The sequence below is a fragment of the Bos javanicus genome, chromosome 16 (assembly GCF_032452875.1).
Source record: "Bos javanicus breed banteng chromosome 16, ARS-OSU_banteng_1.0, whole genome shotgun sequence".
Taxonomy (NCBI): Eukaryota; Metazoa; Chordata; class Mammalia; order Artiodactyla; family Bovidae; genus Bos; species Bos javanicus.
The window spans coordinates 70,831,784-70,958,179 of record NC_083883.1 but is presented as its reverse complement, the minus strand read 5'-3'; the positions used below and the strand labels follow the sequence as shown (position 1 = coordinate 70,958,179).

At 44.0% G+C, this 126,396-nt stretch overlaps 1 long non-coding RNA gene across 4 annotated transcripts; it reads left to right on the top strand.

Annotated features, from left to right (window-relative positions):
• Window positions 1–5,389: 5,389 nt before the first annotated feature.
• LOC133228120 (uncharacterized) lies at window positions 5,390–69,210 on the top strand. Of its 4 annotated transcripts, none has more exons than XR_009730074.1 (4): window positions 19,027–19,246; window positions 53,559–53,631; window positions 60,257–60,423; window positions 68,067–69,210. It is a non-coding gene; the product is annotated as an uncharacterized LOC133228120 (long non-coding RNA). The 4 variants fall into 4 exon arrangements; XR_009730076.1 differs by lacking the exon at window positions 19,027–19,246 and adding an exon at window positions 52,644–52,831; XR_009730073.1 differs by lacking the exons at window positions 19,027–19,246; window positions 53,559–53,631; window positions 60,257–60,423; window positions 68,067–69,210 and adding exons at window positions 5,390–5,580; window positions 37,755–37,864; window positions 39,205–41,352.
• Window positions 69,211–126,396: the final 57,186 nt, after the last annotated feature.

The window sequence follows — 126,396 nt, the reverse complement described above, 5'->3', positions numbered from 1 at the left end:
GGACGTCAGAGGACGAGATGATTGGATGGCATCACTGACTTGATGGACATGAGTTTGAGCAAGCTCTGGGAGTTGGTGATGGACAGGGAGGCCTGGCGTGCTGCAGCCATGGGGTCACAAAGAGTCGCACATGACCGAGTGACTGAACTGAACTGAAGAAATTATAGCAAGTCATTTAACCTTTCTCTTCTCAGTCTCCTCATTGAGAAAGTAGGAATAATAATGGGTCCTCCTTATGGGATTGTAAAGAGGATTAATTGAGCTAATTGATGTAAACTGGTTGAACAGTGCCTGTCATGAAGTAAGTGATCAATAAATGCTATTTATTTATTTAAGGGATGGTCAGGTAGACAGTGGCTGCCTGCTGAGTTGCACTGGTGTTTTCTCAAATCGATATAACAATGAGCTTGTGTTCCCTGAGCAGACAGCAGTGATGGTGGGGAGAGAAAGTTTGGAGGCATGTTGGAACAGGAAATGGGAAACTGACATTTACTGAATCCAAACCATGTAGCACGTGCTGCCTCCCCATCATTTTATTAACAACCAATAAATAAATACTGGAAAAGACCCTGATGTGGGAAAGATTAAGGGCAAGAGGAGAAGGGAGTGACAGCGTATGATGGTTGGATGGCATAACTAACTCAGTGGACGTGAGTTTGAGCAAACTCAGGGAGATAAGTGAAGGACAGGGAAGCCTGGCGTGCTGCAGTTCATGGGGTCCTGAAGAGTCAGACACAACTTAGTGGCTGAACAACAATAGCAAATACAGACCATGAAATGAATGCATGATGAAAGCACAGAATCTTATGTCTCCCTTAGAGCCCAGGAGAAGCAAAGATTCTTGCCAAGCAGGACTATGTGCGGATAAGGGAGCCAGGCTCCAACCTTACACACCCTGACTCCCACACTCGTCCAAGGCTTGGCAGCCGCAGACCACCTGCCACACTCCCTCTGGAGAAGACAGAGTGTCCTTAATGATTTATGTAGAATCTGGTGGAATCAAGTGATCCTAGGCCAGGCTACTGTAGACCAGGTGGAGAAGGCTGAGAGGGAAGCAAAGACCTTCTTAGCAAAGGTCGGGCACTTGCATTCAGGTGAACCTGCTGCTTTTGTTCAGTCGCTCAGTCACGTCAGACTCGTTGAGACCCCATGGACTGTAGCCCGCCAGGCTCTTCTGTCCATGGGATTCTCCAGACAAGAATACTGAAGTGAGTTACCGTTTCCTTCTCCAGGTGACCTTCCCCACCCAGGGATCCAACCTGTGTCTCCTGCTTGGCACGTGGATTCTTTACCACTGAGTCTGGTGGCCCCACTGCTGTCTAACTTCCGGCAGAGTGTCTACCTAACCTCTCTCTCCTCTCCTGTCTCCCCCCGCATTTTTCTGCTTCTCCTTTGCCCACGTGTTGCTTCCTGCCCGTCTGTGCCATGGGGTCTCAGAGAGGACTATTTCTCTAAGTCTCAGCAAGGATCCTAGATCTGCCAAACAAGGCTGCCTGGCTTGGTGGAGGGATCTCGGGGAATTGTCATGACAACTCCCTAGGCTTGGGAAGGGCTTCTACAGAGTGCTTTCTTAGCTATTGGTCCTTGGAAGAATCACACAGAGCAGGCAGATACCTGGAAGAAACTAGAGTTGGGAAGGTGGGTGGAAAGGTGGCAGAGTGGGCAAGCAGTGAAGAACGGTAACAAGTGAAGAGCAGGAAGCAAGATGGTGGGATTCTGATTATCTTAAAATCCGGTGAGTGGAGGCGTGGGCAAGCAGGAACTGAGTCTCTTGGTAAGGCATTAGGGTTCTGGAGCTCACTGAATCCATTTTCTTTCCTCTTTTCCCCTTCCTTTCTTTGCTCCCTGTTTTCTGCGCCCTGCTTTCCTCGCCTTCTTGCCTGGATGCTTATGGGCCAACCTTATGCTGCACCCGCCGAATCCTCCCATTCATCTGATCTGCTTCCCAACGTGTGATTTAGTGTTGTTGTGTGCCCTGAACGCAAGCAGTGGGGTGGCAGGAGGAGAGAAAAAGGAGGCTGGGGGGGGAGCGTTTGATCGGCTGAAATGCACCTTAAGAGCAAAATCCATCCGCATTGCTGAAGGTATCAGCTGGGTCCTGCCTACAGTTATGTCAAACAAAGTGTGCTGCAAAGTGCCAACCCTCCCTTTGTGCTGTGACACCAAGAGCTGCCAAAAGATATTAAAAAGCTTGCATGAACTAGGTGATGGCAGCTGTAACTATCTAAGTTATTGCCTGGCAGCTGCAGCGCTGCCTCACTGCTGCTGGCCGCCTTTATGGTCGGTTCTCCATTTGTTTGCCCTTTCTCTCGCAACTGAGATCACCAAGCCTGCGGTGGGCGACTCGCCGCCCCAGCCCCCTCGCGCCTACAGGAGAGGATGCTCGCAGAGCGCGGCTGTGGAGAGACACCCCCTGCAGCTTCTGGGAGAAGTTCTGTTTCTCTTGGCCCGGCCCCAAGCCCGGTTTTGCATCGGTCAGCTCGACTCCAAGGAACCTTGGACGAGCGGATGGCGCAGCGGCGAGCACGCACACCCAGGCGCACACACCAAATGCGGCTTTTTGTGTCTGCGTGTGTGGCTTTTTTCCCCCCCTTTCCCTGTTGGCGCAGAATGAGCTAGAACAATATCGCCAGCTCCAAGCCCTGCCAGTCCTACATCTGCTCCCTAAAACCTCCAGCAAATAAGAATACGGTAGGGTTGTTTAACCAACACTTACAATATACACACTTTTCAGCTTTTCTCCCTCTGGGTTGCCCAGGCTCGGAGATCTGGATGCTGGTGGCAAAGGGTTGAGAGATAAGGGGCTAATGATCCCTGTGGGCATCTGTCTCGGAAGCCTCCTTCCCTGGCAGGTTGATCTGTGGCATAAAATACATTTCATTGTCATGGGCTTCGGGGAAGGTGTCTGTACCGAGCTGGTTTTTGTATTCTTCTGTTGAGTTTGGTCTTTTCAGCTGTCTGTTAAATAATTCATACAGCTCATGAAAGTAATATTTCTGGGATGTAGGGGGTTCCATTTTTCCAATTCCTTTTCACTTCATCTTTTTTTTTTTGAAGCAGTTGTGGGGAGAACTTGGCAGGCGTGGCTTGGGTGGTAGAATAAAACCTTCTGTCTTTTCCTCTCACCTCTCCAGCTCGGGCTGGGATGGGGGAGAGATTGCTGACCTTCAGCAGGCTAGGTCAAGGTCAAGACTGAGGTTCGAGTATGGTTTTCATCTCAGAGTTGAGCCGTCAGAGGACCCAAGGGCATGGGCCTTTTTCATTGTGGTCAGAGCCATTTTGCTGTTGGAAGGACCTTTCTTTTCAATATTCTCCCAAACGCTTGCCCAGTGCCTAGCATGGGGTTCTGCTGCTACTGGTAGACAGTCAATGAGTGTCTAACAAAATGGACTGAATCGAGGCCATTCTGGACAAAGGCAGGACTCAGCATTCTTAACCTCTGTTATGGTCAAGTCAATCACATACCCACACTGGCCATTTTGTTTATCTTTGCATGGCGAGTTAGTGTGTAGGCTCTGTCAATGCGAAAGCTAAGCCTTTTGTTCTTCAAAGAGTAAAGCCTCTTCATTCCAGCCCTGCACAGCTCCCAAGCTGGGTAGCGCATCCCACCCAGTGTCGGCCAGACGCTTCGCACTGGACTGAGGTTGCCCATTTGTCTGTGGCCCTCCACGGCACCCAGAGTTCCTTGGGAGCAGAATTCAGGTATAATTGTTCAGTTCTGGATGTGTGTGTGTACTCAGCTGCTCAGTCGTGTCTGACTCTTTGTGGCCCCATGGACTGCCAGGCTCCTCTGGCCATGGAATTTTCCAGGTAAGAATACTGAAGTGGGGTGCCATTTCCTACTACAGGGGATCTCTCCAATTCGGGGATTGAACCCTGGTCTCCTGCATTGCAGGCAGATTCTTTACCATCTGAGCCCCCAGGAAGCCCCAGTACTGGACACACAAGCATCAAAAGCAGTACTGTGCATGTAGCGGGTGCTCTCTGTTTGCTGAGTGAATATTATGTAAAAATACATTCTCTGTAAACAAGCACATTTTATGGTATCATGTACAACTTTCCTGAAAACCTGAGGTGGGAGGGAGGTCTCCTGGAACCCTTCCATCGCACTAGAACCACCCCTTTATTCTGGATCTCCTTAATCCCTGAAGGGCTCTTGGGGAGCTCCATGTCCAGCTCCTGTGGTCTTCATAAGGCCCTTCTTTCAAATTCACACTTGAACTTTGGGAAGGTTAAGACTCAGTCTCTGGAGGTGTATGACTGCCCACTTACTGACTGTGTGACCTGGGGTAAAGATCCCATCTCATCACTGGTAAACTCTATACCCACCTCAAAGAAATACTGGTGTGTATTATGGACTGTGTGTTTGTTTCTCCAAAAATTCATAAGTTGAAGTTTTAACTCCCAGCATGGCTGTATTTGAGATGGGGCCTCAAAGGAAGTATTAATAATAAAAGTTTAGATGAGGTCATAATGGTGGGGCCCTGGTCCAAAAAAATTAGTGTCCTTATGTGAAGAGACACCAAAGAGCTCACTCATTCTCTTTCTCCACATGCTTAGAAGAAAGGCCATGGGAAAATTGCATGTTAGAAGTTTTCCCCCCATATTTGTTGCCTGAGAGATCAAAGACACAAGACTGGGGTGAGGGAAGGCAGGGAGAAAGCCCAAGGAATGTCTCCACACCCGTGCTGGGAAAGGGCTGGGGATGTTTTTAGATGAATCTTGAAAGGCTTGTGGAGGAGGTGGGATTTTAGTGGGTATGAGTGATGGTTGAGAATCATTGGTGAAAGAAAGTGAAAGTGAAGTTGCTCCGTCGTGTCCGACTCCTTGCAATCCCATGGACTGTAGCCCACCAGGCTCCTCCATCCATGGGACTCTCCAGGCAAGAATACTGGAATGAGTTGCCATTTCCTTCTCCAGGGGATCTTCCCACCCAGGGATTGAACCCGGGACTCCCGCATTGCAGGAAGACGCTTTAACCTCTGAGCCACCAGGGAAGCCCATTGGTAGGGAGAATCACTGGTAGGGAGAATCAAAGTGGAGCCTCTGATCTGAGGTATAGACAGAGAGAGGCATGGGAAACAGAGGGACTGTCATTTGTCAAGGGCTGAATGTGTGTGAGACCAGGGCTCTGCATGCCACACCCATCACCTGGCTCAACCCTACCCCCGACCCCTCAACACTGCAGGTACCACCATTCTCAGCCTAGAGACCGAGGAAGTGGGGAGAGGGGTTAGCAGGTGTCTAGGTACCTGTGTGTCCTCTCAGTCCTCATGGCAGTCCCGCCAGGTGCCTTGTGATGCCACCCCCACTTCATAGAGGAGGCCACTGAAGCAGGCCCTGCTGAGTAACTCACTGAGGCTACACAGTTAGTGGTGCTGTAGGGGGAGTTAAGCCCAGGCAGGCCGACTCTGAGCCTGTGCCCTGAACACGTGGTTTACTGCCTGGGTCATGCTGGGGCTATATTATGTGTCCAGATTCCACGCTGGCAGGACTGAGATGTGAACTGGGTTCTACTTTGAATCTACACCTTGCCACTCTATTACATGGCCCTGGAGGTAGGAACAGGACCCTTAAAAGGTGGGTGTCTGCTGCAACACCCACCTACCATTGAAAGTGGACCAGGAAAGGGGATTTCCCTGGTGGTCCAGGGGTTAAGAATCCACCTTGATCACTGGTTGGAGAGCTAAAATCCCACATACCGTGGAGCAACTAACCCTACCTACCGCAACTGCTGAAATCTGCATAATCACAACTAGAGTCCATGTGCTGCAACGAAGGATCCCGAGTGTTGCAACAAAGACCTGACATGGCCAAATAAATAAATCCATATTAAAAAAATAATAGACCAGGAGAGAGGCTGACAAGTGACTTAGAGGGAGAGAGGCAGTGTCTGGGCTTTGTGGGGTGGGGTGTTTGTAGGACAAGGCAGCTGGTGAATTGTCACAATCTACCCCTGGAGGTTGGTGCTTTTCTAATCCCCATTTTATAGATGAGGAAACTGAGGCACAGAAGGTTAAGAAATCTGTCTAGGACTACACAGCTCCTAAACGGGCAAGTCAAGGTTTCAGGTCAGGTAATCAGGCTTCTGGATCCCCCCTGCTAGCTGTCAAGTCATGCGGCCTTTGGTGGAGACTGGATGGTATTATGTGATAACACTGGCCTGGTTATAGGACCTTATAGGCAAGACAGACAGAGGGAAAGTACTGCATGTCTGCTCGCTGGCTGAGGACTTGAGAGAGCGGGGGTGTGAGGGATGCCCGTGTCCCCTGCGGCAGGGAGGCTGGTGGCATGATCAGCCTGGTACTGCCTTGCAAGTATTCACTTTGACTTGACTCAGTGCTGGACAAATAGATTTGTGGTGATGACAGCAGACCTCGCCAGACAGGTCTGCTTTGGGGTGTTCTCGTGAGGCCCCCGTTGCACTCCTCACACCCTGCGGGGCTCTGTGCAGTATGGGGACAAGCTTCTTTGCTACTGCCCTTCCCAGGGGCTAACCTCAGCTGGTGGCCTTCACGAACCGCCGTGGTTCAGTGCACAGCTGAGGGCCTGGAGGCCAGCCAGCTCTTCACTGTCTGTATAACGACAGGCACATTAATAAATCCCTCTGTACCTCAGTTTCCCCATCTGTGCAGTGGATGTAGATCTCACACTGCCCCGTGCCCCCCGCAGGGCTGTGGTGAGGTTGGACTGAACGAGGTGCTCAGAGCCTTGTTTCACACACAGCGCCTGCTGTGTCTCTTCTCAGCGCTGTCAGATCCCAGGGGCTGTGGCCACCTGTGTGCTGGTGACCGACTCACACTGCGGCTCGAGGGCTTCTCAGGACGTGTCCTCATCCAGCCACTCCATCGCTGTTGTTCAGGCGTTGGTAGGAATTCCTGATGCTGAGTCCCTGGAGGGCTGACCGCCATAAGGAAGGGCTGAGGTCAGAGACCAAGCCTGACTCGGCTCTCGGTTCCACCCCTGGCTCTTGATGACAGAGGAATTGCTTTGTTTTCTCTGGTATCACTGTGCTCTTCCTTTCTTACCATCTCCTCAGACATCACAAGTTAAGTCCTCAAGGCCTTCAGACAAAATGAAGAGAAGGGATCTGAGTGAGCGCAGAGGGTCAAGTCTTCTTGTGCCTTTTCCCCCTCAAATCTCTCTTGACTGGAGAAGCTTTTGTGCAGGGCTCCGGGGATCCAATGGACAGTCTCAGCCCTCAGGGCTTTCAGCCCAGGAGCGGGGACAGTTAAACAAGCGTGAAGAGGGCCTGGTAGGTGGTGCCTCAGACAAAGCTCTGCTGAGGGGATTTATGTGAATCGGGGTTGCTAGAAGGAATTGTACCCAATATGACAGACTGACCGAGGTTTGAGGGACCTTTAGGGTATTTTTTTGGTCTCAGTATTAATAAATCCATTTTGAGGTTTAGTAAAACCCACAGATTTAAGTTTATTTTTATTATAGTTGCCTGGCTTCCAATTAACTGCAGGTGAATAATCCGCTTTGTAATTGCCCTGGGCCAGTTTTTAGTCCCTGACTGACCTATTCTACCACTTCAGCTTTCTCAAGGCACCTATGCTGTCTTCCCAGGGACTCCATTTTGGACCTTAAATCTGTCCCATTTAATAGACAATGTGTGTAATGAACCTACCGAATATTGGCCTGGGAACTGACAGCTGAATCGGACACAAGAGCATCAAATCTGATAGAGTTCAAATAATTTATCATCTTTTCCTGAAAAGTTGAGCAGAAATTGATTTTTATAGATCTGATATCAAATGAATTGGGAGAGTTTTACATTTCAAAGGAAGCTTCATAATCTGTGTTTGAATTTATATACATTGAGTATCTTTAGACTGGGGCATACCCCGACTCATATTAGCCAGAGTTCAAGAAAATTAGGAAGGCGATGACATAGACTTCTAGAACTGAAGGGACCCAACTTCTGGATTTTTATGGGAGAGACCATTCAGACCCTGAAACATGACATGGATGTCTGGTCCTGAGCTGATCACTGAGAAGCGTTCCAGTGTGCCCTGCGGCTTTTTTATGCTCCTGGGGAGGGGTTATCTAGGCTTTCTGGGTTGTCTGCTAGTTTGCACTATCCTTCCCAGGTCTCCTCCTTCAGTGTAAGAACTGGTGGTGGAACACTTCCATGAACACCACGGGACTTTTTAGTCTTGGGCCAAATCGTCCCCCCAAAGCTCTGGACCTGAGGGACCCAGGTTCGTGCACTCTCCTGCTTGGAGCTTATGTGCCGAATTTCAGCCCTGCAGTAACATTTGGCTCCTTAAATTCACTCCACTCCAAGAGTGTGTGTGAGGCTGACAGACCTCTCCCTCGTGTGCCCAGAAACCGCACTAAAGAAGCAAGGACAGATGCAGCCACCACTGCCCTTGGTGGGGGAGGCCATTGAACAGAAGGGCACGCGCGCAGGGAGATGGCACATGAAACCTATTGTCCCGGCCTCGGCAGCCCTGGGCACGGAGGCGCCTGTCCTCCCGGGCGGCTACTGCTCGAGGCGTGTGGAGCGCGGATGCGGGATGGATGGGCGTGTGGCTCCGGAGGCTGCCCCTGCCAGCAGCGGCCCTGGTGGGACCGGGAGCCCGGATGGGCCTCGCCGGCTTTGGGAGCAATTCCTCATCTGTTTTGAGTCACCAAGTACTGCCTTTGGCAGTTTGACTCTTCTTGCAGATGGTGACGGGTGGGCTTTGGTGAGATGAGAGATGGGCCAAATGAAGAGCCTTTCTTCAGAGTGGCCCCCATCTGTAGGGGGTGACGTGGATTTTGGCCGTGTGCTCATCACCCCCAAATTGTGTCCTGGCTGGGATCTTACAAAAGGCGGCGACCTCACCGCACACATTCAGAGTGGGGGGAAGAAAGCGAGGTGGGGCGGGGGCGGTCTCCCTGGGAAACTCTCACAGGCATTGGGAAGATGCTCATCTTCCACGGAGTGCCTGTAAAACGATAACCCGCCTGGGGAGAACAGAGGACAAAACCAGATAAGAGAAAAGACCCAGACATAAAGCGTTCTTTGGGCTCCTCTGTCTTCTTTCAGGGGAAGACTAACGCCGTGATTGTTGGGGACTTAAGAGTTGGGACCAAGGGGAATGGAATATTCTCCACTGATTTTCTTTCTTGTTCTTTTTCTGTGGAGGGGTGTGTGGAGAAATAGTGGGGTGAGGAGAAACTTGTTGAAGAGAGCCATGCAAACAATGGCTGGTGGATGCCAAAGCTGGCAGTCGGTGCTTCTTAATGTTTGAATGGAAGTGGCTGGAGCTAGCTTCTTTTTTTTTTTTTTTTCCACAGTCAGTGTTGCCAAGAAAACAAGGAGTAGCTGTTTTAAGCATTTACAAATGGTAATGCACCAACAGCTGGTCTCAGTCCAACGGAGCTATTGTAGGGGTATTAAAAAGACAGGCCAGAGTTGGAGATGTACTGCCAACCTCCCTTGCAGAGTTGGGGAACATTTTCCTTGGAAAAAAAAGGTCTTATATTCCTGCAGAGATCGACAGGACGGTTCTCCCGTGGAGTCAGTGCCTTGCTTGGCAGAGGAGGCCGCACGGGCAGGCGAGCCAAATGCTCCGGCGACAGGGAAGCGTGGAGTCAGGGGGCTTGCGGTGGATTTATCCGCGCATCCCTGCCGCCTCCCTGCCCAGCACGCGTGTGCGCGTGCGCGCGGACACGGCTGTCCCACGTGTCTGGGCGCTCAAATCCTCTGACCACCCTCTTGGGCGCGTGAGCGGTGGGGCTAGACCAGTGTACCCCTGCTGCCCTGGAGTCTTGGCTTTCTCGTGTAAATCCATCACTGCTTCCCTTGCCTCTTCACCCAGGCCAGGACGAGGAAGGAGAAAAATCTCCTGAAAAACCCGGGCTTCCCTTTCCTCCTTCCTCATCCTCTGCCCCTTGGATGGCGGTGGCTCAGAGAGGCGCCCCAGGAGAGGGCAATCCACCATTTCCCTCTTCTTTTCATTTCAAACCCCCCAGTCTGGGGTGTTCTTCAGGGTTTTGTTCACTTCAGGAAATTGTAATACACAGAGCATGCTTCTTCGCTAAATGTAATTACCAGCGGCCCTGTGTTTATGGATGAGGCATGGTGGAAAGTAATAGAAAATGATTATTTTTCGTTCTGAAGGCCTTCTTTATTAGTGGTGCGCTAGGGACGTCAGCTGCCTTCTCTGAATGGCAACGCAGTGTTTTGCTTTCCCCAGCAAGATAAACGATCTTATTTGTTGATGTTTGGTGCTTGAGATGACATTTATGTGAAATAAAAGGGACCAAATTAATAATAAAAAAAAATGATTAGCCAGACACAAATGAAAAATGTACATCTCTCCCCACCCCAGTTAAGTTGTTTGTATTTACATGCTATTCACAAATAATGGCAAAATGCCCAATAGTTGGATGGCGAGGATTTTTTTTTTCTTTTACAATCATATGGCTTGATTCCGTTTTCCAGATCTTGTCTGAGGGCTGCTATTTGAAATAAAAATGTTTGCATCCATTTCCTCATTAATCCTTCCGCTGTAATACAACCTGCTGCAGAGAAATGGCAAAACAGATGCAACAATGAAAATTAAAAGGGATGGACACTTATCTTGGGCTATAAAAGCTGCTAAGCATGGAGGAACTAGAGAGGGTTTTGGACAGAAAATATGGCAAATAATAGAAACAATCATAGGACTAAGAGTTTGCTATTTGGAAAACTCTGGTGGGACATTTCTCTGCTCGTAATGACTGGAGGATCACTCCTGAGTTTAGTGTGCACCAGAGAGAGTGTTTGTATGCTTTGCCTTGAGGCCTGTCTTCAGTATTTGGTGCATCTACCCATCTGATTCTCGTTGGGCTGGAATTTTCTCAACACAAACAAGCATTTTGCAAAGAATCTTTGAACCTCATGTTTTGAGGGCTCTATATTTTGCTTGGAAATACTGCTTCCTGCCCTCCTGGGAATCAGAGATTAAGTTTGAAGCTGTGTTGACCTTGGTCTTTATTTTTGCAACCAAATACATTGTATACTGGGGAGATGAAGGCTTTATAGCATGTATTGGTATCATGATTCCACATTGCTCAAACAACTTGGTAAACAGGAAAATGTAACTTTTTTGGCATAGATGATCCCAAACTATATATCATTCTAGTTTTTTTTTTCATTATAGTTGTTTGATGTTATCTCATGATTATATTCAACTCCTGAATTCACTGGAATTTGGGATCATAAGTAGATTCAGCCTTTTTGTATGTATTTATCGTGCAACAGCTCTTTGCAGTCTTGGAATAATAAACAGAGACCGAGAAATACAAGCACATGGTCTTTGCCCCTGTACAGTTTATAAACCTCGTGGCAGAAACTGGATTGGCACAATTAAATACACACGAAGACAGACAGCCAACCAGAGACATGCCCGTGGGAGGTGATGAGTGGGATGTGAAATGGGAACATGGCTGGGGCAGAAGATTTATTTGGAGGAGTCCCTGCAAGTAGTATTAAGACCATGAGGCCATTACTATTTGTTGACTTGTTGATGGGCTGATCAGACCCTAACAAGTGCACTAAACAAGTGAAGGAGATGGGAGGCCATGCATCTGGAATATTTGTCCACATATATCAGACCTCCAGTGACTAGCCCCTAGCTTGAATGACACAATGAAATTACACTTTGGTCAGAATAGAGGTGAATTTCAGATCTGTCTAGTAGGTCTAGTAGAAGAAGACTAGTGGTAAAGAGGTTCTGCAACTGGTTCAAGTCTTGGCTCTGCCACTAACTAGCCGAGCATCCTCAGCCTTAATCTTTTAGTGCCTCAGTTCTCAAATCTGTGAAATGGGTAGAAACATAGTGCCTACTCTATAGTAACAATATGAGGATTAAATGATAGAATGTAGCGTAGAGCCTAGCATAAACGAAGATTTGTTCTTATCATCTCTATATATTTGTCTTGTTTTCCTTTCTGTTCTTGTATAAAAGGTAAGACCAAATGCGTATTAATTGTTCTACTTAAGATCATCCGTTGACAAAGAAAATTCTTATCTTTTCACTTAAAAGGAGGTTTACTCCAAATAAAGTAGCCGAAGGCAGAAAGTTGGGCTGAATAACGTTTCATAGTCAAAACTTCTAGGAATTTGATTCTTGAATCTTTTGAATTCTGCTTCAAAAGCCTTAGCAGGGCTTGGCCACAGGGAAGTATGCCTTTGGGGAGTAGGTAGGCAGGTACAGGTTAATCTGGTACAGCCCCAAGTACAGAAAAATCCCACCCGTGATGTAGTTGGGAGCCTGGCTCTATTGAGCCATCGCATCCAGAAGCTGCTTCATCAGAGAACTTAATCACGGTGCTGCTGAAACTTGCTACATCTATGCTGGCGTCCACGCACATGCACAACTGCTGAGAGTGATGAACAGCGAAGGCAGTAATTCAGTTACTCAGTTCCTGGACCCAATCTCAAGTTGTGCACTTCTGCCAACAGTGGCAGCAGAAGGACCGAGCTGGCACAGTGCAAGCAGAGACACATTAGTGGGTGGGAGGAAGAGGGTCAGGGCTAGGGAGATGGTCCTGATCAAGCTGAACCTCAGGGCAGCTCATAGGGGAGGGCCCTGAGTGATGTCCTCCTTCATCACGAACTTGAACGAGAACATCAGTTGACTATACCCAGATTACAGTCTCCCAAATGTTGAAGGCGTTAACTAATGGACTCCTCAAAGGCAAAACCCACATGTTATGCATCTCTGTCTTTACTTCCGTGACACTTGCAGTCCCTGGCCCAGCGTAGGCTCTTGGTATCTGTTATGAGTTGACCAACTGTGTGAATACTGCACATGTGTGGAGCACAAAGGAAAACTGCTTTCACGAACTAATATTTTCTTGCCAAATTTGGCCTTAATATCGATATATATAGTTTTCACAGCTAGAGAGAAAATTCAGGAATTCTGGTTTCACGTCTTTGGTCAAGTGAATCATTTCTGGAGCGAGTTTTTGTGCCTTAAGTGTGGATGTCAGTGCATGAAAGGGCTAGCTGGATCTTTCTTTTCCTTTCTGGGATGGGAAAGATATGTGAAATTCAATGACATCTGCTGAAATTCAAACATATTTTTATTTATTCATGGCCATGATCAGGGCAGAACCTCTAATTTCAACCAATAATTAGACTTGACAATAGATGTAGAAATAAAACATTTTTGCTGAATTCACTTGTCATTCCTCCCTGCTGTAGCTGGTGTAACCCAGATGTCAGCTGTCCCCTTATTTTTCTCTTTGAGCTCCCCCTCCCGCAGTCCATTCATGCCGATGCATTAGTGAGCCTTGTGGCATTTACTGGAGGTTTCATGGGGGAGGCAGAGACAGCCAACATTGCATACTTCATAATCACCCGTTAAATATCTCCTGAGGTTCAAGAACAGTTTTCTAAAGGCATTATCAATGCCATTCCACCAAGATGTCCTTCTTCTTTCTCCCTGAAATACCCAGAGCAGTAGGTTCAACCTTGCACCTTCTCTCCAACCTCCAATTCTTCCCCTTCCTATTATATACCCTTGTATTGTATTCTTGATTTAATGCCATTCTGCCTGCTACTGTTCACAGCCAATTTAAAGAACTTCTGAGTCAAGTGGCCCACCAGCCTTTGCAACTTGACTAGCATTTCTCCTGGAAGGACTTGGATAATTGCTGTTTTCCACACAGACTGAGTAAAGTGTTTGATTTTTTTTTTTCTCTTTGTTCCTGGGAGTGAAGATAAGAATTATGAGACGTCCATATCTGTGGAAAGTCCTTGCTGGCCTTTCCCTGAGTTTTCAGGGGAGTGATGAGGCAGGAGCCAGAAGGTTGGGACGTGGGGAGTGAATGGGATATGAGGAAGGGTGGGCAGTGAGAGCAGACCACACTTTCGAGAAGTTTGCTTGTGAAGGAGGCACGAGGGATGGGGCTGGGATGAAGAATCAGAAGTTGGTTTAATAGAAGAGGACGATACCAGTACACATTCAAACACTGATGGGAAGGAGGAAGTAGAGAGGGGAAGGCTAAGGATGGGGAGAAAGAGGGCATACTCAGGGACAGATGTCTCTGAGAAGGAGGGAGGGCCCAGAGTCCAGAGCACGGGAGGAGGGTTGGCCAGAGCAGAGGGCAGATGTGATGGGAGGAGAGGGGGCAGAGGGTATGGGCTGTGGACAGACTGGCAGTGTAGCCGAGGATGGAGAGGGTACAGATGAGGCTGGCTGGCTGGTCCCCTTGTGATAGGCTCTCTGAGTGCAGGGAGGGACAATTCTGTTGGTTGTTGTTGCTACTTACCATGTGCGTTCCTGGAATCCGCAACTACAGTCCTGGTCTGCAAGCTCCCTGTGGACCAGTGTCTTCTCAGTGGTCTGCTGGAGCCAGCTCACGAAGATGAGAACCAGTTGTGAAACCACGGGTGGCTTAAATCAGCCACGATGAGAGAGTGTGTATGCTATAGAAATTGTCAAGGGCTAGACGTCCGGGTCTTTGCTTCTCCTGGGAAATCTGTTCAACATTCAGAAGCTCACTGTGCTTTGACCTCTTGCTCCCCACCCGTCCCCCTGCACCCCCAGCTCCTTTAGATGTGCTGTTTGTCCTTGTCTGCCCTGTTTGACACACGGCCTCCCACCTCCCAGAGTACATGGACCGGCGTTGCTCTGCTGTCCCTTAACCTCTTCCTCTGTCCCCAGGTAGAGAGGGGATGCGTGTGGAGTGGGATGTGGTTTCTGAGCGGCACGGTGTCTGTCACTGGCAGTGCCTGTGCTGAGGTGTTGCTGGCGCTCTGCGCCTGGAGATGCTGCTCTGTGGAGATGCGGCTGCTCTCTCCTCCACTTGCAAGGCTTTAATTTATTTCTGAGCCTGCACACTGGTGGAAGAGGGATTGGCCCTTCCCTCCCAGCCCCATAAAACCCACACACAGAATCAGGCACTGCAGCCGCCCCTCTCAATGAGGACGGGGCACTGGCAGAGTGGTGGCAGCTGGTAACTCGTGAATGGCGTGCTGGCGGGGGCTTCCACGACTGACTCTGGTCTTCCCAGCTCTCTAGCAGAGTGCTGTGCCTGTCTTCACAGCCCTCTTCCCCTGCCATGGCTTCTCCCAGCTGTTCCTTCCCTAGCTGCCACTGGCTGATGGCAAAGGTTGGGAGTCTGGAACTCAGGACCAGAAATGTCAAGAGTCTGACATCCATGGAATAGGATATGGTGGAGAGAGAGCTTTGGAGCCTGAAAGCCCTGGGGTTGAGTTTGGGCTCTGATAGGTCTCCCAGTAACCTTGGGCACTCCTCCGGCAACGACTTAATGTGATCATGTTTGTAAATGCTGAAGCTGAAGCTCTAGTACTTTGGATACCTGATGCGAAGAGCTGACTCATTGGTAAAAACCCTGATGCTGGGAAAGATTGAGGGCAGGAAGAGAAGAGGGCAACAGAGGGTGAGATGGTTGCATGGCATCATTGACTCAATGGACATGAGTTTGAACAAACTCTGGGAGATAGCAAAGGACTGGGAAGCCTGGAATGCTACAGTTCATGGGGTCCTAAAGAGTCGCACATGACTGAGCAACTGAACAACAACAACAGTGTTTGTAAAGAGTCTGGCATGTGGTAGGATTTCAGGAAGTGTAGGCCGAAAGAACAATGTGGGACTGAGGGAGAGTAATTATGGATTCAGTATCTCCCTCCTCCAGGAAGCCTTCCTGGACTGCTGCTCTCCTCCTCTGGTCATTAGTCACTGATGCTTCTGATGATGGTCCACATTTATATGCTTCCATCACATGCTGACACTCATATGAGAATGAATATATTTTATGGTGTAAGAACCTGGGCTGAGGGGCAAGGCAGGGAACAAAAGTTCAAAGCCTCCATGTGCTTTTGAATGTTTAACAGCTGGCTTTCTTGGGGTTGGAAGAACCCTTGATTGTAGCTCTTGCTGATTTCTGTAGTGTACATACTGTCTCACCATAGTTGTTTCTAAGATACTAATGGCTTAACAACCAGCTTGCAGTTTTTCTGAAGACTTAATTATGGGCACCCGTGTGAGCTGCATCCAGCAGACTACTGAAAAGACACTAGTCCACAGGGAACTTGCAGACCAGGATCGTAGTGCTGGAAAGATAGGGAGTCTGAGGTATAGGCGTGCTGAGGCCAACTGAGGAGCCAGGAACACACACAGACACACACACACTCACACCCATCCACACACACACACACACCCTCACACACAGAGTTAGGGCAGGTAGGGTAGGCTAGCAGATGACCTGAAATTCTGAAGGTCAAGGCAAAGAGGCAGAGAAGAAATCAGAAAGGCATTTAAGAACCAAAAGGAATCAAGTTTCAAAGAGCCGGGCAGGGCGACTGCTGAGAAGTAGTGAGGAGCCAAGGATGCTGGGCCGGAGGAAGGAAAGGACACAGCCCAGAAGACATGCTCTGGGGACGCTTTCATCCCAGTCCAGCTGCTTCCCAATGGACGTCCTTCTGTGTTTCCTGCAGGAGAGAAACTGCTCAAGACCATGGGGAAGAAGGACACAGTGCTAGGATGGAGGGGGCCTCATGGCAAAGACTGATGGGATGCCGGATGCTTTCCTCGGCTTCCAACTTTTATTTCTGACTCATTTTTCCTGGTCAGTGGGTGACTAGACATTTTCTGCAGGGACCCGCCATGCTTTTCAATGGAAATATGTCACCACCTCTCACCTGCTGGCAAGGGTGTGTACTTTTTTTAAATTAATTTTTATTGGCGTATAGTTGCTTTACACTGTTGTGTTAGTTTCTACTGTACAGCAAAATGAATCGGCCGTACATACACATACATCTCCTCCCTTCTGAGCGTCCTTCCCATCCAGGTCACTACGGCGTGTTAAGTAGACTTCACTCTGCTGTACAGCACGTTCTCCATTGTTACCTATTTCATGCATCGTATCAATAGTGTACCAGTCCCAATCTCCCATTCCACCCGCCCTCCTCCCCCTTGGTATCCATGTATTTGTTCTTTAGCAATCCTACTACTGGGCACATGTGCAGAGAAAACCACAATTCAAAAAGGTAACATGTACCTCAGTGTCCATAGCAGCACTACTTACAATAGCCAGCCAAGACACGGAAACAGCCTAGGTGTCCATCGACAGATGAATGGATAAAGAAGATGTGGTGTGCACACACAATGGAATACTTCTCAGCCATAAAAATGAAAGAAAGTGGGTCATTTGTAGAAATCTGGGTGGACCTAGAGAGTGTCACACAGAGTGAAATGAGTCAGAAAGAGAATAACAAATGTACATTAACACACATATGTGGAATCTAGAAAAATGGTGTAGACGATCCTACTTGCAAGGCAGAAATAGAGCATACTTTGACCTGTGTTTTCATTCCTGGGAATGGGTTTGCTGAACCATTCAACTTCCTCCTCAGCTGGGTTGTGGCTCAAGGTACCTGTTTATGATGCTGGATTGAAAGGACTTTATTTATGTATTTTTTTATTGGGCTGTTGGACTTTGAAATTTGGGTAATTGTTCATGTCTTCTCTTTTTCCTTGGCAATTCAGAACCAATTTGCTATTAGGGCATCATTTTACTTTTAGTTCACCCTTGGCTGCATGCTATTTTTTTTCCTTTTATTTCATCACCCTAATATCCTCACTTGTTTTTCTCAATCTCTTTGCATATATAAACTGCCTCAATTCTTTCAGAAATGAGTTAATTAAGAGTGAACCCTATAATATTTTGCCTATGCTTTGAATAAATGTATATTGAAAGTCCATAGGATGGATTTGGAATCAATGCTTAAAATCTCAACAAACAATATTGCATTCTTAAGGGCTATTAAAGAAACTACAAGTGCCTGCCTCAAAGAGACTCTAGTTTCAAGTCATAGACAAAACAGATAGATCTGAGTTAACAAAAGTGTTTAGCTACAAAATTATAGAGGCATTATGAATGGAAAGATTTCTCATGGTCCTTCATCCATTCAAGAATCATGACCGAGTACCTGAAATGCTGGAGACACTGGTTACATCCGGTGGTAAAGCTTTTCCTCCACGTAGACACTATACATCTAGGTCACAGAGGGCGAGGACCGGGCTGGCTTGTCGGTAGAGATAACTTGTGAGAGTGTTCCATTAGGATGAAGTGGATCTTTGGCCTTTTCCTGGAAGATATGAGCCTTAGCAGTTGTGCTTTTAGTGAATCGGCATTTTCTTCGTCACCTACCATAGACAACTTTTTTGCTATGTCATTTTATTGATTTTAAGAGCTTAAGAGTTTAGTCTTACAGTTGACCCTTTTGACAGCTTATCCTGGTTTCATCAGTTTCATTGTTTTCCTTAAAAAATTATTATTAGAGTACTTGCTTTACAATGTTGTGTTGGCTTCTGCTGTACAACAGGGTGAATCAGCTCTATGTATACATGTGCTCCTTCCCTCTTAAACCTCCCTTCTGCCCACCCCCCACCCCATCTCACCCCTCTAGGTCATCACAGAGCACCGAGCTGGGCTCCCTGTGCTACACAGCCGCTTCTAACTGGCTATTCTACACGTGGTAGTGTGTATACATCAATGCTACTTCCATAGATGGCGTTTTGTTTCAGTTAAGGAGGCGAATGTTTCCTTCTCAGACTGCTTCAACTCCCAGATGTCTCTGCTCGTTGGTAGGATGGCTTTCCCAGGCTGCCCTGAGAGCCTTAGCTTCCCTCTGCCACCTCTTCTTAAATGATGTCTGGACCTTGAGCCAGATAGTGTGAGGGCCAGTGGGTGCAAGAGGCAGCCAGCCCTGACTTACCCATTGCCATAGAAGCCCAGCTATGAATGGCACGTGGATGCCCATCACTGTTGGGAAGAGGGGACCCAGGGCGGGCCAAGATGGCAGATGGCTTAGAGTGGCATGCTGTTCTCAGGCCCTTCTACCTTTGTTACTGGTGCCGTTTGTAGCTGCTGGTTACTGTTTTTAGCTTGGCTGCCCGTGGGCTTGAAGAGGCAGCGTTTGTAGTCACTCAGGAATGCAGGGTATTTTTAGCAAAGAGATTCTGCTTTGGGCTTGTGCACTGCGTCCTTTCACTTATAAGATGGCAGAGGAGGGCGAGCAGCTCGATCTATCCACAGAAAAAAGAGGTTGGGAGGGGATGTATAGCCAGCACCCTCTGTTGGGTCTCCCATGGGATTAAAGCAAAACCTTGCCTCCCCATTCTTCCTCAGAAGTTGATGCCCAGGTGAAATGAAGGTAGACAGACTCCACGAAGGAAGGGAGGGTGGGTCAAAGAGCTACCAAAGGAACTGCGGAGCCGTGGAACCACATGTAAGTAGGCTGGACCATAAGAGAATGGGTGTTGGTGAAATGAAAATCCACTGAAACCTTTCTCTTGTGCTTGAAGTCAATTGTAGTTATTTTTTTAAACTAATTCACAAGAAAGAGTGAACGGAGAGTGTTTGCCCATCTATTTATTCATTCTTACTATAGCAACATAAAATTTTTAGTCTGGAAAATGTATGAATCATCTAGCTTAACCCATTCTCTTCTCTTCCCTGCCTGACACCCTCCTCTCTGCTCCTTTTATTTCTAAAATTTTTGAATATTTTGGGATTTTTAAATTTTTTTTCACTACGGCGTGTGGGATCTTAGCTTCCTGACCAGGGGTTGAATCCAGACCCCTGCACTAGAAGGTGAAGTCGTAACCACTGTACCACTGGGGAGGCCTCTCTGCTCCTTTTAGACAGAAAGAAGCTGAAGTCCAGAGAGGTTAAGTGACTTGTCTAAAGTCACATGAATTAATAGCGACTTTGGGATTGGAACCCAGGTATTCTGACACCTAATTCCCTATTCTGCATTATTTCTATACTGTCTGTGTTTATTATTGATGATAGACAGGGAGGCCTGGTGTCCTGCAGTCCATGGGGTTGCAAAGAGTTGGACACGACTAAGCAAATGAACTGAACTGAACTGATCTGAACTGATGTAAATTATATTGTTGGAAACACCTATGTTGCCTACCTTTTGTTCTTATTTTAATGAACAAATTAAAATGAGAACTTAAAAGATTGCCCGAAATAGGGATGGGCAGGGACCATGCTTAGAGTCTTAGAACTATGAGACTCTTCTTTCTTCCTTCTTGGCTGCCTTTTTTGGGTTTCTGGCTGCTAGATGTAGCTCCCATTTGTTGAGCACCTACCTCAGAGAAGGCTCCGTGCTGAGTCCATCCACATGGACCATTTTGCAAACTTAAGAGCCTTCGAAGAAAGCGTCATACCCTTCTTTACGAATCTGAAGACTGAGATGCAGAGGTGTGAAATGGTTTGCTTAAGATTAGATACCAGCAAGTGCCAGAGCAGGAATGAATGCTAGGTCCAGTCTCCCATAAAGCCCGGGGCTCCTCCCACTGACCACCGGCTGTTCTCACCACACCTTAGGAGCTGCATGTTCTGTGTCTTGGGCACGATGGCCAGCCCTCTGATCAGTGGCGTGTGCTGCCAATGTTCAATGTCTATGTACAATGTGGATCTTCAGGGAAGAGGAGGAGGAGATGTCATCTGTTGCCTTTCTTAAGTCACTAATGAACAAACCATCCAGAAGTCCCTACAGACAGGGTACCTCTTTCCCTGGACCCTCAGATTTGCTTTAGAGCTGCTACTTGTGCACCTGGGCTCTTATCTTTGTTCCAGAACTCCCTGTGTATGTTTTGTCTCCCCAGTGGGTTTCTATAAAATATAGATTATTATAACTGGGTTAGTGTTTACTGAATGCCTCCCAAGGAGCTAGGAGCTGGGTCACAGAGGTGGCTCTCTGTTTTGGATCTCATGGCAGGACTGGGCCTTAAGCCACTCATGTATACTTTTAACAAATACAGTGCCAGGCAGCCTTAAGGTGTGAGCAGTCTAGTAGAAGAGGAAGACAAGCACACAGGGTTACCTGAATGTCCCAGATGCCTCCGGTTCTGTGGGTCAAGGGCACTCACCCTGACATTGGCTGCTCAGTGGAACCCCATCCCACCTGCAATCCATGGGTGTCGCCAAGTCTCCAGGAGGCATCTCATTGTGGGGAGCAGGCTTCCCACCAGGCTGTATCTCCAATTCCTGACTTATCATTGCACAAAGATTTCAATACCTCATTTGGAATACCGAGGATACCAAAGGTCCTAGCAGGACATGAGGAATCGTGAGAACTGAAGAGCTACTTTTTCTCAGGTAGTGAGGTTCCCGGGTTGGGCAGGAGGAGGAAAACCATAATCTCCATGGGTTAAGAGAACTATATTTGTACCCCCAGTTCCTATTGTGGTATGTGTCAAATACATATGATATTGAATGAATAAGAGGATGCATGAGAATGGACTTATTAAATGTTTTCTTCCCTGTAAACTCATAGGGAGATCTTTAATGGTCTGGAGTGTTGAAAACTGACATGTTAGAAAAGAATAGAATGGGGTGCACATGTCTTCTTTAAAAACTTTTTACTTTGTATTGGGTTAGAGCCAATTAACAATGTTGTGATAGTTTCAGGTGGACAACAAAGGGACTCAGCCACACATATACGTCTGTATACATCTTTTTGAATTTGTGTTTTTGGATTTTTTTGGATACATACCCAGGAGTATGCAATGATCATAGCAGCATTATTTAAAATAGCTAAGATATGGAAACAGCCTAAGTGTCCACCAACAGGTGAATGGATAAAGAAGGTGCAGCATATATATATACATATATATGTGTATTCACACACACACATGCTGGAATATTACTCAGCCATAAAAAAGAATGAAATAATGCCATTTGCAGAAAAATGGAGGGACCTAGAGATTATTGTACTAAGTGAAGTACATCAGAAAGAGAAAGACATATACCATATATGTGCAATTTAAAAAACATAGCAAACTAGTGAATACAACAAAAAAGGAGCACTCTCACAGATATAGAGAAGAAACTGGTGGTTACCAATGGGAGGAGGGGAAGGACATTACCGAGATGGGGGAAATAGGGGGTACAAACCATTGAGTGTAAATTGGCTTGAGGATGTGCTGTACAGCACTGGAATATAGTCGATATTTTGTAATAACTGTAAATGGAAAGTAACTTTTAAAAATTGTATAAAAATAAAAACTTAAACATCTAAACAAAGAAAAGAAAAGAATGGGCTTGGGATCATTCTGTATTGAGAACAGGTCATGGAATAATAGAAAAATACATATTTTTTTTTAATTAAAAATATATTTTTTAAAGAAATGCTGGATCTCCTTCGTTCCTTCAGTTCCACTGTCACCTTTTCCAACTGTGCTCTCTGCTTGGGCGGACTGGCCTTCAGGCTCTTCCATAGCTCCTTGGCCTTCTGGCTTTTCCCTGGCAGAAGGAGGAGAGGGTGAAAAATTTTAGCCACTCAGTCCAACTCTTTGTGACCCCATGGACTGTAGCCCACCAGGCTCCTCTGTCCATGGGATTTTCCAGGCAAGAATACTGGAATGGGTAGTCGTTCCCTTCTCCGGGGGATATTCTTGACCCAGGGATTGAACCCAGGTCTCCCGCATTGCAGGCAGATTCTTTACCATCTGAGCCACCAGGGAGAGAGGGTGAGGTCTGGGCATTTTGCCCTCTGGCTCTCTCCCTTAGGGTTGTCCCTGAGATGTCTATGTCTCTGACTCTTCTTTCTTTTTGTAATCCCCTTCTCCTGTTTCTTCAGACCCCACTGTTAAAAACTCTGGGTGTCACCCCTTGTGATTTCTCTCTACCTTGCCTACATTTAAAAAAAGTATTTATTTGGCTCTGCTGGGTCTTAGTGTGGCACACAGGATCTTTAGTTGCAGCATGTAAAATCTTAGTTTTGGCCTGCAGGATCTAGCTCCCTGAGAAGGGATCAAACTGAGGCCCCCTGCATTACAGAGCATGGAGTCTTAACCACCAGACCACCAGGAAAGTCCCCTTGCCCATATTTTTGAAACAGTTCCTATATTAGACCTTTATCAGATTATCCTAATTCAAGTGTGCCATCGTTTCTTCCTTGCAACTGGATAAAATAGGTGCTAGTCCTCATATCTTGAAAACCTGCTTAAGGTTTCTCCCAGCTCATCCTTATTCATATGTGCCTTCATCACCTTCATTTTAAATAGTTTTTTTCCAGCAAGTAAGTCAATCAGAGATGTTGGTTTATTTTCATGGATGTGTAAACACTAATCTGGGAAAAGGGGGGCTGTTATATCATCCAGACACACACACAAAACCTACTTTGGTAGCAGCCAACGTACGGGGCAGCTTGTTCTTCATCTCAAGAGAAAGTGACCCTGGAAGAGAGAAGGTCCCTCTGTCCTCTTCTGACTGGACTTCTTCGTTGTGTTTTGTATTCCCTCAAGGCAGAGCTTGATGCAGGGGTTTGGGTGTCAGTGGCTTATGTAGGGAGGACCCTCAGAAGAAAGAAGGAAGCAGGGTGACACCAGGAAGGTGCAAAGCAAGGATGCGGCCCCAGACAGAGTCTCATACCTGATACCCAGGGAGCTCTGGAGCATAAATGGTACCACAGGGTTGGTCCCACTTTGAGGCGAAGGTGCTGTCTTTGTACCCCTGTGTCTGTCCATTATTGGCTGTGGACTGACTCTGGGGAAGGGCTGTCATCTGGGGTTGGGGTGGCTGCTGTTCTGCTGAAGGCAATTCTCTGAAGAAGTGGGGGAGCTGTGAGCCAATATTCACAGCAGCTGGAGGGCGGGGTGGAGGAGGAAGCACCAGCCTGGCAAAGGGTGTCTGAGCAGGGCCCAGTAGCATGGACTACATCCTCCCAGCTTTGTTCAGTGTGTACAGAACTACCATCGCTCACTTCACTGATTAACATGTACTTTTATCTACTCCCTTGCTCTCTCCTTCCCTCCTTTCTTTTTTTTTTTCCATAAATGTAAGCTCCTGCTATGTAAGAACCAGTGGGATATTTGAGACAAATATAAGACATGGTTCCCTCTTGAAGGCTCTTCCTGTCTCATTGGAATGACATATCCTACCATAGAAGGCAAGGTGTGAAGGTACTTTTGCATGAATGCATGCTAAGTTGCTTTAGTCGTGTCTGACTCTTTGTGACCTCATGGACTGTAGCCCGCCAGGCTCCTCTGTCCATGGGATTCTTCAGGCAAGAACACTGGAGTGAGTTGCCATTTCCTACTTTCCTACTCCAGGGGATCTTCCCAACTCAGGGATCAAGCCTGCATCTCTTATATCTCCTGCATTTGCAGGCAGGTTCTTTACCACTAGCACCATCTGGGAAGCAGGGTGTGAAGGCACATTTAACTGAATGTTAACTCATGTGGCTGAGAGAAAGGAACTCTGGGAGTTTAGAGAAGCCATCAGTCTGTAAGGGCTGGGGTCATCATGGTGGATTTAAAGGCGAAACCACTTGTGAGGTAACTGGTGCCAAAAATGGCGCCCGGAATCTCCCATTCCCCCTCCCTGGGCTCTTCCTTCTCAGCGATACTGGTGGAAAACAAATGGTGTGTTCAGTTCACATCCCTATTTAATTCAGTTCCTTTTAGGCCACACGAAGTTTCTGTTCCAACAAAAGGCTCTGTAGGGGTGGCTCTGCAGACACCCTCTTGTTCTGCCTTAAAACAATGGGGCGGGGACGGGTCATTGTAGAGCAAGGTGGAGGCTGCGTCCACCCTGCCCAGAAGGCACAAATGCGGCCTTTCAAGTCAGGGCTGTAACTCAATCCTTCTTTCAGTTCTATCTGTGGGATGAAACCAGGTGGAAAAGCGAGGCGGGGAGGAGATTGTGGCAGCTTTGACCTATTCAGGGTATGTGGAAAAGGATTCTGTCTTCAAATAAATGTGCATTTAAAAAATTTAAAGTATAGTTCCTGTATAATATTATATAAGTTACAAGTATGCAATTTAACAGCTTCCCTGGTGGCTTAGTGGCAAAGACTCTGCCTGCAGTGCAGGAGATGTGGCAGGAGCTGTGAGTTCAGTTCCTGGGTTGGGAAGATCCCCTGGAGAAGGAAATGGCAACCCACTCCAGTGTTATTGCCTGGGAAATCCCATGGACAGAGAAGCAGGTGGAGGGGCTACAGTCCACGGAGTCACAAAAGAGTTAGACACGACTTAGTGACTGAACAACAACAAATACAATATAATGATTCACATTTTAAACATTATACTCCATTTATAGTTAATATAAAATATTGGCTATATTCCCCATGTTGCACAATACATCCTTGTACTTTATTTTATACCTAATCCTTTGTACCTCTTCCTCTCTACCCCCTGTTGTGCCCCTCCCCCATTCCCTATCCCCACTGGTAACAGCTAATTTGTTCTATCTGTGAGTCGAATTCTTTTTGGTTATATTCACTAGTTTGTAGCAGTTTTCAGATTCCACATATAAGTGGTATCACACAATATTTAATAAATGTGCACTTTTGATGCTACCCATCTTTGTCCATCTCTCCTTTTAAGGCCCTCATACGGGCCCTAGAGTTCAGGCCAGGTTGATCAGAGTTGGAATACAGAGACCAAATCCTTCTGCAAAGCAAGAAGACTTTCTCCAGGTTCCCTGGCTCTATCCCCCTGAATCTGTCATCAGCATATCCAAGTCACAAAATGTCGGATTGGAGCTGCTGTCATTGGAAAGAAGGGAAATTGGCAAGTGGGTTTGTCCATGGCAGAGGTCCTGAAAGGTTTCCTATTTAATGTTTTATTTGCATTAGAAAAAATAGGCAGCCTCTTTGAACTGGAGAGGATTCAGTGTGTGCACGTGTGTGCGGATCGTGCGTTGAGGGCTGTGTAGTGGGAGCTTCCGTAGTACACCGAAACCCACTCCTCAACAGCAGCCATTTTCAACATGATCCTTGTGTTTGCTTGGCAAAATTCAGGATTGGAAAAACAAAAGGTTTTCCTGCCAGATTCCATTAATTTCAGCAGCAGCAGTAGCAGCAGCAATCTGGTTCTGTCAGATGAATGTTTGACAAGAACGACCAGGAGTGAGGTTGGGGAGTCTTGTGGGATCTTTTCAGTGAAAGTCCAGGTTCTCTCTGCCCATCTTTTCTCTTCCTAAGGAACATGTGGCCAAAATGACTGGATGGTGCGCAAGTGAGCTGGCAACATCCCATGAGTAGGTGGGAGGACGGGGGAGCTCTGGGAGGGAGCAGAGATGGGAAGAAATGGACACTGTGGGCTCGTGTTGGGAGTGTCCCCTCTGAACCAAACAAGAGAGATGTCAAGGGTCACTCCTCACCTGCTGGGGCTGGAGAGCATCCAAGGGGGCCTGGTGCCGAACTGTGAGGCCACGGGATAAATCCCAAGGCGTCTGCTCTCTGGGGTCGCAGCACATTGCCTGGAAAACAGGAGCTGGCTGGTTATAAAGGGTGACCCAGAGTGAGCAGGAATGAAGCTGGGGAATTTCCACTGGTTCCATGATGAGGCTGCCTTGTGTATGACCTGCTTGGAATTTTTTAGGAGTCCTGTAAGCGGGCTGGAGACATTCCCTCAGGGGTAGGGTCCTAGAAGCTGGTCCTGCAGTTAGATGACGATACTGGACAAAGGGCTATTTGGTCAGTTTTATTTATTTATTTTTCTTTCTTAGATTTTATGGTCCGGGGGAAAACTTTATGGAATTGGGAGGATCAGTGAGCACGTGGTCAAACTAATGAGCTCAGTGGATGGTCACCAGCCTTTGCTGGGAAGGTGCATGGAGCCAAGAGAGTCAGACCTGCTCACACTGAGGTGTAAATAGCTTCTTATCACTCTTTGGATTAGATCACTTTTCCTGAATTATCAAGCTCATCACGGCTCTTCCACGTGGTTGGTGAGGGTCCAAGCGGTTGTCTAAAAACAAATAGCCAGCAAAGACAACACCCCAGTGTCCATCCCCCCAAGCATCTCACAGCCTTCTGACAAAGAGCTAAGTCGTACTGATGCTGGGGGTATCGATGAAGCAGCTTCACTTACTGAGTCCTTGCTGTGATGCCTCACCGGGGCCAAGTCCTGGATTACATGTTTGGTTTTCTGTTGTTCCTGGGAAGGCATGGTTGTCTTTTTAAAGAGACTAAAGTATAGATGATTTAAAATGTGTTAGTTTCAAGTGTGCAGCAAACTGATACAGTAATATATATGTGTGAGTGTGTACATATATATACACACATATATATTCTTTTTCATCTTTTCTGTGAAGACTTGTCACAGGATGTTGACTTAGCTCCCTGTCTATACAGTAGGACCTTGCTGTTTATCTGTTTTATATATGATCATTTATATTAATATCTAGATGTTCAAGCTGGATTTAGAAAAGGCAGAGGAACCAGAGATCAAATTGCCAACATCCATTGGATCATCAAAAAAGCAAGAGAGTTCCAGAAAAACATCTACTTCTGCTTTATTGACTATGCCAAAGCCTTTGACTGAGTGGATCACAATCAACTGTGGAAAATTCTGAAAGAGATGGGAACACCAGACCACCTGACCTGCCTCTTGAGAAACCTGTATGCAGGTCAGGAAGCAACAGTTAGAACTGGACATGGAACAACAGACTGGTTCCAAATAGGAAAAGGAGTACGTCAAGGCTGTATATTGTCACCCTGCTTGTTTAACTTATATGCAGGGTACATCATGAGAAATGCCGGGCTGGATGAAGCACAAGCTGGAATCAAGATTGCCGGGAGAAATATCAATAACCTCAGATATGCAGGAGACACCACCCTTATGGCAGAAAGTGAAGAAGAACTAAAGAGCTTCTTGGTGAAAGTGAAAGAGGAGAGTGAAAAAGTTGGCTTAAAGCTCAACATTCAGAAAACTAAAATCATGGCATCTGGTCTCATCACTTCATGACAAATAGATGGGGAAACAGTGGAAACAGTGGCGGACTTTATTTTTTTGGGCTCCAGAATCACTGCAGATGGTGACTGCAGCCTTGAAATTAAAAGACACTTGCTCTTGGGAAGAAAAGTTATGACCAACCTAGACAGAATATTAAAAAGCGGAGACATTACTTTGCCAACAAAGGTCTGTATAGTCAAAGCTATGGTTTTTCTAGTGGTCATGTATGGATGTGAGAGTTGGATTATAAAGAAAGCTGAGTGCCGAAGAATTGATGCTTTTGAATTGCGATATTGGAAAAGACTCTTGAGAGTCCCTTGGACTGCAAGGAGGTCCAACCAGTCAATCCTAAGGGAAATCGGTCCTGAATATTCATTGGAAGGACTGATGCTGAAGCTGAAACTCCAATACTTTGGCCATCTGATGTGAAGAACTGACTCCTTGGCAAAGACCCTGATGCTGGGAAAGATTGAAGGTGGGAGGAGAAGGGGGTGACAGAGGATGAGATGGTTGGATGGCATCACCGATTCAATGGACATGAGTTTGAGTAAACTCCGGGACTTGGTGATGGACAGGGAAGCCTGGCGTGCTGCAGTTCATGGGATCACAAAGAGTCAGACACTACTGAGCGACTGAACTGAACTGAACTGAATTTATCTCTCCCTACCCACTGGCATGGATATCTTTGTTTTACAAGTGAGGAAACACACCTGAAGAACTTAATCTGCCCAGAGTCACATAGAGCGGGGACTTTAGCCCAGTTCTGTTTACCTGCAAGGCCTGACTGGAGCCCCTGGTACTGATGATGGTCAGTTTTACATGTCATCTTGACTGGACTGTGGTACCCAATTATTTACTCAAATCCTAATCTAGGTGTTGCTGTAAAATTATTTTGCAGATGTAGTCAATGTCCATGATGGATTCACTTTAAGCAAAGGGATTCACTGTTAAAAATCTTCATGGGCTGCATCCAATCAATCGAAGGCTTTCTGAGCCAAAAACTGAGGTTTCCCAGGGAAGAAGGAATTCTGCCTCCAGCCTCAACATCAACTCCTGCTGAGTTTCCAGCCTGCTGGCCTGACCTACAAACTTCAGACTTGCTTGTCCTGTGGATTTGGGACTTGCCAGCTCCCATAATTGCATGAGCAAATTCCTTGAGATAAATATCTTTATACACTCACATATACACAGAGTCTACTGGTTCTGCATAAAAGACCCATAGGCCTTTTATTTAGGTCCTATTAAATAATAAATTCCTAGTTCCATAGGAAAAGATTGTGTTATTATTGCTCAATAATTACATTCATTGAGCAAGGCAGCATGATAAGTTCTGTAATAAAGGGGCATCTGCCCTGGGCTCTACGCTTTAGAGCTAAAGGAGGAAAGAGCATGGCTTTTCCTCTCAAGGGAGTTTCATTACAGTTGAGAAATACTGCATCCCATTTTCTCTTATTCTTTGCTGTCTCCTCTCAGAGCCTTTATACTTTTACTGGGAGGGTTTCTGTCTGCTCAAGAGATGAGGACTTTGTCTTCCCCAGGATAAAAACCTGCTGGAGATGGTTGAGGAGGTGGAAGGTTGAAGGAGTGATGGCAGTAAGGGCATGTTTGAATGGGATGTTTTAACATTTGCCTTCTGCTTTCAGTTCAGCTCCTTACATTTATTCCTTCCTCACTGAGGAGTCTCACTCTTGTCCTCTGGAAAGTCACACAACTGCCTAAAATGAAAAGTATGTTCTGAGAGACCATGCCAGAGCATGAAGCAAGTGTTAAGGGGTCTGGCGAAGGGAGATAGTTCTGATGGGGAGGTCAAGCAAGGCTTCTCAGAGGCATCATCATTTGGAGAATGACTTTTCTTTGGCCAGAGGGGCAAAGGTAGGGGTGGAGACTGCTCCCAAGAGGGGTAACATCTCTAGGAAAGACACAGGGCAGAACACCGGAGGCACATTCACACAGCTGTGAAAGCATGTTTCGTTTTTGTTATTTTTAAGTTTTTACTGGAGCATAGTTGCTTTACAATGCTGTGTTACTTTCTGCTGTACAGCAAAGTGCATTAGCCATACATGTCATATATCTCCTCTTTTGGGGATTTCCTTCCCATTTAAGTCACCACAAAGCATTGAGTAGGTTCTCAATAGTTATCAATTTTATACATCAGTTCAGGTCAGTTCAGTCGCTCAGTCGTGTCCAACTCTGTGCGACCCCATGGACTGCAGCACGCCAGGCTTACCTGGCCTTCATCCCACCTCCCTTTCCCCGCTTTGTGTCCATATGTTTGTTCTCTATGTCTGTGTCTCTATTCCTTCTTTGCAAATAGCTTCATCTGTACTTTTTTTCTAGATTCCACATCCAAGAATTAATATTCGATATTTGTTTTTCTCTTTCTGACTTAACTTCACTCTGTATGACAGCGTCTAGGTCCATTAATATTCAACTTAGTTGATATACAGATTGAAAGGAAAGAAGGGATATGGAGTAGAATGTGGGCTAGGAAAAGAATTCAGGTTCAGACTTGGGATCATCTATAGAGTAAAATAAGCAAACTTTAGGGAAGGGTGTTATTTTCCATTTTAGTTCAATTTATTGCATGGCTCTGACATGGTTAGTGTATATATTCTGTAATACAGGGGTAGGATGGCATGTCTAAGAAATGGAAGGATACAGCCACAGGCTTAAGGATTTTAGAGTCATCCTGGGATGATAGATTTATTAATAGTAGGCCTGGAGAATTCCATGGACTGTATAGTCTGTGGGTTTGCAAAAAGTTGGACACGACTGAGCAACTTTCACTTTCACTTTCAACATTCATTTGAGAAACTTTCATTTGGTGTCTGCCATGCTTTAGGAACTCCTGGAGCATGTAAAATTAAATTTGGGTATGCCCTCAAGGAGCTTACAACTGAGTGATTGAAGACAGGAAGGTAAATTATATTTTATACCCCAGTGTTTAAATGATATGTTGGGAACGTTCTTGGTGGTCCAGCGGCTAAGACTCCGCAGTCCCAATGCAGGGGGCCTGGTTCGATCCTTGGTCAGGGAACTAGATTCCACATGCCATAACCTAAAGATCCCACATGCTTCAGCTAAGACCCAGTGTGGCCAAATAAATAAATATTTAAAAAATTAAATAAAAATAAAAAACTCTTTAAAAAGCTATGATGGAGGAATCATACTGGTAATTTGGGAGTCCAGAGGGTTGATTTGAGGAAGTAGGAAAGAAAGGCTCTCTGGAGGAATGTGTTTTTAAATCCTGAGACTTGAGCATGTTTAGGATACAAAGTGATGAAAAGGAGACAGCAGAAAAGGAGAAACTCAAAAGGAGGGAAGTGATGGGTGGTGAGGGGCAGGACCCAGAGCCAGATGAAGGATCTGCCTTGGACAGGATAAAGGATGCTTCATAAGGAAGGTAGAGATGACAGGTGAGGGTATAGACAGGTTAGTGGTAAGGAGGAAGCCAAGGGAGCATGTGCCCCACATTCTCAGTATTTGTAAAGAAGTAGGCAAGAATGAAATGGAGTGAGGAGGAAGGGGATAGAGCAGGATTTGGAGGTGAGAGAAGATACCCAGAAAGGTAGGGGAACCAATGTTCATTGCAGAATTATTTACGATAGCTAGGACAACCTAGATATCCATCGACAGATGAATGGATAAAAATCTGTGGTACATAAATACAATGGAATATTACTCAGCTATAAAAAGGAACACATTTGGGTCAGTGCTAATGAGGTGGATGAGCCTAGTGCCTATTAAACAGAGTGAAGTAAGTCAGAAAGAGAAAAACAAATACCATATACTAACGCATATATACAGAATCTGGAAAGACGGTACTGACGAACCTATCTGCAGGGCACTGATGGAGACAGACATAGGGAATGGACTTACAGACACAATGAGTGGGGGAAGGAGAGGGTGGGGCGAATGGAGAGGTTAGCATGGAAGCATATACACTACCAGATGTAAAATAGACAGCCAGTGGGAATTTGCTGCATGATTCAGGGAACTCAAACCAGGGCTCTGTGACAACCTAGAGGGGTGGGATGGGGTGGGAGGTGGCAGGGAGGTTGAGGATGGAGGGGGAACATGTATACCTATGTCTGATTCATGCTGGTGTATGGCAGAAACTAACACAATATTGTAAAGCAATTATCCTTCAATTAAAAATAAATAACTTTAAAAAAAGGAAGGTAGGTGAAGAGAAGAGAAGGAAGGCATGGTGGCAGGGTTGGGTTTGGAGACGCATGGTGTCAATGGTCATGTGGCTTCCACTGGCTTCCCTCAACAAACTGGCTGCAGGAGCAAGGGCATTTGATAGATATGTGATCCTTAAGGATAATGGCAAGGAAGTGACTAAATGGATAGATGATTAGAAAGGGAAGGATGTGAAGCCAGTTGAGAGATGATAGTTGGAGAGACATTTATTTTGTCATGGGCAGAAAGTATCCATGAGATGCAAAAAAATAAAAGTAAATGGAGGAAAAGAAAGATAAGATATTGTGCTCAGAGTAGGTGATCGGCTTTTCAGATGGAAGGTGTTGGAAGGCAGGGTATAGGTTACGAGGTGTCAAAGTCCATGGTACAGAACAGGCTGAGAAGCATCATTGTGTAAGGGTTCCCTGCTATCCGCGAAGGCTCTGGGGATGATGGCAGGACCAGGATGCAGAGCAACACAGCTGGGTAAATGAGGGGAGTGACAGTGAGGATGGAGCAAATAACCTCTGTCCTCTCCTGAGTTCTGCCGTCCATGGACGTCTTTTCTTGTCGCTTTCATTTATCCATTTACCCACAGTTTAATTCTCCAGGCCCATTTTTACAGAAAACACTTACATGGGATGGTAAACCTAGATTTCAGAGAGCCCAGAAGAGTTGGGGGGAAGTCAAATGAGAAGGAGGATCCAGGCAGGTGCCTGGCAGAGGTGAAGACCATCTGGTGGAAAAACAGGATCTGGGATGTGAGATGTTTTTGAGATGCTACAAGCCCCTGAGAAGGTGACACTTCTCATCTCTTGTGGGACAGTGGACCTCTGGGCTTTTGCTTTAAGTTCCCAAGAGAACATCAGATATATTGCTTTGGGCCTTCATAGAGCTCAGAGTACCTGAGGGGAGGGCTTCCTATGGCCTGAAGCAGGATGGAAGACACTGGGGTTCTCAGGGTTCTCTGACTTTGGCCAAGGTCATCCCTGAGATAAGAAGAAAAGAGAAAGAGAAAGAGAAAGTGAAGTCACTCAGTCGTGTTCAACTCTTTGCAACCTTGTGGACTGTAGCCCACAAGGCTCCTCTGTCCATGGAGTTTTCCAGGCAAGAGTACTGGAGTGGGTTGCCATTTCCTTCTCTGGGGATCTTCCCAACCCAGGGACAGGACCCAGGTCTCCCGTATCGCAGGCAGACGCTTTATCCTCTGAGCCACCAGGGAAGCGCCCCTGAGCCGAGAGGGAGGATGAAATTGGATGAAATCGGCTGGTACTCTGATGAGAGAGGTGGCATCCCTGGGCACCCAGGCTGGGGGAGGTTGGCTCCAGCGGGTTGGCTCAGCATACCTTCATGGTGATATTTAATCAGTTGCTGAAGCTGATGGTCCAGATGGAGAGAGCGTGGTGTGCTGTCAGGCTGAAGTCATCAAAGAGGAGTCTCCGGGGGACTGGGCCTGTTAAACAGAGTGCCTTTTATAGTCTGGGAATGGAGGCAGAAGTGGACTAAGCTCCTCAAAGACTGGGCCCTATGAAAGGACCACTCTGTCCCCTATTTGGCTTCTGGCAGCCACACCAGTGGGTATGGGGTGAGGGCCAGCATCTTCAGGGGATAGCAGGGCTTGGTGAGTTGGTTACTCAGCAAACAGGCAAAGTCTCTATTGCACTGGTCTCCTTGCTGGTTTTGTGGGTGTTCAGAAGTTGTATTACTCAGTCCCAATCTGCCCGCTTGCTTTCATAGGAGGTATAGGATGGCGCTACAATCAACCACACCTGGAAGCCTTGGTAGGCGTAATGGTGGGCCTGGGCTGCTCCCTATGGTTTTGTTTGCATCACTGATTCCTGCTGAGACTAGTAAAGTTCTCTGTGTGTGTGCCTGGCAGCCCATGATGGGGCATTCCTAGCTAGCAAGTCCTCATTAGTTCTGCCTTCTGGAACGGATTCTATTCTAAGCTATCCATCCTGAGATCTGCAGAGCAAAGGGAAGTGGGATGGGATTAGGGGTGGGATAGGGGAGAGAGAGGGCTTCACAGCCACAGCAAGAAAGGTGAAAAAGAAGGAGGGAGAGAGAAGACACCTTCATGCCATTTCTTTGGTGAGGACGCCGAGTCTGCTCAGGCTTAGCCCAGGGAGCGGAGGAATGAGCTGGAGCTCCTGGCCCTCTTATGTCCTGCTATTCCTCTGCCCCAAAGGGCCCCTTTCTTCTCTGCAGTGGTGTCTCAGCATCCTAGTGTTGCTTGTTTCTTTATTCAATTCCTACATAATATAAAGGTCCTTGGTTCCCCTTTAGAAGCTGAAGTTGGAGAGGTGGGCCCTGTTCTGCTCCTTGGTATGTGGACACATGCGGCTGATGTACTCTTGGACAGCTGGATGCTTCCATCTACCTGGTAATGAGCAGAAACAAATTCAGTGACAGCAGAGGTACCATAGGCCAGACTGGGCCTGTAAGTGGGGTGGCGGCCTCTACGCTGCCTGGTCTCCTTGCTCTGCCTGTTGGCTGCTTCTTTCGTGTTTCCATCACCTCCATGGGCTCTTAGTTTTCCTTCCAATAAATCTCTTTTCTATGGAAATTGGAGTTACTTTCTGTTGTCGTCAGCTGAGAATCCTGACTGAGAAGCATTCCCCAAGAACCCACAGAGTTCCTTCTACCCTTTCTTAGATACGAAAGCCCTTGGAACATGTTGCTTTTTGAGTTGGGTTTAGAAACCTTGTTTTCCTGTGTTATAAGCTCCTTGAGAAAAGGGATCACATTAGATTTTTCTCTACAGAGAGTATCTGTGATGATTTGCCTACCCTCTAACATTTACTGAATGATAAATATGCAAATGACAACGTGGCTGAGCATGCATATTAGCTACCTGTTGAGACACAGTAAATGCCCCAGAACTTAGTGGTTTAAAACTGCAATAACTATTGTCTCACACTGCTACTAGGAGTTAGGAATTCGGAGTGGCTTAGCTGGATGGTTTTCTCATGTAGGTTCAGTTAAGATGTTGCCTGGAGCTTTTGCATACTGGACTAGATGTGGAGAATCTAATCTCAACATAGTTCATCAGTTCAGTTCAGTTCAGTTGCTCAGTCGTGTCCAACTCTTTGCGACCCCATGAATCGCAGCATGCCAGGCCTCCGTGTCCATCACCAACTCCCGGAGTTCACTCAGACTCATGTCCATCGAGTCAGTGATGCCATCCAGCCATCTCATCCTCTGTTGTCCCCTTCTCCTCCTGCCCCCAATCCCTCCCAGCATCAGGGTCTTTTCCAATGAATCAACTCTTCGCACGAGGTGGCCAAAGTACTGGAGTTTCAGCTTTAGCGTCATTCCTTCCAAAGAAATCCCAGGGCTGATCTCCTTCAGAATGGACTGGTTGGATCTCCTTGCAGTCCAAGGACTCTCAAGAGTCTTCTCCAACACCACAGTTCAAAAGCATCAATTCTTCGGCGCTCAGCCTTTTTCACAGTCCAACTCTCACATCCATACATGACCACAGGAAAAACCATAGCCTTGACTAGATGGACCTTTGTTGGAAAGTAATGTCTCTGCTTTTCAATATGCTATCTAGATTGGTCATAACTTTCCTTCCAAGGAGTAAGCGTCTTTTAATTTCATGGCTGCAGTCACCATCTGCAGTGATTTTGGAGCCCCCCAAAATAAAGTCCGCCACTGTTTCCACTGTTTCCCCATCTATTTCCCATGAAGTGATGGGACCGGATGCCATGATCTTTGTTTTCTGAATGTTGAGCTTTAAGCCAATTTTTTCACTCTCTACTTTCACTTTCATCAAGGGGCTTTTTAGTTCCTCTTCACTTTCTGTCATAAGGGTGGTGTCATCTGCATGTCTGAGGTTATTGATATTTCTCCTGGAAATCTTGATTCCAGCTTGTGTTTCTTCCAGTCCAGCATTTCTCATGATGTACTCTGCATGTAAGTTAAATAAGAAGGGTGACAATATACAGCCTTTTCCTATTTGGAACCAGTCTGTTGTTCCATGTCCAGTTCTAACTGTTGCTTCCTGACCTGAATACAGATTTCTCAAGAGGCAGATCTGTAAAAAAAGATCTTCATGACCCAGATAATCACAATGGTATGATCACTCACCTAGAGCCAGACATCCTGGAATGTGAAGTCAAGTGGGCCTTAGAAAGCATCACTACGAACAAAGCTAGTGGAGGTGATGGAATTCCAGTTGAGCTATTTCAAATCCCGAAAGATGATGCTGTGAAAATGCTGCACTCAATATGCCAGCAATTTGGAAAACTCAGCAGTGGCCACAGGACTGGAAAAGGTGAGTTTTCATTCCAATCCCAAAGAAAGGCAATGCCAAAGAATGCTCAAACTACTGCACAATTGTACTCATCTCACATGCTAGTAAATTAATGCTCAAAATTCTCCAAGCCAGGCTTCAGCAATATGTGAACTGTGAACTTCCTGATGTTCAAGCTGGTTTTAGAAAAGGCAGAGGAGCCAGAGATCAAATTTCCAACATCTGCTGGATCATGGAAAAAGCAAGAGAGTTCCAGAAAAACATCTATTTCTGCTTTATTGACTATGCCAAAGCCTTTGACTGTGTGGATCACAATAAACTGTGGAAAATTCTGAAAGAGATGGGAATAGTTCACTCAAGTGACTGGCAAGTCAGTGCCAATGTTGGCAGGAACCCTCGGTTTCTATCCATGTGGACTTCTTCACTGGGCTACTTGAGCACTCTTCCGACATGGCAGCTGGCTTCCTCCAAAGCAAATGAACCAAGCCAGAGCAAAGCACATATTGCAATGCCTTTTGTGATCTAGCTTCAGAAATCACACTCCTTCATTTCTGCAATATCCTTTTGGTTACACAGGCCTGCTCTATTGGGTGTGGGGGAGATCTATGCAAGGGCAACATCTTGGGGGTGTCTGTTGCCACCTGGTTCATGAAGACAACAGGAGTGGATCTCAGGGTCAGGGCCTACCTCAGTCAGATGCTTTGGAGATCACAGGGAGAGCTAAAAATGATGTTGACCAAACTGGCTCTGAAGATTAAAGCCCGGGGTCTGTCCACTGTGTTTGCTTGGTCTTGCCTGGGGGTCTCCACTTTCAGTTTCCTGACATGGTGGATGAACCCTGCCTCCCCCGCAAGCCCCCACCCCCACCTCAGTGTCCATACTCTGATTCTCAGAGAACTGGACATATGGCATGGAGGTGAGGTGGGCAGGGTTGGGAGGCTTCAGTTAGAGACCTTACCCAAGGCCTCTGGAGGAGGAAATGGTAACCCACTCCAGTATTCTTTCCTGGAAAATTCCATGGCAGAGGAGCCTGATGGGCTACAGTTCATGGCGTCACAAAGAGTCGGACATGACTGAGCTCGCAGGCATGCACCCAAGGCCTCTCATTCCTACAAACTTCCCATGTCATTTATCCCTCCTGTGATTCCACTAAGTTCTACATTCTTCTCTTGCTGTTTGATTCTAGGAAGGTGGAGTGCGTTGAATCCCCAAATTCATGTCCACTTGGGACTTCAAAATGTGATCTTCTTTGGACACAGAGTCTTTGCAGATATAATTAAGGAATTGAGAACATATTGGATAAGGGTGGGCCCTAATTTCAGTGAAAGTGTCCTTCTAAGAGACAGAAAAGGGCAAGAACACAGAAAGGGAGGGATGTGACGGTGGAGGCAAAGATGGGAGTGGGGTGGTGTCCTCATGTGGTCTCAGTTACAATGTTGACTGTCTATGAGTCAAGGGAGGCTGAGGCCTGCTGGCCTGGAGAGAGGCTGGGCTGTTTCTCCTTCAGAGCCTCCAGAAGGGAGCCATTCTGCTGACACCTTGATGTTGGACTGCCAGCCTCTAACTCTAAGAGAATATGTTTCTGTTCTTTTAAGCCACCCAAGTTTATGGCGATCTGTTACAGCTGCCCTGGGAAACCAATACAGAAGGGGAGAGAGAATACAGATCTTCAAGACCTTCCAAGCCTGACTGTGGCTCAGAACCGGTAAATGAAGCAGGAACAGGGTTGAGGCAGGTGCTCTGAGGGGTGAGAAGGTTTTTCTTTATAACCTGGAGACCCTCAGGGCAGCCTGTTCACCTCCAGCCTCCCCACCGCCATGGTGCTCTGCCTGGTAAGGTCCTGAGAATTGTTGGCACTTTGGCATGGGGTGGAGATGGGGCCAGGGGGCCTCCCATCTGAACAGGTGGAGTGAGAAAACGAGACCTGTCCTATCCAATGGCCCATTCATTGACTTACTCAACGATTCACTCATTGAGTAACTAGCTAACTAATTAATTGATTAACTAATTAGCTGGAAGCAAAGCTATGTGGGTCCTTTCTTCTCTTTTCTCTAGTTTATTCCTATATTCCACCAGAATCAAATGCTTCTCCTAAAACCGAAGCCCTTTCAGCGAGGTGGAAAGAAGCTCTTCCACTAATTCATGCTAGTGTCTCAGACGTTTTTTAGTGATCTCATGGCTTTTTCATCAACAGGATATTGGAATTTTAAAAGCAAGACCTGGAAAACTCAGTCATCTCTGTCTAGCGCTGGTGATGGGATCAAGGGAGGGACTCCCTCCGACCTAAGCTCAGCCCACGGCAGTGATTCGGCTGTGAATCTGTCATTACAAGCTAAGGGAGTAGGCTTCCCTGTGCAGTCTGAGGTGGCATAGGATGGGGTTTGGTTCTGGAGGAATCGAGGAAACCCATTCTGCCCTTGGGTAGCTTCACTCCCAGCTGTGCAGGAGAAGCCTGGAGATGGGATAGCTTACCCCAGGGCTTCCTCTTTGGGTGGAATTGACCTTGCGATGGCGGTGTTTTCCCCAGTCCCTTCCTCTGGGGCTCTTTAATGCCAGTCTGAACAGTCTGGAAATGGAATCCCTGGGACCCTTCCCCATTATCATTATTATAATAAACTCCACGATTGTAGCCGCGGAGCCTCAGGCTGCAGGAATGCAGACTCTAATTACCTCGCTTCTAAATGCTCCTGGTAATGGATGATGAGGCCTCGTACATCAGACCAGTTAAATTGTTGTGCGACTCGGCCGCAGTTTAACTCGGCAGACGACACACTCAGACTTGGCATATAGAGAGAATCTGAACTACTTGGGAATTAAGTTTTAGAACAAACTGGCAAGGGCCAGGGAAGCCTTTGGAAGGGAGAAGTTAAATCAGTGAGGTCTTGGACCTGAAATTATTATCCATGATCACCTTCTTTTACTGCCCACCTGGTTCCATGTTCCAGGGAGCAGAGCCTGGAGGCTGTAGGGATGTTCAGCCTCTCTGCCAGGCACAGGGGATGAGGAGGGCTGGAGATGGGACCAGACAGTGTCTCTGTCCTCTAGGAGTTTATGTCCAGTGAGAGGCGGAGCCCACACATCTGTTTCATGGACCACACTGGGAGCCAGTTCCTCGAGTTACAAACTGAGGATCTGGGGCTTAAAGGAGACCGGGTAATCTTGCCACATGGCATGGGGAGCTTATGGAATGGGTTATAGGGAAAGAATATCTGGGGACTTCCCTGGTGGTCCAGGTTCAATCCCTGGTCAGGGAACTAAGATCCCACACGTCTTGGAGCAACTAGGCCAGTGCTCTGCAACTACTGAGCTTATGTGATACAACTACAGAGTCCCTGCATCACAATGAAAGATCCCACATGACATAGCAGAAATCCTGAGTGCTAAGACCCAATACACCCAGATAAAGAAAGAAAGAAAGAAATATGAAAAAAAGACCAAGACTTTTTTTTTTTCTTTTTTTTTTTTTTAAGAATATCTGGATTGCTCATTAAAGAAGGCACAGAGTTTGGGCAGGCTAAAGGGAAAATTAGAGAGTGACCAAGATGCCTCCTTAGAAAGGAGGCTGTGAGCAACGTGGCCCATGGCTCAACATGGCTCCCTCCCTTTTCACCTGCCCTAACTCACCCGTTAGGTGAGTGGGCAGGTGAAAAGGGAGGGAGAAAAGAAGAAGGTGGCACTGTATCCTGGAAGCTGAGGCCAGGCTGTGAGGCTAGATTCCTTCCTTTTCTCAAGGGAGCATACATGAGCAGGGCTCACCAGTAACACCGGCCAGAGGCATACCTGGTCCCTGGGGTTGTGCCTCTGAACACAGGCTGGTCAAGCTGGGGCCCGGCGTGCAGGGCAAAAGTTCCGAGTTAGCTCCACACTAAGTCAATAGAGTTCAGACCGGCTGGATGGCTTCAGTGCTCCCGGGCACTGCCCCTCCACCCTCCCTGTTGCCATGTTCTTAAAGTGGGACTCGGGCATTTGCGTGGTCATCCCTACCCCTGGTGTGATCCTCTCCTCTCCTCCCCACTCCTTTTCCCAAGTTAGGATCAGAAAGGGTCAGCCCTGCTCCAGAGAATTTGACCTTGGGGTGAAAACCCAGTGGCAAGGAGGTTTGCAGGCGGACTGCAGCTGGCCACGTGCAGGTCAGGGACACTGTGCTCCCTGGGGCCTGTTCCGTCTGCGCGAATGGATATGTGATGTGGCATGTCCTGCCACCCCAGGATGGATGCTGTTCAAGCTCCGAGGGACCACGGGGCTCTCGCCGGCCTCCCCTCGACCAACCGTCTTTTCCTCCTTCCTGCTGCCTTTCATTCACTCACAGGCCCCAACGGCTTCCAGAGCTCCTTATACGTTTGCTGTGAATCCTTATTTCCAGATTAGCCACCATGTACACAACGTGGAGCGTCTCTGATTTGAGGAGCAAAAACAGTGATTACTAGATTGGTTCTCTCTCGCAGAATGCGGAGGAACAAACAATGCCACACAATTTCAGTTTGTATAGCGTCTTTCAAACCATCCAATGCCCTGGGCACAGCGTGGAGTTGCTGTAAATAATACAATCACCGAGATGAACATTCTAAACATCTTTGCATCGAGCTTCATTTCATCCTGCCATACTGGAGGCTGGAATGAAAGAGAGGGGGCCGGTGTGGCCCCAGACCCGGATGGGAGCCAAAGGGGGCGGGCGGCTGGAGAGGTGGTGGAAGGGAGATGGGGGACGGTGGCCTGGAACAGTTGCGTTTAAATGAGGGCAGGAAATGGGCTACAAAGCAGGGAGAGGTGGGAGGAGCTGGTCCTGGAGAGGGAGTGGGGGCCGGAAGGGTTGCTCGGGCAGGATGCACCTCCGCCTTCCGAAGGACTGGGAGAGGCAGGTGGAAGGGGGGCAGGAGAGGTGGCTGCTTTCATGGAAGGCTTTAGGGAGACTTGAATGAACACGGGGTGGTTGGGCTGGCTGTGTTACTTACATAACCTGTTGTGTGACTCAGTTTTGTCTCCCTGACCTTGGTTTTTCCATGAGGGGGTCATAGCAGTTGGCCATTAAGTTCCATGGCAGATCTGATGGTCTCTGAGCTATTGATTCTGTGGCTCCCACAACCCAGTCCCCCGCCCCTCAACCATGAGAAACCATCAGGGGTTCTGACTGCTTGTCCTCTGCCTGGGGGTAAAAGGCAGAGTACTCCCCCCCGCACCCGCCATTGCCCCCACTTTCTGCAGCAGGAACCTCCTCTCAGCTTCCAGTGGACCAAAATCCCCACCTTCCGGACTGGCTCTGGAGAAGAGGAAGGTGAACTTAAGAGACTGCACCTCAAATGAATAACCTGGCTATGTCTGAATGCTCCTGTGGGACGTTGGGCAAAAGCCAACCTCTCTGACTCTCCATTTGCCACTTTAAATGGGCAGAGAAAACCAGCCACAGCCAGTCACAGGATTCTGGTGAGGATTCACTGAAACAGCAAGGTTCCTGGTATACCGTCTGGCACAAAGTGAGTGTACAATTATTGGCTCAGGCGGTAAAGAATCTGTCCGCAATGCGTGAGACCTGGGTTCGATCCCTGGGTGAGGAAGATCCCCTGGAGAAGGGAATGGCAACCCACTCGGGTATTCTTGCTTGGAGAATCCCACGGACAGAGGAGCCCGGTGGGCTACAGTCCATGGGGTCACAAACAGTTGGAAACGACTGAGCGACTACCATATGGGTATTTCTGAGCTTCCCGCGTGGCTCAGCTGGTAAAGAATCCGTCTGCAATGCAGGAGACCTGGGTTCGATTCCTGGATTCGGAAGATTCCCCGGAGGAGGGCATAGCAATTCACTCCAGTATTCTTGCCTGGAGAATCCCCATGGACAGAGAAGCCTGGCAGTCCATGGGATTGCCAAGAGTCAGACACCACCGAGACTAACACACACACACACACACATATTGTGGTGATGATTTTAGTTACGGGTGACGATGATTCATCCACCGAGAGGGCACACACAGCCCCGGGGACTCGGGTACACTTGGGGATGGGGCTAGGTGGCAGGAGTGCAGGGACCCCCTGCCCTGCAGGCCCGCCCGGGGCACCGGCTGTGGCTGCCTCTGGGATGGGCATCTGGAACTCGCTCACTCTCATTTTCAAGTTGCTGGAGTTTTGTTCATCAGTTCTTCCTAATTTGGGTGAAGTTCGCCATATGGAGAGCAGGGAACAGTGTTAAAAAAGCTTTCACACATAGATAGCGCAGCGCTTTCTCTGCTAAATGAGGACTCTCTTCCCCAGCGCAGATTTCACACGCCGATCTCCAGGGTGTTGAGTTCCCTCCGCAACAGGGGTGGAGTTGTGGAGGCTCCTGGAGCCATTGTCTCCAGCCGGCAGGGTCCTGTTCCGACCCCAGGAGAAATCCCATCTTCTTTTTCCTCCCCAGGGGTGAGGGTTTTCCAGCCCTCTCAGGTGAACCGACCGCGCTTCCAAGACCGGGCCAGCCTGCGGTCTCCCCACCCGGGCCCCCCGTGGCTCGGCTGCCGGCCTGGCACGCCGGGATCTCCCGGGATCCCTCTGGATGCTACTCTGGTTTCCCGTCTGGAAGGAAGCTGGGCTGTTCTGAATTGAGCCCAAGCCCCCTGTTCCCCAACCCTCATCGCAGTCTCTAGAACTTTCTCTCCCAGCCAAGACATCTGCCACAGTGAGACTCCCTACCCTTCCTCCCACTCCTTCTTCCTGGCCTGACTGCACCACAAAGCCTGCTTTCCTTGTTGAAAACCAGTCTCTTCATTTGTCTACTGGAGGCTGAACTGGTGCTGCCCTTGCCCAACAGCGGGGGCACACTTACTGCTGGGGCTACTGAAGGCTCTCGCTCAGGCAACTGGACCGTGTTCCTTCCCAGATGTCACTCTGTTGGGCTTTTGTCTGCCTGGGTGGGGCTGCAGTTAACTAGGGGTCAGCCGGCAACTTGTTTGGCCTCAACTTCTTCCTTGGTGATGGAGATATGTGTTGGTCCTATACATTATTATCTCATTTCTTACTTTGCAAAACCCAGGCAAGGTCTTTGTGAATATCCTGATTTCAAAGAAGAGGAACCAAAAACTCAGAGAGGTTAAGTGGCTCATGCAAAATTGCACAGCCAGTTAGTGGCAGAGAGGAGGTTCAAATCCAGATCTCCGGACCCCGGATACTGTGCAATGTTCATCAAGCCTGCTCTCCAGATCGTTGTCTTAGTGCTAATATCCTACTGCATTTAAAGATGTTTCACACTTGGTGTAGGGATCAAAACCGAACAGAAATACAGTTGAAGACTGAAACTTAAAGGCTCTGGGGAGAGAGTTAGTGTTTTCCTAGGCTGGCTGGCCTTCTGGAACGGCGTCCTGTGTTAGGAGAGAGAGGTGAGGTGGAACTCTGCCACCCACATGGGTTTGGCTCTCCTTGGGACCCCTGCACAGCACTGCAGGGCTTGACTTGCCACCCTGAGGGAGGAAGAGGAGCTTGAAATTGTTTCTGAGATGTTTTCATTGATTTTCTTTAATGCACAAAAACATTTCCATTCCCACATGGGCTTAGTTGAAGGGGACAAAAGAAAAGATTTGACACAAACTTAGGGGGCTAGGTGGAACTCAGGGAGGGAGCCTGAGTGCCTTGTCGATTGCCCTTCAATTTATCAGTATTTTCCCGGAGTTCCTTTGCAAAGCTCTCTGCTTAATCTCGCTGCTGGGTGGGGATTGGATGAAGAGATGTGGCTCTCCGGGTTCCTTGGCTTCCAGACCAGTTTAAGCCGGCAGCTCTGCCCCTGCTCTGTGTTAACTGTGCCCCAGAACTGTTTTGTTTTTCTTTAAGAGCATCTGGCTTTCTGGCTAGAGTTCTAGGTCCCCCAAATGAACAGGGGGGTGGGGGACATAGTGCAGCCAGCGGCCCTGTGTGGGGCGCGGGACCCAACAGGAGGCCTCGGTACCTAGAGCTCTGGTGCTCTTATACCTGTAATTTACGAGGGTAACAATTCTTCTCCATGAAACTGCTGTCTGGAGTACCTGTCAGGTTCCAACAATGCTTACAAATGACATGAAAATAAAAATATAAAAGGAAAGCATCATGATCAAATTATTTTTTCCCCCATAATCAAGTTCTTAAAGAAAGCCACCCCAGATGAGTGAGCAGGAGCGAGGGATGGCAAGAGGGAGGAAAACCAAGATGGCACCTCTCTGCTCCCTGTCCCTCTTCTCCGGAGGGCTGCTGGGCATTCTGGGGCCCTCAGGTGAATGTTCTCCAAAACCTCCAAGAAAGCTCCGTCTCAGTTTCCCTTGCTTGGCTCCTGGTTTAGGTTCAAGGACTGTTGTGACAAAGTGCCACCAACTGGGAGCTTAGAACAACAGAAATGTATTTCAGCTCGGGAGGCTGGAAGTCCAAGATCAAGGTGTTAGCCAGGCTATATCCCCTCAAAGGCGCCAGGGAGGGGTCTGTCCCAGCTGAGTCTCTCTCCCAGCTTCTGGCTCTGGGAGAACAGCCTCCATCTTCACACTACTTTCTCCCTGTGTGCGTGTCTGTCTCTGTGTCCGAATTTCCTTTTTTTGTAAGGACACCTGTCACATTGGATCAGGGCCCACCCTAATCATCTCATTTTGATTACCTCTGTAAAGACCTGACTTCCAAATAAGGTCATATTGTGAGGTATCAGGGGTTAGGATTCCAACATATCTTTTTTTTTTTTTGCAGGAACACAATTAAACCCTACGAGGCTCTCTCTTCCCCAGACTTTTTTTTTTCTTTTTCCGCCGGTAAGCTGTCCTTTAAATTTGAAAGGGACTTTACAGTCACAAACTGCTAGTGTAGTGAGAAAAACTGCTAGTGTAGTTGGGATTCCCAGGTGGCTCAGTGGTAAAGAATTTGCCTGCCAACGCAGGAGACATAGGAGACACATTTGAGCCCTGGCCTGGATAGATCCCCTGGAGGAGGAAATGGCAACCCACTCCAGGATTCTTGCCTGGAGAATTCCATGGACAGAGGAGCCTGGTGGGCTACAGTCCATGGGGTCGCAGAGTCAGACATGACTGAGCATGCATGCACGCAGTGAGAAAAAAACACAGGCTAGAAATTCATGTAGGTCTGTGTTCAAACTCTGGTGCTCTAAGTTACTATGGGACTGGGGAACCCATTTCCTCATTGGAAATTGGTAGTAATATTTCCATTTTATTGGTCAAATGTGAGGTCTGATAAACTAAAGGACCTGGCATGGTGCTTGATACATGGTAGGCGCTCAAGAAATGGAGGCTGGGTGTTGTTCTCCCTTTTTGTGGATGAGGAAACTGAGGCTCAGAGATCACCTAATCCAGGGCAACATGGATGCCATCTCTGCAGACTGGACCATAGACCTTGTTTCCTCTTGTGCCCCATGTGGTCATGGTACTACCCTCGTGGTATTACACTCATTACATATATATTTTTAACACATCTTTTTCCCTTGCTAGACTCCAAGTTATTTGAAAACTGTAATTAACCACTGTAATTCACTTCTTTTTGTATTTGATTTTTATTTCAGTAAATATACCTAACATAAGACTGACCATTTCAACCATTTTAAAGTGTCATGTTCAATGACATTAAGTACATTCACAGTATTATGAAACCATCATCATCATCTATTTCCAGAATTTTTTCATCTTCAGAAATGAAAATTCTGTACTCATTAAATACTAACTTCCCCTAGCCTTTGTTTCTATGAGTTTGACTACTCTAGGAACCTCCTATACATGGAATCAGGCAGTATTTATCCTTTTGTGTCTGGCTTCTTTCACTTAGCATCGTGTTTCCAAGATTCATTCAGGTTGTAGCACATGTCAGAATTGCCTTCCTTTTTAAGGCTGAATAGTATTCCATTGTATGTGTATCCCACACTTTATCCATTCATCCATTTGTGGAAGTTCATGTTATTTTCACCTTTGCATGTATGAGTGCTCAGTCGTGTCCAACTATTTGTGCCCCTGTAGACTGTAGCCTGCCAGGCTCTTCTGTCCATGGGACTATCCCTGAAAGAATACTGGAGTGGAATGCCATTTCCTTCTCCAGGGGACCTTCCCAACCCAGGGCTCAAACCCACATCTCTTACGTCTCCTGCATTGGCAGGCAGATTCTTTACACAGAGCCACCTGGGAAGCCCTCTTTTCACCTTCAGGCTATTGTGAATAATGCTGATATGAACATTAGTGTACAATTATCTATTTAAGTCACAGCTTTCAATTATTTGGGTAGATCCCCAGGATTGGAATGTCCAAATCTAACCATATTCACCTTTGTATTCTCATGGTTAATTGCAGTACCTTTAGAATCTTATTACTTAACAAATGTTTGCTGAATGGATGTAATAAGGATTGAATGATTGAATGAGTAATTGAATAATGAATAAAACAAGGAGCAGAAAACTTACAAGGAAAGAGGAGGTCGTCGTAAAGTGGGAGGATAAGTTGAAGCCCATGGACTGGATTACCAGGAAGGAGAAGCGAATGGGTCAGCTTCTGTAAGAACTGTCCGACAAGCTTCTGAGAGTCTCCATGGTACACAGGCAAGCACTCCACCAAGACGCTCGCCTCATGCTTTCCTCAGAGAATTCTTTCCCAAGTAATCAAAGTACCAATAGGCTGATGCTCTTGATTAATTACTGTGCTTGAGAACATACTGGAAAGTGATTTGGAATTTTGGACTTCAGGCAACAGCCCTCCTCACTCACAGACAGACTGGGGTCTCCCTGGCAAGGATTTCCCATGGCTCCTTCAAGTACCTACTCCTAGGAGCTCGATTCACGTGTCTCTTCCGTGCCTCCCGGAAAGCCTTACATGCGCTGTCTGTCCTGCTCCTCTTGCATCTGACATGAAGGTCATACAGCTGAATGTGACTTTATTTGTTTTCCTTTTGTTTGGAGCTGAGGACAAGCTGCCCGTCTTCCTCCTAGCCCTGGATGCTGGGAGGCTGTGATTGGCAGGGGCCCAGGATGAAAGAGAAATGTGCCTTAGGAAGCAGATCTGCCAGAAAAATTCTGGCTGGTCTGAGCTCATCTCACCCCATTCTTGATGGCAGTAGTTTTGCATTTCTCTGGGCAACTCCCTCTTCTCATCCCTCAGCCAGCCCCTAAGAAACTCAAATTCCAGAGGCAGCAGCATTGGCTCTGAAGGTTTCTGGCAGCTCGTCGCTCAGATTCGGCCACCAGTTTGACAAGGAGGAGGGTGGCATGGGGGCGGTGAGCCTGGTGACCACGAACGGTTTAGCCAATTCTTACCGCTGCAAACTTTGTATGAAAATGGCAGGATCTCACCCACCTTCTCTCTAGGTAGATAAGTAAGAAGCCAGTGAGAGGAAGGACATCTTTTCTCCATCAGACCTTTGTCACGTCCAAATGAAAGCAAATCCCAGCCTCGAGAGACCCGGAGTCTTCCTTATTTTATGTTACAGCAGAAGACTTGGTAGGGGAGCGGCAGGGGGCTGGGGTTGGGGGGGGGCAGGCCCAAAGGTAGGGGGGCGGAGGGGAGGAGGGGGCACGGGCTGGGTGAATAGGAACTCAAGAGCTCTTCTGCACAACGAGATTAGCACGATGTGAGCATTTCCATGCCAAGGTGCTAACGCAATAATACACGCGAGTTTGCCAACTTTTCAAATTGAATGTATTTGATTATTTGCTTTTAATTAGTGTGAGTTTTGGAGTATGTACAGGATTGTCAGGGATACACGCAAAGCCTCCTACAGCCCATGAAGCCTCCCCTCGGTAAAGACGGGCCGGGATTGTTCTTTTTGAGCTGTGGAGAATGAGATTTAACAGCTCTGTTAAATGTTTTAGCCCATTTCCATTGTGCCTCTGTTTCAACCTATTGGCAAGACCAATTGAAGTGAGAAAATAAACCTCTTATCTGATCTGAATGCTGAGCGCAGCCCCTAAGAAGAATTTTCCAGCTCAACTTCGGCTTTCCACGAACATCCCTGTTTTGTGCTGTGCTTTCTTTTTCTTCCTAGAATTGGCTATTAAGCTGACTTTTTCTCTTCTCCCTTTCTTGTATGAACATTTCAGGAAACATCTATACACATGGGGGGAAAGAAAGTGGGCATGGAGAGGGGAGACGGAGAGAAGAAATGTGTTTGTATAACTTTAGAAGTGTTTTGAGGGCACTTTCTATCTGCTGGAGACGTGAGAGGATCCTGGGTTTGGTGTCTCTCCAGACAGCAGGCGAGGCTCGAGGCCCTGGGAGGCTGCAGAGAGGCTGGTCTCGCCAGGCCAGGAGGGAGGGAGTTGGATTTGAGCCTCTGAGCCCTGTGCTGCCATCTGCACCTTGGGGGACAGTCCTCTCCTGGCTGGTGTACCACCTACGGCATCTTTCATTCCGGCGTTATTTTACCCGAGATCTCAGCTGCCCCCGACAACCCTGACCCACTTCCCATGGGTGTTTTGCAGGCAATGGTCCTTTACAAAAAGCCAAACAAATCCTTCTTTAGTCACCAACTTCAAGAAGCAGAATAAGGTGCAGAAGTCAGGGAAGCAGCTCTTTTCCATCTCTTTATATTTGCTAAAGAGGAGAAGAATGTGATATGAGGCTTGTTTCATCCGCAGTGCTTTTTTTTTCTCCCCGGCTGCCTCAGGCCAGGCACTCAGTTAGCCTCTGCCCCAGGACACCGGGGACACAGACAGAGGCTGAAGCCCACCCTGATGTGGCTGGCCACTTTGCCCCTTACTGCCCCAAGCCCACGTCGCTATCCCAGCAACTCGCTTGGGCCACGGAGGAGCCGCCATGGAGCAGGGCAGCAAGACCGCTCATACGGCATTCTGCGGACGGCCGCCCGCTCACCCATTACCTACACAATCTCTCAGTTACATTAAAAAAAAAAAATCTTTCCCCCCCTTAACAATAGAGAGGAACAAATGGTTGACAAATAACAACAGCAGCAGCTCTCCAACAAAAGCACGCAATTATTACAATTATACTATCCTTGATTAGGCTGCCATGCATTGCATTTCAATGTAATTGATGTTGTAGGTTGACACATCGGACACCAAATATTCTCGCCTGTCCCTTCTCTCTTTTGTTTCAGAAGCTGATTTGCATTTTCTATGCTTTTAGTAATGAAGACTTAGCACTTTTCCTCCATTAGAAAAAAAAAGAGAGCTACAATAATCTGCAACTCGGCACTTGTTTAAGGATTCTGACCCTCGAAAATACCACTTTGCTTCACACATTAGCTGCTTACAAAGAAGGAAGCTAATGTATCATCTAATTGGGCAAACCACTGCATCTGATTTCTCTCAATCAGACTATTAGCTTCGTAATTACCCATCTGCCTCGTGTGGAAAAAACGGCAAGGCGCACACCCAGCTAATAACGTTCTCAAGAGCTCTCCACCGCAATGAGAGGAGGCGCCGTGGAGGGATGTGGGCTCTAACCATTTCGGTGCCAAGGTGGTCATACAATGCAGGGGGGCTTTGCCAACCTCCCCCCGCCTGAATGCGTTTCATTATTTGTCTTTAATTAGTTGGAGTTTTGGGGTAGGGAGGGTCTGTTCAGGATTGCTGTCCCTGCCGCTGCGGTGGTGGGTGGTGGTGGCTGCCGCAGATGCTGAAGGATGGTGACCCGCTGGGAGGCGGGATGCAGGTTGCCAGTGGCCTCTGCCGGAGATGCAGGGGTTGAAGGAAGGTGTCCGGGGGCTTGCTGGGGGTCCTCAAAGGGGAATGAAGATTCCACCAAGATCGAGCAAGGTCTTCTCTTGCCCTTCCTTTTCTTCTTCTGGGGTTGGATTCTTCCTTTTCCCACGTAGGTTGAAGAGACATCCTTTGCACCCCTCCAGGGCTGGCCGGATGGTGGATGAGGACACCGGGAAGCCCAGGACCTGTGCCCCCTGCTCTGTGTGCTCGGCTTGTCATCGTTCTTCTGGCTCACTTTCCAGACACCTTGTTGTTGGTTCCAGGTGGCCAAGCTGTTCCTTGGTCAGGAGCGTGTGACCGTCCCCTTCTCCATAGACTGGGGAAGGAGGTTACATCTGCTCATGTCCTCGGGATGTGGGTGGCTGGGGGGTGGATGCACTTGGGAGGGCAGGTGGGGTGGATTTGGGGGTCAACGGAAGTGGTTGTTGGGGCTCCCTAACCCCTCAGCCATGCTACCCCACTGGAGTGGCTCAGCTGTTTGATTTGTCTCTCTGTCTATGTCATTTTATTTGAACATTAAGTTCCAGATGAAAATTTTGAGACTAACTGGATACACACAGTCTGGCTAGTAATGTCCAATGTTACGTCTATTTCAAGTCAGTGAACCACGCCTATGCCAACACCATTACTCGCCATCTAGCAGTGTGGTAACGTCCAAAGCTGCTGTCCTGGAAGTACGAGGCGGCGGTGGTGGTGGTTTAGTCACTAAGTCATGTCCGACTTTTGCAACCGCATGGACTGGAGCCTGCCAGGCTTCTCTGTCCATGGGATTCTCCAGGCAAGCATACTGGAGTGGGTTGCCATTTCCTTCTCCAGAAGTAGGAGGTAACATATCCAAATGGAGTCTTCTAAGGCTGACACAGTGATGACTTTTACTTATGTGGATTTCTTTTTGTAAGTTTAACTGTGATACGATTTGAAAAATTTGCTTATTATTTATTTATTATTTATGTGGGTTCTAGTTCCCTGACCAGAAGTCTAATCTCTGCCCCTTGCATTGGAGGTGTAGAGTCTTAACCACTGGACCACCAGGGAAATCCCATGTTATGGTTTTAAACACTGATATCTAATATTAAAGTACTAGATTGAGAACAGAAATTTACATGTTCATTCTATCACTCAGAGAAGCATTTTCTAAAAACCCTATAGTGTGTGTGTGTGTGTGTGTGTTGTGGTGAAGAGTCCTATAGATTATATTATATTGGGCATAGTCCCTGCATGGAATGTTAGTAAATAAAAGGTAAGTGTGTCCCTGACACAAGTAAAAGACGAAGTCTTAGGATTCATCTGGTCTCTTCCCTGGTGGAGGCGTGACCCAGTCATGCACGAGCCTACCTCAACCAAGTACCTTTTATCTTCTAGTGCTCAGGCTTCCAGCGATTAGTTCTTTTTAACTTCACAATACCCTCTTGAAAGAGTTTGAAAGTGAAAGTGTTAGTCGCTCACTTGTGTCCGACTCTTTGTGACCCCATGGACTGTAGCCCACCAGGCTTCTCTGACCATGGAATTGTCCAGGCAAGAATGCTGGAGTGGGTTGCCATTTCCTTCTCCAGGGGGTCTTCCCAACCCAGGGGTAGAACCTGGGTCTCCTACATGGCAGGAAAATTCTTTACTGTCTGAGCCATCAGGGAAGCCCGCTGAAAGAGTTTGGCTGATCTGTATTATCTTTCCCAGTCTATCTGTAGAGAAATTAGGGAACTTAACAGCCGCGTGTAACTCTTAGGGTTTAGGAATTTTGTGCAAGATGCTGTCACTGCATCATATAGAATCTTACAAAGATCTGAAAATTGCACTATATGTACATCCTGTATTTTATAACTGATCTCTGCCACCCACCCCTCCACTTTTTCCTTTGGCTGCCAGGCAGCTCAAAGACCAAATTTTAACCTATCTCCATTGGCTTAATAAGACTATATGTCTTATGTTGTGTGTGTGAATGATACTAAAATATTGTGCTTTTTCTGTTTATAATCATATTTTTCATTTGTTTTCATTCCTGCAAATACTTATTTCTCTTAAATCTTTTTGTATTATATGCATTTTTGGGGTATAATATCTAATGCTCCTCAGGTGGCACAGTGGTAAAGAATATGCCTGCCAAGCAGGAGCTGTGGATTCAATTCCTGGGTTGGGAAGACCTCTTGGAGTAGGAAAGGCAACTTGCTCCAGTATTCTTGCCTGGGAAATCCCATGGACAGAGGAGACTGGCAGGAGTTGGACATGACCAAGCACACTCACACACACACAACATATATATATAAATACTTGATGGGGAAGGTTCTGGTAGAAACAAGAACCAGAGAGTTTAAGTGATTTGTCTACATTACACAGGAATGAATGAAGTCAAGAAATCTTCCCACTACCTAACAGTATGTTTTCCCAGATGCTTTGTTTTTTTTAATTTTATTTTATTTTTAAACTTTACAAATTGTATTAGTTTTGCCAAATATCAAAATGAATCCGCCACAGGTATACATGTGTTCCCCATCCTGAACCCTCCTCCCTCCTCCCTCCCCATACCATCCCTCTGGGTCATCCCAGTGCACTAGCCCCAAGCATACAGTATCGTGCATTGAACCTGGACTGGCCACTCGTCCCAGATGCTTTGATGTTAGCTATGAAATCTGCCAAAATGAGTTTAGCTTGGGATCTACTACAACTTCTTAATTTGTCTTTGGCGAGGTTCATGTAATTTGTCAGCCTCCAGACAGCTTTTAGCTCTTCCCTAGGGGGCTAAACAGTGTGAACTGATGAAGCCACATCCTGGGACAGAAGTAAGGGAGAGATGCTCTCATGGCCTTCTGAGCTCAGGACTTGCGTGGTCTTCATAGTTGTGGTTTCAGCCATCACTTCTGTCATACTCTGAGTTGCCCTCCCAGGGTTCCTCCGCTGAGAAGGTGGAGTTTGCTACAGCCTCTGCATGACCCCTAGGTCAAGAGGAGAAGGGACTTGTGTGTCCTGAAGGAGTGAATGCAGAAGAGCAGAGGACAGGTTTTCTGCTTCAGACTCTCAGAAACCTCACCTTGGCTACCTCCTCACCAACAGCATGTGAGAACCCCTGGTACTTGTGAAATGCTTCCTGGGACATGCTTGCTCTTGTGCGTGCGTTCACGCGTGCTCAGTCAAGTCCGACTCTTTGCAACCCTATGGGCTGTAGCCTGCCAGGGTCCTCTGTCCATGGGATTCTCCAGGAGAGAATTCTGGAGTATAGTTTGCTATTTCCTAATCCAGGGGTTCTTCCCGACCCAGGGGTTGAACCCACGTCTCCTGTGCTGCAGGCGAATTCTTTACTGCTGAGCCACCAGGGAAGCCCTTGGGGCGTGCTCTCATTTTAGCCTAAATACTGATTGTCTGTTTGGGTCAGGTCTTTAGTAATCACCTTGGTTTTCATTTGCCTCAAAGCATAGTCACTATTCTCCAGAGGCTAACAGTCCCAAAGGACTCCCCCAGGGAAGGAGGTTCCATAATACAGCCATTCCAAACCTTTTGGAGTGGAAACATCCTCTCAGTTGTTTTTAGCCGGCCTGTTTCCTCTCTACCTTTTTATTGAAAAGTCATATGACCCTTTTAAATAAATATAGTTCTTTCGAGAATTTGATTATCACCACTTCTCTCCTCCAACTTGGACATGGGAAAAACTGGGCCCAAAGAACAAGTACTTGAAACAAACCCAAATGCAATTTTATAATAAGCTCTAATCTGAACGACTCTCAGGAAGTTCTTCCCTGTCTCTAACTGCTGTCCTTCCTACTCCATTTTATTTCATTTCCTCTAGGTCTTTCCTTAGAGGAGACAAGCATCATATGAATACCCAGATAACTGGAAATACAGCCAACTTTCTGTGGATTGTAAGTAGATTATGTTGCAGTTTATCGCTGGCAAATCTTGCTTTCATCTCTTAGTTAACATCTCCATTGCTTACTTAATTTCTTTATTGCTTTTATAACCATTGCCATCTGCTCCTGAGATTGGAATTCAACAGGAACTAGGAAATTGAAACTTTCAAAATGAAAATAGTGATTTTTGAGGCCAATCAGACTGAAAAGATAGAAATCTTGGAGGAGAGAGAGCTCTGCTTAAAATGACCACAGCCTACTAAGAGTCAAGTTGGCCTTAGCAACCTTCTGATCATCTTTCACTTGGTATATTGATGAGAAAAATCAAGCCCTTGATCAGGTAAGAGAGTTGTCAAATGTCACAGAGCTACTTGGTGGCAGCTCTGATACGAAGATCCAGGCCTGGGTATCTTTATAGTCTATCATGATTCTTACTTATCAGCCTGAAAAGTAAAATTGTCCATTTCTAGCACAGAGCACGTGACTGGGTAGACATGCGTATTGGCACAGAACTGAAAAATGGGGTGGTTCCGAGCTTTCCGGCTCCTCTGGAATTTTGTCCTCATGATGCAATTTTATGATTTTTGTGTGTGATATCATGAATAACTAGGACATCAGCTATCTCCATTAGAAAAAGCAAGCAGAACTACAGACTGTCATGCATATACTCCAGAATAATTTGACATACAGAAATTATTTCATATGTATCTACTGTTCGGGTTACCTTTGTGAGGATCTCTTGTATTTCTGTGGACAACGAGGAATTGGTGTTATTTATGCCTTCATGTAGGAGTCGGAATATGTGCAACACCCTCAGCATCTGGACCAAGGCCAGTCTGTATTTTTTTCCCCATCTGCTCCTGGTATTTTAAGTAAAAATGTTTGTATCTGTATCCCCCAAGCCCTCTTGTAAATTGTAAATCATGCCATTATATCTGGTAAAACCACAATGTCAAGCAACAATTCACAAAGCCACAAAGATTCTCCGGAGTAATTTTCCTGTTCTCGTTGATCAATTTTATATTTTCCCCCTGGCCATACGCACACATTAAATGGCACTAATTCAGTGAGAAACTCATAAGGGATAATATTTCAAGTGGCACAAATGGTGGCGATGTCTTTACAAGTATCTGTTTTATAATTGCCTCCGCACTCTACCTGAATCTGTTTCTCTCTGTTGTTTCAGCTGAGTGAAATGGACATAGAAATGGCGTGGGGGGCAGGGAGTGAGGGAAGGGGGTGGAGAATGGTTTAGTTAAATTAGGTGTAAAACCAGGAAAATCTCAAGTCAAAAATTGTATGGTTGCAATTATTTCTTTCGTCTGGTGAGGCTATTTATTGTCATTTCTGGAGCAACGACAGGTTGGGGAGAGTGGGCTGGTGCTGGCTAGTCAGGGAGGAGGCTTACACTTGAGAGTCTCTCACCTATAACTTGAAGGCACACTTTATCTAGGTCACCGATTTCTTTTTTTAAATTTTTTGATTGGCTTTTAAATGAAAAAATTGTTTTTAGTAAACTTAAATTCAAGTACAGTGTATGTGGAGAAAAGTGCATAATTCATAGTTACACGGATGATCATTTTTTGCAAAGTGAGTACCCTGTGTAACCACCACACACACCCCAAGAGTCAAAACCGTACCCGCTTCCCAGAACATTCCCTCTTATCCCCTTCTGATCAGTATCGACTCTCCCCCAAAGGTATTAATAACTACTCTTCTGACTTCTATCACTTTCATTATTCAGCGTGTGCGCTTTGGTGTCTTGTTTCTTTCATTCATTGAACATTGTGTTTGTGAGATTCATTCATCTTTGAGAGTTCGGTGGTATTTCGTTTATTTTCACTGCTCCATTGTATTCTGTGTGTCTGTGTGTCGTATATGATTTATTCATTCATTCTGTTATTGATAAACATTTGAATTGTTTCATGTTTTTGACTGGATGAATAATGGTGTTATGAACACTTTTGTACAAGTTTTTTGAGGCACATTGTATGCATTATGATGGGCATATACCAAAGACAGAATTACTGATTAATAGGGACTATTAGATTTAGTAAACATTTTTCAAAATGTTTGAATTTAATTAAAATTAATTAACCCTCCCACCGGTAATGTGTGAGAATTCCAAATGCTCCATAATTTAAACTAAACTAACACTTAGTTTAATGTTTTTAAACATTTCTTGACATTTTTAATGATTCTGGTGTATGTGTACCTTATCTTATTGAAGTCTTAATTTTCATTTCCCTGATGACTAATGATAAGGACCACTTTTTCATGTAGTCTTTGGCCATTTGAATATTCTCTTTTGAGAAGTGCCAGTACAAGTCTTTTGCCTGTTTAAAAAAATTGGGTTCTTTATTTTTGTAAATATGTGTTTGACTTTTTTTTAAAATTAATTAACTGATTTTAATTGGAGGATATTTACTTTACAATATTGTGATAATTTTTGCCATACATCAACATGAACATTTAAAAATAATTTTTTTATGTATTCTGGATACAAGTCCTACACGCACACAACTTATTAATATTTATGTAGCAGATATCTTTTGCTACTCAATGACTTGGCATTGCACCCTCTTAATTGTCTATGTTGAAGAGCTTTAATTCTTAATTTTAGTGAAGTTCAATTTATCAATCATTTCCTTGACGATTGTTGCTTTTAAGAAATCTTTATGTATGCCCAACATCATGCATATATTCTCTTATTTTATATTCTAGAACTTCATCATCCCATGTAGTCATCACTAGCCTCAAGTAGCTACTTAGATTTCTTTTACTAGATTCACTGAGGTGTAGTTGATAAACAATGAACTATACATTCTAAAGAGTAAAATTGGATATGTTTGACTTATGGACACCGTGAAACCATTACCACAATCAAGGTAGTAAACATCAATCGTCCATCAAAGTTTCTTTGTGCCCCTTTGCAATCTCTCCCTCCCAACTTTCTCCCTGTCTTCAGGCAACCACTGATCTGCTTTCTGTAATGATGGATTCATTTGTATTTTCTAGAATTTTATATAAAAAGAATCATACAGCATGTACTCTTTTTGTTTTGGTTCTGCTTCTTTCAGCATAATTATTTTAGAGATTTATCATATTGTTGAGTATATCAATATTTCATTCCTTTTTACTGCTGTGTAATATTCCATTGTATGGATATACTACAATTTATTCATTCATTTATTGAGCGTGTGGGTTGTTTTTAGTTTGGGATTATTATAAATCAAGGTGCTATGAAAACATATTAGTTTTTCTATTGCTGCCTAGTGGCATAAAGTAACAGTTCTATAGACCAGAAGCCCGACAATGGCCTAAAAATCAATGTCAGTAGGGCTGAATTCCTTTCTAAAGACTCTGAGGAGAATCCATTTCCTGGCCTCTTCCAGTCACTAGATTCCTTGGTTGTGACTGTTTCCTCCGTCTTCAGAGGCAGCAGTATTGCTTCCTTCTGACCTTTCGTCTGTTGCTACATCTCTTTCTGACCACAACTAGGAAAGATTCTCTGCTTTTAAGGATTAATGTGATAAGATTGGTCTCACCTAGGTAATCCAGACTAATCTCCTCATCTCAAAGTCAGTAACCCTCCTTACAGAAGTCCTTTTGCTGTGTAAAGCAACATAATCACAGGTTCTAGGGAACGGAGTGTGCACATTTTTGGAGTGCGGGGTGGTGACCTTTATTCGGCCTATTCTGTGATATCCATTTCTTTTGTTTCTCTTAGGTAAATACCTAGGCACAGGTCGGCTGCATCAGGTGGTAGGTGTGTGTTTAACTTTTTAAGAAACCAGAAAGGTGTTTTCCAAAGTTGTCACACTTTACATTTTATTTTTATTATTTTTTTAATATAAATTTATTTATTTTAATTGGGAGGTTAATTACTTTACAATATTGTATTGGTTTTGCCATACATCAACATGAATCCACCACAGGTATACACGTGTTCCCCATCCTGAACCTCCCTCCCTGTACCATCCCTCTGGGTCGTCCCAGTGCACCAGCCCCAAGCATCCAGTATCATGCATCGAACCTGGACTGGCGACTCGTTTCATATATGATATTATACATGTTTCAAAGCCTTTCTCCCAAATCATCCCACCCTCTCCCTCTCCCACAGAGTCCAAAAACTGTTCTATACATCAGTGTCTCTTTTGCTGTCTTGTATACAGGGTTACTGTTACCATCTTTCTAAATTCCATATATATGCGTTAGTATACTCAGTGAACTCCGGGAGTTGGTGATGGACAGGGAGGCCTGGTGTGCTGTGATTCATGGGGTCCCAAAGAGTCGGACACGACTGAGCGACTGATCTGATCTGGTCTGATACTGTATTGGTGTTTTTCTTTCTGGCCTACTTCACTCTGTATAATAGGCTCCAGTTTCATCCACCTCATTAGAACTGATTCAAATGTATTCTTTTTAATGGCTGAGTAATACTCCATTGTGTATATGTACCACAGCTTTCTTATCCATTCATCTGCTGATGGACATCTAGGTTGCTTCCATGTCCTGGCTATTATAAACAGTGCTGCAATGAACAATGGGGTACATATGTCTCTTTCAATTCTGGTTTCCTCGGTGTGTACACTTTACATTTTAGATCAACTGTGTATGAGAATTCTAGTTGCTTCACATACTCACCAAATACTTGGGAGTTTGTCATTTTGATTATAGCCATTTTTGTTGGTGTACAGTATCTCATAGTTTTAATTTGAATTTCCCAAAGGACTAATGACATTGAGCATCTTTTCATGTGCTTACTTGCCATCTGTCTGTCTTCTTTAGTGAAGTGTCTCTTCAAATCTTTTGCCCATTTTAAAGTTCTTTATTTTCTTATTGAGTTTTGGGAGTTAAAAAAATATTCTGGGCTTAGTTCTTTATCAAATATGTAACATGCAAATATTTTCTCTGAGTCCGTGACTTGTCTCTCTATTCTCTTATCAGTGTCTTTTGAAAAGCATAAGATTTAATTTTGACAAAGTACAATTTATCAGTTTGTTCTATTATACATCTGCTTTTGCTGTTGTATCTAAGAAATCTTTAATAACCAAGATCAAGAAGATTTTGTGCTCTAGTTTTTCCTAGAAGTTTCATATTTCTAATTTTCTCATTTAACAAAATATAAATAATAAGAAAACTTTTTTTTACATATTTACTCAATTGGCTACCATTTCTACTGCTCTTCTATTAATGTATAGATCCTTTATTTCTATCTATTATCATTTGCCTATGCTTGAAGGACTTCCTTTTGTGTTTCTTATAATATGGATCTCCTGGTGATGAATTGTGCCAGCTTCTGTATGCCTAAAAATGTCTCTGTTTCACCTTAAGTTTTAAAGATTATTTTTATGGATACAGAGCTCTAGGTTAGCAGTTTTCTTTCTCTTATGTACTTTAAAGATACTGCTCCACTGTTTTCTCATTTTCTTTGTTTTTGGTGAGGAATCTACTGTTGTCCTTTTATTCCTCTACGTTACTTTTTCTCCCTCTGATTCTTCTAAGATTAAGTGTTATCACTGGTTTAAAGCAACTAGACTATGATGGGCTTTGGTGTATTTTTCTCCACATTTCTTTTCTTGTGAGGGTTCATAGGACATTTTGGATTTGTAGTTTTATGGTTTTCAGCAAATTTGGAAACGTCTCAACCATGATTTCTTCAAGTATTTTTTTATCCTTCAGCAATCCCAATGACTCATATAATTAGGCTGCTTGAAATTGTCCCACAGCTTGTTTTTACTGTCTTTATTTGAGAAAATATTTTCTCTGTGCTTTATTTTAGTTTTTATTGTAATACCTTCAAGTTCACTAATCTTTTCTTCTGGAATGGCTGTTCTGCTGTTGATTTCATCTAGTATGTTTTTGAAATTTGCTATGTGTCTTTTAAATATACTTTTCATGCCTCTACTTAACTTTTGGTACATATGGCATATATTAATAGTTACGATAACTATTTTAATATCCATGTCTGCTAATTTTAATTGGTCATTTTATCCTGTCCTTTGCATGCTGCCTGGTAAGTTTTTATTTTATATTAGCATTGTAAATTTTACCCCACTGGGTACTAGATGTTTTTATATTCCTATAAATATTCTTGGGCTTTGTTCTGGGAAGCAGTTATCTGAAAGCAGTAGTATTATGGGATCTTGTTTTTAAGCTTTATTAGGCAGATCAGAGCAGTGTTTAGTTTGGGTTAATGTTTGCTCACTGTTGAGTACTATGAGTACTACGCTTGATGCTCTGTGAACTATCAAGTTTTCCAGTTTGGCTGATGGCAACAGGTGATATTTTCAGCTTTGCATGTGTGTGCTTTATCCTATTCTTTTTGATCCTTTCTTGTGGATATTTTCCTCGCGTTGGGTCCTTTCTTCATACATGTGCTGATTAACTCTCTGTTCAATATTTGAAGGGACCGGACTTCCCTGGTGGCTCAGGTGGTAAAGCGTCTGCCTACAATGTGGGAGACCCAGGTTCAATCCCTGGGTCAGGAAGATCCCCTGGAGAATGAAATGGCAACCCACTCCAGTATTCTTGCCTGGAGAATCCCATGGACAGAAGAGCCTGGTAGGCTACAGTCCATGGGGTCACAAAGAGTTGGACACGACTGAGCAACTTTCTCTCTTTCTTTCTGCAGATCTACAGATTCTCTCTGTGTGAAGCTATCTTTTTTTTCCCTGATACTCTTTTCTCTACTCCAGTAACCTTGGCTTCCTTGGACTTTTAACTCCATCTCCTCAACTCTGGAGGTCTTCTGGGCTCTTCCTGAATCTCCTTTCCTTGAACTATGGAAAATCTCTCAAGGTAGTATATTGAGGCAATCATAGGACTCACCTTGTTTGTTTCCCTTTTCTCAAGGATCATTCTTCTTTGTTGCTTGATGTATCTTAAAATATAGTATTTTATTTTTTTTGACTATTGTTCAAATTATTCAGGTAGAAATGTAAATATAGTTTTCCAGTTCATCTATGCTAAAAGCAACAGTCTTTGTGACAGTTTAAATTTGAATTATTTGATATGAATAACATTTTAAAAATTCAGTTTTCAAGCATTTTAATAGACACATTTCAAGTGTTCAAAAGTCATATGTGATTAAAAGCTACAATATTGGATGGTGCAAATGTAAAACATTTTCATCATTATAGAAAGTCTAATTGGACAACTCTGTTATAAAAACATAATATTTTAATTTTACAAAAATCCAATATGGATATCCAGTGTATCATTTTTTCTTGACCTTTGCATTTCCACTAGATTTTTAGAAATAGTTATCAATTTACAGAAAAAGAGCATGTTGAGATATGTTTGGAATTGCATTGAATCTATCAATTGAGAAAGAATTGACATCTTTAAAACCTGGAATTTTCCCATCTATGAATGTGGTTTATTCCTTTATGTAAGTTTTTTGTAATCTCTCCCAGTGTTAATGTTTCACGGTTGTCTGGATAAAGATCATAGATACTTTCTATTAGATTTATTCTTAGGTATTTAATATTTTAGTTGCTTTCATAAATAGTAAAATTTTAAATTCCATTTTCTAATATTTTGTTTCTAATATATGGAAATGCAATCCATTTTGCATACTGACCTTTGATTGGTGACTTTGATGAAATCAATTATTTGTTTGAATATTTTATCTATCTTTTATTTTTGGAATTCTATGTAGCCAATTTTTATGTATCTATGAATAATTTAATACCTTATTTTCAAAAATTTTATATTTTATATTTCTCTTTCTTGATTTATTATATCAACTAAGATCTCTAGAAATCTATTCTTAAACAGTAGCGGTGGACATTCTCAGGGTAAAAACTTTAAATATTTCACCATTAAAGTATAATGCATGATATATTGTATTTGGGTGATAGATACCCTTTGGGTTGAATTTTTTCTTAGGATAAGCTTACTTGGTTTTATTAAGATTACGCTGATTTTATACAATGAACTTGAAAATGTTGGTGTAATTGTATGTCTTTTTAAAATATTTGGAAAAATTTATAAAGTTATCTGGGCCTGGAATTTTGTGAGTTTAAGTTATGAATTCAATTTATGAAATAGAGATAAACTTTCAGATTCTAAAATCCGTCCTTGTGTCTGTTTTGCTAAATTGTGTTTTTGAATTAATTTGTCTGTTTGTTTAAATTTTCTTCCTCATAGTTTCTTTGTGTCTAATTTGCTGTAATTTTTCTAGCTTCTTGAGCCGAATGCTTTAGATAATTGATTTTCAGCCTTCATTGTTTTCTAGTATGTGGATTTAAACTATAAATTTCCCTCTTAGCCAAGCTTTTGTTGTGTTTTACAAGCTTTAATAATTTTGTATTTTTTATCTTTCCTTTCCAAATATTTTTTGATTTTCATTTTGATTCCTTCTTTCACCTGTGGACTGTTGATAATTTTTTTTCATTATTTCCCTCTGTGTGTCTATCTCCATATTTTCTGCTAATCTATTTTCCAGTTGAATAATCTCTTCTGATGTAGTAATATGCTGTTAAATCAATCTCTTTACTCCATGATATCCAAAATTGCATTTTTTTCTTGTTAGACATTACATTTGATTCTTTTAAATGTAATTCACTGATGAAATTTCCATCTTATCACACATTTTCTTAAACCCATTAATCATAATCATTTTAAGTTCCATATGTGATGATTCAAATAAATGAATCATCTGTTGGTATTTCTATTGTCTATTTTTCTCTATATGTTTAATCATTTGGTCCTATCTTCTGATATGCTTTATAATTTTTAATTAAATGCTGGACATTGTTTTTTAAAAATTTTAGAGATCTTGATGATATTATTTACCTCTGGAGAAGATTTATTTGTTTGGCCAGCAACTAGACTAAGCACAGATTACTTTGATTAAATCACACGTTGAGACAGTTTAAAGACGGTTTTGGATTATATGTGGACTCTCTGTGAGCTGCTTAATTTCTGTTTTTTCTTTCTGGTGTCTCAACTAAAAGTTTGGTGTGTAATTGAGAATACTTCTCCTTCATGGGCCATTGTTTAATTTGAGTCTCTGCACTCAATACAACTGATAATTTTGTTTGTTTGTTTAACATTTGTAGCTTCTTGGCAGCTATTTCTACCTGATTTCATCCTTTCATTCAGCACAGCTTAGGATTAAGCAAAGAGTTCAAGAGCAAGAACTGTACAGAATTGTAAGCTTATCTTGCTGAGGATTTTTTTTTTTTTTTAATAGGATCTGGGTTTCTTAAGCAATAACCACCTTGATATCCTTGAATTCCAGCTTTTGTCTTCCCAACCCTGGGACGATCAAATGGTCTAGATCTCTGCTTGGGGAAATGAGAGAAAGAGAATAAGCAAATAAGCCAAATAAGTGATATAAGCTATTGATTAACGAGACATTATCGAAAGGGGCTTCCACTGCACAAACCCTACTTCAGCAGCGTCCATATCTTGCTCACAGTACTGTGTTGCTTTAGTTATAATGACACACCTTCTGTTGTTTGTGGTTTATGAGAGAATTGCTTTCCATAGGAATGCGTTTACTTATATGCATAATCAGATATATTGCACTGCAGGGGAGATGGGAAAATCTTTAGTTCTTTTGTGACGTTGTCACTTCCCATCATCCTTCTCCCAACTCCTGCCAGCTCAAGAATCCCAGTCATAGTTGGCAGAAACACTTCAAGAAGAATTGTAATAGCAACTGAACATCCTATGTGTCAGGCAGAGTGTTAGGTGCAGGAGACTTGAAGACAGGCCACAACAAATATAACAAAATTCACAAACAGACCTAAGAGAGTAAAGGGAAGGGGGAGGTGGGTGTGAGGACGGCTGTGGGGATGTGTCTCTTCTCCTACAGTGTAAGAAGATTCTATTTGCTCGCAACTCAGTTCTTTCTAAGCTAAACTTTCTAGGCTAAAGAACTAAAGAGTTCTTGGGAGGTGCTGTGTTCGAGCTGTAAAATGTCAATAGCAAAAGGTAACTACCTTACAAATACTATTTATTAAACTGGGGTAAATCACTATAGAGAGGGCTTCCCTTGTGGCTCAGCTGGTAAAGAATCCGCCTGCAATGCAGGAGACCTGGGTTTGATCCCTGGGTTGGGAAGATACCCTGGAGAAGGGAAAGGCTCCCCACTCCAGTATTCTGGCCTGGAGAACTCCATGCACTGTGTAGTCCACAGGGTGGCAAAGGGTTGGACACGACTGAATGACTTTCACTTTCGCTATAGGGATCCCTAGAATTGGTGCAAAACCAATATTGTACATGAAGGTTTTATTCAGTCCTAACTGCGTAGTGGTTTTTATAACAAAGAAAAGATCTGGATGCTGCCTGTTTATACGGAAGCCAGAGAAGGTGGATAAGATAGCAGAGGGATAAAGAAGCCCCCTGGTTAGTCATCATATGATATTTCCATCAAGCGTGTAGTGAGTGTAAGGCACAATGAGACATGAAGAAATGATTGAGGCGCCCATGGTATGTCTGGGTGCCTCCCACAGCTGTGCAGGTGGTCCTTCGTTAGGGGAGGGGCTGGGTGGCACATCTCATATCTTCTGTAGGAAGTAACAGGAGGAGTCTTTAGGGTGGGGGAGGAAGCCATGCAAACAAATGACAGCAATACCTGACGAATGGTGGCAAGTCGTCGTGGAGCTCCATACCCCATAGCACTTCGGTTTGTGGGTTTTGCACAAACCTAGCCCAATCAAGAGGAAGAGGCTGGGAAAACTTGATGGAAGAGGTGAGATTTGACCCGTCCCTGTCAGGACGGATAAGACAGGCTCCCTGTAGGGTCTGTCATGGATGGAATGTGTTTGCAGATAATAGTGATGAAGGGACTAACATTTACCTAGATCTTATTCTAGGTCAGTCCCCGTGCTGAGGGCTTCCCACGCGTTATCCCAGTTAAGCCTCAGAACCATCATCTGTGGTATAGAAAACTGGCGTCCCTATTTATACAGAGGGGGATGCGCAGGCTCTGAGAGTGGATTCGGAGCAGCAGAACTGGGGGAGACTCTGATGAATTTCAGGGGCTTTCTAGAGGAGGCAAGGCGGTGGGCGAGGGTGCAGGCAGGCGCCCAGCAGGCTCAAACTGGCTGCCAAGCTCCAGGGACGGGCTCTCCAGAGAGAGAATGAGACTAGCCTGTGCTTTACTGGGAAAACAAAACACTCAGCACAGGAATCCGAGGTTGTGGAGGAAGCCATACCCTGGTTACTGGGCCCACACTGTCTCCTGGGCAGGGGTACTGGAAAGCGACAGGAGGCAGATTTTGCTGCAGGCTGACGGCTAAGGAGCCTGTTTCTGGCTTCCAGCGCCCGGTAGCCCTTCGCATTCACGGCACACAAAGCCCTCCCAAGCCTTTCCTAATGGGAGGCGTTATCTCCATTTTCCAGGCTGAGAAGCCCTGCGCAGAGGGGCAGCTGGCCCCTTCCACCCCCGCGCCTCCTCCACCCTTGGCGGGCGGAGGGTGAGTCAGCGGTGGGGGCGCAAATGCCGTCCAGGTCTTCTGCTTCCAAGCCCGAGCTTTATCTCCCAGACCGTGCTGTCTCTTGGAGCCTTCTGGAGAGGCCCCTGCTGTGGAAATGAGCATCCGTCCAGACTTTGGAGCCTGGCCTTCAAGGGCCTGAGTGACTTTCCACCCGGCTTCCAGACCCCCACCATGCCTCATGCCTCCCCCTCAGGGGTCTACACGCTGCCAAGGGAACCTGCAAGCCATTTCCAGGCAGGCCTTTGCCCACATCCCAGATATCCCTTTTCTCCCTATTTATTTTCTTTCTTTATATGCATCTTGGACAATACATGGGGTGATTTTCTTGTATACTCATGTATTTGGTATATAATATTTGTCCTCTCTAAAACCTCTTCGTTCCTTCATTTGCTCCTAGATCTGTCCTTTGACATACATTTATTGAGCTCCGACTATGTGCTGAGCACTGCGCTAGACAGTTGGGGAAATAAGAATTTGTAAGGACGGACCAAGCATTTCTCTAGAACATGCAAAATCCAGAGGACGGTCAAGGATCAAAATGTTGAGAGACCTCTTCTTCTGTAGCTCGGGCTCGTTAGATGACCTGCAGGATCTAGTGCCCACCAGCACCCTTGCTCTGGACCTAGATGGAGGTGGTGGGCCTTGTAATGCATCCTCTTCTGTATTCCCTGTAGCCTCCTGGCTTCCTGGGCATGGAGAGATGGCCAAACCCTCCTACCAGATCAGGGGCTAGGCACGCTGACTCAGGAGTGCAGTGACTGGGCTTTTCAGAGCTGTTTCTCACCAGCACACATTAGAGTTTCTCTTCTGCAGCCAGCCTTGGTTCTGGGCAGTAAGGCTGAGTTTCTGAATGACACTGTGTCCTCTAACCCAAAGTAGATACTCCTGTGCAGTCAGGGTCAGCCAGGGCCGTGGCCAGCACCACATCTCACTGTAGCCCCGGGCAGCTTCTGTGGGCAGTGCCAGGGTTTCCTGCCTTGCCAGTGCCTCTCTTGGTGACTGCCTTCTCTCTTGGAATGCATGAACAGAGCAGGTAAAAACATGGGATTCAAATCAGACCCATTAGTTCTGAGGCCTAGCTCTGCCACCGATTGGCTGTGAGATGTTTGGTAAATTCACTCAACTGTAAAAATTGTGACTCTATGGACTATAGCCTGCCAGGCTCCTCTGTGCATGGGATTCTCTAGGAAAGAAAACTGGAGTGGGTTGCCATGCCCTTCTGCAGGGGGTCTTCCCAACCCAGGGCTCAAACTCACGCTTCTTAAGTCTCCTGCATTGGAAGGTAGGTTCTTTACCACTAGCACCACCTGGAAGCCCCTTGCAACTGTAAAAACTATGTCTCCCTGTATCAGTCAAGGTTCTGCCAAGAAAGAGAATCAAGTAGGAAATAAAGACTTATGTTAAAGAATTGGCTAATGCAATTTTTAAAGAAATTAGAATAAAGTGGCTGACTATTTTAAAGAACTGGCTGACACGGTTGTGGGTTGTGGAACTGGCAAGTCCAAAATCTATGGGGCAGATCAGCAGGCTGAAAACAGTAGTCAGGAGCTGATGTTGTAGTCTTAAGGCAGAATTTCTTCTTTGGGGAAACTTAGTGTTTACATCTAAGGCCTTCGACTGATTGGGTGAGGCCCACCCACATTCTCAAGAGTGATCTTCACTTAAAGTCAACTGGTTGTAGCTATGAACTACATCTACAAAATACCTTCACAGAGACACCAAGGTTAATGCTTGATTAATAACTGAGCACTACAGTCTAGCCAATTGACCCAGTAAACTGACCCTCTCACTCTCTCATTGGAGAGTGATGAAGATTAAGTAAAATAATGTATGCAAAGTGCTAAGCATAGAACCTGGTTGTGTTAAGTATCTCCTTGCTACTGATATTGTTAGTATAGTTGTTGGTTTTTATTTTCTACTTATTTTTTGTCTGTTGCTGATTCAATGAAGCCTTTGTTCCATTCCAAGGTATTTGCTGCTCTGACACATCCCATCTAAGAGCAGGGTGTGTGCTGTGGGAACTCAGAGGTGGGAGTGTACCAATTTTAGGCTCCTGGAGAAAAGCATATGACTGGCTTATACACAGCTCAGAGGAAATGCACAATAGATACCAAGAAATAAACGGACAAAAGAGGACAACGTCCTGATAAGCATGGCTGTCTGATGTATGTATAGTACAAGCTTCATATGTACTTTAACATTTTGGTAACCATATTTAAAAATGAAAGAGATAAGAATATCCAAAATATTATTTCAAAATATAATCCATATAAAAATTATTAGATATTTAGCATTCTTTTTTACATACAAAATCTTCAAAATCCAGCATGTATATTATACTTATGGCACATCTCCATTTGGATTGGTCATATTTCAAGTGCTCAGTAGGCACTGGTGTGGCTGGTGGGTACTGTACTGCATGGCATAGGCTTAGAGGAATATCTTTCCAAGTTTAGTTCCTGAATAATTGCATCCTAATCACTGGGGCTGGTTTATGGAGTGGACAGCATGTTGATAACGGGCTGTACTCTAGAACAAACTCAACACAATTCACCAACCTGTGCCTGCCTGTTCATGGACTGTTTATGATCAATCCTTACCAAAATAAGAACAGAAAGTGACAGCAAGCATTCAGAAGATTTCATAACAATTTAACAGAGTAGTTTTACATCCATTTAATCTAATAATAAAAAAATTAGGGATTGGATTATGTCTTATTTAAAATTAAAATTTTCTATTCATTCCTTCACATTGCATTTTATAAAAATCTCTCTCTCTCTCTGATGAAGTGGAAATAAGTAAAACCTGGCCCCTCACCAGAGAGAGTTTGAGAAGCATTGCCTCTGGGGTAGATGTTGGAAATTTAGGTTTTTAACATACCCTCTGATGATTCCTAGACGCACACAAGTTTGAACCTTCTGAAATTAGACCAAAATCTCCAAGAAGTGTAGACCTAATTTCCTTTTTATTTTATTTTTTTCCCTTCAGATTCTTGTGTCCAGAAGCAGGCCTTCAGGCCTGGGTGGTTCCTCATAACAAGGGCAGCTCTGCATACTTCAAAGACACTGTCCTAGTGCCAGCGGGGAGCCCTGTCTCGCTCTGACGTCCTCCACACCAGCCAGAACACCAGGCCCACAGAGTCCTGCTTCTTCTTGAGACTCTTTGTGAGTCCTCTAGGATCCTGGGATTTTCAAGGTTTTCTCTGATCCTCCACACAGAGAATACGACTTTTCAATCTCCATCTCTTGGAGCAGACAGGCAATCTGTTAAAAAAAAAAAAAAAAAGAGAAAAAAATCTCTAGACCCAAAGGAACTCTATTTTTTCTTGTCCTTGCTCAAAGCTTTCATAGCACATCTTGAGTTTTCAAAGGCAGTGCGTGTATTGATTTTTTGTCCCTGACCCCCAGGGTTCATTGCTGCTGTGTTTTGGGCTATGGCTCCCTATAGAAATCCCAGTGGCCTCCACTAGGGAAGTCTTGGTGATTGGATGATATTGGAAGCAGTTTCCTTATATAAACCATCACAGATACCCTTTGTAATTTGTCATCTTCTCTTTCTGTGAGGCTCTCCTCACAGGATCTTTCCTGTGTGGCTTAAAACTTTCAAATCAGCCTTCAGGCCAGAATTTCTGCAAGGAAATGGAAGCTTTTTACCTCTTGCTCAGTTTCCAGTGAAGATGTTTTAGGTTCTGGCTCCCATCCCACCAGCCCTATCCTCACCTAGAGATAAACATCATCTATTCCCACAAAATCTCAATATACTACTGTATTTATTTTCTAGGGTGGTAAGAATATCATAGCACAGACTAAGTGGCTTAAGCAACAGAAGTTTATTTCTCACAGTTGTAGAGGCTGGAAGTCCAAGGTCAAGGTATTGGCAGGGTGGATTTTGGGCTATAGCTCCCTACAGAAATCCCAGTGGCCTCCACTAGAGAAGTCTTGGTGATTGGATGATATTGGCAGCAGTTTCCTTATATAAGCCATCACAGATATCTGTTGTAATTTGTCATCTTCTCGAGGCCCCTCTCCTTGGCTTGCAGATGGCCACCTTCCAGATGTGGCCCTTCCTGTTCTCTCCTCTGTGCAAATGCCTCCCCAGTGTCTCTTCCTGTTCTTTGGATTAGGTCCCCACACTTAGGACCTTATTTAACTTTAATGACCTCATTAAAGGCTTTATCTCCAAATAGCATCACATTGGGCTTCAACATATGTGTTCTGGGGAGAAGCATAGATTAATCTACAGTAACTACTAAGTTGGTATCTGCTCATGGCCCGATTTTCTCTTGGATTCTGGGGTTCTTGTACCTGATGGTGTTCTCTGCCTCTGTAACAATATTTGCTTCCCGCCCCATCACCCCCCAAAGGCTGTCCCCACACTGAGTAGGGGACTGTGTGACTAGGGTCTTCTGCTGCCAAAGCTGTGTTAGATTCTGCCTGGGGTGCCACATCTGGCTCTCAGAAGAGTGTTACGTGGTCAGCAGAGAATTCCATCAGAGACTGCTCTCCAGCCCCTATCTTTAGAAATGATTTCAGGCTTCACATAACGACCTGATTTTTGTGTGCATGGCAGCCATCCCCTCCTCTCCCATGAAGACCTGTCTTCTCTTCACTGCTCCAAATTCAGAGGGAAAACAGAAACTAGTTACCTTAATCTGTGCAGCCATTAGCATTCCTTATCTTTCCATTAGAAGAGGGCATCTTCCTCTCTCTCCTTGTCCAGTCTATTTAATGGCAGGAACCCAGGGCTGTTTCTACTTTCTTTGCAGCCATCGAATAAGAGAGTGCAAGACAGATGGATCTAAGTCTTTAATGACCCTTATTACTTGATAAGAGAAGAATCACAAAGCTTTTGTCTGTGACGCTTTGTGAATCCACTGATTCATTGATTTATTCCTCAAACAATTATTGAGCGCCATCACTACATGTGCTAGGGTCGATGGGTAATGGAAATAGAACACATCTTTCCTTCGCTCCAAGAATGTGTGGTCTGGGAATGGAAATGGTCTGGGAATGGAAAAGCAGGTGATTGCAACATGGTGTGGGAGGGGCGGCGATGAGGGCAAACTGCCTGACACTGAACACAGGGTGGGACCCACGGCCCCACTGGAAGATTCAGGAAAGGCTTCCTAAAGGACAGGAAGACTTCGCTGAACATTCAAAGAATAGTAGGAGTCAGCCTTGTGCCAGAGGGTGAGGTAGGAAAAAGAGAGCGGGAAGGACATTTTGAGTAAAGATAATAGCATACGGGCTTCCCTGTAGCTCAGACGGTAATGAATCTGCCTGTAGTGCAGGAGACCCGGGTTTGATCCCCGGCTTGAGAAGATTCCCTGGAGAAGGGAATGGCAACCCACTCCAGTATTCTTGCCTGGAGAATTCCATGGACAGAGGAACCTGGCGGGCTACAGTCCACGGGGTTGCAAAGAGTTGGACATGACTGAGCCACAAAGGTGCGTCTAGTCAAGGCTGTGGTTTTTCCAGTGGTCATGTATGGATGTGCGAGTTGGACTATAAAGAAAGCTGAGTGTCGAAGAATTGATGCTTTTGAACTGTGGTGTTGGAGAAGACTCTTGAGAGTCCCTTGGACTGCAAGGAGATCCAACCAGTCCAACCTAAAGGAGATCAGTCCTGGGTATTCATTGGAAGGACTGATGTTGAAGCTGAAACTCCAATACTTTGGCCACCTGATGCGAAGAACTGACTCATTTGATAATACCCTGATGTTGGGAAAGACTGAGGGCAGGAGGAGAAGGGGATGACAAAGGATGAGATGGTTGGATGGCATCATTGACTCAATGGACATGGGTTTGGGTGAACTCGGGGAGTTGGTGATGGACAGGGAGGCCTGGCATGCTGCAGTTCATGGGGTCACAAGAGTTGGATGTGACTGAGCGACTGAATTGAATTGAACTGAGCAACTAATGTGAACCGTGAACTTCCAGATGTTCAAGCTGGTTTTAGAAAAGGCAGAGGAACCAGAGATCAAATTGCAAACATCTGCTGGATCATGGAAAAAGCAAGAGAGTTCCAGAAAAACATCTATTTCTCCTTCATTGACTATGCCAAAGCCTTTGACTGTGTGCATCACAATAAACTGTGGAAAATTCTGAAAGAGATGGGAATACCAGACCACCTGACCTGCCTCTTGAGAAGCCTATATGCAGGTCAGGAAGCAACAGTTAAAACTGGACATGGAACAACAGACTGGTTCCAAATAGGAAAAAGAGTATGTCAAGGCCGTATATTGTCACCCTGCTTATTTAACTTCTATGCAGAGTACATCATGAGAAACGCTGGACTGGAAGAAACACAAGCTGGAATCAAGATTGCTGGGAGAAATATCAATAACCTCAGATATGCAGATAACACCACCTTTATGGCAGAAAGTGAAGAAGAACTAAAAAGCCTCTTGATGAAAGTGAAAGAGGAGAGTGAAAAAGTTGGCTTAAAGCTCAATATTCAGGAAACTAAGATCATGGCATCTGGTCCCATCACTTCATGGGAAATAGATGGGGAAACAGTGGAAACAGTGTCAGACTTTATTTTTTTGGGCTCCAAAATCACTGCAGATTGTGATTGCAGCCATGAAATTAAAAGATGCTTGCTCCTTGGAAGGAAAGTTATGACCAACCTAGATAGCATATTGAAAAGCAGAGACATTACTTTGCCAACAAAGGTCCGTCTAGTCAAGGCTATGGTTTTTCCTGTGGTCATGTATGGATGTGAGAGTTGGACTGTGAAGAAGGCTGAGCGCCAAAGAATTGATGCTTTTGAACTGTGGTGTTGGAGAATACTCTTGAGAGTCCCTTGGACTGCAAGGAGATCCAACCAGTCCACTCTGAAGGAGATGAGTCCTGGGTGTTCTTTGGAAGCAATGATGCTAAAGCTGAAACTCCAGTACTTTGGCCACCTCATGCGAAGAGCTGACTCATTGGAAAAGACTCTGATGCTGGGAGGGATTGGGGGCAGGAGGAGAAGGGGATGACAGAGGATGAGATGGCTGGATGGCATCACCGACTTCATGGACGTGAGTTTGAGTAAACTCCGGGAGATGGTGATGGACAGGGAGGCCTGGCGTGCTGTGATTCATGGGGTCGCAAAGAGTCGGACACGACTGAGCGACTGAACTGAACTGAACTGAACTGAGCAGCTAACACTATCAACAGCATATGAAGAGTTGAAGATGGGAGAAATAGGGCAGCAGCTGAGGAAATAAGTAAATACTACACATGGTTTCTGGGGGGCCAGTAGTTAGAGTGTAAGGATGGCTCTTCCTATAGTCTGCAGGTTGGGGAGTCTGTGTGTGCGTGTGTGTGGGAGTGTGCATAGTAAAGGGAAGGCCCTAAAATGAAAATGGCATTGCACTAGCTCTCTTCCTACCTTTCTGACCAAATGTTCTAGAACTCCTTCTTGGGCTTTCTCTGACCCTCTTTCTTCCCTCATGTGTCAGCCACAACATCTCAGCCCTTGCATCCCCGTTTTCTACCGAAACAGATGTTACAGAGAGCGGTCCTCTCTCTAAGCCCCACCTTCTGCTTCTCTGTAGCTAGCTGAGGCCACATCCCACAGTCCTGTCTTCTGTCCAGGGCTCTGGGCTGGCATTGCCTATCGGCTGCTAAACATGCCCGCCACCAGCTAGTGTAGGGTGACCATGCATCCTGCCTTTCCTCCTTGGTCCTGGTTATGTGTTTTGCTGTGGGCCATTATTATTTCTGGCTGCTCTGGGTCATCACTGCTCTAGTGGCAGTGAACGGGGCCTACTCCCTAGTTGCGGTGCACAGGCTTCTCATGCCTTTCTTGTTGTGGAGCACAAGCTTTACTGTGCAGGCTTCAGTAGCTGTGGTGCATGGGCTTATTCGCCCCACGGCATGTGGAATTTTCCTGGACCAGGGATTGAATCGTGTCCCCTGCACTGGCAGTCGGATTCTCATCCACTGTGCCACCAGGGAATTCTGTGGGTGATTATTATCAGTGCCCTCCTGTTCACTCTCAAAGTGTCCCAGATTCGACCATAAATTATCTGGTTATGAAACAGGAGGGAAGGGGGCAGGACACGACCTTTAAAAGAATGACAGACATAGGACACAACAAAAACTGCTTGAAATCAACCAGGTCCACGATGGTGGAAGATTCCGCTTCCAGGGCACCTTAAGCCTCCTTAAGCTCATTGCAGTACATTAACATGCTATAGGACATACCCACCAGTGCCAAGACAGTTGTGAGGCCAACCATGAAAGGTCAAAAGTGGGCAGTGGCCCAATTCCTGGAACTCTCCCCCACCTTCCCTGAAATAATTGAAATAATCCTCCAACTCACTAGCCAATAAAATTACCCAGCCCATAAAAACTAATCACCCCATATTTTGGGGTCTCTCACCTTCTGACATGGCCTACAGTCCGGCTGTAAAGTGTGTTTCTTTCTAAATAAATCCACTCCTCACCTATCACTTTGTTTCTCATTGATTTTGTTCTGTGAGGAGACATCAAGAACGTGGGCTTCATTAAGTCCTGAGGCCAGACTTGTGTTCAAGTCCCAGTCCGGGCTGTGTGGTCTCAGCTACCTTACACATATTTTGCTAACTCTAAAACCCTCTATCCCTTCTGACACCAAGATCTCTTCTGATTTCTTAGTTTCTGGTGGTTGGTACCAGGAGGGTCTATGGACCCTTTTCCTTTACTCTGCTATAACCATGGTCCAGAATCTTGCAGACTCAGGCCCTCTTCCCACTCCCCACATATGGTTTGAACTATCTATTTCAAACACAAGTTTCACTCATTTACACACAGTTTGAACTCCTCTAGTGGTCTTCCAGTATTTTTAAGATGGCATCTTTACTTCAACTGAAAGTTTTAATTTGCTGTATTTGGCCTAACTTTACTATTTTAACATTTTAAAAAATTACTTCCTGTTACTCTGCATCAGCCAGATCATTCTACTGACTGACCTTGAGATTACAAGGATATTTTGACTTCTATATCCTAGCTCATGCTATGTTCTCTTTTATTCAATGTTCTTTGACTTCTTTTCTAAATATTATCCAAACTTCTAGGCCTAGATTGATTCCATCTCCTCCAGGGAGCTAACTCTAAACCCTCAAGCCTTGATGGGTCAGATGCTCTGTGTCTCTTCTGCTTACTTTTTCTGGGTCTTTGGATCCCCTGTTCTGCACTGCTTAGCAGAGTGTAGATGTCCTTGTTCATGCTGCTTGAGCAAATGGAATATTGATTGACTTGAGGTCTTGAAAAGACATTTCTTTGTCAAACTCATATTTTGCCAAAGGCTGGATACTTGCAGCTAGCACTGTCATAGATTCATAATAGGATTTCCAAACCTCAGCTGCCTCCAAACCCTGCTCCGCTACCTACCAGCTGTGTGACCTTGGGCAAACCACCTAATCTCTCTGTGACTCAGCTTCCTCTTCTGTAAAATGGAGCTAATAATAGTGTCTATCTTAAGAGGTGGTTGTTAAGTGCTTGGTATAGCACCTGGTATGTAGAAATAACTGAATACGTGTTTGCTATTGTGGTCAATTTTTTCCCCCCAACAACCAGTCAATCCCTGGTAACAGTTCCTTGGTTTGTCACTGAGTCTTCTCAAATGTAGCAGGTTAAAACACAGTAGCAATGACTGAGCTTGTGGGCATTTATTTGGGGATGGCCATAATAAAATCTCTTGCTGATTTACCCTCAAATTAACACCATCAGATGGATTTAGAACCCTATGCCTGCACATCGCCTGATCTACTTGACTCAGATGAGTCTTAAAAGTAATTCAAGTGGAACGCTCTTACTCTAACCTGCACCAGCTCCACCTCGTGTTGATTCTCAGTGTGGACTGTCCTCCTCTCTGTGCTGTGCTTAGTCACTCCGTCGTGTCCGACTCTTTGTGACTCCATGGACTATAGCCCTCCAGGCTCCTCTGTCCATGGGGATTCTCCAGCCAAGAATTCTGGAGTGGGTTGCCAGGAACTCCTCCAGGGGATCTTCCAGACTGTTAGGTTTTCTAGGGCAAGGTTATTGGAGAAAACACTTGCCTACCCCACATTCAAAACAGCACTTACCCCTGGGTCTCATGGAACCACCGATTCTGATTCTTCTACTGGATCGATAGTCCACTGAATTTGGAACAAACAGGGGAGGAGAAGACAGTGGGCATATTTTTAGATTTCTCACTAATTCAGTGTCACAACTAAATATGGTGCTATTTGGCGTTATGAAATAAGCCCATTTTAGAGCCATTTAAAGTAAAGCTGAATGCTGAAGCTTCAGTATTTTATGTGGGTCACCTGAATTCTCAGTGAACATGAGAAAATGAAACCAAATATATTTTAAGCAAAGATTCCTGATGGATTTTACTTTCTTAGTGTCCTCAAGCTCAACTCACGCCTGAAGGACTTGGTTTCGCCTCCATGCCCTTTGGGCAGGAAGATTGCTGGGAACAAGGGTGTTCCTTTCCCCACTTCCTCTGCAGAGTCTGGCTCCAGTGAGCCGGAGGAGTGGGAGAGTTGCGCATGCGCTCCTGGGTCTCCCCGACTTCCTCTATAAGACCTATTATAGTATGTTGGGTGCTCTTGGGTGATTCTCACAATCTCCGTGTTCCTATCCGGGAGACAGCAGCTAGCTGATCTCTAACCTACACACTCTATCACCCTCCGCTTGTGCAGCTAGAAGATGCAAGATGGGCTCTTCCCGAATTTCGCAACAAGGTGAGCTAAATAACCCTGAGCTCTGCGGAGAACCCAGGCCCGAGAAGTGCTAAAAAATTGCGAGGAGGTGAGAGGCCCGGGAGTCGCACACGCGGGGAGGCTGTCCTTCAGTGGCAATAGCCCCCGGGGTCCCCTCTCCAGCCGCCCACCTTTCCAGCCAGGGCGGCAGCAGCTGCTTTTCAAGGAGAAGGCGAGGCTTCGAGATGAACAAGGCTCTTTAGAAACACCGGGGCTGACGGTGTGATAACCACTCAAAAGCTAACAGAACAGCTGCAAAATATGATAAAAATCACTTGAAAAGTTCATTGATTTTGCAGCAAAACTGCAAGTACTTCACTTTATAATAATTGTTCCCTCGCGCTCTCGAATGTTGTACTTGAGCTGCAAGGGCGTTGGGGTCAGGGCGGCATTCAGCGAATGGGGCCTGGGAAGACAATGGCAGGGAGCTGAAGAGACACTCTCATCATGAGCTAATTTACAAACCAAAGCAAAACAGAGTCGGGTTTTGTCTAAGATTATTAGAAGATGTTAATTCTCTGCTCAAATTATTTCTCTCCCTCCTTTCACCCCAGCAAGCTCATAACTAAAAAGAAAGCCACATCAGCCCACCCGATCTCAGCCTCCCAAATTCTTATCTCCCTAATTAAATTTTGTGACTTGGCATACGTGGGTGGGTGGGTTACTTTTTTCCCTTTCTTCTCTTCTCTCCGAGGACAGTGTATTTGTTATTTAAATTTATGTGGCTTCTTGCTGTTTGCTTTGACACCCTGGTAGAATGGCTGTTAGTCCTTCTGCCCCATTTTTCCCCCCACTCTGGGTTGGGAGACACAAGGAAAGAACTGGGTACGTGAAATGACCTCATGGTCCTTGACCCAGTGATGCCAACAGGCTGCTCGTTCTGTCTCTCTGTCCAGAGCAACAGCAGGTTCTGTCCTGCCCTGTGCTGTCTTGCTAGCCCCACTCTCCTCCCAGGCTGGCTGGATTTAAAAGTAGACGAGCAAACAAACCCCAAACTGGCCTAACTCTCAATTATCCGCATGAGTGGAGGGCTAATCCAATATTCATTTTTACTTGGCCTCGGAATGCCTTGTGTGGTTTGTACAGGACAGATTTACCTGGCTGTTTCTGCTTTGCTTGGATGAATCGCGATAACCATTTTCAGTATGCCCACAGACTGCTGGTGAAACCAGCCTCCCAGCCACAGTCTGGGGTGGAAGGAAAATCTATTTGGGTGGGAAATCTGACAAAGTTAACACACAGATAAGGTCACCCACCTGGCTGTCCTCCCATCCCTCCCTCTTGTGGCCTTTTCTTCTAGTTTATTATCTTCATCCACTCAAAGCATGGGGGTAGATTACAGTTGTTGCTTAGCTGCTAAGTTGCATACGACTCTTTGGGACCCCATGGAGCCTGCCAGGCTCCTCTGTCCATGGGATTCTCCAGGCAAGGATACTGGAATGGGTTGCCATTTCCTTCCCTAGGGTATCTTCCTGACCCAGAAATTGAATCCATGTCTCCTGCATTGCACAGAGTCTTTACTGCTGAGCTACCAGGGAAGCCCAGACGACAGTATCCTGTCTCATTTCCACACTCTGATGATAAGGAGAAGCAGTTTGCAAATTGATTCATTTATTCCTTAAGTAGTTAAAAAATATCTCCTATGTGCCAGGTGCTATGCTTGGGGCTGGAGCTACAATTCTAAAGTCCTATGGAGCTGATGGAGCTTACACACGTATCAGATTGTTTTATCCACTGACAGTACACACGAATGTGATCAGCATTGTGATGAGAGAGGGGCTGGGGTACAATAGGATCGCCTGGTTGGAACACCTTGTGTAGACTTCTTAAGAAGAGGAGAAATCTTACCCCAAATCTGAAAAGCAGGTAGGAGTTGTTCAGAAGATTGGGCATGGGGTTGGGAGTGGGTGTGTTTGAGGCAAAGGGAGCTGTTTGTACTAAGGGCCAGAGGAGGGACCCAGCATGGGGAGCCAGAGGACGTGGGTGGGGTCCGGAGTAGTTGGAGCAGAGCTGGCGAGGCTGGAGGAGAGGTGAGGCTGCAGACGCAGCGGGTAGGGGAGAGGCGAGGCTGGAGGAGAGGCAACGCTGGAGACGTAGTGGGTGGAGGAGAGGCCGCGAAGGCTCTTGTAGGACAGCAGGGCTTTGACTTTTATTCCAACTTTCTGAGTGCAGACTCTGAGGGACATTTTCATCAGCATGCTGGGCTGGTAAGGAGTCTGACACCCTTTCAAAGAGCTATTAAAAAAACCACAACTATATTATTTCTTTTTATTGAAGTATAGTTGATTCACAATGTTGTGCTAATTTCTGGTGTACAGCAAAGTGATTCAGTTATACAAATATATATACAGTGTTTTCTTTTCCACTAGAGTTTATTATAAGATACTCAGTGTAATTCCTTGTGCTGTATAGTAGGACCTTGTTGTCTGTCTATTTTATATATAGTGGTTTGTATCTGCTAATCCCAAACTCCTTATTTATCTCTCCGTCAACCCTCTTTCCCCCCGTAACTGTAGGTTTGTTTTCTATGTCTGTGAGCCTGTGTCTGTTTTGTAGATATATTCATTTGCATCATTTGTTCGATTCCACATATAAGTGATACCATATGATATTTGTCTTTCTTTGACCTGCTTCACTTAGTATGATAATTTCTAGGTCCATCTCAGTTCAGTTCAGTCGCTCAGTCGTGTCCGACTCTTTGCGACCCCATGAATCACAGCACTCCAGGCCTCCCTGTCCATCACCAACTCCCGGAGTTCACTCAGACTCATGTCCATCGAGTCAGTGATGCCATCCAGCCATCTCATCCTCTGTCGTCCCCTTCTCCTCCTGCCCCCAATCCCTCCCAGCATCAGAGTCTTTTCCAATGAGTCAACTCTTCTCATGAGGTGGCCAAAGTACTGGAGTTTCAGCTTTAGCATCATTCCTTTCAAAGAAATCCATCTATGTTGCTACAAATGGCATTGTTTCACTCTTTCTTATGGCTGAGTAACATTCCATTGTGTGTATGTATGTATATATATCACATCTTTATCCATTCTGTTGATGGACTTTACATTGCTTCCGCATCTTGGTTATTGTAAATAGTACTGCAGTGAACATTGAAGTGCCTGTATCTTGAATTAGAAAAACTATCTGTTTAATATTTATTTTTATAGGATAAAGAGAAACTGATTTTCTGTTAATAGAAAACTGTTTATCTCTTTTCTTGTTTTCAAAATGAGTTAATTTTCCCCCTCAAATACAACGTAACAATTGAACATATTTGGATTATTTATTTTCTGTCTAAACTTAACATATATTTACCTGGAACGAGTTGATCACACATAGGCATAACTAACACAAATGTGTTTGCACAATCTTGCTTAAAATATTTTTAAAATATCTTTATTTTTGACTTTCATGTAGATGAAAAGTGTTCTCATTTTTCTGAGTTTTTTTCCTCCTTTTGATTTTTTTATATGTGTCATTTTGGAATAAGACAACTTATTGCAAGCCTTCAAATTGTATTATGGTCTTTTCAAAGTCAGGTGTAGTTGGAGTATAATATTAAATATTATATAAATTATAAATGTACACATTTATGTGAGTCACAATTTAAAAAAATTCTGATGTGGTTTTTTTTTTTTTGACTGTGCTGCGTGTCTTGCGGGATTTTAGTCCCCAGCCAGGAATTGAACTTGGGCCCCCAGCAGTGGAAGCTCCAAGTTCCTAACCACTGGACACTAGGGAATTCCCAATTCACAATTTTTAGAGGTTATACTGCATTCATAGTTATCACAGAACGTTCTCTATATTTGCCATGCTGTACAGTGTGTCCTTGTAGCCTGTCTTACACCTGCTCGTTTGTGGCTCCTACTGCCCTGCCCCTGTGTTGCCTGCCCTTCCCCCGGCTCTTTCCCCGCTGGCAGCACTAGTTTGCTCTCTGTGTCTGTTGAGTCTGCTGCTGCTGCTGCTAAGTCGCTTCAGTCGTGTCCGACTCTGTGCGACCCCGTAGACGGCAGCCCACCAGGCTCCCCCCTCCCTGGGATTCTCCAGGCAAGAACAGTGGAGTGGGTTGCCATTTCCTTCTCCAATGCATGAGAGTGAAAAGTGAAAGTGAAGTCGCTCAGTCATATCCGACTCCCAGTGACCCCATGGACTGCAGCCCACCAGGCTCCTCCGTCCATGGGATTTTCCAGGCAAGAGTGCTGGAGTGGGGTGCCATTGCCTTCTCCGCTGTTGAGTCTAAGGACCTGCAAACTTAGATCAAGTTGATCACTTGTTTGCTAATCAGAACTGTACCATAAGTGAGTTTCAACATGTCAGCAGACAGAAGTAGGCGACTTCAGAAGCCTGCCATCTGGCTGGTCTCAGGTTTGTGGTATGACCTAGCCTTCACCAGGAAAATCACTTTGTGATTATTAAGAAACACTCTGCGGTGCTCAGTCAGCTTTTCCGGGGACACTATCCATTCTGGCCAGATGGGGACCGGTTTTTACTTTGTCAGTGGTGTGAAATACACAGGAACCTGAGTTAACTGGTACCACGTGTTTGATCTGCTGGAATGATCTCAGGGTATCTTATACACTGTTGTCTCAGGGAGTTTCTAGGCCATCTGGTTCCATGATAGGGTTCTGTCTGGCTTCAGTGGACACTAGGCTTGAGAGGAGCAGAAAAGAGACAGAAGGAGAAGTGTTGGTGACCTGTGTAAGAGATTGTGGTGGTCTCAACCAGGAAGGAGATTCATAGGGGAGATTAAGAGGATAAATCAATTTAAGAAGCACTAAAAAGTTCAGTTGACAGAACTTTGTGATAAGATTTGAAGAATGAGGGAGATATTAAGATTAGTGCGTGGATTTCCTGTTTGAGCAGCTTGGTGGATGGTGATGCTAGCTTTAATGGTGGGAGACAAAAGAGGGGCATGTGTAGGGAAAAGAGCTCAGTCTGGACATAGGTAATCTCAGGTATCTGTGGCCTCTCCTAACTGAGATGTCAAATAAGCAGTTGAGTGAACAGGGTCTAGCTCAGGAACCCTAGCCAAGTGAGAAATGTGAAATTTGGATATCATTCATCTAGTGAAGGGAGTGCTGGAATTAGAGAAGGTTAAGCAGAGAGAGTGGGAAGTAAGTGGAGAGAAGCAGTCAGGACAGAATCTTGAGAAAAACCAGTTTTTAAGGAGACATCTAAGGAATAGTAACTACAAATGATATTAGGAAAGAGCTAGTAAAGCAAAATTAATGTTACAAGAAGAAATTCTGAATCTTGTCTCATTGTGTCTTTAAAAATTTTATTTATACTTATTTTATTCAATTATCTTTACTATGAAGTGCTTCAGACATTCAAAGAGGTAGAGACTACAACAATATGATAAACACCCATGAAGCACCCCACCCATAGTTCTGTGCACCCCTTCCTGATCCCTCTCCTCACCTTCATCTCAGGGGTAACCTATTGTGAAATTCCCATGTTTGTCTTTATACTTTCATGAGTATACCTCATGGTGTCATCATGCAAAAGCAAACACCATCTTCCGTAATGATCAGGACATGATCCTCAAATTTCAAAGAAACAAGCACCTTTTAAAGAAATGACAGATTTTCTTCTATTTATCCAGAATTGACCACAGTTTGATTGCTAAGTGTACCCAGCTATCAATTCATCGTCTCTCAGCTCCAGATCTAGCCTTTGCCCTGCTTTGTGGTACTGGAGCTGGAACATTCTTTCTTTGCCAACTGGCGTAGTATTACCCTTGCCAGTAGAGGGCGCAGGAGGGCACTGCAGGAGGCAGGGGCCTCTCTTCCTGGTTCTGGTGTGCAGCTTCTTACTCTTGCCTAACGGCCACTAACTGGCAGGTCATCCAGTGGTGCTCGCTCTCTAGTGAGTGTGACGGGCACCTCAGTGGGTAGTTTCCCAGGGAGGCAGGCTCATGGTGTCCTCTCCACCCATAGCAGAAAGTTTTCTGCCCTCCAGCCCTGGCACGTAGCTCTGCAACCTCTTCACCATCCAGTGGGCCGTAGCCACATTCTCCTCAACTAGCTGCAGCCCTCAGCCCTCGGGTGGGGTTCCTTCCAGAGGTGCTGGGCCTCTAGAGCTAGAGGTAGTATGGGGGCACTCAGTACCCCTCTATCTGTTCTATGTATCTGCGATCCCTTTGTTCTCCAGAGTTCTCTTTACTCTTTAGCAGTTAACTCCCTGTTACTGTGAATAATTCTTCATATTAAACTTTCTTGTTCACACTATTGTTTAGATTGTGTTTCCTCACTGGATCCTGACAAACATTACGAAGAAATCTGGACTGGTGGTAACAGACTCTTCACTTTTCTTAGTGGTGAGACATTGGTGAGTCATGGCCTCTTCCTGGGTTTAAAATCCTCTTCAATAAACTGGGGATACTTCCATTCCTCCTATCCACATTGTTCCAAATATCACATTGGATAATGGAGTTATGAAGGAGTGGAAATGAGAAGACACATTTGGTCTGAATTCAAGTAGAAGAAAGTTGAAGAGTTAGGGGAAAATAAAAGATGAAGTAGAAAGTACTGGGGAGCAAGACTCTGATCAGCACTTGGTTTCATGTCACCTGAAGCCTCCTCTCTCTGTTCTTTTTTGCTTTGTGAAATGAAAAGAAGCAAAACTCTTGAGAACAGGGAGCTTGAAAAAAAAAAAAAAAACCAAGTTCTTTCCTTTAATAATATTAGAAGTCTAGATAGAAATGACTTTATATTAGGCCCCTGGGAGCTGAGTGGCTCAAAGAGCTTGGTGCCAAGGAAACTTGAGGATAAATCAACCTTAGGGACTTTTGATTTATCTAAAATTTGAGTGAACTGATAACAATTGCACAGGTTAGAGAGAAAGATGCTAAATTGCATTTTAGTATTTTTAAATTTAATATTTTTGTTCTAAAACAACTATTTATTTATTTATTTTAGGCCTTGTTATATGTGAGTTTTAATATTAGATTTTATTGTTTTACCAAAAGAGGAACTCTGGAGGCTTGTTTAAAATGTGTCTTTATGGCATGACATCTAGTGGCCAAATGTCTGAATTACAGGTTTAGTTGTTTGTTTTGTGGGCAAAGCAGGTAATAGGCTATAAACTGTGTGGGTCACAATAAACTGTGGAAAATTCTGAAAGAGATGGGAATACCAGACCACCTGACCTGCCTCTTGAGAAATTTGTATTCAGGTCAGGAAGCAACAGTTAGAACTGGACATGGAACAACAGACTGGTTCCAAATAGGAAAAAGAGTATGTCAAGGCTGTCTATTGTCACCCTGCTTATTTAACTTCTATGCAGAGTATATCATGAGAAACGCTGGACTAAAAGAAACACAAGCTGGAATCAAGATTGCTGGGAGAAATATCAATAACCTCAGACATGCAGATGACACCACCCTTATGGCAGAAAGTGAAGAGGAACTAAAAGGCCTCTTGATGAAAGTGAAAGTGGAAAATGAAAAAGTTGGCTTAAAGCTCAACATTCAGAAAACGAAGATCATGGCATCTGGTCCCATCACTTCATGGGGAATAGATGGGGAAACAGTGGAAAGAGTGTCAGACTTTATTTTTCTGGGCTCCAAAATCACTGCAGATGGTGATTGCAGCCATGAAATTAAAAGACGCTTACTCCTTGGAAGAAAAGTTATGACCAACCTAGATAGTATATTCAAAAGCAGAGACATTACTTTGCCAACAAAGGTCTGTCTAGTCAAGGCCATGGTTTTTCCTGTGGTCATGTATGGATGTGAGAGTTGGACTGTGAAGAAAGCTGAGCTCTGAAGAATTGATGCTGTTGAACTGTGGTGTTGGAGAAGACTCTTGAGAGTCCCTTGGACTGCAAGGAGATCCAACCAGTCCATTCTAAAGGATATGAGCCCTGGGTGTTCTTTGGAAGGAATGATGCTAGAGCTGAAACTCCAGTACTTTGGCCACCTCATGCGAAGAGTTGACTCATTGGAAAAGACTCTGATGCTGGGAGGGATTGGGGGCAGGAGGAGAAGGGGATGACAGAGGATGAGATGGCTGGATGGCATCACTGACTTGATGGACGAGAGTCTGAGTGAACTCCAGGAGTTGGTGATGGACAGGGAGGCCTGGCGTGCTGCGATTCATGGGGTCGCAAAGAGTCAGACACGACTGAGCGACTGAACTGAACTGAACTGGTGGTAACCATATGAGGCTTCCCTCCATGGCTCCAGGCTTCCCTCCAGGAGACGCAGGAGACTCTGGTTCAATTGCTGAGTCGGGAAGATCCCCTGAAGAAGGAAATGGCATTCAGTCCAGTATTCTTGCCTGAAAAATCCCATGGACAGAGGAGCCTGGAAGAGTCAGACCTGACTGAGTGTGTAAGCACACTAAAGACACACATAATGGTGACCATATGAGAGATTGCAGGCTATAGTTAACAACCCTTTACCTGAGAAGTTTTTGAGAAAATTCTGTTTCTGTGCAGTTTTATTCTTCTCATTTAGCAGGATTTACTACTTGCACAAAAAAATGTAATTTTATTTGATACCCATTAAAAGTATTCATGGACAGGGAGGCCTGGTGTGCTGTGATTCATGGGGTTGCAAAGAGTCAGACACGACTGAGCGACTGAACTGAACTGAAATGTATTCACAGAAATAAGTTTGTCCTGTGTCCTCAGTTGTTTCTTTTCTTTTTTTTTGGTTCACAGAGCTTGGTGTTTGTAGATAGGTATGGCAGAAGGACTCAGAGTAGGATATTCCGATATTCCTTCCGTTCTCCCCTTCTTGGTCCTTAATTTACTGACCTGTAAAACCAGAGGGGTTGATTTGTTCAGTGACATTAGAATTTTTAAAATTGTGACTCATAGCGAAAATTACTTTAACATCATATTATTTCTCCTTGTCTCTCTCGTTCTCTTCTTCTGTCTCTCTCTCATATGTGTATATACACACACTTCTCAAATTTCCGTGAAACTGCCCAGTCTCCCTAAATGCAGTCCATTTGGTTGTGTTCTACACCATGCCATGCCACTTCATTCCATTCTATTCACAACAAAACCGAACAAAACCCAATGAGCTACTGTTAATAATTTGTGACAAGTGGGTCTCACCCCAAAGTCCAAAATGCACTGAACAAAATAATCTCTAATAAACAATCTATGAGACTATCTGCTGCTGCTGCTGCTAAGTCACTTCAGTCGTGTCTGACTCTGTGTGACCCCACAGATGGAAGCCCACCAGGCTCCCCCGTCCCTGGGATTCTCCAGGCAAGAACACTGGAGTGGGTTGCCATTTCCTTCTCCAATGCATGAAAGTAAAAAGTGAAAGTGAAGTCACTCAGTCATATTCAACTCTTAGTGACCCCATGGACTGCAGCCCACCAGGCTCCTCCGTCCATGGGATTTTCCAGGCAAGAGTACTGGAGTGGGGTGCCATCGCCTTCTCCGAGACTATCTGCTACTTGATGATAAAAGTCTCCTCACAGTGGGTCCCTTACAACTGCTCCTACCCAGCTGCTTTAGCCCAACCAAGCATCTGCCATCAGCAAATCCATGGTCAAAGAGAAGCGAGTCTGAATACAGAATAGGTGCCCCATTCCTGCCGGTACATGGTATTTGGAATTAGTTTTGTGCTCAAAACCTTGCATGTTATGCCCCTCCCCAACAAGATGCCTTCTTGTTGGCCTTCTGCCTTGGTCTTCTTTGCTTGCAGTGCCCAGCTCCCTGTTTAGCCATGGAGGTTGGACCCTGTCTCCTGTGCCCCAGCCCCTGGCTGTGTCCTCATTCATTCTGGATGAACCTTCCAAGATGCATAAAAATACCACCTGTTTGGCAAGCAGATGTTTTTGATTCTGATGTCTGTCCTGAATGAATCTTCATTCATCACTTTTCTTTGGGTATTCCAAATCCTACTGCTGGCCTCCCTAGCTAGAATCATGGCCTCCCCTCCCCTATCTGCTACATGCAGAGTCCAGTAAGTCTCATGGTCCAGCCTGGTGGATCCTGGAGTGCTAACCCTATACATTTATACATTTTTGTGACTTACAGATACAGAGTAGACTGTGGGTAATTTAACTTAAATTTGCCTATTTAAAATTTCTCTGGGCTTCTCTGGTTGCTCAGATGGTAAAGTATCTGCCTGCAACGTGGGAGACCTGGGTTTGATCCCTGGGTCTAGAAGATCCCCTGGAGGAGAGCATTGCAACCCATTCCAGGATTCTTGTCTGGAGAATCCCCATGGATAGAGGAGCCTGGAGGGGTCCCAAAGAGCTGGACACAACTGAGCAACTTGCTATTCTATTATCACTTTAATATACCATATAATTCACCTTAAAAGTTCATGAAATATTTCCATTTTAATAATAACCCCCCTTTGTAACATTAAAATGCATTTCCCCTTCTCTGTTTACCACTGGTCTCACCAGTTACCTGCTTTATAAGACCATACTTTGTAGATCGTTTCTTTAAGTGGGTGTGAATCTCTTTAGCTCAAAAAAGTTTATTAATATATTTTGGGGGTCTTTTATTTCCTCTCTAGCTCCTGTAGGGAGAGAAAAAGTTTCAAAGCACCCTAAGGAGAATTTAGGATAGAGCTCAGGGAGGACTTCCTTGCAGAAGGAGGTTGTAGCGTGTTTCCTTTAAAATAATAGCAATAATTTTAAAAGGGGGGTGGGATGGGGAGGTGGTCCTGTTCTGGGAGGCCTGAGGGAGAGTTGAATGACTTCTCAAGGTTTGATCCAGCTCTAAGATTCTTTGATGTGATTGCCTGTCCCTTCTAGCTGTCTGTTTTTGATCCAAGGCTTTGCCTGCTGGAGCCCTGAGCTCTGAGTGAGAAACTCCCAGCTCGATACCACCCTCGGCAACCCAGGGCCTTGCACCAGCTGGCTGACCTGCGTGTGCTCCCTAGGAACTCCAGACCAGACTAATGGGCTGCTCTGATTTGGTCTGACTGTTGGGTTCCAGGGAAGGCCCATGGCGTGTGCAGCTGATGAGACCCTTCCAGGGACCTGCTGCCTCCATGAGTTAACTCATTAGAGGGGCTTCCCGGGCATTCTCTCACACTGAGCAGAGTCTGCCTTTCACCTCCTCCTGTTTCGTATTTCACTGGTTATGCATGGTTGACCGGATAACTCACTTCTGCAACCAATCAGCTCGTCAGAGTCCAGCCTAATTACTGAGTCCTCAGGTGTGACTCAGGTTAAGTAGGAGTCACATTAATCCCTCGTTGAATACCAAGTTAACGGCAAGTGGAGTCCTCTAGATGTATTTGGGGAATCTAGATATATACTAAATGATTTGGGGAATAGGATGATTTTAATTTAATATCTGTATATCCACTGCAAGAAACAATTGGATCAAGAACTTCTTTGCAGGGTTTGTATGTTTTAATGCCATCGAGTCCTGGATAGGCTGAGACCCATGTGAATCCCCATATACATAAACATGAAAATGCTTATAAGATTCTTGGATTTCTTCTTCTTTTTTCCCAGTGTTTATAGCAGCTTTGTTCTTAATTGATTCTTGTCTTTCTTCTGAACCACATTCCTGTTTTGTGACTTTTCACCTTTTGTGAACAGTTAGCTCTTACTTGATGAGGTATTTTTATAACAGTACGTGTGCTTTCCAAAACCATTTTACAAATAGCTTTTCTTTGTGTGTGTGTGTATTACATAGAATATATATATTATAATTATATAAATTACATATATTCTATGTAGAGAACTTATCAACTTATATTGATATATATTATTGATATATTATGTTATTGATATTGATATTATTGATATTATTAATATTGATATTGATATATAATATATAATTATTGATAAATAATATCAATATTGATATATAATACATAATTATTATATACAATAATTACATTTATTTAAATATATATATTCTGAATATAGAATATATTATGTAGATGATATATATTATAATATATGTATATATGTGTATAATATATATATTGTGTATATATGTATATATGTGTGTATATATGTATAATATATAATATATAAATATGTATAATATATAATATATAAAATATAATATATAATTATAGTTATATATTAGATAATTATATATGATATATAATTATATACTATATAATATGTTATATATTATATTATATATTAGATAGTTATGATTATAATTATATATTAGATAATTATAATTATCTAATGTATAACATATACTTATTATATATTATATATCAATTAATATATCAATATATAATCAATATATATTTATATATTATATATACTTATTATATAATATATATAATTATAATATATATATTTTCCATGTAGAGAACTTATTCTTGATATAGAATTGGGCCACCACTAAATTAAACTTTTAAATTCATTCCAAACTTTTTCACTATAAGGTTCATCACTTTCCTTTTAAATTTTAGTTATTTTAAAATTCCTTAACAATGCATGAGTTTATTCTTGTTGAATATTCAAACAGTACAGAGCAGGCTGAAGTTTCCCTGGATTAACCACGCCAAGTCCAATCTTCTATGTAGAGGTGGCCACTTTTTAAAACCTTAGAGTGCATCTCTTTAGCCCCTGTCCAGGGCATTATTGGAAGGGCACTCTGGAGCCATCTGCTTGGGTTTGAATTCCTGTCCTGTCACTTACCAGCTGAGTGATTTGGGCAAGTTAGTGAACTGTATGCCTCAGTTTCTTTCCCTTCAAAAATGGGGACAGTAATAGAACCTATTTCATAGGGGTTTTGTAGGATTAAAAAAGTTAATTTGTGTAAAGCATTTGTAACAGTATCTGGCATATGGTAATTGCTCAAAGTATTACATATACGTATACCTACTCTGGAAAATTTTAATGCTTTATGTACTTGGTACCATACCGATATATATTTCTATTACTTCTTTTTTTAAAAGTCCATATTAGCACAAGTAAATATAACTCCACTCTTTTTTAAACTGTTGCATAGTGTTTCATCGTATGTACATAATTTATTTAGTCATCCCCTCTTGGTGGGTATTCATATCTCATTTTGCTGCTGTTGGCTAACAAAGCTGCAGTGAATGCCTTTATACACGCTTCCTTTTGCATGTGGATGTTACCATGTTTCTTTAGGGCAAATATTAAGACGTGGAATTACCAGGCTAAAGGGTATACCTGGTGGTGGTGATGATGTGTGTGTGTGTTTGCTGTTTTGGACATTGTTAATATTCTTGATTTATTTTTGCCTTTTGTAATCATCCACACAGTACCTTCTCTGGGGTTGTTCATTCCTTCTCATACTTCTGTTCTGTTGAGATCGTCTTTAGTCTGAGAGCTTCCTTTAGATGTAATCCAGAAATGCTGATGATGAATTTGTTGTTTTTGTTTTGTTCTGCAGGTTTGGCTTACTTGAGAGCATTTTTTTTTTGCCTTCATTTTTCTTAATTAAATTTTTAATTTTGGGATCTCCAGAGATTCACATCAGTTGTAAGAAGTAAGGCACAGGACTCCCGTGTACCCTTGACCAGATAGTAAAGTTCTGTAAGAACGGTAGTACTGAAAGCCTGAGAGTCTCACCAGGCTCTATGTACTTTGGCTGGACTGGTTCCTTGACCTCTCCCCAGCAGGGGCTGACTTCTAAAATCTCTGCACAGCACTTCACCTCTCAGTGGCTCTTCTCTGTGAGGTCTTTTAAGGTCTAACCCTCAGGAGTTGGCCGAAAGCTTGAGGTGAATTCTATGCAGATTTTGGGATCCAGTTCCCTCTTCTCTGAAACTCTGCCCCCTAGACTTCAGTCACTGGCAACCATTAATCCTATCCTCTTTTCCCTCTTCTATCCAGAGAACTTGAAAAAAATGAAGTCAGAGAAGTAACAGTAGGCTGGATTGTTGTTGGTCCTTGTGAGCTATTTAAGCCACTGTTGCCTGAAGAATCCCAGGGACAGGGGAGCCTGGTGGGCTGCCGTCTATGGGGTTGCACAGAGTTGGACACGACTGAAGCGACTTAGCAGCAGCAGCAGCAGGCCACTATAATCATTGATATCACAGGTAAGCAACATATAAATGGGTATTCATTTTGGGTATGGGTACTCATCTTTTGAGATAATTATATTGATTTTTCCTTTAATATAGTAATGCAGTGATTAACAGGAGTAGGTATTTAAGCTTGAGCCGTCACTCCAGTGTTCTTGCCTGGAGAATCCCAGGGACAGGGGAGCCTGGTGGGCTGCTGTCTCTGGGGCCACACAGAGTCGGACACGACTGAAGTGACTTAGCAGTAGCAGCAGCAGCATCCTTATATTTATAGGATAAAATTATCTTGATTATGATTCATCATTATTTTTAACATGCTGCTATTAAATTGCTGGGGAAGCCCATGTGGTGCAGTGGTAAAGAAACTGCCTGACAATACAGGAGATGCAAGAGACATGGGTTTGATCCCTGGGTTGGGAAGATCCTCTGAGTAAGAAATGGCAGCCCACTCCAGTATTCCTGCCTTGAAAATCCCATGGACAGAAGAGCCTGCCAGTCCAGCCTGTAGTCCATGAGGTTGCAAAGGAGTCAGACTCAACTGAGTGACTGAGCACAATAAATTGCTAATATTTTATTTGGGACTTTTGCATGTTTCTTCACAGGTGGTACTGGCTTAGGTCTTTATTTTCTTGTGTTGTACCTGTCCATTTTTAATATCAGAGTTATTCTGACTTCATAAAATGAATATAGTAACTTTCCATCTTTTCTCATGCTATTTGGTATAAACTCGTTATTTTCTGTTCTTTGTATATTTGGTAGAATCTTTAAAAAGACTATTTGTCCACTGATGCCTGTATTTATTGACTATTATAATTCATACTTTCTTATGAAATCATTGTTTTTTAATCTAGGTTTCAAACTTACTGCCATAGTATTATTACACATAGTATTCTCTTAAGATGAAAAAATGATAGCTGTAGTTGAATACTTATTTCCATTCATTTGGAGCTTTCTTTATCAGATCAGCCAGTTTGTTTATTTTTCAAAGACCTAGCTTTTAGTTTCATTGATCAATGCTTTTTTAAAAGAAAATATTATCTTTAATTTCTTGGTTAATCTTCATTGAATTTTTTCTGGTTTGTCTGGCTTACTTATTTTCACTTTTCTAGATTTTTCATTCATTCAATTTTCAACAATTTTATTTTCTATCAAATGTATCAAGGCCATAAATTTTCTTAAGATTCATTTAGGGTATATGCTCTTATTTTTGATATGTTGTATTCCTTATGTTGTTCATTTCTAAATAGTATGTTATTTGCACATCTGTGAGTGCTGCATGCTAAGTCACTTCAGTCGTGTCCAACTCTGTGTGACCCTGTGGAGTAGCCCGCCAGGCTCCTCTCTCCAAGGGATTCTCCAGGCAACAATACTGGTGTGGGTTGCCGTGTCCTCCTCCAGGGGATCTTCCCAACGTAGGGATTGAACCTGAGACTTTTTTGTCTCCTGCCCTGGCAGGTAGGTTCTTTACCACTAGCGCCACCTACTTCTTTTTTAATCTAATTTTTTTTTTTTTCAGAATTGTGTTCACACTTCCGGCTGGTGATTTTTGGAGTGGAGCTGTGTTATAGTGTGTTATGCTGTGATGTGTCCCTAGTTCTGTTTTTAGGGCCAAGACACGCGTTCTCCCTGGTGCAGCGAGTGCTGGCCGCTGGTGGGTCACAGCCGAGTCCTTCTCTAGTCATTGCCTTCAGCCAATGGAGCTGCTGCCCCAAAGTCACACCCCTTCTTAGGTTCCCAAGGCAGGTTACATCCAGTGACTGGTTGATGACGGTCCAAAGGCCTGAACTTCCTGCCTCAATCTGGTACAGCTCTGAGGGGCGGTCTCAGCTCTAGAATTCTCTGTAAGATTGACTGAGACCTCCCTTACAGCTGCAGTGCCGTCAGCTTCACCCTCCGCCCAGGCCTCCTGTGTGTGTGTTTCACAGGTTTTGCTCCCAAGAGAGCTGCTCCTGCACAGAGATTCCCATCTCAGACCCTGTTTCCTGGGGAATCTGATCTCCGACGGGGCTATCTTTTGGTGGTTATTTCTAATATCACATGTAGGAGAGTTTCTGTGCCTAGAAGTAGATCCACTAGGTTAAAGGGACTATGCATTGCCAGCCTTATTAGGTATTCTAACTAGATCTTGGAAGTGGCTGTGCACATTTGCCCTCCCATCAGTAGCGTCCTTTGCATCCTTGGTAACACTTATATTACTATATTTTTATCATAACTTCCATCAGTTCAGTTCAGTCGCTCAGTCGTGTCCGACTCTTTGCGACCCCATGAATCGCAGCACGCCAGGCCTCCCTGTCCATCACCAATTCCTGGAGTTCACTCAGACTCTCGTCCATCAAGTCAGTGATGCCATCCAGCCATCTCATCCTCTGTCATCCCTTTCTCCTCCTGCCCCCAATGCCTCCCAGCATCAGAGTCTTTTCCAATGAGTCAACTCTTCTCATGAGGGGGCCAAAGTACTGGAGTTTCAGCTTTAGCATCATTCTTTCCAAAGAAATCCCAGGGCTGATCTCCTTTAGAATGGACTGGTTGGATCTCCTTGCAGTCCAAGGGACTCTCAAGAGTCTTCTCCAACACCACAGTTCAAAAGCATTAATTCTTTGGCGCTTAGCTTTCTTCACAGTCCAACTCTCACATCCATACATGACCACATGAAAAACCATAGCTTGACTAGACGGACCTTTGTTGGCAAAGTAATGTCTCTGCTTTTGAATATGCTATCTAGGTTGGTCATAACTTTTCTCCCAAGGAGTAAGCGTCTTTTAATTTCATGGCTGTAGTCACCATCTGCAGTGATTTTGGAGCCCCCAAAAATAAAGTCTGACACTATTTCCACTGTTTCCCCGTCTATTTCCCATGAAGTGATGGGACCAGATGCCATGATCTTCGTTTTCTGAATGTTGAGCTTTAAGCCAACTTTTTCACTCTCCTCTTTCACCTTCATCAAGAGGCTTTTTAGTTCCTCTTCACTTTCTGTGGTGTCATCTGCATATCAGAGGTTATTGATAGGTCACTCTGTATCGTTCTCTCTCATAAATAGGTTGTAGGTAGCTTTAAAAACTCAGTGAGTCTCCAGCTTTTAATCGATGAATTCTAGATGTTCACTTCCAGTATTAATGCCATTTTAATTAAAGGGATATAGTTGATTGACTTAGTTCAAAGTATAGGACCAAGGGATCAGAAAATAGGTATACTAATCCCTATTTTGCCCAGGTTCAGCTCTATAACTTAGAGTCAGTCATATATTCCTCTTTGAATCTCATTTTTCCCATCTGTTAACTGTGGAAGTTGGACTGTAAGAATCTCCTAGCTCCCATCTACTCTGACAGCTCCCAGGATTCAATCCCTACCCCCTTCTTCCACCACCATCCTCACCCTCCACTGCCTACACTGAAGTCGTACCTAAGGACCATCTATTCTCTTAGAGGAGAAAGAAAGCTTTTGCTTTGATAGGGATTTGGGGGTCAGCCTTACTGTAGGACAATGTCCAGAAGTTGGAAGGGGGAAAACCAGGATGGATTTCTTCATTCTCTTTGCTATTTCACTCCCTAGCTCTCAACCTCCACTTGACCCAAATTCTAACTGTTTACTGGCCTAGAGACAGTATCCATTAATTCTTATGTAATCATTTCTATTTAGTTCTTTGGGACATCTCACAAAATGAGAAACAAAGATCTGGTTCTTTGAAAGTTCTTAGGTGGATCAGTATTTATTGAAAAAAAAATTTTTACTGATGCTATTTTGGCAACTCTGGGAGTAAAAATGAGAGTCTGACTCTCTGAATGAGAGTCTGACTCTCTCCTCGAACTACACAGTCTGGTGGTAAGACCTGGCACACCAGGAGCATGCTCCAGACAGACAGCTCCAGGTGTCCTCAAGAGTGAAGGCTTCCCAGCCCTGGGGTTGCCACAGGAGCCCTTACTGAGGAGATGGAGTTCACGGTGGCACCAGAAGGGTGGGAAGGAAAACGAGGAGACGAGCCGATATTATCTATTCTTCTTCTGGTTGCACATGTTTCCTGTTTTTTCCTGTGGTGAAATGAACAGACGCTAAAATCACAGCCAGCTTTTCATGATCTTCTAAGGCTTGGAGTCTGCTCCAGGTAAGGCCTAGCATCACCCTCATGTATCTTTATCATCAGCAATACTGTTTTTCTTGTTCAAAGTCTTAGCATCTTTTCTCCTGAGATTTTGGGGAAGAGGTAAGAATATAAGAGAGGACTGTTGAAAGGGCTGTGGTTTTCTCTGCAGGCAGGTCATTGGTTTCATATGAAAAGATGCCCAGTCTGCCGTGAAAATAAATAACCACATGTCCTGTCTACAGACTGGGAGAAATCAGTCCACAAATGTAATAGAAAGCAGGCCCAAGAGCCTTAAGGAAATGAGTCAGAATCTATCTTTTTCTATTTTCTTTTTAACCCATCTCTTTTAGACTTTTGCTTTTACTTTTGTCTGTGTGTGAAATTCCATATTGGCAGCAGAATTGATTGCCTCCGGGCAGATGTCTGTGTGTCTAGAGCCTACTGATAAAGGGGCAGGAGAAGGAAGTGGAGATACTGGGAACTGATGAAGGAACATATGGGAGGAATCAATACAGATTATACCAACTGAATTGGAATTCCAGTGACCAAACAATGTTTAAACAAAATGGCTGGTCACTTTTCATCTCTGATGGAAATGTCATCCAACAGTTCCCCTTCTGGGAATAACGCCACAAACAATTATAGAAAATTGACTTTATACCTGAATTCCCAAATGAGAGGGAAAAGTTCCAGGCACCTGATTTCTCAGATGAACACAAAAATACTCATATGAAATGATCTGGAACAATGTATTGGTAAATTGTGTTCTTTGAAGCAACACAGCAACATGTGCACACGTAGATGGAACTCAAGTGGAGTGACCGATCTGGATGGGGTTCATCAGGAAGGCTTGCTGTGCATTTGACACTTTTTCAGGACTGTGAAGTCACAGGTTGAGGTTGAAGACGGGTTAAATTCTGGGTGCTGAGGTCGGCCGCCTTCTGTGGCAGCTTCAGACCACAGAGATCTCAGCTGGTCTTCTTCCCATCTCCATCTCCCTGTACCCCCTGCTCCCACAGCCTATAGGTTGCAGGAGGGGAGAACGTATTCCAGGTTATTCTTCTCTGGAGCCCAGCTCCAGGTGAGTTGGTGAACAAAGCCCCTTGGTGCCCTCTTTAGCATTCAGTTCTCTAAAGGTTTCTGTTTCATGCCCTGCATTAACGTATCAGTGCCACCGAAATGCATACGTATTCACTAAATTGCTTTCAGTTGGAAGAGCTAACGTGCCTTTGTAATGCCATTAAATGTGAACAATTATGAAGAAAGAGAACCTTCCATTTGGTCTCTCTTTCAAGACCTCAAACTAGATTACCTTGTTCTCTTAATAGGTGAAAGTCCTTTTACCCAACGAAGTAGATATAGACAAATTGCTTCTGTTTCAGGCTATTTCGAAAGCCTTTCCTGTCTGTTGCCTTTCCCATTCATTTGTACTGGAGGTGGAATGTTAATTCTTGATCACAGGCATTAAACGAAGGGAGCTATATCATTGGTAATAGAAAGTGGCAGATAGTCCAAAAGACATTTTTTATTTGGCTTTGGAATATACGTATGCACTTACCTTTGAATATGGCGATGTAATTTATTTCAAACCAAATTAGGAAGCCAAACTGGGAAGGCTTCATGCCCCTGGAACTAAGAGGCTATGTCCAACTTCTAGTCTTGCCAACCTCAATTAATTTCACCTTGCGACTCACTTCAAGCTGTGGAAAAGCATGAAGGATTTTCAGACTCATTGTCATTTCATTCTCGGCCAAACCCATGCTGAAGCAGGGAAGGAGTTAAATAGGCCAGTTTCTTTTCTTTATTACTGGAGTATAGTTGTTTTATAATGTTGTATTTCTGCCATATAACAAAGGGAGTCAGCTGCATGTTTCTATATGTCCCCTCTTTTTTGGACTTCCTTCCCATTGAGCACTGAGTTGAGTTCTCTGTGCGATACAGCAGATTCTCATTGGACCCATTTCAATAGGTTTCCTGAACAGAGATACTTGAGAATTTAACAGAACTACATTTAATACAGATTTAAGAATTAATCAGTAAAGAGCCTGTGTGTCTGAAGTTCCAACAGAGCAACTTGCCAAATACAGAAGAAGTTAATTTAGATCAATACATTGATTTCATGATGCACCAAACACTCCGATTGTTATAATGGATGCTCAGTTGTGTCTGACTCTTTGAGGTCCCGTGGACTATAGCCTACCAGGCTCCTCGGTCCGTGGAATTTTCCAGGCACGAATACTGGAGTGTGTTGTCGCTTCCTACTCCAGGGGATCTTCCTGACCCAGGAATCGAACCCAAGTCTCCTGCGCCTCCTGCACTGGCAGGCTGATTCTTTACCACTAGCGCCACCCGGGAAGCCCCATTATAGTGGATATATGATTAAAAGACAAACAAGCAGGCATCTTATTATGACTAGAAAGCCTTAACTGATGTAGCTTGTGCCTGTCTTTTCAACCTCATCTATTCCTTCCTGCCCTTTGCTGAGTATGTGGCAGCCCTGACAGTCCTTTCTTGTTTTATGGGACATGCCAGGTGTTTCTTGACTCGGGGCCTCTGTACGTTAGTTCCTGCTGTCTCTGTCTGGGCTTCTCCCATCTTTCCTCATTTGGTGATTCTTTTTTTTTTTTTTTTTAATTTAGGCTTCAGCTCAAGCAGCCCCATCTCAGAGACACCTCCCCCAGCCTGCAGTTCTCAAATATCATCCCTTTTGTGGTTTTCTGTCTTAGCATCCCCTCTCTTTTGTGTCGGTTCATTTTTCCACGGTGCCATCCTTTGCTGGAATGTGAGCATCTGGTGGGCAGGGACTTTTCTGCTCAGTGTTGCATCTTCAGCTCCTAGTGCAGAGCCTGGTTTTCAGAGATACACCAGTCACATTTCCAAGTCAGTCAATCAAGCTGAATAAGCTCTGATGTGAAGGAGCTCACAGTCGAGTGTTGAGTGGTAGGACGTTTGAAAATAGTAATTACTGTCAGTTATTTCAAAAGTTACTGTCAGCTTAAAAATGAAAAAAATAGTATGACCGGTTTTAAGGATTTTTAAAAATTGTATTTTTTTTGTTACAGAAACTTTCAAATCTCGTTTCATTTATATTCCCACCCACCATTCTGTCCCCATTACTGGATTATTTTGAAGCTAAATCCAGACATCACATCAGGGCCAGGACTAGGGAGAAGCAAGTGAAATGCCTGAGGTGAGGCATTGGCAGGCACCTCGCTCACCTGACGTGCTGACCGTGTTTTTGTATCACCTGAGGACCTGACCTCAGCACAGGTCCTGTATCCTACCATTTCACTAGTAAATATTTCAGCATGTATGTGTCTATATAAGACAAAAACTCTTTTATTTAAAAACCCACATAACTACCTTACCATTATTACGCTTGAAAATAGCAGTTCCTTAGCATCAGCAAATGTCCAGTCTACATTCAGATTTCCCTGGTTACGTGATAATATTTTTTTTTGGTTGGTTTGTTTGAAGGACGATCCAAAGTCCACATATTGTACTTGGTTGATAAGGCTTGATAAGTGTCTCTTTCAGTTTGTTGGTTTCCTCATTCTTCTCTTTGTTGCTATTTTTGTTTGGGGTTTGCTTTGTGACTTACGGTTTAAAAGAAAAACAAGTGACTTGTCCTTGTAAAGTTTCTACGTTCTTAATTTCGTTAGATGCATTTGTGTGCTATCGCTGAACGTGTTCTTCTGCCTCTAGTATGTCCTGTAAACTGATAGCTAGTCTAGAGGCGGGATCAGTGTATTAGTTCAGCATGCTGTAGCAAAGTAGAGCACTAGGTGTCTTATAAACAATGGAAACTGGTCTCCCACAGTTCTGGAGGTTGGAAGGCTGAGATCAGGGTGCCAGCATGGTTGGGTTCTGGTGACATTACAAAGTGTTGACTTCTTGCTTTAATCCTCATTTGGCAGAAAGAGGTGCTGGCTCTCTGGCTGCTTCTTATAAGGGCACTGATCCCATCCATGAGAACTCCACTTTCAAGACTTGATTCTCTCTCCAAAATGCCACCTCCAAACATCACATTGGGGATTAGGGTTTCAACACATGAATTTTGAGGGGAATACAAACATTCAGATGGTTGCCACCAGATTTGATGGATTTGCAAAGATGTTCAAAGATGTTCTGTACGTCCACCCAAAGGCACATAATGTCTGGTCCTCTTCAATGGCAGCAACCACTGAAGATCATTGTTTAGCTTCATTAGAGTCACCATTGAAGATCATTACCTAGTTTTATTACTTATTGAAGTCACAAAATAGTGATATGGAAAATTCACTATTCCTCCTTTTTTTGTCAGCTGGAATGCTTCTATATAGAGAAACTTCTCATCAATTATGTGTTTACTTTGGGATTCAGATAAGCCAGATAAATGCCTGTTTTGTTTCCTTTATGTGCCAGCGTCCAAGAGATGAGCTGATTTTTTTTTTATTCCCCAAAGATGACCAGTGATACTTGTTGCTATGGTTTTGTGTCATTGGGACATTATGGGTTTATAATGTATTTGTTCCAACCTTTTTCAATTGGAGCCCCTTTAAGTTGGCACCTGAGTCCTTTTGACAAGGCCTGGTAGTGTTGCTGGTTGCCTGGTATGATTCAGTGTTCCAGGCTTATCGTGTTTATTTCACACCGCAGAATCAGCCAGTCCACCAAGAAGCCTGTGTTTCTTTTAGTGGAAAATTATATTAAGGGGCCACAATCTGAATGTATAAAAGATTTAAATCCAGAATCCCAAACGTCTACTTCTATTATTAATATATGTATTTGTTAATGGAATATAATTAACTATCTTTGATAGCTCAAGGCATGAAGCTAGGAGGAGGGAAGCCAGCTAAGTTTGAGGCCATTGGCTCCTTCACTCTTCAATGGAAGGAGGATGAAGAGGAGGAAGACATCTCTTCATTTCCTTCCTCCTCTTCCTCCCATCCTCCCTGCTCTGTCTTCCTCTTACTGCAGCTCTCCAAGCATCATGAGAAGCCAAACGTTTCGTTTTTCTAAATGGAAAATCACCGTTGGTCTGTCAGATCTAGCTGGGGGTTGAAATGGAATTGGATGTGGAGAATTGATTAAAGGACCACCAAAAGAAAGACTACATTTTTCCTTTTTAGAAACAAAACATTCTTCCCTATATTTCTCTCTCTCCATTTTTTGGGAGATTATGGATAGTATTCTCTTGTGATTGATACCAAAGAGGGAATGCAAAAGTCTAGTTTCACGTATGAGATAGCAGAGACTTGTGGAGCTGATGAGCTATAGCCCTGGGTGTTCTCCAGACCCCAGGGAACAGGAGATGGAAGCCATAGTAGAGTTCTCCATTTAGACCTGGAGCTGGAGCTGGGGTTTCCAGTGGATCCAGAATAACCTGGGGCTCTAACAGCCCTCTGCTCTTTGAGTGTGTCTGCATCGGAGCAGCTGTACAACCCGCTGGCATGTCATCACCCCTCGGGTCAGGAGCGGTGTTTGAAACTGGATGGAAAATAGTTACCTCTTCGAGCTTCCTGGAATCGCTTTTGTTGTTATTGTTTCAGGGGAAGACCATAATAGCATTTCTGAAAGTTGGGTGGTTGTTTCCTTTGCTGTTACCTGATATTTCTTAGTTGATACATTTTTTTTTCCCAGCCTGCTTTTCCACCAAACTTATTGTTCAGGGGGAGACACAATTGAAATCAATTGCTAATTAAATTTGTGTCTAAATTAATAAATCACAACTATTCAGGTCATTTCTGTCTGAATAATTCCTATTATGGTGAACATAATTGTTAGATTCAGCATTTAATGAACCATATTGTTAGGTAAAATTTTTATGACAATTGGGACTAATAGAATATATTAACCTTTATTCTTCTCAGCTTGATACTACATTGGACCATGTTAATATGAAAGCACCTGGAAGGGTTCATCATTAAGTAGCCATTGTGACTCTTTTGGCCTCCTGATGGAGCCTGAGAGGCTTTGGGAAATTAGTGATGTTTGATGTTTGCCAGTGGGTATCCTTATCCACAGTCAGTTTTGGGGGGCTTTGGTTTTGTGTGTGCATGTCTTTATGAGATGGAAACTGTACCAAGTTCAAGAGCTGGAATGCCCCATCAAATGTCAACAACCTGTTTGGAATACCCATCTATGCGGTACTCTGGATTTTGATCCCCAGGGGAGGTATGTAGTGGCTTGACTATGGAAGAAATATATATGGTTCCTTTCCTAGAGGAGCACACAGTCTAATGGAAAAAATAAAAGAGCTTTATAAGAATGTATAAAGGACACCCATTCCAAAGAAATTCTAAGTATTTTTAACTAGAAGTAGTTTTACAGAGCAAATCAAGATCTGACTCTAGAGTTCTGTGATCTCTTTCTCAGAGAATATGTCAGAATTTATATGTCCTCTTGAAGGCTAGCTTTTTCAAAATATCAGCATGGCAATCTGGACACCTTTCCTAATGAACTTGGCTTTGGGAAATACCTTCAGAGTTTTAAATGCCTGGGATGGAACATCAGCTCTGCTTCTGTAACCAGGAAGGTTCTATGACCCTAGTGCACAGAACCAAGAAATTATGGGCAATGGTACAATGAAAAGTGAAGGCCAGCCTCCCTTGCCTACCTGTGACACTAATCAGCCTGGCAGTGGCAACAACCAGTGGCCACCAGTCTCTCATTGATTACAAACACACTGATGAGCACTTTGTGCAGAATCTTATATCACTGAATACTGGCCAGGGGCCTTTCAGTTTTGCATTAACCAAAAAACGGATCCCAATAAACTGTAGAAGGCACAGACACTTGCCCTCACCTTAGTCCCTGACTTCCCTTTCTTGCCTGGGCTTCCCTCATAGCTCAGTTGGTAAAGAATCCATCTGTAACGCAGGAGACCCTGGTTTGATTTGTGGGTTGGGAGTATCTTCTGGAGAAGGGATAGGCTACCCACTTCAGTATTCTTGGGCTTCCCTGGTGGCTCAGCTGGTAAAGAATCTGCCTGCAGTGTGGGAGACCTGGGTTCAATCCCTGGGTTGGGAAGATCCCCTAGAGAAGGGAAAGGCTACCCACTCCAGTATTCTGGCCTGGAGAATTCCATGGACTGTATAGTCCGTGGGGTCGCAAAGAGTCGGACATGACTGAACAAAGTGAAAGTCAACTTTCACTTTGACTTTGCACTTTCCCTTTCTTGCCTAGGAGAGGGGTGGGATGGAGTGGAAGGGTGCACTTAAGACCTTCTCTGTGGAGCGGTGATGGTCTGTTGAAGTCACCACATGCCTGCATACAATTCTGCTTCTTTGTTGCCTGTTTTGTTAAAAGCAGTAAACCTCTTGTAAAGGGGCATGCAGTTAGGATCGTTAGTTGCTCTAAGCAAATTCTGAAGAGGAAAACTCAATCCCCACAACCCATAGCAGAAGAAGTAGGATACATTCCCAGCCCTAACAGATGCATCTTCCCACCTCCAAATCCAATAGTCTGGGGATATGTGCCCACATCCAGATGTGAACTGAGACATAAAAAACAGAGGGCTTTAAAAAAGTCATTGTTATTGGAGTATAGCTGCTTTACACTGTTCTGTTAGTTTCTGCGGTACAACAAAGTGAATTGGCTATATGTACACACATATCCCCTCTTTCACAGAGCATTGAGTAGAGTTCCCTGTGCTATACAGGACGTTCTCATTAGTTATCCATTTTATGAAAATAAAAGTGTTAATTGCTCAGTTGTGTCTGACTCTTCGCGACCCCATGGACTGTAGCCTGCCAGGCTCCTCTGTCCATGGGATTCTTCAGGCAAGAATACTGGAGGGGTAGCCATTCCCTATACATAGTAGTATAAATTTATCAATCCCAATCTCCCAGTTCATCTCATCCCCCTGATACCCACTTGGTGACCATATGAAAAAACAAAGGGCTTTTAATCATCTGTCCTCTTGGGCTGTTTTAGTCTATGGCCTAAAAAGAATGAAATCTAAAAGTGACCAGGAATCATATGGGAAATTTTCATAGATAATGTGGGAGAGTTCTGAAGAATTAGACAGGGTTTAATGATGAGGCGTGGGAAGGGCGTCTCAGAAGGGAGGCACAGAACTGGATCTGAGTGGGGAAGGAGGGGATAACTAACCCCGGGTGTATTCTGAGGGTCCTAGGCAGCTGCCATTCAGTCCCCTCTAAGAATCCAGGGCCTTCCCCTCCTTCAGACAGAGTGAGGAGAGACCCAGGCTGCTTCTCCAAGGTTGGTCTTGGAGGTCCTCCTGGCTGTTTCTAACCCTTTCTCTCCATCCCTTAAGTCTCTTTCTGGGCAGTCCATCGCAGCCTCAGACTAACTTTAGCCCAACTGTTACTGGGCTCAGGATGGATACAGCAGCTGCTCCTCCCGGCCTGCCTGTGGGTGCTGGGGGAATTTTGGCCAGCTCTTTAGTTGCTCAGTCGTGTCTGACTCTTTGTGAGCCCGTGGACTGCAGCCCGCCAGGCTCCTCTGTCCATGGGATTTCCCAGGCAAGAATACTGGAGTGGGTTGCTATTCCCTTTTCCAAGGGATCTTCCTGACCCAGGGATCGAACCTGCATCTCCTGCAAGTCTCCCACATTGCAGGAGGATTCTTTACTGCTGAGCCACCAGGGAAGCCCCTCTTCAGCCAGTGTTCGGCTCTCAGTCATGTCTGACTCCTTGCGACCACATGAACTGCCCTCCAGGCTCCTTTGTCTATGGGGTTTCCCAGGCAAGAGTACTGGAGTGGATTGCTGTTTCCTTCTCCAGGGGATCTTCCCAACCCAGGGATCGAACCCAGGTCTCCCACGTTGTGGGCAGATTCTTTACCTCTGAGCCACCAGGGAAGTCCTCGTCAGCCAGGGTCCGTCCCAAACAGCTGATCTTGGAGAGGGCCCGCAGAAGGGGCCTGGAGCTCACAGTGGACAGGTTCCTCTGATCCCTTCCCGAAGCCTATTTGCGAGCACGGGCGCAAGGATATTTCTGTGGTTGATGATGGTTGAGGGAGAGGGAGCAGAAAAGAAATCCATTCCTGAAAAACAATGTGTGCAGGTGTGAAGGTGATTTTCTCTCAGCTGCTGTTTCAAAGCCACGCGAAATGGCTTCTGGAAGGTAGGTAGTAAAATGAGGTATAATTTATCAAGCAGGCTGAAGGGGACCTTTGCTGGACATGGTAGGTATTTCTGTTTGGGTGCGGAAATATTCAGTTTTGAAACTATTAAACAACATCATCATCATCTTGGTGATTTTATCCTTTTGGTAATCTGAGTGGAGCGCATATTGTATTTGTGTCTGCAAATTACTTTGGAAAATGCACATTATTTACTTGTTCTGAAGAGACTCTTAGGCTCTGTTGTCTACATAGGAAATTTGGATCCAATAAAATGGGACTATTATGAACTCCCAGGCAAATAATAGCAGAGGCTGATACCTTAAAAATTCAAAATAAGGAGGTCATTTTGGTTAGGTATCAGGACAAAATTCAGTGTAAACCTCTACAACTCATTTCTTTCCTTCCTTCCTTCTTTCTCTTTGAACACAGTCTGAGCAGCCCTCTGGTTACATGAGGAAGTTTCTTCCTGCGCTCTGAGAAACAGCTGAGGCTTCTAAGCCTGATTGTCAAAAACGCCTCCTGTAACGGGCCCTCCAGACTCTGTAAGGAGGAGCACTTCTCTTCTGAGCATTGCTTCTGGACGGAGCTGTGCTGGTGGAGGAAGCAATTCAGAGGGGACATGTTTGACTGGCCATGTTCCTGGATGGGTCCCTCGGGGGAGCCCAGGTCCACGTGTCTTGGGTGAACTTATTAACCTGTGCACCGTAGGGGCCTGTGGGGCAGGCAAATGATGCCTTTGAGCTGGAGGGATTTCTGTTGTGGGTCCCCTTTTTACCACTCCCAAACTTTGGTGTAATTTTTCAAACATAGACACCGATTTCCCTTGAAGATCTAGAATTTTGTTTCTTCTTTGCTCATCTCTGCTCCCAAAGGCATATGAACTGGGAGGGGCTTCGGGACCCCCTGGGCATATAACCTTTTTGTCTTTCTTTGAAGTCCTAGGGCAGTAAAACTCCGACGGCTTGGCCAAGTGCTCTATCCTGCTGTCTTCCTGTCTGCACCTCAGTTTTGTCACCTATAAAATAAGCAGAGGCAGCCTTTCTTTTCCCAAGCTCCCTCATGCAAAATGTTAGTGGCTGGAGTATGTCTTGGTTGGGCTGCTTTGCTGGAATCAGGTAAGGAGCCCATAGGTTCCACCTGCCTCTCCCTCGCTCCCTTGATTGTCCTTGAGCCCACGAGGACATGGTCCAGGGGTCCACGGTCACTGTCTGAGTGCCCAGGACAGGGTGACTGCTATGTGTTTCCAGCTCCAGGGTTGGCGGGTCAAGGTATTTCATGGGTGAATGGCCATCTCTGGCCTTCAGGATTGGCTCTGATGTATGTGACTGAAAAAAGAGAGTGAGGCCATTGGCTTTTGCCCTCCTATATATTGGCTCTTTTTGGATGGAACTTAGGGATCTTATAAGTCAGTCTCTCAGATCTGCATGCTTGGGGGTGTCTTCTCTCACATGGTTTATTCCCTAGGATTTTGAGGGTGGGGTCCCAGGGTGACACTTGAGTCATTTCCCTGTGGTTGGTGAAGGATTTTCACTGTCTGTTTTGAGGGAGCATCAGGAGCTAAGGGGGGGCTTCCCCGGTGGCTCAGTGGTAATGAATCTGCCTGCAGTGCAAGAGATGTGGGTCAGGGAGATCCCCTGGAGAAGGGAATGGCAACCCACTCCAGGATTCTTGCCTGGAGAATTCCACGGACAGAGAGCTTGGCAGGCTACAGTCTGTGCAGCAAGAATTAGACACGACTTAGTGACTAAACAACAGCAGCAAAAAAACAAGCAACAAGAGTAAGGAGCAGATCCCACTTTCTAGAAACTTGTGCAGTTGTAAATCTCAGGCTCCTTTTGGGAGGACTGGAGAGATCAGTGCTCCCCTTGAGGTTCTTGGTGTAGCCTCTGCTTCTATGGCTTCTCAGAGCTTCCCCGTTGGTCACATAACCCACTGGCTGCTTCCTTCTGGTGCCCTCGGTTCTCTGAATGGTAATGGATGAAAGAGCAAACACACAGGGAATCTTTGCCATCTTAATATTTGTTAAACTTTTTGATTCACTGAGGAGTTAAAGTCACATCTGGTGACAAAACTGCACATTAGATTTGCTTCATGAAACACTCTGAGCAAACGGTTTAACTCATTTATTTTTACCATCTTTAAACCAATGTAGCTGAAGAATTGCATCTCCTCTTTATAAATCTTCCCATTTATTCTGACTCAGGTTTATGGGAGAGTGCAGACGTAGTCTGTTCTGGCGTTTTAGATGTGGCCCTGGAAACCTGACATGTGGTGCTCATAATGGTAGCAAACCAGCTCACATAGGTGAAATTAGCCAGAGAAAAGCTTTGTCTAGGAAGCCTGAGGCACGCCTTGCTGATAGAACATCACTTTCTCTTTCGAGATTCACTAGTTCCTTAACTTCTTCTCTTGTCTGTGCCCCTTGTATTCTTTTTTTTTTTTTTCATTTACCTCTTTTACTGCAGAAGTCCACTAATTTGATGGGAAATTTATATCTTTATGAGCTTCCCTGGTGGCTCAGATGGTAAAGAATCCACCTGCAATGCAGGAGACCTGGGTTCAATCCCTGGGTTGGGAAGATCCCGTGGAGAAAGGGGATGTCAACCCATTCTGGTATTCGTGCCTGGAGAAACCCATGGACAGAGGAACCTGGCAGGCTGTAGTCCATAGAGTCGCAAAGAGTCGGATACGACTGAGCAACTAACACCTTCATTTTCACATCTTGACATGATAAAGAATCAATGCAAATTGCTCTAAAAGAGGGGTTAGAGACTGTGATTTGTGGCTGATGTAAATTAGGTCAAGAAGAATCCAGCTTGTAGCTTTTCTCCATTCAGTTCAGCCTCTTCCTCCTCCTTCTCCTTGGAAAGGCAATTTCCAGAAAAGGACAGTGTTGCTCTAGGCGTCTTTGGCAACCCTGTGAGAGTGGTTGAAACCTTGCTCCTTAAGATCTGAGGCTTGTGCTGAGTGACTTCTCAGTGCTAAATTGGCAAGGGGGCCCTTCCCTGACAGCCTGGCTCCTTCCAAAGTGAAGTAGTATAGGGCCAGGACACCAGGACTGTCATATTTTTATCTTCTCAATATTTCAAGTTTTATTTGTGGTCTAATATAAATCCAATGAAAAAAATCATTCAAGGATATTTAAAAAGAATTTCAAATATGTAATTTAAAATATGTGATATGTTTTAGGGCTTCCCTTGTAGCTCAGCTGGTAAAGAATCCACCTGCAGTGCAGGAGACCCTGGTTTGATTCCTGAGTCAGGAAGATTCTGCTAGAGAAGGGAAGGCTACCCATTCCAGTATTCTTGAGCATCCCTGGTGGCTCAGACAATAAAGAATCCGCCTGCAATGTGGGAGACATTAATTCAATCCCTGGGTTGAGAAGATCCCCTGGAGGAGGGCATGGCAAGCCACTCCAGTATTCTTGCCTGGAGAATCCCATGTACTGAGGAGCCTGATGGGCTATAGTCCATGGGGTCGCAGAGTCCATTGCGACTGAGTGACTGAGCACAGCACAATATGTTTTATATTTTTAAAAGTTCAAAGCACATTTATTAAATTGAGCTTACAGTGAGTTCCTCATATCTTCCATATCATTATCTATTTTTTGTCTATTTTATCTATCGATTTTTTTGAAAGGCAAGGGGAAATCTCTGCTATAATGGAGGAATTTGCTTCTTTGTGTTTAAAACAGATTTTACTTTATAAATTTCTGTTATAGTCTTGAAATGTAAATGTTTATGATGATTTTATCTTCTTTGTGAATTGCACCTTCTATCGATTTTAAATATTTATCTTTATTTTCTTTAGTCCATAATTTTTGATACATATTTCTTTTAAAATTAATTTTTATTGGAGTTCCTTTCCATGTATGCTAGTTTCTACTGTATAGCAAAATGAATCAGCCACACATCCACATCTGTGCCCTTCCCCTTTAGGTCACTGCGGCGCATTGAGTAGAGTCCCTGTCTGTCCCCCCCAGTTGTCTGTTTTATACATAGCGTCAGTATACAGTGGAATATTACGCAGCTGATATATATTTCTGATCACTTTTTCTTTGGAAATTTTTTGGAAATTAAAAATAAGCAAAAAATAAAATTACAAAAAGAATGTAGTAAAACCTACACATTTGCCACATTCAATGAATAAATGTTAAATTTTCCATGCACACTTGAAGTTTTTAAAAAATATTAATAAGCTTTGGTTTTTAGAGAAATTTTAGGTTCATAGCAAAATTGAACAGAAAGTAAAGAGAGTTCCTAAATTATCCCTCCACCACCCCTACCCTAGCCTGCCCCTCATATAATGCACACCCTCCATCACCATCAGCATCCCATCAGAGTGGTGCAGCTGTTACAGTCCGTGCACTTACACTGACACATCATTATTACCCAAAGGGCACAGCTTACGGTAGGGCTCCCTTTTGGTGGTGTACATTCTGTGGGTTTGGGTGAATGTGTGACACATATCCCCCATCATCACACAGAGCTTCACACAGAGTCTCACTGCCCTGAAGATCCTCTGTGCTCTGTTCATTCCTCCCCCGCTCCCTCATCCCTGGGACCACTGATCTTTTTGCTGTCTGCATAGTTCTGCCTTTTACAGAATGTGTTATAGTTGAAATCAGATGGCATGTAGCCTTTTCAGATTTGCTCCTTTCACAGATTAACAGGTGAAAGTGACATAAGATTCCTTCATGTCATTTTATGGACTTTTTTTGTGAATAACATTCCATTTGGATACACCACAGTTTATCTATCCATTTATCTACTCTGACACATCTTGGTTCCAAGTTTTGGCAAGTATGAGTATGCTGCTATAAACATCCATGTGCAGTTTTTTCTGTGTGGACATAAGTTTTTAACTTCATTTGGGTAAACACCAAGAATCTTGATTAGTGGATCATATGGTAAAAGGGTGTTTTGTCAGAAAGTGTCAGACTGTCTTTCAAAGTGACTGTACCATTTTTCATGCCCACCACCAGTGAATGAGAATTCCTGCTGCTCCACAGCCTCTGATCAGCGTTTGGTGTTGTCAGTGACTTGGATTTTGGCCGTTCTAATAGTGTGTAGTGGCATCTCATGTTAATGTCAAAGTCCCTGATGATGGATGATGTTGGGCATATTTTCTTTTGTTTGCTTGCCATCTGTATGTCTTCTTTGGCGAGGTGTCTGTTCCAGTCTCTTGACTATTTCTTAATCTGGTTGTTTGTTTTCTTACTGTTGAGTTAAGTGTTCTTGGCATATTTTGGGTACCAGTTCTTTATTAGATATGTCTTTTGCAAATGTTTTCTCTTAGTCTGTGACAGATTTGTTTTGAAAGAAATAGACATCAGAGATGAAGTTTCAATCTCCTGTATTTCGCTCTCTAGTCCAGTTCCCATCTGTCCTTTCTCAAAGGGAACAATTACCATGTGTGTAATCAGTTTAGACTTACATGTTTACTACATGTTTTCATTGACAACAATGTTTATTCATTTAAAAATTACTTAAAAGATCTCATATTGTGCATTACATTTTAAGACCCTTCCACCTACTCAAGGTATGTATTTTTAAAGATATACCCATGTTAATACATGTAAGTATACTTACTTAAGTAATGTAGAGTATCCTATCACATGAATATATTATACATTTTGTTTTTCTTTATGTTGAGAATTTAAATTATTTCCAATTTTTTATTCTTACGAACAAAACTTTAGTGTTTCATTGTCTTTGTGTGAGTTTCTCTAGTGCATGAAACTGGAAGTGGAATTTCGGAGTTATAAGATGTGCAAGATTTTTTCAGTGTTACTGGATATTGCTAAATTACTTTCAGTGTAATTGTGTCAGTATATATAAGGAATGTATGAGGCTTTAATATTTCCATATTCTTGCCAACAATTGGTATGGTCAGACTTTTACTTTTTTGTTAGTTTTAAGGATGGGAACTAGCATCTCACTGCTTTGTTGTTTGTCTTGTTCACTTTTTAAAAACGTCTTCCTAATTACTGTTGAGGCTGAGTACTTTTCATAGTTACTGGCCATTTTTTCATTTGTAACATGCCTCTTCACACCCTCCACCCATTTTTGATTGGACTGATTATTTCTTATTAATTTATAGAAGTTATTCATACATTCAGGTTCTGAAGTTTTATTGGCAGAGATGATGGTAAAAATATTAAATGATGGAATATGAAATACCAGTACAGCATGAACATTTACCAGTCAAAGCAGATGCCATGTCCAATCAGAGCAAACTGAATTCTTAAACATTCTTTTATTTTTGTTCTAAAATCATAGAGATTTATTTCTTATAACTTGGTATTCAGTTAACCAGAATTTCTTATGAATATTATGAGAAGTAGGATCAATTTTTTTTTTATGTAAGAGAAGTCCATTGACCCAACCTAATCAATGGAACTGTTCTTTATTATTCTTTCTCATCCACTATTTTCTTTTGTTTTTGAACATCTTTTTTTGTATTGATATTGGTTCTCTTGACTCTATCATCCATGAGTCCTGTAATTTCTCTTTTAAATCCCAACACTTTGTCGCTTGCTTTATGTTTTAGATGAGTTTCTCAAGGCAGTCTTTTATTTATTTCCTTATTTTTAGTATTTTGGCTGCACAGCTTGTGGGATCTTCGTTCCCCGACCAGGGGTCAGACCTGGGCCCTTGGCAGTGAAAGCGTGTAGTCCTAACACTGTTCCACCAGGGAATCCCCTCAAGGCAGTCTTTTAAATCACAAGTCAATTTTTTAAGCATTCATTCTGCTATTCACTTCCTCCATTGAGTTATTGTTTTGTGATTTAAAAAAATTCCAATAACTTCTGTTCTCAGATTGTCCCTAATCTATTTTAAAAAGTAGAGTTCCTTGAGGCAAAATTTGCGTACAGTAAAATTTGCCACTTTTAATTATATAATTCAAGATGACAAATATGTACGGTTGTGTAATCATCACTGTAATTATCATATAGAATATCTATCATTCCAGAAAATTCCCTTTTGCCAATTTGTAGTTGATTCGCTTTTTAAAATCTTAACCCTTGGTGATCACTGACCTATTTTCCATCATTTTAATTTTGTTTTCTTCTAGAATTTCATATAAATGGAATTACTTATTCTGTACTCTCCAGTGTCTGACAGCTTTCACTTAGCATAATGCTTTTGAGATTTCATCCATGTTATTGCATGTATCAATAGTTTATTCCTTTTGTAGCTGAGCAGTATTCCATTTTGAGATATATAGCACAGTTTGTTTATATATTCATCAGTTGATGGGCACTCCTTTCCCCAACCCAGATTTTGAACGTAATAAATAAAAATGGCATGGAAATTCACATACAAGTCACTGTGTGTATTATGTTTTGTATTCGATTGGTCATACAGTAAATGTGCATTTAATTTTGTAACAAACTGCCAAAATATTTTTCAAAGAGGTTATACATTTTATATTCCTATTAGCAATGAATGGGAGCTCCATTTCTTCTTGAGTGAGCTTTGGTAATTTGTGTCTTTCCAAAATTTTTTAAAATCTAGGTTGAAAGCTATTGGAAGGACATCAGACCCAATTAAGGGCAATTGTTGCTGCTGCTTCTGGCTCCTACCAGCACCTGTGCACAACTGTGTTCACAACAGATGTGCCTCCTGTATGAAGAATGACTCCTGGTGAGTGAGAGGCCTCTTTGGAGTTGTTAGAAGCGAACAAAGCACCACAGGGGAGCTGGGTGGGTTTGGGATCTTCTTTGCATTTTTCAGCTCCTTTTTCTATAGCTGCTTGCCTGGCAGAGTCTAAGATGTGGTGAGAATGTTGGCAGAGCCTCTAAAAAGCTGACATAGAAAAAAGGGTCTCTTCCAGGTGTAGATAGGATAGACCAGAGGCAATCTTTCCTCCCTGTTTTTAGGATCCTGTCTTCACCAGAATCCAAATTTTCAGATACGTAGCTGAGACCCCTTTCTTGTTTTCAGTGATACAATAAGATTGTCTTTTCCACTAACTGAATTGCTTCAGGGAAAGAGTTAATAAAAGGAGAAAGACAGCCAATGATACAATTACATCATCATCTTCCTAGAATTCTGTCATATCACTTGTATTAATTATCTATTGCTGCATAACAAATTACCCAAAACTTAGCAAATGAAAACAACAGACATTTATCACCTCCAGTAGGTAAGGTATCTAGGTGCTGCTTAACCAGGTGAGCTCAGCATCTTTTGGGATGTGGCAGTCAAGGTGTTGGCTGGGGATGCAGACGTCTCAAGGCCTGAATGGGGAAGGAGCTGCTTGCAAGCTCACTCACTTGGTGGTTGGCAGGGCTCAGAAGATCTGCTTCCAAGTGCATTGATGGGGTTTCTTGCAAGCCTCCGTTCTTTACCACGTGGACCTCTCCCCAAGGCCGCTTCGCAATATGGCAGCCGTCTTTGCCTAGAGAAAGCAGGAGAGAGGGAGAACCCAAAATGAAAGCACTTTTTATAGCTTCATTTTGGAGGTGACATCCCATCGCATGAAGCATATTCTGTTCACTAAAACAAGTCAATAAGTCTAACCCATAAGCCTGCATTTAAAGATGAGGACTGCATGAGCCCACATTAAAATGATGAGTGCAAATACCAAGAGGCGGGGTACAACTTCTTACTTACTTATCTCTCCTCCAGTGTCTTGATTTGAGTTTTCCCAGGAGACCCCAAAGAAAGAATTCAGTTGTGAAGAGTTTATTGGGAGGGTAATCCCAGGAAAATCTGTGAACAATTGGGGATATGAGATGGGAAAGGAAAGGAAGCCCATAAAGGGAATGTTGTCAGTCTAGTTACTACTCTGGGCAGCTGGAGCACCATCCTGCTGGGAGATCTGGGAAACAATACAGAACATGTCAGTGTTATCCCAACCAAGGATGGAGGAGGCTGGGGTATTTATCTGCAAACTTTCCTTCCATCACTGGTTGAAGACTGCTTGGAGGGGAAATAATTCTCTTGCCTTGTATATGTTGAGTGCCACCCTGCCTCCCCCCAACATCAGTGCTGCTTTGTATGGAGATCAATGCTAAAAGAACACAGGAGGGACATCAACAACATCCACTGTGCCCAGCTAGGCTATAAGCTTCCTGAAGGCAAGAACCATCTGCCTGTCCTTTTCTTTCCCTTGCATGGTTATTATCGGGCATATCATCTAGCAATGCGAATTACTCAGCAAAGGTTTGTTGAGAGAATAGGTGTCGTTGATAATGATGCCATAAAGGAACTCACAGAACAGTGAGGGAGAGCGACCTGCACACTGATAACTGCAGTAGGATGTGTGCTGTTCTGTAGACTTTCCCAGGGGGCTGTCAGAGTCTAGGCAGCAAATGCCAGCTCTTTGGAGATGAGGCTAAGGAAGTTTTCACGTAAGAGTGCAAGTCTGAGCTGAGTCTTGAAGGAGAATGGATAGGATTTTGTTGATTGGAGAAAGTAGGAGGCAGTGTTGGGAGGATGAGTGGCACAGGCGTTTGCTATTAAAAAAATTAGTGTATAGTTACTCTAGATCCTTTCTCCCTCTTGTCCTTATTCTATTCTAGAAGTTTCACTTAATCCAAACTTTCGGCATTCTCTCTGGCATGCCATCTTATCCAGGAAGTCATCTTCAGTTTCATGATCTGAATATGTGTTATTTCATTCTCTTGTCCCAACAAACACACACACAACACAATGCTTTAAAGTCCTCCTGGCAGAGATAATCTTTTCTTGATCTTTGAAAAGGCAGGTACAGTATATATAGATACATAACAAATATTTTCTTTATATATTTATTGTTTGTAGGAAATATAACCCTAATCCATCATTTACTAAAACAGGACAGGATTTATTAAATTGGTTCTAGTTTATCAAATATGTACAGATCTTTACATAAATTAATCCCCTTGTTAAATATTTGTGAAATTTATTAAGACTTTGGAGGAACTTTAATAATACCTGAGTGTCCAGCCTAAGTTGGCTTAATATTTCTTTTTTTTTTTTTTTTTTTAACCTAGGGGATTGATGCAACTTTGAGGTGCAGACTCAGGACTCTAGATATACAGCTGATAGAGGGCCTGCGGGCAGGTATCAATAGCTGGGGCCCTGATAGGCAAAGAAAGGTGACATCTGGGTACTTTGGGGTGAACCTCTTTGTTCAATAGGTCTAAAAAGTTCTGATGGTGTTGCTTGGGGACAGTGGGACCTGCCACTCCGTGATGATGTCTTGAGAGGCAGTGTCAGGGGCAGAACTGAAACATGCGAACGCCTTTGCTCCTGCTCATTAGTCAATAACTTATTGAGCCCCTGCCATGTGCCAGGCGTGGGCCCCATCTGGCTTGGAATACAAAATGACCAAGACATGGGCCTAGCCCTCCACAGCAGGAAAGATAGATCTATATACGTATGTTCCAAATCTTGTCTTCACCATTTACAGCTTCTCTGACTTTGAAATTACCATTTCTTTAGATCTTCATTTCTTTTTGCAGAAAAGTAAGATAAATACACAGAATTACTGGCAATATTAAGTTAAGGCATATGAGAACACAGGGCTGAGGGGTCATTTCTGCCTTCGGGTTATATCCAGTCAGTATGTCAGTCCTGACAGTCCGGAGCATCTTTGGAGAATATCCACTTTGTGCTCCACCCCCAGTGCTTCCACTTGGTCACCTCTCCTTCTTAGTGATCTCTCTGAACTAACTTTTGTCTTCTAATTCATTTTTAAGATAACAGCCTTTGTGAATTTTTTTTTAACAGTTTAAGAGTGATCATGCCAGTTCCTCACTTAAAACTGTGCAATTCCTTTTCACTTCTCTTAGGACTAAAATCCGATACGGTCCTACCTGACATGCTCCCTTTCCCCTGCCTCCACCCCACAGGTGGGCATAGTGGTTAATGCATCTGCATTTAGACTGCCTGGGTTTCCATCCTGGGTCTGCCCACTTTGTGCTGTGGGGTTGTGGGTGTGAGAGATGTAACCTCTCTCTAGGCCCTTCCCTCTTCTCTGATTACATTCTATTGATCCTTAGGTCTCAGTTTAAGTCATGGATTCCTGGAGGCCTTTCCTGATCTCCTTCCCAGACCAGTCTCTCTCTCTATTGCATGTGCCCATAGCACTTCCATTACCCCTAAATCTTCCATAATGCACACCACACTTGTGCTCACCTAAATAATTTCTTTTCTTGGAAAGAACCAAGGTCCTTGAGTCAGAGATGCCATGCATCTTACTCACCATAGAACACTCAGCTCATGCAGGAGGCCGGGGGTTAGCATGGCCATATTAACAATAAAACATAACTGGCATCATTGACTTGATGGACATGAGTTTGAGCAAATTCTGGGAGACAGTGAAGGACAGGGAAGCCTGGTGTGCTGCAGTCCCTGGGGTCAGAGAGACAGACATGACTGAGTGGCTGAACAACAACAATAGCTGAACTATCCATAACAGTTTAACATGCTATAACAAGATGGTTTGTAAACTATTAAGGGCACCTCCTGAAGGTTCAGCTGTGTACAGAAAAAAATGAAAAGTGCCTGGCTGAGATATTCAGTCCTCCAGCAGACTTCCCGTGTTGGTGGTGGGCTGTCTGTTGTGGTGTCTGTTTCTTCATGCCCAGATTTTGGCAGCCTCTTAGAATAAAGCGTGAACTTTCCTAAGAAAATGAAGGCCTTCAGATGCCCTCCAGAGTAGATGGACTCTACCGCCCGGAAACTGAAGCAGGAATATACAAATTACTTTAGGCACTTGGACATCATGATTGGAATCCAGGCTCTAAGAATATTTCATTTCCTGCAAAATTGTATATAAAAAACAGTCCAGGAACAAGGAATTCTTTTGGTCCCGAATTTATATAGTTAGTGTTAGTCACTCATTCATGTCAGATTCTTTACCACCTATGGAGTGTAGTCTGCTGGGCTTCTCTGTCCATGGGATTCTCCAGGCAAGAATACTGGAGTGGGTTGCCATTTCCTCCTCCAGGGGATCTTTCTGACCCAGGATCAAATCTGGGTTTCCTGCATTGCAGGTAGATTCTTTACCATCTGAGTCACTGCTGCTGCTGCTGCTAAGTCGCTTCAGTCGTGTCCGACTCTGTGCGACCCCAGAGACGGCAGCCCACGAGGCTCCCCGTCCCTGGGATTCTCCAGGCAAGAACACTGGAGTGGGTTGCCATTTCCTTCTCCAATGCAGGAAAGTGAAAAGTGAAAGTGAAGTTGCTCAGTCATGTCCAGTGACCCCATGGACTGCAGTCTACCAGGCTCCTCCATCCATGGGATTTGCCAGGCAAGAGTACTGGAGTGGGGTGCCATTGCCTTCTCCGTCTGAGCCACTAGGAAAGCCAAATATATATATATGTTTTCAAAGATTTGAATGCAAAAACTCTGAGTTTGACCCTTAACACTTCAGTGACCTTAGAACTTTCTGCCTTGTGAATTGTCAAAAAAAACTTTATATAAAAGTGCTATACTGCAGTGTATTCTTCAGTCATTCATATAATTGTCTCCAAATTAAATATGAAGTAAAGAGCAGATGGTTTTGTGTTCACTTTCCTTCCCCCTGATCATGACTTTACCTGTTACAAAGCAGTAGGCTGGAAGCTTTGCAAGGATGTGGAAGTTTATGCTTTTAGGGAGCCTGAGCTCTCATTGGGGAGCTAGGACATGCACTCCCAAGAGAAAAAAAAAATCTCAGGAATCCAAGGGTAGAATAATACAGTGTGAAATATGCCTTTAACTCTGGCGGGACATGACAAGGGAAATGACCAGCCCTGACTGCCATTGCTTAAGGAAGTGTGACAGAATAAGGTGAATTTTGAGCACTTCTGTAGGAATGAGGAGGTGTGGAGATATTCTAGATGTGGAGAAGGGTGCCGGGAAAGGCACAAATGGGCTGTGTGGGAAGTGAAAGATTGGTAAGCTAATAGGAGGGAGAATCAGATAGGAGAGGGTGGTCATGGTGTTTGGCAGTCACCCTCTCTGGCAGCCTGGGTATGTGGATGACAGATCTAAGAGTGGAGAAGGCCAATTTTCTTCCAGGCTCTTTAGTTCACTAAACACTGACCATCTACTTGATTCTAGACTCCAAGACAGATACGATGATCATAAGGCACCATCCTTACTTTGGAGGAGTCCCAAGTTGAGTGGAGGGGACACGCGAATGGAAAATTACAATGCAGTCTGATGCAGATAAGAACAGAGGTGTGCTGGGTCAAGCCGGGGACTGAGGGACTCTGAAATGAGTTCACGGGAGAGATATTGTATGGGGGCTGCATTCTAGCCATAAAAAGGCATTTCAGGCCAACAATTGGTATCCCGGTGACTTTGAATTGTGAATGAACCTTATTCATTCAAGGGGCAAAGCAGGAAGTTCAGAGTAGCTGGAGTTCTCAGGGAAAAATGGGAATGGGACAGGAAAAAAAGGATATGAGGGAGTTGAGGAGTTTATAGCCAGACACTCGGCCTCGACTGTGCAGGCAGAGCGGCTGGTTGGGCCTCTCAACAGGGAAGCAGCATGGTGACACTTATTTCCAAGACCAGAGTGCTGGAAATGTTGTGAAAGATGGAATGGAGTCAGACGAAACCTGGGGCAGGACTGCAGTTTAGTAAGAAGGGTTTTGCTGACAGTCTCATCGACTGAGTGACAGTGGGCTTGAAATGGGCCGGGGGTGGAGGGAATGGAGACGAGGTCATTTCTTAAGCCTGGCTTGAGGTGGTTTCTACTTTTTCCCGAAAAAAGCTCTTTCACTTGTGTTTCCATTAACTTTCTAGTGAATGCAAATTCAGGTCCCTTTTCTGCAGCCTTCACCCCTTCTTCCCCTGCAGGAGTTGAAAGCAGTGTAACATGGCAATAAATACAATGACTTGCACTCAGGAGGGAAGAGGCACAGTGGGCCTTGGGGGCGCTGGCGGGAGAGGCTAACATTAGCGGTTCTTTTTTTTTTTAATATAAATTTATTTATTTTAATTGGAGGCTAATTACTTTACAATGTTGTACTGGTTTTGCCATACATCAACATGAATCCGCCACGGATATACACGTGCTCCCCATCCTGAACCCCCCTCCCACCTCTCCCTGTACCATCTCTCTGGAATGGCATTGAAACATAGCGGTTACTTTTGACCTGCTAGGAGGAGCTCTCGGAGGCCCATCTTCCCTCGCTTTTCTCTGGACTCTGTTGCCAGGTGAAGCGGGCACCCATATCCCTCTGCCCGGACATCCATTCACCTGCAGGCTCATTGTGTTCAGGCGTGGACAAGGGTTCTGTTTCCAGTGCAGTCGGCGGCCCCTTTTAGGAAGCCTTGAGCTTCTCCATGGTCCTCAGAGGAGGGGGGAGATGCATTGGCTTTTGGCTGCCTGGACAAGGCCAGTGCTTTTCCTCTCTAGCTGGGATGAGAGGTTCAAGATGGCAGCACGAAGAGTGCTGTAGAAGTGCCGTGTCAGGGAGAATTAATTGCTCTCGAGGGCATCTGAAAAGCAGCTTGTTTTAAACAGGATCTTAAAAGGTGGCAGCAGGTTGTCTTTATCTTAGCAGGGGGCGAGGGAAGTGTCCTCTGGAGAGGGTGGGGCTGCAGAAGGGCTCAGCCTATGGCCGCCTGCGCTGGGACTGCACCCTGTGGGCCTCACCTTCACAGAATCTTCAGAAGAGCTTGCTAATCAGAAGTGAAGTCAAGGAGCCAGGAAACCCTGTTCCAAACTCAGTGTGATGAGACGGGGCCAGAAACAGGATTGGGCTTGTTCTAGGGTGGAGTTGGAAGCTGCCTCTTTTTTTTTTTTTTTTAATCATCATCATTGAAGAGAAACTGATATGTCCCTCCTCATCCACCCACAATTCACCTCCCAGCCTAGTGGTGATGAGACGTGGAGGGTATCTGGGAGATGGTTTATCCCAGAGCCTCAGTATCAAGTAGGTGATTTTATTGGCAGAAGCCAGGGACCTGAGGGGAGGCTTTCATGGGGCACCTGAGTCAGGGGATGGGCTTGTGTGGGAAGAGGGCATCTCCAGGTGACCATCTGAGCTTGGGGAGCAGGTGCGGAGAAAGTGCGGGAAGGAGAGCAGACAGACCTCCCAGTAAAACTTCATCCACTTTTGGATTTTGCTGAGACCCAGCCTGGGTGGCTGAAGTTCTGGTCTGCTAGTGTCTCTGCCTGCTCTGGGGCCCATCTGCTGTTTTCCCCACAACAACGGCCGCCTATTTGGGGTTGTGACCCAGGAGTCCCCATGGTTATCAACTGGGAGAGCTCAAACTGACACTTGAAAAGCAGCTTTGTTTACTGTCCTTGACATAACTAACCACATATTAACAACAGAGCCTTGTGGTATTGAGGCTCCTTGTTTGTTCAGAATCTTAATAGGTGGGCTTTGTGCACAGAGATCTCTAGTACTGCTTACCCTGTATTTTAAGTCAAAGTGGATCTTTGTGTGAAGGATTCTCCACCTCCTTTTCCCTTTCGACAAAGGACATAAGTGTTTTCACTCACCTTTTGTGACTTACAAGCAGCTGAATGGCACTTCTGGTGTTTGAATGTCATATAATAGGCATTATCACTGATAGAGAAATGTCCTTTTCTGTGTTTCTGAGCACTCTGATGCTTACTATCTTTGTCGCGTGTGTGTTCTCTCCCCCTCTTAGAAAGTGGTTGTGAGCAATTCCTGAAAATGTTTCTCCCCCATTTTTTAAAGTATGGATGTCCTTGGAATGCTGTGTGGGAACTGCTGCTCCCCTGGGAAACCATTTGCGGTGGCCCCTTCAGCAGAGCCTCAGGCAGAGCTCAGCTGGGCATGTGATAGGAGGCACAGCACTGCTCTGAGCTGGCTGACGCATTTTAAGAGGAGTCGTAAATAGTGATAGTAGAGAGAGTGGTGATGCTGTTTGTGGTGATGCTGGGGTCTAAAAATATCAGAGGAGACGCCACTTGTAGTCATGGTCACAGGGCCCATATGACTGGTTTTGTAAGAACGTTTCACTGTATTTTTCATAAAGGATTGTATTTAAGTAGCTGTAGATATGGATTAGTGGCAGTTGGCTCTTAGTCACAGGACTCTGGTTGCATGAAGGCTTATGTCTTTGGGTTCTCCATTGGTGTTACAGAGTCAGGAACTGGCATGGATGTGAATGTAGGAAGTCATGGTTCCTGAACTTTTTATTTTGGTCAAGTTGTGCCAAAGGAGTTTTGGTGCAAAATGGTGTCTTAGTTCAAAATAGTGCCTGGCCAGTAGGTTCTGATATATGCTGTTGTCGTTCAATTGCTCAGCCATGTCCAACTCTTTGTGACCCCATGGCCTGCAGCATATCAGGCTTCCCTGTCCTTCACTGTCTCCCAGAGTTTGCTCAAACTCATATCCACTGAGTCGATGATGCCATCCAACCTTCTCATCCTCTCTCACCCACTTCTCCTCCTGCCCTCAATTTTCCCCAGCATCAGAGTCTTTTCCAATGAGTTGGCTCTTTGCATCAGGTGGCCAACATACTGGAGCTTCAGCTTCAATATTGGTCCTTCCAATGAATATGCAGGATTGATTTCCTTTAGGCTTTGATAAAGTTTTTAGCAAAGATCTACTGAAACATTTATGGACATTAAACGTAGAGTGCAGACAGCCAGGTGCCAAAATTTAAGATGAAGCCATACTTTAAGATGAAGCTACACTAAACACAATCAAGAAATGCTGAAATACAGGCAGATGGACAGATTCTTCACCACAAGGAACATAAACGATCTGAATAACAATAGAAAATGGCTGTATGCTCTCCTGTTTCTCATGCTTCAGAGATGTGAATGTAAATTTCAATCGAAAATTTAGACATTAGAGGAATTGTCTTCCCTCTCATTTTTCCCCACTCCCCACTAAGTTCAGCAATGAATTTAGTGGTAGTTGGCTCTTAGTCGCAGGACTCTTTGGTTTCATGAGGCTTATGTCTTTGGATTCTCCATCAGGAACTGGGATGGATGTGAACGTAGGAAGTCATGGTCCCTGAACTTTTTATTTTGGTCAAGTTGTGCCAAAGGAGTTTTGGTGCAAAAGATCTTTTTATAACTCCTTGAAATCAGAGATGTACCAAAAACAACTGAGTAGGAAGTGAATGAGGGATTGTGGAGGTGCCTTGTGTGTAAAGAACCCGGAAGTGAAACGCTGGAGGGCAGCGCAGAGAGAGGAAAACCTAAGAGAAGCTTGTGGCTAGGAATTGTTGCATTTCACGTATGACATCACTGCAGAGGATCAGAGACTCTGTGGGTTAATGGTTCTCGGTTTCAAAGAACAGAGGTGATCTAGCAGAGGTGAAATCACTGTGTATGGGAATTAAACCTGGAGATACAGACATTAGCCTACTCTTTCACTATAGAAATGATTGGGATGAGATTGCTAAACATATCTGGAAAGGTGATTAATGCAATCGCTTCACCATGTTTTCTGACAAATTCTAAAGGTAGATACGGTTCACCTAGTTCAAGGAAGGCTTAATAAGACACTATGAATAAAGGAAAACTCAAGGAAATGCATACTACTAAGAATGATCAATATCAAGATTCAGATCTAAAATTCAAGAATTCCTCTGCCGCCTTCAATAGAAGCTAGGTCAACGTGGGTAAAAGAACCGTGCTGCAGGACGAGGTAAAAAGAGAGATGGGTAGAGACTGAAAGCTAGAAAAATATCCAAAGTTCAGACAGGAGCATTCAGAGACAAAATGGCGTCAGTGAAGAGCACTACATGATATATTTGAAAATCATCTTGTTTTGAAAGGCAAAGGCTGTATAATAATGCAGGAGAAAGTGGAGAAAAATTGTGAGAAAATGATAGACGTGGAGGACAGATTGGAGGGCCAGCACATGAATAATTGGTGCCTCTGACGTAGTTCAGTTCAGTTCAGTCACTCAGTCGTGTCCCACTCTTTGCGACCCCATGAACCGCAGCACGCCGGGCCTCCCTGTCCATCACCAGCTCCCGAAGTTTACCCAGACTCATGTCCATTGAGTTGGTGATGCCATCCAAGCATCTCATCCTCTGTCATCCCCTTCTCCTCCTGCCTTCAATCTTTCCCAACATCAGTGTTAGGGATGGAGTAAGTGGAAAGACGCAAATCCAAAATATATAAATATGCCATGAAAGTCAAATTTTTTTGAACTGAGGAAAAGACTTGTAAATAGATTTTAAAGACTATTCCCGACAAAACTAATGAAAAGATAACTATTCCTAGATATTGTGACAAAAATTTTGTTATAATGATGATGGAAAAATTCATACAAAAGTTCATATAGAAAATTAGATTATCTACATAAAAACAAAAATAAGTTTGGCTTTAGACTTTTTAGCTACATTAAATTTCAGAAAGTAATGAAGAGTCATCTGTGGGATTTTGAGGGAGAAAAGATGTGATCTACGAATTTAAAGCCTAGACATATTGTCTTTAATATGTGAAGGTAACAGAAAGACAGCCTTGGCTTTCCTAGGTTTAAGAAATATACCATGTATATCCATCTTGAAAAATTACTCCTAGTGTTTTGAGAGAGTCCTTAGAGCAACATTAAAATATGATGATGATGTAATAATAAAGCAAATATGCATGGCGCACTGCTGTAAGACCTTTATTCACATTAACTGATACACATTTTATATCACATTATGAAGTATGTACTATTAATATGCCCATTTTTACAGATGAGGAGCTGAGGGACAGAGAAGTTAAATAACTTAACCAGAATTACATGGCCAGTATTTGGGCCCAGGGATTTTGGTGCCAGAGTCCTTCATCTTCGTGTTCTGTTATCATCCTATTGTAAAAGGCTGACTCAGCTCTGAAATTATTTAAGTTATAGATAGGCATAAATTAATTTTTTATATGTGATTATAAAATGAGTGAAAATTTCTTATTCTTAAAGGATATAAAATATAAACATTATATGAAATCATTATAATAATCTAGGATTAAAACCTTAGAGAATATAATTGAATATCAAGACATCTGTTATGATTACTCTCTCTTTTAGCATTTTAAGAAATCACAACTCCCTTCTTGGGTCCTAAATTTATGGTCTTAAATATGCTGCTGCTGCTGCTAAGTTGCTCAGTCATGTCTGACTCTTCATGACCCCATGGACTACAGCCTACCAGGCTCCTCCATCCATGGGATTTTCCAGGCAAGAGTACTGGAGTGGGTTGCCATTGCCTTCTCCACTTAAATATTAGGAGCTCCAAGATACTTTTTCATTCTTAAAGCTGACAATTAGAAATGCACACTTCAGAATGCTCTTGAAAAAGTGTAAGATAGCAGATACTAGAGATAAGAACTAGAAAAGTAAATAAATATAAAGCAAGAGTCTATATAAGGAAGCAAGAAAAAAAAAAACCCATAAAACAAAAGGTGTAAGACCAAGTATATCAGTAAAACATCTCTCTATCTATTTATAAATGTGTTAAGCCTGTGAATTATAAAGTATAATTCACATGAGACATATCTGTGAAAAAATGATGTAAGATGGCTAAAAATGAATGAATGGGCATAGATGTATCAGAAAGGTGCAAACAAAAAAGCAAAAAAAAAAATGTCTATATGTATGCTTAATACTAAAATAGAATGAAAGATCATAAAACAAAGATGCTTACTTTCAGTGACATGTTGGAACTGGCATGTGCTGGCCTATGCGAGCCTACTTGTGTCCGTCTTATCCCAATTCTGAGTTTTAGTTCAGTTCAGTTCAGTCACTCAGTTGTGTCCGACTCTTTGCGACCCCATGAATCGCAGCACGCCAGGCCTCCCTGTCCATCACCAACTCCCAGAGTTCACTCAGACTCACATCCATCGAGTCAGTGATGCCATCCAGCCATCTCACCCTCTGTCATCCCCTTCTTCTCCTGCACCCAATCCCTCCCAGCATCAGAGTCTTTTCCAATGAGTCAACTCTTTGCATGAGGTGGCCAAAGTACTGGAGTTTCAGCTTTAGCATCATTAAAGAAATCCCAGGGCTGATCTTCGGAATGGACTGGTTGGATCTCCTTGCAGTCCAAGGGACTCTCAAGAGTCTTCTCCAACACCACACTTCAAAAGCATCAATTCTTTGGCGCTCAGCCTTCTTCTCCAACTCTCACATCCATACATGATCACAGGAAAAACCATAGCCTTGACTAGACGGACCTTTGTTGGCAAAGTTTAGTTGGGATTTATTCTTATATCAGTAACATGAAATGAGCCATGGTGGGAGCATTTACACCACAGTCGGCAAAAGCTACAAATCAGAGTTTAAAATTTTTCTCTTCAGAGAACCACTTTACCACCACTCCACTTGTTACTTTGTATTGGTAAAGAATAAAATTCACAAGGGAGGTATGCGTCATGTATTGAAATATATAGAGTAAAATTGCTGGAAATACACAAGGAAATTAACAGAAAAATAGTTCAACAAGCAGCTTCCATGTTTCTCTCTCATTCTTTTGATAGAATGAGTCTGCAAATAATAAATATATAGAGAATTTGAATTATATAGAGAATTAAGTTGATTTAATAAATACGTATTTACTGAGCAGTGTTATATATTAGTTCTTTTTACATTCCGTGCAACCTCTAAACTTCAACCAAAAGTCTTAACAAACTCCAAAAAGCTCCAAAAGGTAAATGTTATAGGCTTTTTTCTTGGATGCACTGTAAAAAACCTAGAAATTACTAACAAAAGTTTAACTTAAGAAAAAGTTTAATATAGTTAACCACTTGGTAGTTTGCCCCAAACAGACAATGAAAAGCAACAATTAAGCCTCCAAACTGAAAAATAAGGAAACAATACAATTCTCCCTAATAGTGTCTAAAATAATGATAGAATGTTAAAATTTCATTTGCATATAACTTTGAAAATAATGTCAAGAACATTACATGTCAGAACTTATTCAGTTCAGTTAGTTCAGTTCAGTCGCTCAGTCGTGTCCGACTCTGCAACCCCATGAATCGCAGCACGCCAGGCCTCCCTGTCCATCACCAACTCCCAGAGTTCACTCAGACCCCATCCATCGACTCAGTGATGCCATCCAGCCATCTCATCCTCTGTCGTCCCCTTCTCCTCCTGCCCCCAACCCCTCCCAGCATCAGAGTCTTTTCCAATGAGTCAACTCTTCGCATGAGGTGGCCAAAGTACTGGAGTTTCAGCTTTAGCATCATTCCTTGCAAAGAAATCCCAGGGCTGATCTCCTTTAGGATGGACTGGTTGGATCTCCTTGCAGTCCAAGGGACTCTCAAGAGTCTTCTCTAACACCACAGTTCAAAAGCATCAATTCTTTGGTGCTTAGCTTTCTTCACAGTCCAACTCTCACATCCATACATGACCACAGGAAAAACCATAGCCTTGACTAGATGAACCTTTGTTGGCAAAATAATGTCTCTGCTTCTGAATATGCTATCTAGGTTGGTCATAACTTTCCTTCCAAGGAGTAAGCGTCTTTTAATTTCATGGCTGCAGTCACCATCTGCAGTGATTTTGGAGCCCGCAAAAATAAAGTCTGACACTGTTTCCACTGGTTCCCCATCTATTTCCCATGAAGTGATGGGACCGGATGCCATGATCTTAGTTTTTTAAAAGTTGAGCTTTAAGCCAACTTTTTCACTCTCCTCTTTCACTTTCATCAAGAGGCTTTTTAGTTCTTCTTCACTTTCTGCCATAAGGGTGGTGTCATCTGCTTATCTGAGGTTATTGATATTTCTCCCAGCAATCTTGATTCCAGCTTGTGCTTCTTCAAGTCCAGCGTTTCTCATGATGTACTCTGCATATAAGTTAAATAAGCAGGGTGACAATATACAGCCTTGACGTACTCCTTTTCCTATTTGGAACCAGTCTGTTGTTCCATGTCCAGTTCTAACTGTTGCTTCCTGACCTACATACAGATTTCTCAAGAGGCAGATCAGGTGGTCTGGTATTCTCATCTCTTTCAGAATTTTCCACAGTTTATTGTGTCCACACAGTCAAAGGCTTTGGCATAGTCAAGAAAGCAGAAATAGATGTTTTCTGGAACTCTCTTGCTTTTTCGATGATCCAGTGGATGTTGGCAATTTGACCTCTGGTTCCTCTGCCTTTTCTAAAACCAGCTTGAACAACACGAAGTTCACAGTTCACATATTGCCGAAGCCTGGCTTGGAGAATTTTGAGCATTACTTTACTAGTGTGTGAGATGAGTTAGATGCAACCAAAGCAGTGACAGAATTAAACTTCATTGTCTTGCTGCTGCTAAGTTGCTTCAGTTGTGTCCGACTCTGTGTGACCCCTGAGACGGCAGCCCACTAGGCTCCCCCATCCCTGGGATTCTCCAGGCAAGAACACTGGAGTGGGTTGCCATTTCCTTCTCCTCATTGTCTTAAGTGCCTTCAATATTAAAAAATTTAACGTACTTAAGTTAATTATATTTTAGCTTCAGAAATTAGAAATAGAGTTCAAAAAACTGTCCCAAGGAAAGCAGGTTGAGAGAATTAAATGTAGAAGCAGAGATTTATAAATTCTTTTAACAGTCATAAAGTGGTGTAGTTAGTAAATAAATTAAAATTCTAGGGTTTTGACAAGACTTAAAAGTTATTAAAACTGGAGTGGGTAGCCTTTCCCTTCTTCAGGGAATCTTCTCAACCCAGGGATCAAACCTGGGTCTCCTGCATTGCAGGTGGATTCTTACCAGCTGAGCCACATGGGAAGGCCATATTAAAAATTAGAAAATATAATAAAGAAAAAACTCATAATGTAGGAATCAAAAAAGGATATAGCTCAATAAGTAGATAAAGTTTTTAAAATTTTCAGAGACTACTAGTTAAATTTCTCAATTACTAATTGTAAAAGTTCTGTCAAGATAAATCTGAATAAACTCATGACCAGAAAAGTTGAAAAAGTTTACATTAAGAAAGGGGTCAAGGTCTTTTCTGTCGACTGTTTTCAAGCTATTAAAGAACAGATGATTCCTGGTCCTTTAAAATTACTTCTAATCATAAGAACAGTGTAAAAGTTTGTTATTTTATTTCCAGAGTGAGAATAATTTTGCATCATACCCTGACAAAAATAGCAACCAAAATTAGTAATCAATTTCTTTGAGAATATACCCAATCACAAACATATATGATAAATACATTAAAGTAATATGTGATATATTAGAAAATAAAATTTGCCAAAAACAAAATGCCAGCAAGCAAAAACAAACAAACAAACAAACAAACAGATTATGGCCAAGAATTTTCATTCTAGTTTTATAGGAATTTTCCACACTATGAAGCCTCTTGATATAATTATGCACAATAGTTCAGAAACTGAAAAAAAAACCCTCTCCCATCATTTTAATGAATGGCAAGAAAGCCTTTTGATCAAATGAAACAACTCTTTCCAAGAATATAAATGTGTTTTCCTTTCATGATGAAGATTACTTATTTTATATCTACATTTAGCATCATGAATAATGTTACAACACTTGAGGGAGGTCCATTTACCTCATTTCTAACCCCAGGAAACTGAGTTAAGCCCAAGGCTTCCAAGTCTCCCACAAGCCACCACCTAGTGGCTGACAGTCCTGAGAGTCTCTGAGGAA